Source organism: Somniosus microcephalus, chromosome 29 (assembly GCF_052327205.1).
Source record: "Somniosus microcephalus isolate GS21.2 chromosome 29, FLI_Smic_1.0, whole genome shotgun sequence".
Lineage (NCBI taxonomy): Eukaryota > Metazoa > Chordata > Chondrichthyes > Squaliformes > Somniosidae > Somniosus > Somniosus microcephalus.
The window spans coordinates 10,031,205-10,175,383 of NC_141015.1; the positions used below are offsets into that span (position 1 = coordinate 10,031,205).

A 144,179-nucleotide genomic window follows, 5' to 3' on the forward strand; every position below is an offset into this window, starting at 1 on the left:
AGATAAGAGCTCACGGAATTGGGGGCAATATATTAGCATGGATAGAGATTGGCTAACTAATAGAAAGCAGAGAGTCGGGATAAATGGGTCATTTTCTGGTTGGCAAACGGTAACTAGTGGGGTGCCACAAGGATCGGTGCTGGGGCCCCAACCATTTACAATCTACATTAATGACTTGGATGAAGGGATCGAGTGTAATGTAGTCAAGTTTGCGGATGATACAATGATGGGTGGGAAAGCAAGTTGTGCAGAGGAGAGAATCTGCAAAGGGATATAGACAGGCTAAGTGAGTGGGCAAACATTTGGCAGATGGAGTATAATGTGGAAAAGTGTGAGGTTATACAGTTTGGCAGGAAAAATCGAAAAACAAATTATTATTTAAATGGAGAGAGATTACAAAATGCCACAGTTCAGAGGGACCTGGGGATCCTTGTGCATGAAACACAAAAAGTTAGCATGCAGGTACAGCAAGTAATCAAAAAGGCAAATGGAATGTTGGCCTTTATTTCCAGGGGGTTGGAGTATAAAAGCAGGGAAGTCCTGCTACAACTGTACAGGGTATTGGTGAGACCACACCTTGAGTACTGCGTACAGTATTGGTCTCCTTATTTAAGGAAGGATATACTTGCACTGGAGGCAGTGCAGAGACGATTCACTAGGTTAATTCCAGAGATGAGGGGGTTGACTTATGAGGAAAGGTTGAGCAGGTTGGGCCGATACTCATTGGAATTTAGAAGAATGAGAGGTGATCTTATTGAAACATATAAGATACTGAGGGGGCTCGACAAGGTAGATGCAGAGAGGATGTTTCCCCTCGTGGGGAAATCTAGAACTCGGGGGCACAGTCTCAGAATAAAGGGTCGCTCTTTGAGAACTGAGATGAGGAGGAATTTCTTCTCTCAGAGGGTTGTAAATCTGTAGAATTTTCTGCCACAGAGAGCTGTGGAGGCTGGGTCATTAAATACATTTAAAGTGGAGATAGACAGATTTTTGCAAGATAAGGGAGTGAAGGGTTATGGGGAGCGGGCAGGGAAGTGGCTTTGAGCCCAAGATCAGCCATGATCTTATTGAATGGTGGAGCAGGCTCGAGGGGTCAAGTGGCCTATTCCTGCTCCTATTTCTTATGTTCTTATGTTCTCTCCACAATAGCGGAGAGGATGGAGGAGTCCAGCTCCATCACTAGTGGATTGGTGACGCAGGGAATTGCGAGAATATCTGCCATGGAGAGAGTGGCCGCCTCCATGGAGCTTCAAGCACAGCTCTCAAATGAGTCCATGCAGGCTATGACCACGGCCGTGCAGGAGATGTCTGCCGCCTTAAACAGGATGACAGATACCATATCCATGGCCTTACAACGTGTCACTGATCTCCACCAATCTGGTCTGCAGCAGAGCGGTAGGAGTGATGTGGACTGGCCCAGGAGAGGGATGATGGTGAAAGGGGACATGGAAGCGGGAACTCCACTCAAAATGCTTCCACTTCTCACCCATTGCCCCACCCCCCACACATCAGCCAGTACCCAACACGCTGCCTCGTCTCCCGATGGCCCAGTCTGCCCCTGCACAGGTGCCGCTGGAGCAGTCTTTGGCAGGGCCCTCACGGGCAACCAGAACGGCACACAGTATTCCAGAGGGCGTGGGCCAAGAGTATCTCAGCAGTCAGGGCAGGGGTCTGAGCAGCCTGCTGCTGCAGCCCTGGGGATGCACCATGTAGAAGCGATAGGAAGTGTAAGTTAAAGCAATTGTAATTCACCAAGGGGAAACTTTATTGATTTGCACCACTTCCACATCTTGCCCATTTTTGCTTCCCGAGTGTCCACTCGCCCTTTCACTTGTTTCATGATGAATGTCACTACATGACGGGACCCATTGATGCAATGGGTGGTTGAAGGACTGTTTAGTACAAAGGGACGGTGGGGAGCGGGGGTTGGTGCTGGTGCTGGGAGTGGACCGCAGGATTTTGTTTGTTATGTTTTCCTGTGTGAGTCAAAATTAGCTGAACCTTCGCGATATTAGGGGAGCCCTAGCATCCTGGGCAGCAATGTAAGTGGCTGGTCTGACGATGGGTTCCCCATCTTCATCCTCCTCCTCCTCCTCCGCCTCCTCCTCCTACTCCTCCTCCGCCTCCTCATCCTCCTCCTCAGCCGCCTCCTCATCCTCCTCCGCCTCCTCCTCCTCCTCCTCTGCCTCCTCCTCCGCCTCCTCCTCCTCCGCCTCCGCCTCCTCCTCTGCCTCCTCCTCCTCCTCCTCCGCCTCCTCCTCCTCCTCCTCCGCCTCCTCCTCCTCCTCCTCCACCTCCTCCTCCTCCTCTTCTACGTTCTCCTCATCCGAAGGTGGGTGATGAGCCCCTTCGTCCCACTCCACCTACGATCCTCTCTGCTGCGCAATGTTACAGGACGCAGCACACCCCGATCATTCTGGACACCCTCGCTGGCGAGTACTGAAGGGCACCTCCAGACCTATCCAGGCACCCGAAGCACATCTTCAACATTCCGATGGCTTGTTCTATGACACACCTGGTGGTCATGTGGCTCTCACTGTAGCTCATTGGTGAGGTTCCTCATGGGTGTCGTGAGCTACGTTTGAAGGGTGTATCCCTTGTCTCCTCCGAGCCAGCCCTTAAGTCTGCTTCCTGGAATGACAAGGTCTGGAATGTTGGACTGCCGCAGTATGAAAGCATCATGACAGCTCCCAGAGAATCTGGCACAGACCTGCATCAACCTCTTCTTGTGGTTGCACACCAGCTGCGCACTGATGGACGAGTATCCCCTGCGGTTTCTAGAATCTCCTGGTTGCTGTGACAGTGCTCGGATTGCCATGTGTGTGCAGTCGGTGGCACCCTGTACCTAAGGGAATCCAGCCAGAGAGGCGAATCTTACCACCCGCTCATTCTGTCATCACAGGGGAAATTTACATAACTCCCAGCTCTGGCAAACAATCCATCCATCACCTGCCTCATGCATTTATGTTCAGCAGATTGAGAGACCCTTGAGATGTCTCCGGTAGTGCCTGGAAGGAAACAGACTCTAAATAATTGAGGGCGGTGGACACCGTCGCAGCCACTGGTTACGCATGTCCGTCAGGCCCAGCAGGGACCAGGGCTTCTTCTAGGAAGCTGCAGATCTCTGCCTCCACCTGCCGTGACAATCTCAGCCTGCGGAAGCACTGCTCCTCCGAGAGGTCAAGGAAGCTGAGCCTCTGTCTGTAAATCTTGTTACATGGATAATGCCTCCTGTGAATTCGGCCTCTCTCCTGTGCCCCTCCCTCCTGTGCCCCTCTCTCCTGTGCCCCTCTCTCCTGTGCCCCAAACCAATCCTCATTCAATTCACTGACTCCACACCCCAGCACTGGAGCCCAGCTTCAGGGAGGTGAGGCTCAGTCCTCAGGGAGCAGCTCTGAAGCTGCCTGACTCCCGTCATAAAAAACATTATACAACAGTGCACAGCACAGGCCGACAGCAACTCCCGCTCTCCCAGTGGGAGAAGGCCATAATGGTTTGAACGGCTTCTTGAATTGCTTTTGATGAACTGACACTTTAATTAATTAACTGACTCGTTGATTAATGTCCAGGCTGCACCGGGCTGCACAGGACTGCATATGACTGCACAGAGTTGCACAGGGCTGCACAAGACTGCATATGACTGCACAGAGTTGCACAGTGTTGAGTCTGTGTTTACAAGTGCAGTTATACTGAATAGCAGGACACAGACTACAGAAGTAAGTAAACAGGTCTTTAGTGATTGAGGGTCAGGGCGGAACTGAGGTACACTTTCCTCTGCAGGGTTTATATACCGGTGTGGTCACCACCGGTACTACAATGTACTGGAGCCACTAAAAAGTAGTCCATCACCTTAAGGTATCCTCTTAAGGTAGTACAGGTTACATACACTACACACAGGACTGCACAGGGCTGTGCAAGACTGCACAGGACTGCACAGAGTTGCACAGGACTGCACAGGGCTGCACAAGACTGCACAGAGTTGCACAGGGTTGCACAGGACTGCAAAAGACTGCACAGAGTTGCACAGGGCTGCACAAGGCTGCACAGTGTTGCACAGAGTTGCACAGGGTTGCACAGGACTGCACAGAGTTGCACAGGGTTGCACAGGACTGCACAGAGTTGCACAGGACTGCACAGGGTTGCACAGGACTGCACAAAGTTGCACAGGGTTGCACAGGACTGCACAGGGCTGTACAAGACTGCATTGGACTGCACAGAGTTGCACAAGACTGCACAGAGTTGCACAGCATTGCACAAGACTGCCCAGGGCTGCACAACACTGTACAGAGTTGCACAGGGTTGCACAAGACTACACAGGACTGCACAGAGTTGCACAAGACTGCACAGAGTTGCACAGGGTTGCACAAGACTGCACAGGACTGCACAGAGTTGCACAAGACTGCACAGGGCTGCACAAGACTGCACAGAGTTGCACAGGACTGCACAGGGTTGCACAAGACTGCACAGAGTTGCACAGGACTGCACAGGGCTGCACAGAGTTGCACAGGGCTGCACAAGACTGCACATGACTGCACAGAGTTGCAGAAGGTTGCACAAGACTACACAGGGCTGCACAGAGTTGCACAAGACTGCACAGAGTTGCACAGGGTTGCACAAGACTGCACAGGACTGCACAGAGTTGCACAAGACTGCATAGGGCTGCACAGGACTGCACAGAGTTGCACAGGGCTGCACAAGACTGCACAGAGTTGCACAGGGCTGCACAGGGCTGCACAAGACTGCACAGAGTTGCACAGGGCTGCAGAGGGCTGCACAAGACTGCACAGAGTTGCACAGGACTGCACAGGGCTGCACAGAGTTGCACAGGGCTGCACAAGACTGCACATGACTGCACAGAGTTGCAGAAGGTTGCACAAGACTACACAGGGCTGCACAGAGTTGCACAAGACTGCACAGAGTTGCACAGGGTTGCACAAGACTGCACAGGACTGCACAGAGTTGCACAAGACTGCATAGGGCTGCACAAGACTGCACAGGACTGCACAGAGTTGCACAGGGCTGCACAAGACTGCACAGAGTTGCACAGGACTGCACAGAGTTGCACAAGACTGCACAGGGCTGCACAAGACTGCACAGAGTTGCACAGGACTGCACAGGGTTGCACAAGACTGCACAGAGTTGCACAGGACTGCACAGGGCTGCACAGAGTTGCACAGGGCTGCACAAGACTGCACATGACTGCACAGAGTTGCAGAAGGTTGCACAAGACTACACAGGGCTGCACAGAGTTGCACAAGACTGCACAGAGTTGCACAGGGTTGCACAAGACTGCACAGGACTGCACAGAGTTGCACAAGACTGCATAGGGCTGCACAAGACTGCACAGGACTGCACAGAGTTGCACAGGGCTGCACAAGACTGCACAGAGTTGCACAGGGCTGCACAAGACTGCACAGAGTTGCACAGGGCTGCAGAGGGCTGCACAAGACTGCACAGAGTTGCACAGGACTGCACAGAGTTGTACAGGACTGCACAGGGCTGCACAGAGTTGCACAGGGTTGCACAGGACTGCACAGGGCTGCAAAGGACTGCACAGAGTTGCATGGGACTGCACAGGACTGCACAGAGTTGCACAGGACTGCACATGAATGCACAGAGTTGCACAGGACTGCACAGGGCTGCAAAGGACTGCACAGAGTTGCACAGGGCTGCACAGGACAGCGCAGAGTTGCACAGGGTTGCACAGGACTGCACAGGTCTGCACAAGACTGCACAGGACTGCACAGAGTTGCACAAGACTGCACAGAGTTGAACAGCGTTGCACAATGTTAAGTATGTGTATTGTATTGAACAATTAACACAAAGACTTAAACGTATAACTCAAACAGGTCTTTACTGGTTGGAGGTAGGGACTATACATAGGTCTTTACTTCATGCCCACAGGCGGGAACTGAGGGGAGATCAGTACCCACAGTACTATTTATACCCCTATGGCCAGGAGTGGTACTGCGTATCACTACGCCCAACAAGTAGTGCAGTCCTGTCCATAGGTTCAAAGTAGCACACATATTACATACACAACATTCCTCCCTTCCTAGCTTTACAGTCATCTCCCCATTTAACATAACGTAATAACATATATACATATATAACTTCAGGTTTACATAACAGAATAACATAGATACATAGATAACTTCATGTCAAAACAGATCACAGATTCAGTCTCTGCGGAAAACAGTTCACAGATTCAATCTCTGTGGTGGAGTCGGTTCACGTTGCTGGAGTGACTCATTCAATAGTCCTTCCATGGATTTAACAGTTTGAACTTCCGAACTGAATTGGCTCCGTTCGGAGGGACCACGTGTGTGATCTGGTAGAGGTAATAATGGTTCAGACGGGTCATCTTCTGTTTCGACTTTTCCTTTTCTGCTTCTTGGAGACTCTCTGGGCTCCACTGTCAGCTGCCAGCTGCATGCGCAGTTCCTCCTTCTCTCCCTCCTTTTTCCGTAGTAGAGCCACCTTCTCCCGATGTTCCGTAGACTTTCGGTGCTCCTCCATGATTTCTGTATGGTGGGAGTCGAAGTTACAAGTTGGGCAGGACAGGACATAGTAATATTCGGTGTCGTCCTGATCTAGGCCAGCGAGAGGGTCTTCTATTTCCTCCATACCCAGCTGGGCATTAGCCAGCTTTTGTTCCAAGTCCAGACATCTTTCCTGAAGAGACTTCTTCATGCGTACCTTTTCATCCAGCTTTTTCTGGGCTTTCAGCAAGTCGTTTACTAATGACCTCATTTGAGATTTTACTACTTCAACTTCTTTTGGAGATTGATTGATCGGACTATTCAATCCCTCTACCGGAGCAGCTGTTTCAGCGGTCTGTTGTTCTACGTTGACGTGAGTCAGCGTACTTTTGGCATCCAAGGGCTGCTCTGTTGCAGTCATCTCAGTCTGTGTTGCCACCTCAGCTCTTCCAATAACCTTTGAGAGCTCCGAACCCCTTTCGTTTGAATATTGAAGTTCGTGTTCAAGTTTTTCCCATTTCAGAGTCCTGTCCTTCAGCATATGCAGGAGTTGGCTGACCGTTAACTCCTCTGACATCAGACGTTTTGTGTGCTCCTGCTCCATTTTCTCCATCAGCTGCTTCTGTTGTCTTTCCAGATTCTCCAACTCTATATCAAAGAACTCTTTCGTTGCATTCAACTCTTGCTCACAACGGCGAAGCATTTGTTCTAATTGCTGTTGTAGTTTGAAATGGAGTTGAGTTCGAGCCCGGTGTCCCTCAGAAATGGGCACATCAGTAGACTTGCCAGACTCAGAATCCACAGTTAAACTATGTTGTTGTTGCTCAGTGGAATTCTGTGCTGAAACTTTGTCTTTTGCACCTGAGTTGGGCTTACCATCATCCGTTCCAGAGTCTGGGCCGACTATCTTCACCGAGTTCTCACTCGTTATTGTTTGTAGGAAATGCCAGTCCATATTCATTTTCCTAATCCACTCCCGTCCTAGTAGTGGAGAACCTCCTTCAGATATCACATATAAGTCCATTATTTGACTGTCTTCGCCCTTGTGGACCACTGCAACCTCTATTTTCCCGATGGGGTACACTCTTTGCCCCGTGTATGTTTTCAATATAATCCCCGTATCCTGTAGGGGAATATGTTGGAATAACTTTCCGTAATCTTTCTTATTTATGACCGTCAATGCCGATCCAGTGTCCAATTCCAGTTTTACTTGGACTCCTTCTATCTGAAGAGTGACCCAAATTGTCTGGAGGTCTGCACCCTTACCAGCGTTGAGTACTCTTAAGCTAGCCAGTTCATTACAGCTTAAGCTAGCCAGTTCATTACTGCTAGCGTCTGAATCGGACTCCTGTTCGGTCACCTTGTGTACCTTTGCGTATTTCCCTTGCGGTGACTTCTTGTTGCTGGTCTTCTTCCCTGACCTGCATACTCTAGCTATATGTCCAAGCCTACCACAAGTTCTACATTCTTGGTTTTTAAACCAACACTGGTTCTGATCATGCGTTGTCTTTCCACAACGATAACATTTGCCAGAACTCACACCCAATTTGTGTGCACTGAGCTCCGGTGACCGTAGCTGCATTACTGCCGTGCCTCTCGCTGCGGCTTCGTGTGCTGCTGCCATAGTGACCGCCTTCTCAAGCGTCAGCTCATTCTCCTCTAGCAGTCGCTTTTGTGTATCCTGTTTAAATAAACCACACACAAATTTGTCTCGAAGTGCCTCTGTCAGTCCCGTTCCAAACTGGCAATATTTCGCTAATTTACGCAATTCCAGCAAATAATCAGCATTGCTTTCATGCTGTAGCTGCCTTCTGTCGTAAAATTTAAATCGTTCCGCTAGCATCAGCGGCGTGGGGTTTAGATGATCTTTCAGGACAGTAACAATCTCATCGAACGTCTTATCCGCCGGTTCATCTGGTGATAACAGGTGTTTCAATTGCCCGTATGTCTTCGCACCCATTAAATTTAATAATGTTAGAGCTTTATCTTGGTCATGAATTTTATTGGCCTTACAATAATTTTTTACTCTTTCAACATATATGGCCCAATCTTCGAGGTCACTATCAAAGGTGCTAATATTCCCGTGTTTAGGCATTGTAGATTTGCAATTTCTCAGATTTTATTTTGTTTACTTGTTATCAAAGATGGCGGCTTCCCGCTCTTGCCGTCGTCCTCCGCCCACAAAATGGCGGTTTTCCCGCGCTTGGCGGTCTTCACCCGTCCCCCGACGCCGTCTCCCTTCAGCCCCCGAGTGCGGCCCTTATCTTTGGTTCCGATCGCTGGCCCGCGCTGCGCCTCGCACTTGAAGCGGCTCCCGGCCTCTGGCTCACCCGCTCGCGCGGCTCTTGCTCGCTCCCTCCCGGGCTCTGGCTTACCCGCTCGCGCGTTTCACCGCGGCTCTTATCAGGGATTGCGATCGCCCTTATCTTCTCCAACTTCCCCAGCCCTGTCTTTGCAGCCAACACTGCACGGCTTACCCCACCACCTAGGTTGAGCAAGGAAACTGCAGAAAGACTTCTGTCAGTCGCTGGAAGCTGTCAGGATGTTTGCTGCACTCCAGTGCTCAGTCGCTGATGGAGGCTTCAGAGTCCTAAAGCCTGTCGCTTCTAGTGGGGTGGTGATGTTTGAAACCTCTCTTCAACTGCCGCAGGGTAAGAACCATCCTCGTCGCCAGTGTTAAGTATGTGTATTGTATTGAACAATTAACACAAAGACTTAAACGTATAACTCAAACAGGTCTTTACTGGTTGGAGGTAGGGACTATACATAGGTCTTTACTTCATGCCCACAGGCGGGAACTGAGGGGAGATCAGTACCCACAGTACTATTTATACCCCTATGGCCAGGAGTGGTACTGCGTATCACTACGCCCAACAAGTAGTGCAGTCCTGTCCATAGGTTCAAAGTAGCACACATATTACATACACAACACACAAGACTGCCCAGGGCTGCACAAGACTGTACAGAGTTGCACAGGACTGCACAGGGCTGCACAGAGTTGCACAGGGCTGCACAAGACAGCACAGAGTTGCACAGGACTGCACAGGGCTGCACAGAGTTGCACAGGGCTGCACAAGACTGCACATGACTGCACAGAGTTGCAGAGGGTCGCACAAGACTACACAGGACTGCACAGAGTTGCACAAGACTGCACAGAGTTGCACAGGGTTGCACAAGACTGCACAGGACTGCACAGAGTTGCAAAAGACTGCACAGGGCTGCACAAGACTGCACAGGACTGCACAGAGTTGCACAGGACTGCACAGGGCTGCACAGAGTTGCACAGGACTGCACAGGGCTGCACAAGACTGCACAGAGTTGCACAGGGCTGCAGAGGGCTGCACAAGACTGCACAGGATTGCGCAGAGTTGCACAGGTTTGCACAGGACTGTACAGAGTTGTACGGGGTTGCAAAGGAGTGCACAGGGCTGCACAGAGTTGCACAGGGTTGCACAGGACTGCACAGGGTTGCAAAGGACTGCACAGAGTTGCACAGGGTTGCACAGGACTGCACAGAGTTGCACAGGGTTGCACAGGACTGCACAGAGTTGCACAGGACTGCACAGGGCTGCAAAGGACTGCACAGAGTTGCACAGGGCTGCACAGGACTGCACAGGTTTGCACAGGACTGAACAGGGCTGCACAAGACTACACAGGACTGCACAGAGTTGCACAAGACTGCACAGAGTTGCACAGCGTTGCACAAGACTGCCCAGGGTTGCACAAGACTGTACAGAGTTGCACAGGACTGCACAGGGCTGCACAGAGTTGCACAGGGCTGCACAAGACAGCACAGGACTGCACAGAGTTGCAGAGGGTTGCACAAGACTGCACAGGACTGTACAGAGTTGCATAAGGCTGCACAGAGTTGCACAGGGTTGCACAAGACTGCACAGGACTGCACAGAGTTGCACAAGCCTGCACAGGGCTGCACAAGACTGCACAGAGTTGCACAGGGTTTCACAGGGCTGTACCATGCACCAGCCGAAGTCACAATCTGCTGCTGGTTACTGGTGAAGCATCTGGCCTGTACAATGGCTCATCATGTAGGGAATTGCAGATTCTGTGGCAGGGCCTTCACTCTTCAACATCCTGCATTGCCCGCTCTGAATTCTATGATGTTTGAACGAATGGAGACCCAGGAATGCTCCACGGGTGCAATGGGACCACATTTTATTCAATACTTGCAGCTGTCCCCTGGCAGCGCTCCCAGAGTCGGAGGATATGTCGTTGTATAACAGTTGGGTTGTAGAGCACAATGGGGGTGAAATTGAACATTGTTGCCCCTGTCTTATGGGCTTAAAATAGACACAGCGATGGTGAATTTAGCAGAGTGACGAGACGACCCGTGCCCTTTTCGCCAAGGCCCTGGCGCCCAGCTATATTGAAATGAGGGTCCTCAATCCATTTCCAGGAATTGTGTTTAATGTAGTTGGAGCTTGCACTGCGCAGGTTTTCTAGGCTCTGCAGCAGTCTAACTAGGGTCCTTAACTCGGGCTGCCTACCCTCCAGGATTGACCTGGAACATAAGAGCATAAGAAGTAGGAGCAGGAGTAGGCCATACGGCCCCTCGGGCCCGCTCCGCCATTCAATAGGATCATGGCTGATCCGAACCTAGACTCACGTCCACTTCCCTGCCCGCTCCCCATAACCCCTAATTCCCTTATCTGCTAGGACAATGTCTATCTCCGTTTTAAATCTATTTAATGTCGCAGCTTCCACAGCTCTCTGGGGTAGCAAATTCCATAGATTTACTACCCTCTGAGTGAAGAAGTTTCTCCTCATCTCAGTTTTGAAAGGGCAGCCCCTTATTCTAAGATTATGCCCCCTAGTTCTAATCTCAGGGAATCAAAGATCGATCTCGGAGACACAGCTGACAGCAACCCAGGAGAAAAACCATGGAGCATTAAACACATTTCTTTTTCTCCATTGTTTTGAACACTTCAATTTATTTGTTATAAAAATACTGGAGATGGAAAAAAGGCTGTTTGACTGACAGCCAGAATAATCTAATTGGGTAACGAAGAGAATTGCTTTCCAGTTGGCCGTGGGAAGGCAGGGCGCCGTGGTGATGGACACGCCGGGCAACCAATGGCGAGCATGTGGAGGCGAGAGGTCACATGACGATACCTCCAGGAATACGTACAACTAGAGTTGGAAAGCCAACCCTTAACATGGAGCCAGGAGGGTGGCTTGGCATCTGAGCACGGACTGGTGAACTGCATCGGGGCGTCCGATTGGCGCCCGCAACTCGCTGGAGTTATTCCAATTAAGACAAATTTAGGACGGTCCTCGAGTCTCTCTCTTTGGGTACGTGAGTCAAGCTCCAGCTGGTGAAGTACTTTTGAAGTGTTGTGATGCAGGAAAAGCGGCATCCAACTTCTACACAGCAGGATCCCACAAACAGCAATGAGATACATGACCAGATAACCTGCTTTGATGCTGAGGAATAACGGTTGGCCAAGGAAACCTCATCTGCTCCTCTTCCAATAGCGCAATGGAATCTTTGAGGTCCACCTGAGAGATCAGACAGGGCCTCGGTTTAACGCCACATCCAGCGATGCAGCTCTCCCTTGAAACTACAACATCTGCTCAAACCGCTGGAGCAGACTCTGAACTCAGAGGCAAAACTGAGCCAAGACTGACAGTTTTTGGAAGAACAATGAAGCTACATTGGCTTTTCTTCTCGTAACCTTTTATTGGTTTAATGGGAAGTCCAGTCTCCCCATTTAGTATAATGTCATGAATCCATCATCGATTACAACATATTGCATCATCCATTAAAACTTGCATATTGAGATATCAGCTTGTATAATCTGTTTTAACAGGGACTGCTTATAATCAGCTCTAATATGAAGTATTATATTGGTTCTGTATTACATATTGAATTTATATCAACATATCAGGACATAATACTAAATCTTGCTGGATCTGGGAGGTCGACAATATCATAATGTTTCACTGTCGCTTGAAGATTCTTTTGGCTTCCGCTCCATCGATCGTAATGGTCTAAATTTGGAGAAAAGGATGTTCAAACAGTTAGAAATAGGATGCAGTTCCCCAAAGTCTGAGTGGGTGTCAACAGCACCCAGAGTGCTAATGGATGGGCTCTGAAGCATGCCCTCCATGAATGAATAGTCAGCCAACTAACTGCAGGCTCACAGATGAAGAAATTACTGGAGGGGCTGTGTCAAAATGTGCAGGATAATGTGGGTAGGAATGGGCCTGACAGGAAAAGGGGAATGAATGACAATGAAGGGGAGGGGGGAGTGGGCAAATGCAGGGGAGGTAATGAAGGGAGGGGGAAAAGCTGGCAGTACAAGTTTGGGGAAGGAGGGAGAGATTGCCAGCATAAACTGGAAGGGTTGGAGAAGGACAGTGTGTCTCTGTAACAAAGTGGGAGTTGGATGGGGTACAGTGTGTGTGAGGGTGAGGAGCTGGATGGGGTACAGTGTGTGTGAGGGTGAGGAGTTGGATGGGGTACAGTGTGTGTGTGAGGGTGGGGAGTTGGATGGGGTACAGTGTGTGTAAGGGTGGGGAGTTGGATGGGGTACAGTGTGTGTGAGGGTGGGGAGTTGGATGGGGTACAGTGTGTGTGTGAGGGTGGGGAGTTGGATGGGGTACAGTGTGTGTGAGGGTGGGGAGTTGGATGGGGTACAGTGTGTGTGAGGGTGGGGAGTTGGATGGGGTACAGTGTGTGTGTGAGGGTGGGGAGTTGGATGGGGTACAGTGTGTGTGAGGGTGGGGAGTTGGATGGGGTACAGTGTGTGTGTGAGGGTGGGGAGTTGGATGGGGTACAGTGTGTGTGTGAGGGTGGGGAGTTGGATGGGGTACAGTGTGTGTGAGGGTGGGGAGTTGGATGGGGTACAGTGTGTGTGTGAGGGTGGGGAGTTGGATGGGGTACAGTGTGTGTGTGAGGGTGGGGAGTTGGATGGGGTACAGTGTGTGTGTGAGGGTGGGGAGTTGGATGGGGTACAGAGTGTGTGAGGGTGGGGAGTTGGATGGGGTACAGTGTGTGAGAGGGTGGGGAGTTGGATGGGGTACAGTGTGTGTGAGGGTGGGGAGTTAGATGGGGTACAGTGTGTGTTTGAGGGTGGGGAGTTGGATGGGGTACAGTGTGTGTGTGAGGGTAGGGAGTTGGATGGGGTACAGTGTGTGTGTGAGGGTGGGGAGTTGGATGGGGTACAGTGTGTGAGAGGGTGGGGAGTTGGATGGGGTACAGTGTGTGTGAGGGTGGGGAGTTAGATGGGGTACAGTGTGTGTGAGGGTGGGGAGCTGGATGGGGTACAGTGTGTGTGAGGGTGGGGAGTTGGATGGGGTACAGTGTGTGTGAGGGTGGGGAGTTGGATGGGGTACAGTGTGTGTGAGGGTGGGGAGCTGGATGGGGTACAGTGTGTGTGAGGGTGGGGAGTTGGATGGGGTACAGTGTGTGTGAGGGTGGGGAGTTGGATGGGGTACAGAGTGTGTGTGAGGGTGGGGAGTTGGATGGGGTACAGTTTGTGTGAGGGTGGGGAGTTGGATGGGGTACAGTGTGTGTGAGGGTGGGGAGTTGGATGGGGTACAGTGTGTGTGAGGGTGGGGAGTTGGATGGGGTACAGTGTGTGTGAGGGTGGGGAGTTGGATGGGGTACAGTGTGTGTGTGAGGGTGGGGAGTTGGATGGGGTACAGTGTGTGTGTGAGGGTGGGGAGTTGGATGGGGTACAGTGTGTGTGAGGGTGGGGAGTTGGATGGGGTACAGTGTGTGTGAGGGTGGGGAGTTGGATGGGGTACAGTGTGTGTGAGGGTGGGGAGTTGGATGGGGTACAGTGTGTGTGAGGGTGGGGAGTTGGATGGGGTACAGTGTGTGTGAGGCTGGGGAGTTGGATGGGGTACAGTGTGTGAGGGTGGGGAGTTGGATGGGGTACAGTGTGTGTGAGGGTGGGGAGTTGGATGGGGTACAGTGTGTGTGAGGGTGGGGAGCTGGATGGAGTACAGTGTGTGAGGGTGGGGAGTTGGATGGGGTACAGTGTGTGTGAGGGTGGGGAGCTGGATGGGGTACAGTGTGTGAGGGTGGGGAGTTGGATGGGGTACAGTGTGTGTGAGGGTGGGGAGCTGGATGGGGTACAGTGTGTGTGAGGGTGGGGAGTTGGATGGGGTACAGTGTGTGTGAGGGTGGGGAGTTGGATGGGGTACAGTGTGTGTGAGGGTGGGGAGCTGGATGGGGTACAGTGTGTGTGAGGGTGGGGAGTTGGATGGGGTACAGTGTGTGTGAGGGTGGGGAGTTGGATGGGGAACAGTGTGTGTGAGGGTGGGGAGTTGGATGGGGTACAGTGTGTGTGAGGGTGGGGAGTTGGATGGGGTACAGTGCGTGTGAGGGTGGGGAGTTGGATGGGGTACAGTGTGTGTGAGGGTGGGGAGTTGGATGGGGTACAGAGTGTGTGAGGGGGGGGAGCTGGATGGGGTACAGTGTGTGTGAGGGAGGGGAGTTGGATGGGGTACAGTGTGTGTGAGAGTGGGGAGTTGGATGGGGTACAGAGTGTGTGAGGGTGGGGAGTTGGATGGGGTACAGAGTGTGTGAGGGAGGGGAGTTGGATGGGGTACAGTGTGTGTAAGGGTGGGGAGTTGGATGGGGTACAGAGTGTGTGAGGGTGGGGAGCTGGATGGGGTACAGTGTGTGTGAGGGTGGGGAGTTGGATGGGGTACAGTGTGTGTGAGGGTGGGGAGTTGGATGGGGTACAGTGTGTGTGAGGGTGGGGAGTTGGATGGGGTACAGTGTGTGTGAGGGTGGGGAGTTGGATGGGGTACAGAGTGTGTGAGGGTGGGGAGCTGGATGGGGTACAGTGTGTGTGAGGGTGGGGAGTTGGATGGGGTACAGTGTGTGTGAGGGAGGGGAGTTGGATGGGGTACAGTGTGTGTGAGGGTGGGGAGTTGGATGGGGTACAGTGTGTGTGTGAGGGTGGGGAGTTGGATGGGGTACAGTGTGTGTGAGGGTGGGGAGTTGGATGGGGTACAGTGTGTGTGAGGGTGGGGAGTTGGATGGGGTACAGTGTGTGAGGGTGGGGAGTTGGATGGGGTACAGTGTATGTGTGAGGGTGGGGAGTTGGATGGGGTACAGTGTGTGTGAGGGTGGGGAGTTGGATGGGGTACAGTGTGTGTGAGGGTGGGGAGTTGGATGGGGTACAGTGTGTGTAAGGGTGGGGAGTTGGATGGGGTACAGTGTGTGTGAGGGTGGGGAGTTGGATGGGGTACAGTGTGTGTGAGGGTGGGGAGTTGGATGGGGTACAGTGTGTGTGTGAGGGTGGGGAGTTGGATGGGGTACAGTGTGTGTGAGGGAGGGGAGTTGGATGGGGTACAGTGTGTGAGGGTGGGGAGTTGGATGGGGTACAGTGTGTGTGAGGGTGGGGAGCTGGATGGGGTACAGTGTGTGTGAGGGTGGGGAGTTGGATGGGGTACAGTGTGTGTGAGGGTGGGGAGTTGGATGGGGTACAGTGTGTGTGAGGGTGGGGAGTTGGATGGGGTACAGTGTGTGTGAGGGTGGGGAGTTGGATGAGGTACAGTGTGTGTGAGGGTGGGGAGTTGGATGGGGTACAGTGTGTGTGAGGGTGGGGAGTTGGATGGGGTACAGAGTGTGTGAGGGTGGGGAGTTGGATGGGGTACAGTGTGTGTGAGGGTGGGGAGTTGGATGGGGTACAGTGTGTGTGAGGGTGGGGAGTTGGATGGGGTACAGTGTGTGTGAGGGTGGGGAGTTGGATGGGGTACAGTGTGTGTGAGGGTGGGGAGTTGGATGGGGTACAGTGTGTGTGAGGGTGGGGAGTTAGATGGGGTACAGTGTGTGAGGGTGGGGAGTTGGATGGGGTACAGTGTGTGAGGGTGGGGAGTTGGATGGGGTACAGTGTGTGTGAGGGTGGGGAGTTGGATGGGGTACAGTGTGTGTGAGGGTGGGGAGTTGGATGGGGTACAGTGCGTGTGAGGGTGGGGAGTTGGATGGGGTACAGTGTGTGTGAGGGTGGGGAGTTGGATGGGGTACAGAGTGTGTGAGGGGGGGGAGCTGGATGGGGTACAGTGTGTGTGAGGGAGGGGAGTTGGATGGGGTACAGTGTGTGTGAGAGTGGGGAGTTGGATGGGGTACAGAGTGTGTGAGGGTGGGGAGTTGGATGGGGTACAGAGTGTGTGAGGGAGGGGAGTTGGATGGGGTACAGTGTGTGTGAGGGTGGGGAGTTGGATGGGGTACAGAGTGTGTGAGGGTGGGGAGCTGGATGGGGTACAGTGTGTGTGAGGGTGGGGAGTTGGATGGGGTACAGTGTGTGTGAGGGTGGGGAGTTGGATGGGGTACAGTGTGTGTGAGGGTGGGGAGTTGGATGGGGTACAGTGTGTGTGAGGGTGGGGAGTTGGATGGGGTACAGTGTGTGTAAGGGTGGGGAGTTGGATGGGGTACAGTGTGTGTGAGGGTGGGGAGTTGGATGGGGTACAGTGTGTGTGTGAGGGTGGGGAGTTGGATGGGGTACAGTGTGTGTGTGAGGGTGGGGAGTTGGATGGGGTACAGTGTGTGTGAGGATGGGGAGCTGGATGGGGTACAGTGTGTGTGAGGGTGGGGAGTTGGATGGGGTACAGTGTGTGTGAGGGTGGGGAGTTGGATGGGGTACAGTGTGTGTGAGGGTGGGGAGTTGGATGGGGTACAGTGTGTGTGAGGGTGGGGAGTTGGATGGGGTACAGTGTGTGTGAGGGAGGGGAGTTGGATGGGGTACAGTGTGTGAGGGTGGGGAGTTGGATGGGGTACAGTGTGTGTGAGGGTGGGGAGCTGGATGGGGTACAGTGTGTGTGAGGGTGGGGAGTTGGATGGGGTACAGTGTGTGTGAGGGTGGGGAGTTGGATGGGGTACAGTGTGTGTGAGGGTGGGGAGTTGGATGGGGTACAGTGTGTGTGAGGGTGGGGAGTTGGATGAGGTACAGTGTGTGTGAGGGTGGGGAGTTGGATGGGGTACAGTGTGTGTGAGGGTGGGGAGTTGGATGGGGTACAGAGTGTGTGAGGGTGGGGAGTTGGATGGGGTACAGTGTGTGTGAGGGTGGGGAGTTGGATGGGGTACAGTGTGTGTGAGGGTGGGGAGTTGGATGGGGTACAGTGTGTGTGAGGGTGGGGAGTTGGATGGGGTACAGTGTGTGTGAGGGTGGGGAGTTGGATGGGGTACAGTGTGTGTGAGGGTGGGGAGTTAGATGGGGTACAGTGTGTGAGGGTGGGGAGTTGGATGGGGTACAGTGTGTGAGGGTGGGGAGTTGGATGGGGTACAGTGTGTGTGAGGGTGGGGAGTTGGATGGGGTACAGTGTGTGTGAGGGTGGGGAGTTGGATGGGGTACAGTGTGTGTGAGGGTGGGGAGTTGGATGGGGTACAGTGTGTGAGGGTGGGGAGTTGGATGGGGTACAGTGTGTGTGAGGGTGGGGAGTTGGATGGGGTACAGTGTGTGAGAGGGTGGGGAGTTGGATGGGGTACAGTGTGTGTGAGGGTGGGGAGTTGGATGGGGTACAGTGTGTGTGAGGGTGGGGAGTTGGATGGGGTACAGTGTGTGTGAGGGTGGGGAGTTGGATGGGGTACAGTGTGTGTGTGAGGGTGGGGAGTTGGATGGGGTACAGTGTGTGTGTGAGGGTGGGGAGTTGGATGGGGTACAGTGTGTGTGTGAGGTTGGGGAGTTGGATGGGGTACAGTGTGTGTGAGGGTGGGGAGTTGGATGGGGTACAGAGTGTGTGAGGGTGGGGAGTTGGATGGGGTACAGTGTGTGAGAGGGTGGGGAGTTGGATGGGGTACAGTGTGTGTGAGGGTGGGGAGTTGGATGGGGTACAGTGTGTGAGGGTGGGGAGTTGGATGGGGTACAGTGTGTGTGGGGGTGGGGAGTTGGATGGGGTACAGTGTGTGAGGGTGGGGAGTTGGATGGGGTACAGTGTGTGTGGGGGTGGGGAGTTGGACGGGGTACAGTGTGTGTGTGAGGGTGGGGAGTTGGATGGGGTACAGTGTGTGTGAGGGTGGGGAGTTGGATGGGGTACAGTGTGTGTGAGGGTGGGGAGTTGGATGGGGTACAGTGTGTGAGGGTGGGGAGTTGGATGGGGTACAGTGTGTGTGGGGGTGGGGAGTTGGACGGGGTACAGTGTGTGTGTGAGGGTGGGGAGTTGGATGGGGTACAGTGTGTGTGAGGGTGGGGAGTTGGATGGGGTACAGTGTGTGTGAGGGTGGGGAGTTGGATGGGGTACAGTGTGTGTGAGGGTGGGGAGTTGGATGGGGTACAATGTGTGTGAGGGTGGGGAGTTGGATGGGGTACAGTGTGTGTGAGGGTGGGGAGTTGGATGGGGTACAGTGTGTGTGAGGGTGGGGAGTTGGATGGGGTACAGTGTGTGTGAGGATGGGGAGTTGGATGGGGTACAGTGTGTGTGAGGGTGGGGAGTTGGATGGGGTACAGTGTGTGTGAGGGTAGGGAGTTGGATGGGGTACAGTGTGTGTGAGGGTGGGGAGTTGGATGGGGTACAATGTGTGTGAGGGTGGGGAGTTGGATGGGGTACAGTGTGTGTGAGGGTGGGGAGTTGGATGGGGTACAGTGTGTGTGAGGATGGGGAGTTGGATGGGGTACAGTGTGTGTGAGGGTGGGGAGTTGGATGGGGTACAGTGTGTGTGAGGGTAGGGAGTTGGATGGGGTACAGTGTGTGTGAGGGTGGGGAGTTGGATGGGGTACAGTGTGTGAGGGTGGGGAGTTGGATGGGGTACAGTGTGTGTGAGGGTGGGGAGCTGGATGGGGTACAATGTGTGTGAGGGTGGGGAGTTGGATGGGGTACAGTGTGTGTGAGGGTGGGGAGTTGGATGGGGTACAGTGTGTGTGAGGGTGGGGAGCTGGATGGGGTACAATGTGTGTGAGGGTGGGGAGTTGGATGGGGTACAGTGTGTGTGAGGATGGGGAGTTGGATGGGGTACAGTGTGTGTGAGGGTGGGGAGTTGGATGGGGTACAGTGTGTGTGAGGGTGGGGAGTTGGATGGGGTACAGTGTGTGTGAGGGTGGGGAGTTGGATGGGGTACAATGTGTGTGAGGGTGGGGAGTTGGATGGGGTACAGTGTGTGTGAGGGTGGGGAGTTGGATGGGGTACAGTGTGTGTGAGGGTGGGGAGTTGGATGGGGTACAGTGTGTGTGAGGGTGGGGAGCTGGATGGGGTACAGTGTGTGAGGGTGGGGAGTTGGATGGGGTACAGTGTGTGTGAGGGTGGGGAGTTGGATGGGGTACAGTGTGTGTGAGGGTGGGGAGTTGGATGGGGTACAGTGTGTGTGAGGGTGGGGAGTTGGATGGGGTACAGTGTGTGTGAGGGTGGGGAGTTGGATGGGGTACAGTGTGTGTGAGGGTGGGGAGTTGGATGGGGCACAGTGTGTGAGGGTGGGGAGTTGGATGGGGTACAGTGTGTGTGAGTGTGGGGAGCTGGATGGGGTACAGTGTGTGTGAGGCTGGGGAGTTGGATGGGGTACAGTGTGTGAGGGTGGGGAGTTGGATGGGGTACAGTGTGTGTGAGGGTGGGGAGCTGGATGGGGTACAGTGTGTGTGAGGGTGGGGAGTTGGATGGGGTACAGTGTGTGAGGGTGGGGAGTTGGATGGGGTACAGTGTGTGTGTGAAGAGCGTGGCGTGCCACCTGGACAGGGATATGGTGAGGGGAAAGAGTGGGATGTGAGAGAGTTGAGGTCAAATGATGATCTGGGTGCTTTGTTGATTATCTGAAGGTTACTTTTGGTTTTTTTTTTATGATGAGCCAGTGAGTAATTGTGAAATGTGAAATGGCTTAATATGAACCTGACTGCGTCATTTTAAATTAAACTTTTTCATTGAGTGAATAGTCCCAGAAATTCAGAACTAATTTCATCACTTCACCATTTTGATTCTCCCTGTTTTGATTTTTTTTCTCATGCAATTGAGGAACATTCTTTATATCTGCTGCTTAATGTGCAAAGTCCATGGCCTCGATATTAACCAGCCCCCCCCAGCCCCAAAATGGAGGGGAGATGGGGGTAAAACGTGAAATGCGCAGAACGCGACCCCAACCCGCCGTGCACCCCACAATTTTTATGCCGGTGGATATCGGGGCGTCCAAGTGTCCCACTGTGGAGAGGCGGGACACTTCATTAACATATTCAAATTGGGTTTCAATTGGGAGCTGCATGGGTTTCCCAGGGGTCGGGAAACTCGGCAGTGAAACGGAGGCGGGAGCTGCCGGCTCCAGAAGCTAAGTGACTGTTCCAGCACTGCTTGTGGGCCAGGAGGAGCAGGAGCGCTCCCCTCAAGGTAGGCTTCGGCCTCTCCCCCCCAGACCCTATCGCCTGCCTTCCCCCAGCCCCGATCTCCAGCCTCTCCCCCAGCCTCGATCTCCAGCCTCTACCCCCAGCCCCGATCTCCACCTCCCCCTAGCCCCGATCTCCACCTCCCCCCAGCCCCGATCTCCACCTCCCCCTAGCCCCGATCTCCACCTCCCCCTAGCCCCGATCTCCACCTCCCCCCAGCCCCGATCTCCACCTCCCCCCAGCCCCGATCTCCACCTCCCCCTAGCCCCGATCTCCACCTCCCCCCAGCCCCGATCTCCACCTCCCCCAGCCCCGATCTCCACCTCCCCCCAGCCCCGATCTCCACCTCCCCCTAGCCCCGATCTCCACCTCCACCCCAGCCCCGATCTCCACCTCCACCCCAGCCCCGATCTCCACCTCCCCCTAGCCCCGATCTCCACCTCCCCCCCCAGCCCCGATCTCCACCTCCCCCTAGCCCCGATCTCCACCTCCACCCCAGCCCCGATCTCCACCTCCCCCTAGCCCCGATCTCCACCTCCACCCCAGCCCCGATCTCCACCTCCCCCTAGCCCCGATCTCCACCTCCCCCCCCAGCCCCGATCTCCACCTCCCCCCAGCCCCGATCTCCACCTCCCCCTAGCCCCGATCTCCACCTCCACCCCAGCCCCGATCTCCACCTCCCCCTAGCCCCGATCTCCACCTACCCCCCCAGCCCCGATCTCCACCTCCCCCCAGCCCCGATCTCCACCTCCCCCCAGCCCCGATCTCCACCTCCCCCCAGCCCCGATCTCCACCTCCCCCCAGCCCCGATCTCCACCTCCCCCCAGCCCCGATCTCCACCTCCCCCCAGCCCCGATCTCCACCTCCCCCCAGCCCCGATCTCCACCTCCCCCTAGCCCCGATCTCCACCTCCCCCCCAGCCCCGATCTCCACCTCCCCCCAGCCCCGATCTCCAGCCTCTCCCCCAGCCCCGATCTCCACCTCCCCCAGCCCCGATCTCCACCTCCACCCCTGCCCCGATCTCCATCTCCCCCCAGCCCCGATCTCCACCTCCACCCCAGCCCCGATCTCCATCTCCCCTCAGCCCCGATCTCCACCTCCCCCCAGCCCCGATCTCCACCTCCCCCCAGCCCCGATCTCCACCTCCCCCAGCCCCGATCTCCACCTCCCCCCAGCCCCGATCTCCACCTCCCCCCAGCCCCGATCTCCACCTCCCCCCCCAGCCCCGATCTCCAGCCTCTCCCCCCAGCCCCGATCTCCACCTCCCCCCAGCCCCGATCTCCACCTCCCCCCAGCCCCGATCTCCACCTCCCCCCAGCCCCGATCTCCACCTCCCCCCAGCCCCGATCTCCACCTCCCCCCAGCCCCGATCTCCACCTCCCCCCAGCCCCGATCTCCACCTCCCCCCAGCCCCGATCTCCACCTCCCCCTAGCCCCGATCTCCACCTCCCCCCCAGCCCCGATCTCCACCTCCCCCCAGCCCCGATCTCCAGCCTCTCCCCCAGCCCCGATCTCCACCTCCCCCAGCCCCGATCTCCACCTCCACCCCTGCCCCGATCTCCATCTCCCCCCAGCCCCGATCTCCACCTCCACCCCAGCCCCGATCTCCATCTCCCCTCAGCCCCGATCTCCACCTCCCCCCAGCCCCGATCTCCACCTCCCCCCAGCCCCGATCTCCACCTCCCCCAGCCCCGATCTCCACCTCCCCCCAGCCCCGATCTCCACCTCCCCCCAGCCCCGATCTCCACCTCCCCCCCCAGCCCCGATCTCCAGCCTCTCCCCCCAGCCCCGATCTCCACCTCCCCCCAGCCCCGATCTCCACCTCCCCCCAGCCCCGATCTCCAGCCTCTCCTCCCAGCCCCGATCTCCACCTCCCCCCAGCCCCAATCTCCACCTCCCCCCAGCCCCGATCTCCACCTCCCCCTAGCCCCGATCTCCACCTCCCCCCAGCCCCGATCTCCAGCCTCTCCCCTAGCCCCGATCTCCACCTCCCCCTAGCCCCGATCTCCACCTCCCCCCAGCCCCGATCTCCACCTCCCCCAGCCCCGATCTCCACCTCCCCCCAGCCCCGATCTCCACCTCCCCCAGCCCCGATCTCCACCTCCCCCCCCAGCCCCGATCTCCAGCCTCTCCCCCCAGCCCCGATCTCCACCTCCCCCCAGCCCCGATCCCCACCCTCTCCCCCAGCCCCGACCCCCACCCGCTCCCCCAGCCCCGATCTCCACCTCCCCCCAGCCCCGATCCCCACCCTCTCCCCCAGCCCCGACCCCCACCCGCTCCCCCAGCCCCGATCTCCACCTCCCCCCAGCCCTGATCTCCAGCCTCTCCCCCAGCCCTGATCTCCACCTCCCCCCCCAGCCCCGATCTCCAGCCTCTCCTCCCAGCCCCGATCTCCACCTCCCCCGCCCCGATCTCCACCTCCCCCCAGCCCCGATCTCCAGCCTCTCCCCCCAGCCCCAATCCCCAGCTTTGGTAACATATTTATTTTCATGGCATAGACTTAGAACCAGGACTATTGCAAGCTTTCTAGGCTAGCTTGTGTCCCGTTACCCAGCCCTGACACTGATAAGTGAAAAAAGTAATTTTAAAACTCCCAGTCTGTTTTTCTCCCTAGGTGAGCAGTGTCTGCCGTTCCCGCTCTGTCTGGGATGTGCAGTGTCTGCCTTTCCCGCTCTGTCTGGGATGTGCAGTGTCTGCCTTTCCCGCTCTGTCTGGAGTGTGCAGTGTCTGCCGTTCCCATTCTGTCTGGGATGCCCAGTGTCTGCCTTTCCCGCTCTGTCTGGGATGTTCAGTGTCTGCCTTTCCCGCTCTGTCTGTGATGCCCAGTGTCTGCCTTTCCCGCTCTGTCTGGGATGTGCAGTGTCTGCCTTTCCCGCTCTGTCTGGGATGTGCAGAGTCTGCTGTTCCCGCTCTGTCTGGGATGTGCAATGTCTGCCTTTCCCGCTCTGTCTGGGATGTGCAGTGTCTGCCGTTCCCGCTCTGTCTGGGATGTGCAGTGTCTGCCGTTCCCGCTCTGTCTGGGATGTGCAGTGTCTGCCTTTCCCGCTCTGTCTGGGATGTGCAGTGTCTGCCTTTCCCGCTCTGTCTGGAGTGTGCAGTGTCTGCCGTTCCCATTCTGTCTGGGATGCCCAGTGTCTGCCTTTCCCGCTCTGTCTGGGATGTTCAGTGTCTGCCTTTCCCGCTCTGTCTGTGATGCCCAGTGTCTGCCTTTCCCGCTCTGTCTGGGATGTGCAGTGTCTGCCTTTCCCGCTCTGTCTGGGATGTGCAGAGTCTGCTGTTCCCGCTCTGTCTGGGATGTGCAATGTCTGCCTTTCCCGCTCTGTCTGGGATGTGCAGTGTCTGCCGTTCCCGCTCTGTCTGGGATGTGCAGTCTCTGCCTTTCCCGCTCTGTCTGGGATGTTCAGTGTCTGCCTTTCCCGCTCTGTCTGGAGTGTGCAGTGTCTGCCGTTCCCGTTCTGTCTGGGATGCCCAGTGTCTGCCTTTCCCGCTCTGTCTGGGATGTGCAGTGTCTGCCTTTCCCGCTCTGTCTGGGATGTGCAGAGTCTGCTGTTCCCACTCTGTCTGGGATGTGCAGTGTCTGCCTTTCCCGCTCTGTCTGGGATGTGCAGAGTCTGCCGTTCCCGCTCTGTCTGGAATGTGCAGTGTCTGCCTTTCCCGCTCTGTCTGGGATGTGCAGTGTCTGCCTTTCCCGCTCTGTCTGGGATGTGCAGTCTCTGCCTTTCCCGCTCTGTCTGGGATGTGCAGAGTCTGCCGTTCCCGCTCTGTCTGGAATGTGCAGTGTCTGCCTTTCCCGCTCTGTCTGGGATGTGCAGTCTCTGCCTTTCCCGCTCTGTCTGGGATGTGCAGTCTCTGCCTTTCCCGCTCTGTCTGGGATGTGCAGTCTCTGCCGTTCCCGCTCTGTCTGGGATGTTCAGTGTCTGCCTTTCCCGCTCTGTCTGGGATGTGCAGTGTCTGCCTTTCCCGCTCTGTCTGGGATGTTCAGTGTCTGCCTTTCCCGCTCTGTCTGGGATGTTCAGTGTCTGCCTTTCCCGCTCTGTCTGGGATGTGCAGTCTCTGCCTTTCCTGCTCTGTCTGGGATGTGCAGTGTCTGCCTTTCCCGCTCTGTCTGGGATGTGCAGTCTCTGCCTTTCCCGCTCTGTCTGGGATGTGCAGTGTCTGCCTTTCCCGCTCTGTCTGGGATGTGCAGTGTCTGCCTTTCCCGCTCTGTCTGGGATGTTCAGTGTCTGCCTTTCCCGCTCTGTCTGGGATGTTCAGTGTCTGCCTTTCCCGCTCTGTCTGGGATGTGCAGTGTCTGCCTTTCCCGCTCTGTCTGTGATATGCAGTGTCTGCCGTTCCCGCTCTGTCTGGGATGTGCAGTGTCTGCCTTTCCCGCTCTGTCTGGGATGTGCAGTGTCTGCCGTTCCGCTCTGTCTGGGATGTGCAGTGTCTGCCTTTCCCGCTCTGTCTGGGATGTGCAATGTCTGCCTTTCCCGCTCTGTCTGGGATGTTCAGTGTCTGCCTTTCCCGCTCTGTCTGGGATGTGCAATGTCTGCCTTTCCCGCTCTGTCTGGGATGTGCAGTGTCTGCCTTTCCCGCTCTGTCTGGGATGTGCAGTGTCTGCCTTTCCCGCTCTGTCTGGGATGTGCAGTGTCTGCCTTTCCCGCTCTGTCTGTGATATGCAGTGTCTGCCTTTCCCGCTCTGTCTGGGATGTGCAGTGTTTGTCTTTCCCGCTCTGTCTGGGATGTGCAGTGTTTGTCTTTCCCGCTCTGTCTGGGATGTGCAGTGTCTGCCGTTCCGCTCTGTCTGGGATGTGCAGTGTCTGCCTTTCCCGCTCTGTCTGGGATGTGCAGTGTCTGCCTTTCCCGCTCTGTCTGGGATGTGCAGTGTCTGCCTTTCCCGCTCTGTCTGGGATGTGCAGTGTCTGCCATTCCCGCTCTGTCTGGGATGTGCAGTGTCTGCCTTTCCCGCTCTGTCTGGGATGTGCAGTGTCTGCCATTCCTGCTCTGTCTGGGATGTGCAGTGTCTGCCTTTCCCGCTCTGTCTGGGATGTGCAGTGTCTGCCTTTCCCGCTCTGTCTGGGATGTGCAGTGTCTGCCTTTCCCGCTCTGTCTGGGATGTGCAGTGTCTGCCGTTCCCGCTCTGTCTGGTACCCACCTGCACCAACGTATCGCCGTTAGCTTCTCTGGTTATGTTAAAGTCCTTTCCGTCAGAAAGTTTCTTAAAATGTCCATCTAAGCGGTTCGGGTTGGACAAGACGAACTTCCCCTGAAAACAATAAGAGGATATTATTCCAGGAGCTGCCTGTGTAATGTACCCTGGGGCCTAGGATATAGGTTCGGGGTGGTGATGAATCGCTGTTTCCTGATATTCACCGGCTACCTGCGACTGTCTGACGGCGGTTTGGAGCAAAATTTACCCTCAAATAGAGAGCTCAGCGGATAAATGTGTCAAGCAAAGGAAAGCTGTGAATTGCTGGAAATGAGGAATTTCTGACTAAGACTCTCAGTCCATCCCTTCCCTTCCGATTCCCACATTACAACAGTCACTCCACTTCGAATAGTACTTCATTGACTGTAAAGCACTTTGTGACGTCCGGTGGTCGTGAAAGGCGCTATATAAATGCAAGTCTTTCTTTTTTTCTTTCAGACACTGACAGCCTGCTGCTAATCTGCAGCATTTTCTAGTTTCAGTTATTGTGAGGACTGGAACTTGGTGAACTCAACTGCAGTAAGGCAAACTGAGGCAGAGGTTAGGTTGCAAAAACAAAGATAGACTTTACTTGAAATAAACAAAATAACAACAGCACAGATACAGGCCAGCAAGCGGTATCACAAGGCAGTGAAACTCAAGACTGAGCAATGAACATAAACTGAGCACCACTTAAATAGCAGGCATATAACAATGCACAGGTGAGTACAATTAGAAATAAAGAAGGACACAATTAAGAGTTCATGGTGCCCCCTGGTGGCGAGGCGAGGCAAAATCTGGGTCATTCCTGACAGTTATGAGCTCTGTCACATTTAGGTTCATTGTTTTGCTGCGGCAGATTGCAAAGAATAGGTGCGCTGATTTTCGTGAGTAACTCCGCGGGATGCCACTGTTCAGCCCTCATTACAGGGACACCATCAGGAGTCGTGGCCTCGGGTACGCGATTTTAACCCTACCTGCCCAGCCTGAACCAGGTCAGTGACCTGGTCTGGAGCCCGCGAGAGCTAACCTGCCACAATCATACTTGCTTCACTGAGTGGGCAGCAAGGACACCGACCCAAAGCCAGCGGGGTCCTTTTGAACAGAAGCACGCCAGGTCAAGATGGCTCTATTGGGATCCGATTTAAAGTTTTGTTATGAGACCTAAGTGAGAGGCAGCATTGAGATCCCTACCAGGCCCAACTCAGCGGGAAACATAGAAACATAGAAAAATAGGAGCAGGAGTCGGCAATTCGGCCCTTCGAGCCTGCTCCAGCATTCAATATGATCATGGCTGATCCTCTATCTCATTACCATATTCCCGCTCTCTCCCCCTACCTCTTGATGCCTTTTGTGTCTAGAAATCTATCTATCCCCTGCTTAAATATATTCAGTGACTTGGCCTCCACAGCCTTCTGTGGTAGAGAATTCCACAGGTTCACCGCCCTCTGAGTGAAGAAATTTCTCCTCATCTCAGTCCTAAATGTCCTGCCCCGTATCCTGAGACTGTGACCCCTCGTTCTAGACCCCCCAGCCAGGGGAAACATCCTCCCTGCATCCAGTCTGTCCAGCTCTGTCAGAATTTGATACATTTCAATGAGATCCCCTCTCATTCTTCTAAACTCTAGTGAATACAGGCCTAGTCGACCCAATCTCTCCTCATACGACAGTCCTGCCATCCCAGGAATCAGTCTGGTGGATGGGTCAGGGCCTGAAGAGGCACAAAGGTACGATTTAAATATTTTAATAAACTTTCCTTGTGGGGCCAGGAGGAGCAGGAGTAATCCTCCAGCACCCCACAAGGAAAGCTTAGACCGCTCCCCCCCCCGCTGTAAACGCGCCCCTCTGATCGCGGGGACCCTGGGGGGGGGGGTGGCGGCGGGCGGCAACTTCTTGCCTGGAACTGGTCAGCAGGATTTAAATGAGGTCTTGGAGATAAAATATCCCAGGTCCGTGTTTCGCTGCAACGGGTGAGTTTTGAATTGACACCATGGGACGGGGGGTGTGGGGGGTTGTTGGGGGGGGGGGTTTGCAATATTAGCCTAACTCGTCTGGCGAGGAACTAACGGGATGGGGTGCAATGCCAGTTTTACACCCCCGTCTGATATTAATCCCCACTGAAGGCAGGTGCAGAGTAACATTGAGCAGGGTGCAAAACCTCACCGCCCAGAGTCACGCCTGAAGAGTGGACGGTTGGGTGAGAAACTGAAGAGGCATTGCCATCTGTGGAACGAGGCTGACCAACAACCATCAGGAAGAAGAGGGGCGAAATTGGAAGAGCGGCATAAATTATTCCTGCAATACCTTCACCCGGCTCCCATCAGCAAGAATATTTTCAAATTCTTCGTCCAAAGTCCAGTCTGATTTCTTGGTACAAAAGCAACTTTTCTCAACTATCGTGAACTTGCTTCCTTCCTGCTTTATGTCCATTTCCAGGTTGTCCTCCATTGCCATCTTCCTCTGGCTTTCAGGTACACCTGAAAAATGAGAACACAAAACCATGAGTGAATTTCTTCTCTCAGAGGGTCGTAAATCTGTGGAATTCCCTGCCCCAGAGAGCTGTGGAGGCTGGGTCATTGAATGTATTTAAGGTGGAGATAGAAAGATTTTTGAACAATAAGGGAGTGAAGGGTTATGGGGAGCGGCCAGGGAAATGGAGCTGAGCCCAAGATCAGATCAGCCATGATCTCATTAAATGGCGGAGCAGGCTCGAGGGGCCAAATGGCCGACTCCTGCTCCTATTTCTTATGTTCTTACGTTCTTATGAAAGAGGAAGGTGGTTATTCACATGAGGTAGTCTGACAGTGACCAATGAAGCAGGCTGGACCCACACTGGGATTGCGGATGTCAGAGCTGCTCAAACAGCAGCTGCCCTCATGGCACCGAGAAATACAGAACACAACAACAACAACGTGCATTTATATAGCGCCTTTAACGTAGTAAAATGCCCCAAGGCGCTTCACAGGAGCGATTATCAAATAAAATTTGACACCGAGCCACATAGGAGATATTAGGACAGGTGAGAGGTAGGTTTTAAGGAGCGTCTTAAAGGAGGAGAGAGAGGTAGAGAGGCGGAGAGGTTTAGGGAGGGAATTCCAGAGCTTAGGGCCCAGGCAGCAAAAGGCACGGCCGCCAATGGCGGGGCGGTGAAAATCAGAGATGCGCAAGAGGCCAGAATTGGAGGAGCGCAGAGATCTCAGAGGGTTGTAGGGCTGGAGGAGATTACAGAGATAGGGAGGGGCGAGGCCATGGATGAAGAAACAGTCTCTAGTCTGCTCAGTTTTCTGACAAAGGACCAACTTCCATACGGGTGCTGATGACACCCAACGCTACTCTCCACCACTTTCCCATACCCCTTGACTGCCTCGTGTGGCAGAGTGCTTGTTCGACATTAAATCCTCAATGAGCCACAACCTCCTTCAGCTCAACACCAGGAGGACTGAAGCCTTCGTCTTTATTTTCAAACACTGACTTCATGCCCTTGACTCTGATTCCATCACCCTCCCTGGCCATTCTCTCAAGGTGAGGTAGAGCTGGGTGTTGTGATCATACATGTGGAACCTGCCTTTTTGGATGATGTCGCCAAGGGGCAGCACATACATGAAGATTAGAAGGGGCCAAGGACAGATCCTTGGGGGATTCCAGAGGTAATGGTGCAGGAATGGGAAGAGAAGTCATTGCAGGAGATTCTCTGGCTATGACTATATAGATAAGAGTGGAACCATGCAAGGGCAGTCTCACTCAGCTGGACAATGGAGGAGAGGCGTTGGAGACGGATGGTGTGGTCGACCATGTCAAAGGCTGAATTCAGGTCGAGAAGGATGAGGAGGGATAATTTACCACGGTCACAGTCACATCAGATGTCATTTGTGACGTGGATTTGGGCCGTTTCAGTGTTGCGGCAGGGGGTGGAAACCTGACTGAAGAGATTCAAACATGGACTTGTGGGAAAGATGGGCATGGACTTGGGAGACAGCAACATGTTGAAGGACATTGGTTCGGAAAGGAAGGTTGAAGATGAGGCGGTAGTTTGCAAGGACAGAGTGTGTTTTTTGAGGAGGGTGGTAACCATAGTTACTGGTAGCAGTATCCATAGTTATTGGGAAAGTGTTCAATTTTTGAACAGATTTGAGCGATATAGAACTTCAATCTGTGACATAAGAACATAAGAAATAGGAGTAGGAGTAGGAGTAGGTCATATGGTCCCTCGAACCTGCTCGACCATTCAGTAAGATCATGGCTGATCTTCTACCTCAACTCCACTTGCCCCATATTCCTTGATTCCCTTAGTTTCCAAAATTCTATCTTTCTCAGTCTTGAATGTACTTGACTAAGCATCCACAGCCCTCTGGGGTAGAGAATTCAAAGCTTCACAAGAAATTTCTCCTCATCTCAGTCCTAAATGGCCGACCCCTTATCCTGAGACTATGACCCCTAGTTCTAGACTCTCCAGCCAGGGGGAAACAGCCTCTCGGCATCTACCCTGTCAATCCCCCTCAGAATCTTATATGTTTCAATGAGATTATCTCTTATTCTTCTAAAATCCAGAGAATATAGGCCCATTCTACTCAATCTCTCCTCATAGGACAGCCCCCTCATCCCAGGAATCAATCTAATGAACCTTCTGATATACCTATCAATTCGTCCAATGAAAAGCGACGAGTTAAGAAAGTAACTAAAGGTTTTTATTGACTAAATAACAGAGCCCACCCTCGTGGGTGATCGGATCCAAGAAGGAGGAATACCAGCCAGTCGACCACCTTTATACCTGGGCAGGTAGGTGGAGCCATGGGCGGAGTCGGCAGTGGTCAGCCCAGGTATAGCAGCGTGACAAGAGGCGACCTCGTACAGTGATACAACAATGTGAACAGTGATAACTATAGGAAAACGATCTAACAGTGATAACTATAGTGTAACGATAGTGAACGGTAAAAGTGGTTTACCACATTCACCCCTTGTTTAGATTTGAGTCCGGCGGGGTGAAGTGTACTACCAGTTCTGGTATGTCAGTCTGTCCGGAGGCCTCGTAAGCCTGTCTGATCGTCGCAGCGGCGGTGTTGCGTTCTCCGGTGTTAATGCTGGCGTCTGCGAGGTAGGCGAAGGCTCTTGGGGTTCCGGCGTACCGTCTACCTGGGCTGGAATTGGGGGGGTGGTGGGGGGGGGTGAAGGTGGTGTCTCCGGAGTGCCCGAGGGTGCGAGGTCTCGTAAGGAGACTGTGTCCTCCCGCCCGTCTGGGTATGCCATGTAGGCGTACTGGGGGTTGGCGTGCAGGAGGTTCACCCTCTCGACCAGGGGGTCCGTTTTATGGGCCCTCACGTGCTTTCGCAGCAAGACAGGCCCCGGAGAGGTCAGCCAGGTTGGTAGCGTGGTTCCCGTAGTTGACTTCCTGGGGAAAACAAACATTCGTTCATGGGGGGTGGCGTTAATGGCAGTGCAAAGTAGTGCAGCGCCGCCGGGAGGACCTCCTGCCAGCGAGAGGTTGGGAGGCCCTTAGACTTTAAGGCTAAGAGGACGGCCTTCCATACCGTCGCGTTCTCTCTTTCCACCTGGCCGTTCCCTCGGGGGTTGTAGCTGGTGGTCCTGCTAGTGGCGATGCCTCTCGCTAGTAGGAACTGACGGAGTTCCTCGCTCATGAAGGAGGCGCCCCGGTCACTATGTATATAGTTTGGGAACCCGAACAAGGCAAAGAGGTCGTTCAGGCATTTAACAACCGTGGTGCTGGTCATGTCTGGGCAGGGGAAGGCAAAGGGGAAACGGGAGTACTCATCAACAATGTTGAGGAAGTACACATTACGGTCAGAGGACGGGAGGGGCCCCTTAAAATCGATGCTCAAGCGCTCGAAGGGGCGGGTGGCCTTGATCAGGCTTGCTCTGTCCGGCCTAAAGAAGTGCGGTTTGCACTCGGTACAGGTCTGGCAGTTCCTGGTCATGGTCCTGACCTCCTCGATGGAGTAGGTCAGGTTGCGGGCCTTAATGAAGTGGTAAAGCCTGGTGACCCCGGGGTGGCAGAGGTCGTTGTGGAGGGTCTGAAGTCTATCAATTTGCGCGTTGGCGCATGTAATTCGCGATAGAGCGTCAGGGGGTTCGTTCAGCTTACCAGGCCGGTACAAGATATCATAATCGTAGGTGGATAGCTCGATTCTCCACCTCAAGATCTTGTCGTTCTTGATTTTACCCCTCAGCTTGTTATTAAACATAAAAGCGACCGAACGCTGGTCGGTGAGGAGGGTAAATCGCTTGCCTGCGAGGTAATGCCTCCAGCGGCGTACCGCCTCCACAATCGCCTGGGCCTCCTTCTCGACCGAAGAGTGTCGGATCTCGGGGCCCTGTAGGGTCCTTGAGAAGAAGGCCACCGGTCTCCCCTCCTGGTTGAGGGTAGCGGCTAGGGCGAAGTCGGATGCATCGCTCTCCACTTGGAAGGGGATGGACTCATCCACTGCGTGCATAGTGGCCTTAGCAATGTCTCCCCTGATGAGGGAGAAGGCCGCGCGCGCTTCTTCCGTAAGGGGGAAGGAGGTGGACTTCATGAGGGGTCTGGCTTTGTCCGCATAATTCGGCACCCATTGGGCATAGTAGGCGAAGAGCCCCAGGGTTCTCTTCAGCGCCTTTGGACAGTGGGGAAGGGGTAGCTCCATGAGGGGACGCATTCTTTCGGGATCGGGGCCGATGATTCCGTTCTCTACTACGCAGCCGAGGATGGCAAGGCGCGAGGTGTTAAACACACATTTCTCCTTATTGTAGGTGAGGTTCAGCCGTTGGGCCGTACGGAGGAATCTTTCCAGATTAGCGTCATGGTCTTGCCGGTCGCGGCCGCAGATGGTGACGTTATCTAGATAGGGGAACGTGGCTTGCAGCCCGTTCTGGTCAACCATCCGGTCCATCTCCCTTTGGAAGACCGAAACCCCGTTGGTGACGCCGAAGGGGACCCTAAGGAAGTGGTAGAGGCGGCCATTCGCCTCGAAGGCGGTATACTGGCGGTCCTCGGGGCGGATAGGGGGTTGGTGGTAGGCCGACTTAAGGTCGATGGTAGAGAATACCCGGTATTGAGCAATCTGATTGACCATATCAGATATGCGGGGAAGGGGGTATGCGTCCAGCTGGGTGTACCGGTTTATGGTTTGGCTGTAGTCGATGACCAGGCGGTTTTTATTGCCGGTCTTAACGACTACAACCTGGGCACGCCAGGGGCTGCTGCTCCCCTCGATGATGCCCTCCTTCAGGAGACGCTGCACCTCAGAGCTAATGAAAGCTCTGTCCCCGGCGCTGTACCGCCTGCTCTTGGTAGCGACGGGTTTGCAGTCGGGGGTGAGGTTAGCGAACAGGGAAGGTAGCGGGACCTTGAGGGTGGATAGGCCGCAGGTGTTACGCGGTGGGCGATTTAAAGGCTGCTGGTTGTCGACTGTGAGCGGGGGGAGGGGTCCACCGTATGCTAGAGTGACGCTTTGGAGGTGGGATTGAAAATCCAGCCCTAGTAGGACGGCAGCGCATAGCTGGGGCAGGACGAGGAGTTTAAAGTTTTTATACTCCGTGCCCTTAACCGACAGGGCCACAACACAGTAGCCGCTGATGTCTGTGGCGTGGGACCTCGATGCCATCGAGATCCGGTTGCGCGTTGGCTGGACAGTGAGGGAGTAGTGGCTCACCGTGTCTGGATGTATGAAGCTCTCCGTGCTTCCGCTGTCAAACAGGCAGGTCGTGGCGTGGCCGTCTACTTTGATGTCCATCATTGACTTGGACAGCTGATGCGGGCGAGCTTGGTCTAGCGTGACAAGAGGCGATCTCTGAGGGACGCCGGATTCTTCCAGGTAGGATTCGAAGCAGCACAGCCAGTGTTTGAAGTCGAGGGCTGCGTTTGTTGCTTGTGGGTTTAGATCCAGGTACGGTGGTTTGAGGGCTCGCAGCCAAGCCGGCTGCTGTGGCTGTTGTAGCTGGGCATCTGGCTGGTCGTTTGGCTGCTCCGTTGACTGGCTGTTTGGCTGCTCAAGTGACGACATTTTAAAATTTAGTCAATAAAATTGATATACCTATCAATTTGTCCAATGAAAAGCGACGAGTTAAGAAAGTAACTATAGGTTTTTATTGACTAAATAACAGAGCCCACCCTCGTGGGTGATCGGATCCAAGAAGGAGGAATACCAGCCAGTCGACCACCTTTATACCTGGGCAGGTAGGTGGAGCCATGGGCGGAGTCGACAGTGGTCAGCCCAGGTATAGCAGCGTGACAAGAGGCGACCTCGTACAGTGATACAACAATGTGAACAGTGATAACTATAGGGAAACGATCTAACAGTGATAACTATAGTGTAACGATAGTGAACGGTAAAAGTGGTTTACCACACCTTCATTGAACCTAAGGCAAGTACATCCTTCCTTAGGTAAGGAGACCAAAACTGTACCCAGTACTCCAGGTGTGGTCTCAGCAAACCCTGTACAATTGTAGCAAGACTTCCTTACTCTTATACTCCAACCCCCTTGTAATAAAGGCCAGCATGCCATTTGCCTTCCTTATTGCTTGCTGTACCTGCATGTTAACTTTCTGTGATTCATGTAAAAGGACATGCCAACATTTACTAGTCTCTCACCTTTTAAAAAATATTTTGCTTTTCTAGTCTTCCTACCAAAGTGGATAATTTCCCACTTTCCCACATTATACTCCATCTGCCACCTTCTTACCCACTCACTTAACCTATCGATATCCCTTTGCAGACTCTTTGTGCCCTCCTCACTGTTCACTTTCCTACTTAGCTGTGTATCATCAGCAAACTTAGATATATTGTACTTGGTCCCTTATTCTAAGTCATTAATATATGTAGATTGTAAATAGCTGAGGCCCAAGCACTGATCCTTGCGGCACCCCACTAGTTACAAACTGCCAACTCGCAAATGACCCGTTTATCCCTACTCTCTGTTTTCTGTCCGCTAACCAATCCTCAATCCAAGCTAATATTACCCCCAATCCCATGAGCCCTAATATTATGTACAGGAAACTTTGTGATATCCGGCACCGACGGGACCGGCGTGTTGCCGATCTATCAAAACTGCCGGACATACAAAGTTAATGTTGAAGCATATGGAGGTTTTCATCTCCGTATCTGACAACAAACACTGTTGCTTAGCAACAGCTTCTAAAGAGTCGGCTGCAGCTGCAAGCGTCTGTAGCTGAAGCTGTTGCTATAGCTACAGACCTTGCAGTGGCTGACTGGGATAAAAAAAGAACGAGATCTAAAAAAGCTTACAGAAAACGGCTCCTGATTTTTGCCGTTAGATCGAGTATTCCGGACATACAACCTCCGGATAAACCAAAGTTTCCTGTAACAACCTCTTGTGTGGCACATTATCAAATGCCTTTTGAAAATACAAATATATTACATCCATTGGTTCCCCCTTATCTACCCTGCTAGTTACACCCTCAAATAGATTTGCCAAACACGATTTCACATTCATAAAACCGTGCTGACTCTGCCCAATCATATCATGATTTTCCAAGTGCCCTGTTACCATGTCCCTAATAATAGATTCTAGCATTTTCTCTACTACTGATGTCAGGCTAACTGGCCTGTAGTTCCTTGTTTTCTCTCTCATAGAGTCATAGAGTCATGGGCCTAGAAATTCAGTTGATTGTGCCAGCCGTTAGCGCCTTAGGAGGAGTAGATGCCGGGCGCTAGGCGGCTAGCGCCCGGGCGCAGCACGATCTGCGCCTCGCCCCAACTTCACTAGAGATTTAGCGGCAGCGCAAAGTCTTTGCGCGCGCTCAGCTGCGCGCGCAGATCATGACGTCATTTCCTCGTGCAACGCCCTTTGTGCGCCCCCAACCGGAACTTCAGTGGCGACGCCCCATTGTGTGCCTGGCGCCCCTAGCGACTGTTAGAGTGGAACGGTGCTCAGCCGATGCGGGGCACGAGGGGCGCAAATTAAAGGGCACTCCTCCTGCACTATAAAAGGCTGCCATTTCGCAGCACTCCTTCTTGAGAAACGGATCTTTGGAGAGAGACCAAGGTAGATAGCTTTCTGCTTTGGCCCAACACTCGGACAGGTACTTCTGGCTTCAGGCCACAGCTTTCCACTAGTCTTTGCCTTCATTGACATCTCATTGTTTGCCAGCATATTATGGAGGCTGCAATGGGTGTCAACGCTGGCTTTCTCAATTACATCCAAAGGGCTCACAGACGCCGTGAGAGAGTGGCAGCCCTGGCTAGACGGAGAGGGGGCAACAGGCGTCGGCAAAGGAGGCCTTACCCACCCAGGGTATACCGCCAGCAGTTCTCCTATCTCAACATGTCTGAAGAGCAGTGTGTTCGGAGGCTGCAATTCCGAAGGGAGGTGGTCACAGAGATCTGCCACCTGCTTGGCGGTGATCTGCAGCCACAGCTGAGGTGCAGGACGTCTCTGTCGGTGGCAGTGAAGGTGACGGTGGCTCTCAACTTCTATGCCACCGGCTCCTTCCAATCCGCTGCTGGGGACATTGCCAACATCTCCCAGTTCGCCGTGCATTGCTGCATCCGCCAGGTGACCAATGCCCTTTTCCAAAGGAGACGTCAGTTCATCTCCTTCTCCATGGCCCTTGCCAAGCAGCAACAGCGTGCAATGGGCTTTGCAGCATTCGCGGGCTTCCCCATGGTGCAGGGCGCCATTGACTGCACGCATGTGGCTTTGCGGGCACCTCTGGAGAATGCCGAGGATTACCGCAACCGGAAGGGCTACCATTCGCTGAACGTCCAGCTGGTGTGTGACCACAGGCAGCTCTTCCTAGCTGTCAATGCCCGCTTTCCAGGCAGCAGCCACGATGCCTTCATCCTGCGACAGACTTCTGTGGCAGACATGTTCCAGGCACAGCCTCACCCACGAGGATGGCTTATCGGGGACAAAGGCTATCCTTTGTGTACCTGGCTGATGACCCCGCTCCGTGCGCCCAGCACCCCTGCTGAAGAGGGATACAACGAGAGCCATCAAGCGACCAGGAACATCATCGAACAAACAATCGGCGTCCTGAAGCAACGGTTCCGCTGTCTGGATCATTCCGGTGGAGCCCTACAGTATTCGCCGGAGCGAGTCTCCCATTTCGTGGTCATTTGCTGCATGCTGCACAACCTGGCTATCCGCAGGACTCAGGCACTGCCACCAGAGATTGGAGGACCACCTCAGGAGGAGGAGGAGGAGGACCAGCACAGGAGGGAGGCACAAAGTGCAAGGGCCGCCCGTCGCCGGCTTATTGAACGTCGGTTCTAGGCCCCCTCTCAGGGAATGGCTTGTGCCAATGTCAGCAGATGAATGTAGCCGCTCCACAAGCCCTCAGCCGAGCAGGGCAACCAGGACTTAACAAAAAAACCATGCACACTGCAATTTAACAACAATAATTTATTGCAAACCTCTGCCCTTCCCACATTACATCCTCATGTGGAGAAGCCCCCTCCAAAAACACAAAACTACCAGTCTCGGCCTTACAAAAAGAAAGAAAGACACCAGTCTCGGCCTTACAAAAAGAAAGAAAGACACCAGTTTCGGCCTTACACAAACACAACTGCACCAGTCTCGGCCTTACAACAAGCACCAGGCATTTGTGCATACCTCTACTTTTTGCCCTGCGAGGGCGATGCCTTGCGCATCCTTGCCTGGCCCCTGCCCGCCCTGCAGCTCCTCCTCAATGGGAGCCCAGTGGCTGCAGCAAGGCTGGGGGAAGGCTGCTGAGGGGCAGATGGCGAGACGGCAGATGCCCTTGGGGGTCAGCCTGGACCAGCTCTGGCCTTGGAGTGGCCGGCTGCTGACTGCTCCAACTCTGGCTGGGCGGCAGCAGTCTGTCCAGCGGCTCGTGGCAGCTGCAATGGCGGAGTGGCAGTGTCGGCTGCAGGAATGGTGGCAACCTGGCAGATCGCAGGTGCTCGCTGGTTGCCTGAGACATTGGCACTCGCACGGGCCAGCACTGCAGCATGCGCAGCAAACAGCTGAAGAACAGACTGCTGGGCTGCTGCTGTGCGGCGAGTGCCCTGGCGATGCCTGGCTGATCCAGCGAGGGTGGCAGCAGTTAGTGCCCATGTGGCCCTGGTCTGTGTCCGCATGACACCAGCCAGTGAATGGACGGCATGACTGAGCACTTGGCTAGAAGCCGACTGTGCTGCCGCGAAGTCCTGCAGACTCCTGGCCTGTGCTGCACTGAATTGTTGCAGACTCCTGGCCTGTGCTGCTCCGAATTGCTGCACACTCCTTGACAGAGACTCTATGGAGTCAGGCATCCTTGCCACTGCAGCCATGAGCTCAGTGTGCCTGCGCTCAGCCTGGACGGCCATTTCCTCTAGGAGGCGCACCTCCTCTGCGCTCACCGTCGCAGGACTGGAGGCCGCACTCACCCTCTGGGGAGAAGTCCGCCGAGCTTCCCCACCCCTCCTGCGTTGCTGCAGGCCGCTGGTCCCCGGAGCTTCACTCTCCTCCGACCCTTTCCCCCCGGCTCCCCTCCAGGGAAGACGTGTCCCCTACATCGCCATGGGCTGGCGCGGCTGAGGGTGGCACTGATGGGCCGGCTTCCTCTTCCTCCTCCTCGTATTCCGAAGCGCTGACAGTGGCAGCTTGAGGGCCCGCCTCCTCACCTGGTGATTCACCATCTGAAAGCAGGAAGGCACAAGAGTAGCTTTAGAGTGAGGACAGGGCGGCAGCGAGGGAGGCATGAGTGCTGCCATTCACCGCATTGGTCGGACAGTGGCAAAGGATGCTGATCTCATGCGCAAGTGGAACGAGAGAGGTCCAAAAGGTGATGCCCTTACCATTGGTGCCCAGAACAGGGTCGGCATCTCCACTGGCGACGGGGCCAATCAGCAGGCCTGCCATAATGCGCTCCACACGCTGGTCGAGGTCAGAGAGCTCTTTGAGGTCAGGACGGCCTACCCCGGTCTCAGTTCGGTTGCGCCGGTTGTGCGCCACCTTGGCCTGCAAGAGAAAGGATGGCCTCTAAGTACAGTGTGAAGCCCTGATCTTGTCTGCACTGCCTCCCATGGTCGAATAGCTTGTACAGTGTGTAGCCCTGATCTTGTCTGCACTGCCTCCCATGGTCAAATAGCTTGTACAGTGTGTAGCCCTGACCTTGTCTGCAATGCCTCCCATGGTGGAATAGCTTGTACAGTGTGTAAAGTGCTGAATGTGCAAGTGATTTTCATGCCAGTCCCATAGCTGCTGGATGAGGGCTGGCCATTAGGGCTTTCAGGTCCCTTTGCCCATAAAGTGAGGTGCACATGCAAGGATGAGGAGGACACTGGAAAGGGTACTCACCCTGACAACCCGAGTGAGGTCGTTGAACTTCTTCCGGCATTGCACAGGAGTCCTGGAAACCACGCTGTTGGAAGACACCCTGTTGGAGACCTCCCTCCAGGCTTTCCGGTAGGCGCTGGGCAGCGGCCTCTTGCCACCTTCTGGGAACAGAACATGGCGCCTGCGCTCCACTCCGCCAACCAGCAGCCTCAGGTCACCGTCGCTGAAGCGCTGCGCTCTCTCCCTGGCCTTCTCCATAGCCCTGGGCGTTGTGCAGGTGAAGCTGAAGTGGTCAGGCCTAGGTTGAGGGCTGCAGTGTGCAGGGCATGGCAGGCAAACAAATCGACCCTCCCCCTTTAAGAGCTGACCGGCGCCAGAGTGTCTGCTGTCAATCAAGAACTCGCCGCACCGGCGCTGCGCCCGGCCTCGGGGGTATCGCTCAGCACCGCCGGCTTAGCGCCTAAAGATAGTCGTGCATCGCCTGTTTTAGCGCAGCAGCAACCTCTTGGGGCGATGCGACTGAATATCGGCGAAGGGGGCGCGACTTTGCGCCGGGCGCAAACTTTAGCGGCCGCCCGACTTTAGCACCCCAAAAGTGGCTATACTGAATTTCTAGGCCATAGAGTTTTACAGCACAGAAAGAGGCCCTTCGGCCCATCGTGTCTGCGCCGTCCATCAAGCCCTGTCCAATCTAATCCCATTTTCCAGCATTTGGTCCATAGCCTTGTATGTAATGGCATTTCAAGTGCTCATCCAAATGCTTCTTGAATGTTGTGAGGGTTCCTGCCTCTACCACCCTTTCAGGCAGTGAGTTCCAGGCTCCAACCACCCTCTGGGTGAAAAAGTTCCTCCTCAAATCCCCTCTAAACCTCCTGTCCCTTACCTTGAATCTATGCCCCCTTGTTATTGACCCCCCTACTAAGGGGAAAAGTTCCTCTTTATCTACCCTATCTATGCCCCTCATCATTTTGTACACCTCAATCAGGTCCCCCCTCAGCCTTCTTTGCTCCAAGGAAAACAACCCCAGCCTGTTTAGTCTTTCTTCATAGCTGAGGCGCTCCATCCCAGGTAACATCCTGGTGAATCTTCTCTGCACCCTCTCCAAAGCAATCACATCCTTCCTATAGTGAGGCGACCAGAACTGCACACAGTACTCCAGCTGTGGCCTTACCAGCGTTTTGTACAGCTCCATCATAACCTCCCTGCTCTTATATTCTATGCCTCGGCGAATGAAGGCAAGTATCCCATATGCCTTTTTAACCACCTTATCTACCTGTTCCGCTGCCTTCAGGGATCTATGTACATGTACACCAAGGTCCCTCTGACCCTCTGTACTTCCTAGGGTCCTACCACTCATTGTGTATTCCCTTGCCTTATTTGTCCGTCCAAAATGCATCACCTCGCACTTTTCAGGGTTAAATTCCATTTGCCACTTTTCCGCCCATCTGACCAACCCGTTTATATCGTCCTGTAGCCTAAGGCTTTCCTCCTCACAATTTACCACCCCACCAATTTTCGTGTCATCTGCGAACTTACTGATCATACCTTTTACATTCTCATCCAAATCATTTATGTAGATCACAAACAGCAAGGGACCCAGCACCGATCCCTGAGGTACCCCACTGGACACAGGCTTCCAGTCACAAAAGCAACCTTCGACCATCACCCTCTGCCTCCTGCCACTCAGCCAGTTTAGGATCCAACGTGCCAAGGCACCCTGGATCCCATGGGCTCTTACCTTCTTGACCAGTCTCCTATGCGGGACTTTGTCAAAAGCCTTACTGAAGTCCATGTATACCACATCCACAGCATTTCCCTCATCCACACACCTAGTCACCCCCTCGAAAAATTCAATCAGATTGATCAGACATGATTTACCCTTGACAAAGCCATGCTGACTATCCCCGATTAATCCTCGCCTCTCCAAGTGGAGACTAATTTTGTCCCTCAGAATTTTTTCCAATAATTTCCCTACCATAGATGTTAGGCTCACTGGCCTGTAATTCCCTGGTTTATCCCTGCTACCCTTCTTGAATAATGGTACTACGTTAGCTGTTCTCCAGCCCTCTGGTACATCCCCTGTGGCCAGAGAGGTTCTGAAAATTTGTGTCAGAGCCCCTGCAATCTCCTCCTTTGCCTCACTCAGCAGCCTGGGATACATCTCGTCCGGGCCTGGGGATTTATCCACTTTTTGGCCTGCTAAAACCGCTAGTACCTCCTCCCTCTCGATGCTAATATGTTCAAGTATATCACAGTCCCCTTGCCTGATTTCTATGTCTACATCGTCTTTCTCCAGAGTGAACACAGATGCAAAAAATTCATTTAAAACCCCGCCTACATCATCTGGCTCTACACACAGATTGCCACTTTGGTCCCTAATGGGCCCTACCCTTTCCCTGGTTATCCTCTTGCCCTTAATATACTTATAAAACATCTTAGGATTTTCCTTTATTTTGCTCGCCAGTGTTATTTCATGGCCCCTCCTCGCTCTCCTAATTTCTTTTTTAAGTATGCCCCTGCACTTTTTATACTCCTCTAGGGCTTCCTCCGTCTTTAGTCTTTTGTAACTGCCAAAAGCCCCCCTTTCTTTCCTAATGCATTTTTGTATATCCCTTGTCATCCAAGGTTCCCTTTGCTTGTTGGTCCCACCCTTGACCTTTACGGGAACATGTTGGCGTTGTACTCTCTCTATTTCCCTTCTGAAAGTCTCCCACTGCTTTGATGTGGATTTTCCTATAAGTAGCTGCTCCCAGTCCATTTTGGCCAGATCCTGCCTTATCATATTAAATTCGGCCTTCCCCCAATTTAGAACCCTTATTTCCGGGCCGTCTTTGTCTTTTTCCATGACCACCTTAAATCTCACCGAATTATGGTCACTGTCGCCAAAATGCTCTCCTACTGACACTTCCACCACTTGCCCGTCTACATTCCCTAGAATTAGGTCCAGTACCGCCCCCTCTCTTGTAGGACTTTCTACATGTTGGCTCAAAAAGCTCTCCTGGATGCACTTTAAGAATTCTGCACCCTCTAAGCCTTTCACACTCTGACTATCCCAATTAATATTGGGGAAGTTGAAATCCCCCACTATTATTACCCTATTATTTTTGCACTTCTCTGAGATTTGCCTACATATCTGTTCCTCTATCTCCCCCTGGTTGTTTGGGGGCCTATAGTGCACTCCCAGCAAAGTGCTTGCCCCCTTTTTGTTTTTAAGTTCTACCCATATGGCCTCATTAGAGGAACCCGCTAATATATCATCCCTCCTTACAGCAGTAATTGACTCCTTAATTAATATTGCAACACCCCCTCCCCTTTTACACCCCCCTCTGTCTCGCCTGAAGATTCTATACCCTGGAATATTGAGCTGCCAGTCCTGACCCTCCCTCAACCATGTCTCCGTGATAGCAACAATATCGTACTCCCATGTGTTCAACAACAACTTCAGTTCATCCACCTTATTTGCAAGACTCCTTGCATTAAAATAAATGCCTTCCAGCCTTGCCATATTCCCTTTTGCCTTCACATATTTGCTCTGCCTTCCCAGCTGACTTGTTTTTTCCTCCGTATTTGGCTGTAAATCACCCCCTACTATAGCTCCACTCTGTATCCCATCCCCCTGCCAAGTTAGTTTAAACACCCCCCCAACAGTGCTAGCAAACCTCCCCGCAAGGATATTGGTCCCCCTCTGGTTCAGGTGTAAACCGTCCGACTTGTACAAGTCCCACCTTTCCCAGAAGCAGACCCAGTGATCCAGGAAACTAAAGCCCTCCCTCCTGCACCATCCCTTTAGCCACGCATTCATCTGTTCTATCTTCCTATTCCTATACTCACTAGCACGTGGCACCGGGAGTAATCCAGAGATTACAACCTTTGAGGTCCTGCTCTTTAATCTTCTACCTAGCTCCCTAAATTCTTGCTGCAGGACCTCATCCCTCTTTTTACCTATGTCGTTGGTACCAATGTGGACCACGACCTCTGGCTGTTCACCCTCCCCCTCCAGAATGCCCTGCAGCCGCTCAGTGACATCCTTGACCCTGGCACCAGGGAGGCAACAAACCATCCTGGATTCACGTCTACGGCCACAGAAACGCCTATCTGTTCCCCTTACTATAGAATCCCCTACCACTATTGCTCTCCCACTCTTTTTCCTCCCTTCCTGGGCAGCAGGAGCACCCCCAGTGCCAGGAAGTTGGCTGCTGCTGCCTTCCCCTGATAAGTCATCCCCCCCAACAGTATCCAAAGCGGTATACCTGGTTGAAAGGGGGATGGCCACAGGGGTCCCCTGCACTACCTGCCTGCTTCTATTGTTCCGCCTGGTGGTCACCCATTTCCCTTCTGCCTGTGCAGCCCTACCCTGCGGTGTGACCAACTCACTGTACGAGTAATTCGCGACCCTCTCAGCATCATGAATGCTCCACAACCCATCCACCCGCAGCTCCAGCGCCCCAAGACGGCCCGTTAGTAGCTGCAGCTGGATGCATTTCTGGCACACGTGTTGGTCAGGGACACTGGCAGCGTCCCCGAATTCCCACATAGAGCAAGAGGAGCATATCACGGGGCTGGGCTCTCCTGGCATGACCTACCCCTTTAATCAATTTAAATTTAATTCAATACCACCAGTAAAGTAAGCCTTACCTGGTCTCTGGAGCCCTTTGTAGGCCCGCTCTACCGCTGAAGCACCCGCCGAAGCTCTGAGGCCTTGCCTCACCTAACTCCCTGATTCACCCAACTCTCAGCACTCTGTTGAAACCGCACTCAGTGCAAAATCACACTTCAAAGCCTGTTTTTATAGGCCCTGAAACAAAGACTTGCTGAGCCCAACTACAGGAGAACCAGGTTAACCAGATTACTCCAGTTTCCCTTGTTAACTGCCTTCAGCTGCTCTGAGTTGTAGGACTTGTTTATCCCTTTTTAACCCTGCTTAAAGCTCCATCCTTTCTTGAACAGTAGGGTTATATGTGTGACCTTCCAATCCACTGGGACCGTTCTAGAATTTAGGGAATTCCAGAAGAATAAAACCAATGCATCCACTAGCTCTGCAGCCACCTCTTTTAAGACCCTAGGATGTAGGCCGTCAGGTCCAGGGGATTTGTTGGATTTTAGTCCCATTAATTTCTCCAGTACTTTTTCTTTACTAATATTAAATACAATGGACTAGAATTTCATTATAGCCCAGGAATGGGGGGTATCTTTAAAAAAGTTTGAGAATTAGCGCCAGGCGTTAATGCTTTAGACTGCACGCAAAATTCATTCTCACTGCTCAAAGAAATTATTGTAGTGCTAAATCAAGTCTTAAAGGCCTAGCTCAGTGGTGTTACACTGAAAGGGTGGACCAATATCGGGTGCAGTCTAATCTCAACTCATCATTGCCACAGGCTTTTCCCAGGACTTAAAGGGGAGGTTCATTGATACTGCAGCACCTCATTCTCAGCATTGCTGGCTGTGCAGCTGTCTCAGCAAGGAGAAGCACAACAAGGAGAAGGAGCCGGAGGACTGAAGCAGGTGTGCTCATGGCAGATCCACCTCAGTCGGGTGGTCAGGGTGATTGAATACTTCAACAAATGCTACATACCACCGTCTGTACCACAAGCTTCACACACTCTCCAAAGCACCAGACCCCAGTGCTCACCCACCAACAATCTCTACCTACCAACACTGCACACAATGAGAGCTATTCAACTATGGCAGGCACAAGGGTCATTAGTTATTAGAATGAATGTGATATGTGTGATATGTTTATGCATAAATTTAATCATGGGGTTTGCAATATTTTGTGGTCTCTCTCATTTCACCTTTGCACCCAGGAGGACGCTGTGATATGGCATGGTATGATGGGCATGTAGTGAGCAAAAGGGATCTGGGTTTTAAGTCATCCTGGGGTGAGGCTGGAGGTCTGTTTGGAGGAGGTGGCAGCGTGCTTTGACCACCACCTTGATGATGCGGAGCCGTCTAATACACTGCTTGTCACTTAATTGAAGGTAGGAGAAGTGCTGTCAGAATACCCTCGGAGGGTATGGCCTCCTGGTGAGAGCCCTGATGTCCCTCCTCATCCCTCTGTGCACATGTTCCTGTATTTCTGGCAGCCTACGCTCCTTCCACCGCAGATCCTGGAGGGTGAGGTGGTGCCAGTACAGCCTCCATTAATGTTGCCAAGTGTAGCAGTTTGAATCTTTGAACAATAAATGTAGTTACTTTGCACTTGTCACAAGACTGCTGTTCCAAAAGAAGCTTGAAATTACTCATACAAACTGTGCTAGTGGGTGAAACTGACAAGAAACCACTGAAACTAATGTGCCCTGACAGCTGGGAGTGATTAATGCTGATGCCTTTAAATAACGTCACTGGAGCCAGCTTCCTGCAGCTGTGCGCCAGCTCTCCCAGTCACTGTCTGGTCAAGGCGCTAAGTTAAGTGACGACAATGACATTTCCAGATTGGGCACCCACTGATGTCATGATCTGCCTGGTGTTGAAGTCCCTGGTGGTACCTTGTACCGGCGGTGCGACAATGGGGCTGGATTTGCCGTGCGGTGCCGGATTCGCCTCGCCCCGGTGCTACTGCATCAGCGCCCCGTTATCGCCATCTGCAGGCGCTAACGGGAGTCACTAAGCTACCAAATTTTTCACCCTTTAAGTTCCTCACTCCCATTAGACCCTAGGGCCTAGAAATTCAGTATCGCCACGTTTGGGGCGCTACAGCCGGGCGTTCGCTAAATTTAGCGCCCGGCGCAACTTAGCGCCACCTTCACCGAAATTGAGTTGCATCGCCCCAAGAGGTTGCTGCTGCGCTAAAGCAGGCGATGCACGATTACCATAAGGCGCTAAGCCGGCGAACCGAGGCGCTAACACCGAGGGCGGACGCAGTGCAGGTGCAGCGAGTTGCTGATTGAAGGCAAACACGCTGGCGTCGGTCAGCACTTAAAGGGGGAGTGTCGATTTGTTTGGCTGCAACGCCCTGCACACTGCAGCCCTGAAGCAAGGTCTGACCATTGCTGGTTCAACAGTTCAACGCCCAGGACCATGGGGAAGCCCGCTATTCTTCCAAATCCCATTGCACGCTCTTGCTGCTTGTCCAGGGTCATGGGGAAGGAGATGTACTGACGTCTCCTTCTGAAAAGGGCATTGGTCACCTGGCGGATGCAGCAATGTATATGGTGACTCTAGGCTATGGCACTGAAAGTTAAATCCAAGTGCAAAGCTCTGGCCTGAAGCCAGAAGCACCTGTGCGAGTGCTGAGTCAAAGCAGAAAGCTCTCCCCTTTGTCTCTCTCCAAATATCTGTCTCTCAAACAGAAGGATTGGCACAAAATCGCTGCCACTTATAATGCAGGAGGAATCCCCTTTAAATAGCACCCCGCAGCGACTGGGAACCGTTTCCCTCTACCAGTCGCTGGGAGCGCCAGGCGCAAAGAGCGCCACTGAAGTTCCGGTTCGGGGCGCACCAAGGGCATTGCACCATGAAATGCCGTCAGGATCTGCGCGCGCAGCTGAGCGGGCGCTGCGGTTTTGCGCCGGCGCTAAATCTTGACTGAAGTTCGCGAGAGGCGCAGATCGCGCCGCGCCTGGGCGCTAGCCGCTTCGCGCCCCACTTCTCGCCCTCTTAAGGCGCTAGTGGCTGGCGCTAACAACTGAATTTCTAGGCCTAGGTGTTTGGCAACATTGTAAGCTTTCTTTTAATCTGAGACTATCCTAACTTCTCTAGTTAGCTACAGTTTGACCACTTTATTCCCGTGGAGTTTTTTCTTCCTCATGGTAATGTATAATCATTGAGAATTATGAATTATTTCTTTAAATGTTCACCATTGCTTATCTACCATCATATCTTTTAATCTAATTTCCCAATCTACCTTAGCCACCTTGCCATTTGTGCCATTAATTCATCTATCTTGTTATAAATGCTTCGTGCATTCAGATACATCGCCTTTAATTTTAACTTTTTGCTATTTTTCTCTGATGTGACCTTAGTCACTAACACCCTATTTATTACCTTTGTTAAACTCTCTGTCCCTTCCGGACACACGTGTGGCAATCCTCACTGAGGTGGGGATGTTCTGCAACTACCCATAAATTACGCCCCCATTAACACATCCATTAACATTTGATTAATGTTTTCTTGAGATCAGGAATCACTGACTTACCCAAGGCAATGAGGAATGCTTCAAAATTATGATTTTCATACACTTTCCAAACTCCATCGAAAGCCATGGCTGAACGTTTATTGTTGCAAGGACTGCCTGATGCTGACCTGGTGAAAGAAATTAGAGGTGAGATGTGTTTGTGAAGCTCAAGTCCAACTTGTGGAGATAGAATCATAGAATTATAGAATCGAACAGCACCGAAGGAGGCCATTCGGCCCGTCGTGCCTATGCTGGCTCTTTGAAGGAGCATACCTACTTCGACCCACATCTCTGCGTTTTGTCCGTAACCCTGTGAGCTCCTCATCCTCCAGAACCCGCCCAACTCCCTTTTCAAATTATTGATGGAATCAACTTCCACCACCTGTTCAGGTCGAGCGTTCCAGATCCCAACAACTCTCGGAGTGAAAACATTTCTCCTCATCTCCCCTCCAGATCGTTTGCCAATGATTTTGAATCTCTGACCTCTGGTTATTGACCCACTCGCCAGAGGGAATAGCTTTTCTCTAACTGCTCTATCAAAACCCCTCATCATCTTGAAAACCCCTATTAGGTTTCCTACATTACAACAGTGACTACACTTCAAAAAGTACTTCATTGGCTGTAAAGCGCTTTGTGACGTCTGGTGGTCATGAAAGGCTCTGCAGAAATGCAAGTCTTTCTTTCTTTCTCTTAACCTTCTCTGTTCCAAGGAGAACAGTCCGAACTTTTCCAACCTCTCCTCATAACTGAAGTCCCTGATCCCTGGTAACATCCTGGTAAACCTCCTCTGCACCCTTTCTAAGCTCTTTACTTCTTTCCTGAAGTGTGGGGCCCAGAATTGCCCACAATACTCCAGTGTGGCCGAGCCCGTGATCCTTTCTTTACTGTACGTTTCATGGAACAGTTTGGCCCCAGCATAAGGGCATGAAACGGTTAAACCTCAAGGCACAGAAAAGGTGCCAGTCATTGAAGTTTGCAGTTCTTGGAGAACACATTGATCATGATTAGCTCTGAAAAGGACATTGACATTGAACTGTGAGGCCTTGAATCATGATTGGTTTCGATGGGAAAAATTAACATCTGGACACTGCTCTGAGTTTAACTGAAACAATGAGTGTCTCGATAGGTGATTTAATGGTGAATAGGTGATTTAACTCTGGACAATGAGACTTTGTTTAAATGGGTTTCGATGGATCTTCAATGGATAAGACAACAATGCCAGTTTTGCTGGAACAATGGACTCCCTGGAAAAAACCTTGGACAAAACACATCAGCAGTAAGACTAAATCACATTAAATATGTATCACAGGGCGGGGGAGACAAGATAAGGAATTGTCTTCCATCCCTCAGCCCCGTACGCATCCTGTGGTTTGGATTACTAGGTGTGCATTGGAAAACAAGAGTTGGGAGAAGGCCCAGACTGGAAAAGGCGTGACGGAAGAGCTGTAACAAGGAAACACAACACAGCTCTCTCTGCTTTTCGCTCTGAAGCTCTCTCTTGGAAGCTCTCTCGGAAGCTAGCTCTGACTACAGCCAGGTGTAAAAAAAAATAAAAAAATAAAATGGCGGCGCGCACAGACGCAGCGGCTTTGTCTCTCCCGAGACTGAGCGTTTTCACCCTCCTTCTGAGTCTCTTCTGGACTCTGCTGATACGGGAATTAAAGGCTGACCTACCGTACAGCCGGCAGACGCTCCTAGACATCGGGGCCGACTGCGTGCGGCTCACACTCGGCGACATCGATCTGCCTCCCGACATCGCCCGACCCCCGGGACCAGCGTGGCGTCCTTCCCCAGCCGGAAGTTGGCGCAGACCGCGCAGGGAACGCAAGCAGAAGCGGGGTAAGAGGGCCGGTATCCAAAACAGGCTGAAGAGGGCCCCACACAAACCTTCCCTCCCAAGTATTTTCCTGGCCAACATCAGGTCACTAGAAAATAAAAAGGATGAGATCAAACTTGATCTCTCCTCACAGAAAAAGACAAAGGAATGCTGCGCCATGATCTTCACAGAGACCTGGTTGAACAACGGCATGCCTGACACCACCATCCAACTAGAAGGACGCACGGTCTTCCGCGCCGACAGAACTGCAGACTCCGGTAAGAGCAAGGGAGGCGGTTTGTGCATTTACACTAACAATGCCTGGTGCACTTGTATTGATTTCTTTGTGGGTTCAATGATGAGACATTTATGAAAGAGAATGAGTTTTAATCCAAAGTCTGTTCAACTCTTTTATACAGCTTTTTCAGGAGACACCCTGCTAGTCTGCCTCTAGAACGAAACTGAAACTAAACTAACTGCCTTGCTTCTCTCGGTCACATGCCCTCTGCTGGTCAGGCACAAGCAATCAATACATGCAATCATGCTATTAAGGCATCATAATCGAACAGGCAAATACCATCTCTATTTGCTGATATCATTACAGCACTAACACGGACATAATCGATAGATCCTGCTCGGCTGATTTGGAATTCCTCATGGTAAGGTGCAGACCCTTCTACCTGCCTCGGGAATTCACGGCTGTTATCATCACTGCGGTCTACATCCCACCACACGCTAATGCCAAACTAGCACTGAAGGACCTCTACAGGGCCATCAGCGAACAACAAACTGCGCACCCAGACGGAGCTTTTATCGTCGCGGGGGACTTCAATCACATAAACCTAAAAACTGTACTACCGAAATTCCACCAGAATGTTTCCTGCCCCACAAGAGGGGAGAACACACTGGATCAAGTCTACACGAGCATTGTAGACGCTTATAAGGCCATTCCCTGCCCCCACCTTGGGAAGTCTGACCACCTCTCCCTGTTTCTAGCCCCGGCATACAAACCGCTCATCAAAAGAGGGAGAACATCAGTGAGAGCAGTGAAAGTATGGCCAGAGGGGGCAGTATCGGAGCTTCAGGATTGCTTCGAACGCACTGATTGGGGCATGTTTGCCCATAATGACATCGAGGAATACGCATCCACAGTGCTATTCTACATTAACAGCTGCGTCGAGGTCGTCACGACCCATAAAAATATCAGAACATACCCCAACCAGAAACCCTGGATGAACGGAGAGGTCCGCTCACTGTTGAAAGCACGCGACGCAGCATTTAAATCTGGCGACGCGGCGGCTTACAGTGCAGCTAGGACCAACCTAAAAAAGGGTATCAGGACTACCAAAAGGAAACAGACAATGCGGATAGAGGATCACTTCCACAACAACTCGGACCCCCGGTGCATGTGGCAAGGCATCCAGTCACTGACTACAAGGGCAAAAACACCAGCCCCACGGTTAGCGATGCCTCCCTTCCGGAGGAGCTTAACAACTTCTACGCTCGCTTTGACAGGGACAACAGGGAGCCGGCTACCAAAGCCTTGCCACCCCCGGAAGACCAGGTGCTCACTCTGTTGACCTCCGATGTAAGGGGTGTTTTACGCGGAGTGAACACACGAAAGGCTGCTGGACCGGATAGCATCCCTGGACGGGTACTCAAGGAATGTGCTGATCAGCTGGCTGATATCTTCACCGCCATCTTCAATCTGTCATTGGCCCAGGCAGTAGTCCCTACATGCTTCAAGACCGCTACCATTATTCCTGTGCCAAAACAAACGGCTGTGACGTGCCTGAACGACTATCGACCTGTCGCACTCACACCCATCATAATGAAGTGTTTCAAGAGACTGGTCTTAGCCCACATCAAAGCCAGTGTTCCCACCTCTCTTGACCAACACCAGTTTGCCTATCGTGCAAACAGATCAACGGAGGATGCAATCACAACTGCTCTACACTCGGCACTGAATCACTTAGATGGTAAGGAGACCTACATCAGAATGCTATTCATAGACTACAGCTCAGCATTCAACACTATCGTCCCCAACAAGCTGGCCACCAAACTCCAAACTCTTGGCCTGAACACTTCCCTCTGCAACTGGACCCTGGACTTCCTAACAAACAGACCCCAGTCTGTCAAATTAGGTAACCACACCTCCCCCCCCCTGACCCTGAACACGGGGGCCCCACAAGGATGTGTGCTGAGCCCCCTCCTCTACTCCCTCTTCACCCACGACTGTGTGGCTGTTCATGGTTCCAACACCATCATCAAGTTTGCGGATGATACCACGGTAGTAGGCCAGATCACCAACAACGATGAGTCAGCCTACAGGGAGGAGGTCCAGCATCTCGTGAAGTGGTGCGCCGATAACAACCTGGCCCTTAACATCAAGAAAACCAAAGAAATCATTGTGGACTTCAGGAAGTCTAAAGGCGGAAGTCACACCCCCATCCACATCCATGGGGCTGTGGTGGAAAGGGTGGACAGCTTTAAGTTCCTCGGAGTCCACCTCACGGAAGACCTCTCCTGGTCCCTCAATACCTTCTCTCTGGTGAAGAAGGCCCAACAGCGCTGATATTTCCTAAGGAGGCTGAAGGGATGTAACCTGTCACCCCTGATCCTCTCTAACTTTTACCACTGCACAATAGAGAGCATCCTGACGAACTGTATCACAGTATGGTATGGCAGCTGTAGCTACTATGACCGGAAAGCCCTGCAGCGGGTAGTCAAAACTGCCCAACGCATTACCGGCACCCGGCTACCGACCATAGAGCACATATACCAGAAACGCTGTCTACGGAGGTCGCGGTCCATCATCAGAGACCCCACCCACAGTCTGTTCGCCCTCCTGCCATCTGGGAGACGCTACAGATGCATTCGCACCCGTACGACCAGATTTAGGAACAGCTTCTTTCCCAGGGTTGTCATCCTACTGAACTCCACAAATAAACTCTAAAGCCTGCACATCTGCCAATGCACTTTATTATGGTTATGTTTATGTTAATATACTACAAGCCAAATGTATGTTGAATGTTTAAATGTCTTAATCTAAATGTACACTCTCGGGAGCCGCAAGCCTACATTTCGTTGTACTGCACTTGTGCACTAACAATGACAATAAAGTTGATTTGATTTGATTTGGGTGTAAGAAGGAAGGGAAGACGGTCACCTCCAGCTCTCAGCCTGCAATCGATGTCGGCCACGACCAGCCGGACGGGTGATTGTAAATGTCAGTTGACTCTACAAGGGGTTTGCGCTGTGTAGGCAGCTGCAGTCAGATAAAGGAGGATGGGGACAGGTCATCTCCGATCTAGGCCTACAATCCATAACGGGAACGTCCGGCCGGATGGGTGATTGTAAGTTTCAGCCAAATCTCAACAGGTTTTTGTCTGTGTTTTGTTGCTTTTAATAAACTAACAGTTTTGCGTTGAACCTAAACCTTTGTGTCATCTACCATTTTGTTCCTGTAAAACCCAGAGTCAAAGAACCCTTGTAAGGACGAAGAAACCAATCACCTTACATTACAAGTTGGAAGAGGATTCAGGATAGAATGTTGCAGAATCTCTCGCAAAGCCAGGTTTAGTTAACCGTGTTGTGAAACCAGCTGATACGTTTTATGGTCTAAAGTTAAATGGCTTCCCATTTATCCTTTGGTTTTATTTTCACTCATTGCTTGTCCATATTAAATGCAAAGTGATCTGTGTGTGTGTAGGATTCGTTCCTTCCCCCAACGGTAAAAATTGGGCTATGAAATATAAAAACCCAGAACTGAAGAGCCAGCAAAAAGGGCTCGACAATAAAGGGTTAATTCAAACATTGCAGCCGAAACTATGACTGGATCACAGACAATCTAAAAGACGAATGCTTCCCAACAAGAACATTCGCATATTCATTTACCTTAAGGGGATTACATTGTCCACCTTAGACCAGAGTGCTACGAGTTGGGTGAGTCACTTGGGTGAGTCAGAGAGTGAGTCAAACTTTTGTTTGTTTCACATTTACTGATACTATCTACTGTTTAAAATCTAAATTTCCCAGCTTTAAGCAGGGTTCTAAAGGGATTTCGAAGGCCTACAATTCAGAGCAGCTGAAGGCAGGTAATTAGGGAAACTAGATTCAGCTGGTTTTCCTGTAGCTGAGCTCAGCAAGTCTCCCTTGTTTCAGGGCCTATAAAACAGGCCTTGACGTGCGATTCTGCACTGAGTGCGGTTTCAACAGAGTGCTATGAGTTGGGTGAGTCAGGGTTAGGTGAGGAGTGGTAGGAGGAGCTCCCTTGCTGTACCTTTGTTTTTCCTATCTTTTCACCCTGTAGGAAGAGGCCGGTGTCGGGAGCAGCAGGAGAGTAGTGAGTATTTAAACTCACTTTCACGGGCTTTTTCTCAAAGGCCGGTCAATCTCGCAGACCGGCGGCGGCGTTCCAGAGCCACGCCATGATTCAAAAAGTGACGCGGGCAAGAGGAAGCAGCTGATTGGGTGAGTACGGCCAGGTGGGTATTTATACTACTCTATAGTTTGACAGTTAAGGTTAATAATTTATAAAGTTTTGAAGGTCTTATTTTTTGGGGTTATAGTTTCTACGGTCTCTGTTGTGTATCGGGGAGTGCTAGTAACCAAGGGCCCTTGAGTATATCATTTAATTGTAGTGTAATTAGTGGTATTGATTTGATTTAATTTAATTTAAATTAATTAAAGGGTAAGTCATGGCAGCACAGCTTGGCCCCGTGGCATGCTCCTCCTGCGCCATGTGGGAAATCAGGGACACTTCCTGTGTCCCTGACGACCATGTGTGCGGGAAGTGTATCCAGCTGCAGCTACTGACAGACCACATTGCAGCGCTGGAGCTGCGAATGAATTCATACTGGAGCATTCACGATGCTGAGGACATCGTGGATAGCATGTTTAGAGAGTTGGTCACACCACAGGTAATGGCTGCACAGGCAGGAAGTGAATGGGTGACTGCCAGGCAGAGTAGTAGGCGCAGCCAGGTAGTACAGGAGTCCTCTGTGGCCATCCCCTCTCAAACAGATATACCAATTTGGATATTGTTGAGGGAGATGGCTTATCGGAGGAAGGCAGCAGAGCCAACTTCCTGGAACCATGGGTGGTTCTCCTGCACAGGACGGGAGGAAAAAGAGCGGGAGAGCTATAGTGATAGAGGATTCTATTGTAAGGGGAATAGATAGGCGTTTCTGCGGCTGCAAACGAGACTCCAGGATGGTATGTTAACTCCCTGGTGCAAGGGTCAAGGATGTCACGGAGCAGTTGGAGGGCATTCTGGAGGGGGAGGGTGAACAGCCAGTTGTCGTAGTGCATATAGGTACCAACGATATAGGTAAAAACCAGGATGAGGTCCTAAAAGCTGAATATAGGGAGTTAGGAGGTAAATTAAAACATAGGACCTCAAAGGTAGTAAACGCAGGATTGCTACCAGTGCCACGTACTAGTCAGAGTAGAAATAGAAGGATATTTCAGATGAATATGTGGCTAGAGGAATGGTGCAAGGGGGAGGGATTCAAATTCCTGGGACATTGGAAGCGGTTCTGGGGAAGGTGGGACCAGTACAACATGGACGGTTTGCACCTGGGCAGGACTGGGACCGATGTCCTAGAGGGAGTGTTTGCTAGTGCTGTTGGAGAGGGTTTAAACTAAAATGGCAGGGGGTTGGGAACCTGTGCAGGGAGACAGAGGAAAGGGAAGCAAGGATAGAAGCAAAAGACAGGAAGGAGAAAAGCAAAAGTGGCAGTCAGAGAAATCAAGGGTTTAAATCAAACATGGCCACAGTAAATAATAATTCTAAAAGGCCTAAGTGTTAAAACAAGCTTGCAGGCTTTGTGTCTTAATGCAAGGAGCATTCGTAATAAGGTGGATGAAGTGGCTGCGTAAATAGACGTAAACGGATATGATGTGATTGGGATTACGGAGACATGGCTCCAGGGTGACCAAGGCTAGGAATTCAACATCCAGGGGTATTCAATATTCAGGAAAGACAGGCAAAAAGGAAAAGGAGGTGGGGCAGCATTGCTGGTTAAAGAGGAGATTAACACAATAGTAAGGAAGGATATTAGCTGATGATATGGAATCTGTATGGGTAGAGCTGAGAAATACCAAGGGGCAGAAAACATTAGTGGGAGTTGTATACAGACCCCCAAACAGTAATGCTGAGGTTGGGGATGGCATTAAACGGGAAATTAGAGATGCGTGCAATAAGGGCACAGCAGTTATCATGGGTGACTTTAATCTACATATAGATTGGGCTAACCAAATTAGTAACAATACTGTGGAGGAGGAATTCCTGGAGTGTGTACGGGACGGTTTCCTGGACCAATATGTCGAGGAACCAACTAGAGACCAGGCCATCTTAGACTGGGCATTATGTAATGAGAAAGGATTCATTAGCAATCTTGTTGTGCAAGGCCCCTTGGGGCAGAGCAATCATAATATGATAGAATTCTTCATTAAGATGGAGAGTGAAGTAGTTGACTCAGAGACTAGGGTGCTGAATTTAAATAAAGGAAACTACGATGGTATGAGGAGCGAGTTGGCTAGGATGGATTGAGGAATGTTACTTAAAGGGTTGATGGTGGATAAGCAACGGCAAACATTTAAAGATTGCATGGATGAACTACAGAATTTGTTCATCCCTGTTTAGCATAAAAATAAAACGAAAAGGGTGGCTCAACCATGGCTAAGAAGGGAAATTAGGCCTGGCATAAGATCCAAGGAGAGGACATATAAATTGGCCAGAAAAAGCAGCAAACCTGAGGATTGGGAGCAGTTTAGGATTCAGCAAAGGAGGACAAAGGGATTAATTAAGAGGAGGAAAATAGAGTATGAGAGTAAGCTTTCAGGCAACATACAAACTGATTGTAAAATCTTCTGTAGATATGTGAAGAGAAAAAGATCGGTGTAGTCAAGCATAGGTCCCTTGCAGTCAGAATCAGGGGAATTTATAATGGGGAACAAAGAAATGGCAGACCACAATTAAATACATACTTTGGTTCTGTCTTCACAAAGGAGGGCACAAATAACCTCCCAGAGATGTCGGGGAACATAGGGTCTAATGAGAGGGAGGAACTGAATTAAATTAGTATTTGTAGGGAAATGGTGTTAGGGAAATTGATGGGATTGAATGCCAATAAATCCCCAGGGCCTGATAATCTACATCCTAGGGTACTTAAGGAAGTGACCCTAGAAAAAGTAGATGCATTGCTGGTCATTTTCCAAAATTCGATAGACTCTGGAACAGTTCCCGTGGATTGGAGGGTAGCTAATGTAACCTCACTATTCAAAAAAGGTGGTAGAGAGAAAACAGGGAATTATAGACTGGTAAGCCTGACATCGGTCGTGGGAAAATGCTAGAGTCCATTATAAAAGATGTAATAGCAGAGCACTTGGAAAACAGTGACAGGATCGGACAAAGTCAACATGGATTTACAAAAGGTAAATCATGCTTGACTAATCTACTGGAATTTTTTGAGGATATAACTGGTAAAATAGATAAGGGAGAAGCAGTGGATGTGGTGTATTTGGACTTTCAGAAGGCTTTCGATAAGGTCCCGCAAAAAAGATTAGCATGTAAATTTAAAGCACATGGGATTGGGGGTAAGGTACTGACTTGGATAGAGAACTGGTTGGCAGACAGGAAGCAAAGAGTTGGAATAAACGGATCTTTTTCCGAGTGGCAGGCAGTGACTAGTGGGGTACCGCAGGGATCGGTGCTAGAACCCCAGCTATTCACAATATAAAGTAATGACCTAGACGAGGGGATTAGATGTAATATCTCCAAGTTTGCAGATGACACAAAGCTGGGTGGGCGTGTGTGCTGTGAGGAGGATGCAGAGAAACTCCAGTATGATTTGGACAGGTTAGGTGATTGGGCAGATGCATGGCAGATGCAGTATAATGTGGATAAATGCGAGGTTATCCACTTTGGTGGCAAAAACAGGAAGGCAGCTTATTATCTGAATGGCAATAGATAGGGAGAAGGGGAAGTGCAATGAGATTGGGTGTCCTTGTGCCCCAGTCGCTGAAGGTAAGCATGCAGGTGCAGCAGGCGGTTAAGAAGGCAAATGGTATGTTGGCCTTCGTAGCGAGAGGATTTGAGTACAGGAGCAAGGATGTCTTGCTGCAGTTGTACAGGGCCTTGGTGAGACCACACCTTGAGTATTGTGTGCAGTTTTGGTCACCTTATCTGAGGAAGGATGTTCTTGCCATGGAGGGAGTGCAGCGAAGATTCACCAGACTGATACCTGGGGTGGCAAGAATGACATTTGAGGAGAAATTGGGTCGATTGGGCTTATATTCGCTGGAGTTTAGAAGAATGAGAGGGGATCTCATTGAAACTTTTTTAATTCTAACAGGTCTAGACAGACTAGATGCAGGAAGGATGTTCCCGATGGTGGGGGAGTCCAGAACCAGGGGTCACAGTCTAAAGATAAGGGGTCGGCCATTTAGGACAGAGCTGAGGAGGAATTTCTTCACCCAGGGAGTGGTGAACCTGTGGAATTCTCTACCACACAAGGCAGTTGAGGCCAATTCATTAAATATATTCAAGAAGGAGTTAGATATATTCCTTAAGTCTAAAGGGATCAAGGGATATGGGGAGAAGGCAGTGACAGGGTACTGAATTTGGATGATCAGCCATGATCTGATTAAATGGCGGAGCAGGCTCGAGGGGCCGAATGGCCTACTCCTGCTCCTATCTTCTATGTTTCTATGGCCCCCGAATAACTAGTTTCAGTGCAAGCCTAGACAATGGGCCGGGCCTCGAACCTTTTGAATACGAATGCTTACAGAAACCAACAACCTCGCATAGGCAGTCACTTTGGGAGGTTTACATTGTCAGAAAGATATCTCAAATCAATGGACAATTCACACATTTTGAAATGTATCGTATGCTCAGAAGGGGGCCAGGAAATACTGCAAGTTGGTTTTGGTTTAAAGTAAGATCACTTCGAAGACAGTGGTGGGGGAAGCCGGCGGCAGAACAGCGAACAGAAAGATTCGGACCTACAATCAACTCCAGGAGACAGCCGACCGGGAGTGGTGATTGTATGTTTCAGCCAAATCACAGAGGGGGCTTTTATGATTGAGTCTGAGTAAGTTTGTACGTTTCCGTCAGATCACAATAAGGGTTTTGTGATTGAGTCTGGGTAACTTTATATGTAACAGTCAAATCGTGGACGGGTTTAACTGTGTCTTATTGTGTCGATGCAAATGACCCTTGCGTAGGGGTTTATATATTTTTTTAATTCACTGATGGGATGTGGGCATCGCTGGCTGGCTAGGCCTGCATTTAGTGCCCATCCCTAATTGCCCTTGAGAAGATGGTGGTGAGCCGCCTTCTTGAACCGCTGCAGTCCATATGGTGTAGGTACACCCACAATGCTGTTAGGAAGGGAGTTCCAGGATTTTGGCCCAGCGACAGTGAAGGAACGGCGATACAGGTCCAAGTCAGGATGGTGTGTGGCTTGGAGGGGAATTTGTAGGTGGCGATGTTCCCATGCGTCTGCTGCCCTTGTCCTTCTAAGTGGTAGAGGTCGCGGGTTTGGAAGGTGCTGTTGAAGGAGCTTTGGCGAGTTGCTGCAGTGCATCTTGTAGATGGTACACACTGCAGCCACGGTGCGCCGGTGGTGGAGGGAGTGAATGTTGAAGGTGGTGGATGGAGTGCCAATCAAGCGGGTTGCTTTATCCTGAATGGTGTCGAGCTTCTTGAGTGTTGTTGGAGCTGCACTCATCCAGGCAAGTGGAGAGTATTCCATCACACTCCTGACTTGTGCCTTGTAGATGGTGGAAAGGCTTTGGGGAGTCAGGGGGTGAGACACTCGCTGCAGAATTCCCAGCCTCTGGCCTGCTCTTGTAGCCACAGTATTTATATGGAGTTGTTAGTCTGATATAAATCGTAGGGATTTATACTGGGGAAGTAATTGTGTGTGTGTGTGTTCAATAAACGAATGAATCAAAGGTTGAGCCAAAACCCTGGGCCGTGTGTATTTTGTTCTTATAAATCCTGACGTTCAAGAACTGTGTGTATCAGGGGACCGGTATCGGAGAAAACCCCTTACAGCACGGTGGCATAGTGGTTAGCACTGTTGCCTCACAGCGCCAGGGACTGGGGTTCGAATCCGGCCTCGGGTGACTGTCTGTGTGGAGTTTGCACATTCTCCCCGTGTTTGCGTGGGTTTTCTCCGGGTGCTCCGGTTTCCTCCCACAGTCCAAAGATGTGCGGGTTAGGTTGATTGGCTATGATAAATTGACCCTTAGTGTTAGGGGGATTAAATACGTGGGGTTACGGGGATCGGGTGGGATATGTGTCGGTGCAGGCTCGATGGGCTGAAATGGCCTCTATCTGTACTGTGAGGTTTCTGTGATTTCTGAGAATCTGGCGACCGGCGGCAGGACGTCAAGGTTTAGAACAAAATTATGGACAGGGTTAAGTGCAAGAAACCCGCGATGGAGGATAGGATATCCTCGTATGTGTTTGGGAAAGTAAACATTTCCGAGCACTGGGTGCGGGGAATGTTACACTCCCACAGTCCGTATGAGAAAGCGGTAGCGTGGTCATGTAGTAGTATATACACGAGAAATTGAAGGAAAAGGCGATTTGGCTAATATGTATGCAGAAACAAATTCAGATGCTCACGGAGAAAGTTGAGCGTTTAGGAAAAAAGAAACAGAAATCAGGAAGTTGGGCAGCAGAGAGAGAGGCTGCAGTGAACCGGCTGACAGAAGATTTGAGCTTTGAAAGGCAGGAGAGAAAAGCACAGGAAGAAACAGCTGGAAACACGTTCGAGTACCTGCAATATCAGGGTCACCGAAAGTGGAAGGCAGTGTCAGGCTCAGCGTGAGGAAGGTAATAGGAACTCAGAGAGAGCGGACAAGGCTGAGGAGCAGTTTAAAGATATAAAGGTGGCAGACAGGGTAGCCAAACACCGGGTACATGAAGAGGCCGATCACGGGCCCTGTAATGATAAAATCAATAAGTTGGCCCGAGCATTATCCAGGGCCAGGGGGATGGTGTGTCTCATGGTACTGGGGAAGTTGGGGTAGACTGGGATGAGGAGGAAAAGGAGCCCGATGATGGGATCCAGTATAGAGAGGTTCGACCGGCTCCCGAAGCACAGGGACCACCGGGACCGATGGGTCCCCGGCGACAGCACAAGTTCGGTCCACCCCCACAGGGCGGTGGTCAGGAGCCATTGCAGAGTGATTGTGTCCTTCCCTATACCTCCCTTCAGTTGCAGGAAATGCTGGCCAGTGTGCCCAGACTGAAGCACGGAGGATGCCTCTGTTCATTTTGCCAATGTAGAGCAGATAGGGCGGATCAATAATTGTGACGAGGACGAACGGAAAAAGCGGATCCTGTTCTCTCTAGATGGGAAGCTGTACCAGGGTTTGTCGGCAGCCGCTCAGTTAGGAGGGGTACCCTGGACGGGGTAAAGGACGAAATTTTAATGGCGCTGGGACATAGCCAGGGCAGCCCGTTCTTGCAGGTCGAGCAGACCAGACAGCTGGCTGGCGAGGCACCGGATGCATTCGCAGACGGGTTGTGGCCCGTGTATCTGAAAGCGACGGGGGGGGAAATCGAGCCCGAGCACAGTTGTTAGGGTCTCCCAGGAATCGTTGGTTGAGGACCCTAGTGACTAACAGCCTGCCACAGATCAGGGCGAGGGTGGAATCATGGTTCGACTCCGAGGATGTTAATAATACAGAGCCAGGCGTGTTAAGGAAACTGACTCTGGCTTTTAAATCCGACCGAGGGGAGGAGAATAAACAAAAGGGAAAAGTGCACGAGGTGAAGGGAAGCGTGGATGGTAGAAAAGAATGGAAGCAGGAGGGGGGTAAGTGGACAGATCCCAGGTGTGCTTTAACTGTGGGAGAATAGGACGCTGGAACAGGGAGTGCAAGTTCCCAAAAAGGGAAAAACCAGGATACGGGAGTCCCTCAGGGTCAAAACCGCGGGTAGTAGAGGCAGAGAAGGAGAGGGTAGAAGACCCGGTGGAACTTCTAGTGACCGCGTTACGGCAGGTTATGGGCAAAGACCAGGGAAAGCGGGACGCTGCTGTATGCAGTGAAAAGCCCAGCGCGCCCCCACTTCTCCCATGACTAGGACGCACCCAGTCCGAGTACCTGTGCCCGCTCACCTACGATGAGTGGGGCAGACCTTGTGTAGAGCTCAGGGTAGAGGCCATTTGGGGAAAGTATCTAGTGGCCACCGGAGCTTCCACTACAATGGTTCACTCACCAAACCCGACCACTTCTCCACGGTCGAGCAGGGTCCCGTTTAAGTTAGTGGGTTTCACAGGGAACGAGCAGGCTGGGGCGGTATCGAAACCTTTGTCTATAGGGTTAGAACCCCTTGTCACTAAGTGGGAATGTGTACTGACTGATGCAATGGGATCAGCCCAGCGCGGGGGTCCTCGGAGCTGATTTTATGCTGGCCCACTATGTGATCGTGGATATGAGAAACCACTGTCTATGGGGGGCGGTTGGTTCAGATAAACCTGAGGAAGTTCTAGTCATCCCCAAGGTGGAGAAAGTGAAAGGTAGCGCCTGTACTATGAAACCGAAGGGTATGATTTGGAACAATTGGTCCCTGGCACCCCGGAAAGTTATCGGGATATGTGAAAAATAATCTTGCAGTGTTCGCCACTCACCGACGTGACTGTGGCAGGGTAACGGGGGTAGAGGTGGAGGTGCACGGGGACCCAATGTCGCGACCTCAGAAACAGTATAGTTTTCCCCGGGAGGCAGAGAAGGACATGGAAACTGCACTGAGCTCCCTCGTGGAGCAAGGGGTACTGAGGCCGATATCAACCCACGTAAATTCACCCCTATGGCCAGTTAAGAAGCCCGATCAGTCATGGAGAGCCACGGTAGACTACCGGGTTCTCAATAAAGGTATTCCAGCATGCACGCCCACGGTAGCAGCAGTAGCCGATTTAATAGGGAATATCCCTGCAGAGGCAACGATCTTCACTGTATTGGAGATAGCTCACGGGATCTGGTCTATCCCAGTAAGACGGGAGGATCAGTATAAATTTGCCTTTACATTCAAAGGGCAACAGTATACGTGGATGTGCCTCCCGCAAGGGTTTCATAACAGTCCCTCGATTGTCTGCCAGTGTATGGCTAATGCTTTAAAGAATTTCAGTCAGCCTAGCCAGTTGATCCAGTATGTGGATGACCTATTATTATTCTCAGAGTACAGAGGACCATGGGCCACTACTGGATGAGCTACTAATGCTGTTGGGGGAGGCAGGGTAAGGCAAGCCCCAAGAAAACCCAAATAGGACAGGAGGAGGTGAAATTCTTAGGATTGACGATTAGGGCAGGGGAAAGGGCTATAGACGAGGCGAAGAGGAGGGCAGTACAGGAACTACCCGCCCCAAAGAGTGTAACTGGGTGAGATCTTTTCTTAGTATGACAGGGTATTGCTGGGATTTTATTGAAGGCTATGCAGCCACGGCAGCCCCTTTGCTTAGACTCCTTAGGAAAGGAGTAGGATGGGAATGGGATGAGAGTTGTAAGGAGGCATTTACTAGCCTAAAGGAAAATTTACAAACTGCACCCGCACGAGGAGCAATAAACGGGAACGAAGATTTTTATCTGGAGGTAGCAACTACTGGGGATAGTTTGAGTGCAGTGTTGCTCCAAGAACGGCATGACAAGTTGAGGCCATGGCTTATGTCTCCCGAGTCCTGACAGATGTAGAGAGGGGTTACTCGAACTGCGAAAGACACCTTTTGGCGAGCTATTGGGCTGTCAAACATTTCCAATTATTTACGAGGTCATCTTTAATAACCTTACTGACATGCCATACCCCGACACAGATGCTATTGGATGGGAGGATAAAAGATGGGACAGTGAGTAGCAGTCGTATTGCCCGCTGGACATTGCTACTCTCCCAGATGAACCTGAGGGTGGAAAGATTGGCGGAACCTAAGCTGGCCTTGAACATGATTTATCCAGGGACGAATCACGTGTGCACAGTAGAAGGGGTATGGGATGTAGACGTGGGATTCCGGGCCGGGCAACATCTGACAGGGAGAGAGATATATGTGGATGGGTCCAGCTCGGTGACAAACGGAGAGCGTAGGACAGGGCGTGGAATTTATGACCCAGGGGCTGGGATAGAGAAAGCCATCAAACTCCCCAGCACACTACGCGTACAGCAGGCCGAACTGGCGGCTGTAGCTTGTGTGGTCATGCATCCTGAGGAATTCCCAACCCCCTACACAATATGCTCAGACTCGATGTTCACGTGCAATTCTTGCACTGAATACCTGGCAATATGGGCTAGACAAGGATTCAAGTTCACCGATGGGAAACCGTTAGTAATCGCCCCACTGCTGAACACAATGCGTTACAGGCAATAAAGGGGAGCATTACATTCAAAAAGTAAAGGCGCACTCAAAAACCGAGCCTAAATGGAAAGGTAACCAGAAGGCCGACGAGTTTGCAAAAAAGAGGGAGTATTTTGGGACCCGTACCGATCTGGACAGATCGCGGTCATAAGGGATATGGAGTGTCCACAGGCCCAGGTTCAAGCACAAGATACGGTTTTAAAAACCGTGACTAAGAAAAGGGTAGCAGGGGAACCAATTGAGGGTCCTTTTGGAGCAGCAGATATAGTGGTCAAAGAGGGGATGCTGTTTAAAGGGGAAAGGTGGATCGTGCCCACACAGTACCGGGAGGAATTTATGCAGCTAGCTCATGGGGGTCCGGGAGCTGGACATCCACTGGAAACTACCTGGAAGAAAGTGGAGAAGGTGGGTTGGTGGCCTCATCTCAGGGGAGAGGTGAAGGAATATTGCAGTGAATGCCTAGTGTGCGCTGCGAATAATCCAGACCCCCACCATAGAAAGGCACCATTGGGACACATTAGGAGGGTAGAGGGACCATGACGTTCTATACACAAATAGACTTCATTGGGCCCCTGCCCACCACAAAAGCAGGCAACAAGTATTGTCTGGTGTTGGTGAACGTTTTCTCCAAGTGGGTTGAGGCCTTCCCTTGTCGAACAGCCGCAGCGTTAAACACGGCTAAGATCCTAGTAAGGGATGTGTTCTCCCGATGGGGATTGCCCCAGGTAGTGGAATCAGATCAGGGGAGCCATTTCACAGGACAAGTCATGCAGACCACCCTGAAACTTTTAGGGATACAGGGAAAATGGCATGTGGCCCACAACCCCCAATCATCAGGAATAGTGGAAAGGATGAACCAGACCTTAAAGGAAAGGCTTAGGAAGGAGTTAGGGGGATACCCAAAGAAATGGGATGAGGTCCTGCCTCTAGTTCTCATGAATATCAGGGCCAGCCTCTCCAATAGCACAGGATGCTCTCTGTATGAGCTGATGACTGGTAGGGTGATGAGGACCCTGACTCGTGTGTTGGTACCGGCCCTGACCGAAGCTCAAATGAAGGAGGTCAACCGGGACAGGTTCGTAAAAGACCTGTATGAGACCTTGAGGAAAGTACAATGGGAAGCTGCAAATAACATGGGAAGCCAGCACCAGAAGAATAGAATGCTGTTAGAGCCACAGAGAGTACATGAGTGGAAGGTAGGGGACCAGGTCATGGTGAGAAATTATGCCTGGGTAGCGGCTTTCGAGCCACTGTACATGGGGCCGTACAGTATAGTGGACAAGGCAAGCCCTATGGTTTACGCAGTGCAGCTGCCAAAACGGACAAATTGGTTCCACATTAATCAATGTAAACTCTATGACCCCAGGAAGAGGGGAATAAAACAAACCAGAGCCCAGGGAATGATCATGAGTTTGACCAATGTAAGTTTTTCCCCCATGTTGTGGGATGATGACGAAAACCCAGAGAGCGGAGCGGTGAAAAGGAGTAGTCGAACACCCCGACCTAGGGTGCCTTGGATGCCTCCTCTCACACCGACCCCGAGCCGCAAGAGGACCCAACCGGACAGTCAGGAAAAAGGGACGCGGTGATTGCAGCAATCACAGCATGTATAATATGCATATAACCTAAGTTTGACCTGTGGAGGGAAGGCCTCCTACAGAGGCGAGTCAAACGGAGGACGCAGGATGGAATACACTCTGTGGCTGGGCCTGTTGGTAATCCTGATCAGATCAGGACAGATGGAACGAGGCGACGTCGAGATGTCGTTTACTTACGGGAGTATGGAAGGAGCCGGGCCCACTAACACAGGGAGGTAGAGCACGGGGCACTGACGGGATAGCTATATACTTCCATGAAGGAGAATGGCCAGGTTGGTTGGGGTCAAATTCCACTAAATATTCCAATCACACTGGTTACAAATTTGGTGAAGCATCAGTGCCCTGCCCCAGATTAAATATCACCACCAAAAAGGTACTGGTGAACGAGGGAAGGCAAGTGTGCCTAGAATGCTGGGGAAGTATCTCCGTGGGATGGTGGTGGTGGTTGCTACGGAAAACAGACAAGGCAAAGGGTAATGAATCCACAGATTGGGAAAGACTTGTACAGATCGATTGTGGGGACAAAGGGGGGTATAAAATTATGTTGGGACAAGTGGTGGAAGGAGGAACAAGGGGTTTGCGTGTGTGTGGGAGGATCGGAACGTAAATGACAGAAGGGGGTGTCCATCGCTTTTAAACGGCAATGGTGTGGTGGAGCCCACAACGGACTCAGACCGTCTGTACATAATGCCTTTAACAGATTGTTAGCCACAACCTTGTCTGTAACATTATCTGTACCTTTAACTTAACAGAGCGCGGTTGCTTTAACAGCCTGGACAAAACGTGATGACGTCATACCATGCATCACGTGATCACTGCATGGCGGGAGGACGTCATGACGTCATGACGTCATGACGTCAGCTACGGGGTTTCCTAATCAGTCCTCGTGGAACCTGAGAAGAGAAAAGACCTACACTCGATGTCTCCTGTAGTTTACTGTTAAAATAAGTTTTTCCATTAAAGTTCTTTGTTAAATTCCTGAGCAGAACTCAGTTTTTTTGCGAGGAACTCCCGTTCCTACATTGGTGACCCCGATTTCTGCGAACGATTTTCGTGGATTTTTCTTCGTAATGGATACGAATGCCGTGTCGCTCAAACTTCCACAGTTTTGGGAGCAACAACCAGCTGCGTGGTTCATCCAAGCCAAAGCCCAGTTCACTATATGGAACATCACCGCGGATTCGAACCGTTATTACCACGTTGTCTCCGCCCTCGATAGCGCCACCACCTCGCGGATCACCAGCCTACTCGGTAACCCACCCGTGGACGGCAAATATGACACCGTTAAGGCGCGGCTACTCCAAGTGTTCGGTCTCTCTAAATCGGAGCAGGCTCTCCGGCTACTAGCCATGCCTGGACTCGGGGACTCAAAACCGTCCAAACTAATGAGCCAGATGCTCACACTTTTGGGCTTGGAACCACAATGTTTCTTGTTCAGGGCGTTGTTCCTCTCCCAGCTGCCAGAACAAGTGCAGGCTGCACTTGCCAGTTCTGAAACCACGGACTGTGCGGAGCTCGCTGCTGAAGCAAATAAAATCTTTGCTGTAACACAGCAGAGCTGCACTGCCATGAGGCACCCCTCCCCCATGGATGCAGCCTCGGCTTCTACTCCAGCAGGCTGGTGCGCGTACCACGCCCGTTTCAGCGCGAAAGCTCGATGCTGCTGGGCGCCCTGCAGTTTTTCCCCAAAAAACCCCAGCAAGACGACGGCGGGGCCACAGGCGAAGGAGGACCGAGGCTAAAGGGAGCTCGGCGGCTGCGATGGCTGTAGGATCTTCGGGGAAACTCCTTTTAATTTCCGATTCCCTGTCAGGGCGGCGGTTTCTGTGCGACACCGGTGATGTGCCTCAATAAATCCGAGACTCAATGTTAGCGGAACAAAACAAGGCTTTTATTAACTTAGAAGGTAACACACAGTGGAGAGGTATCTTCCATCCAGAGGTCTGCTGTACTGGATGTGAGGCAGGCTGGGCCTGCTTACATAGGGGCCAGGTATGGGCGGAGCCCTACACACAATACAATACAATGGTGAGGAAATGGAACTGAGGTAAGGGAAATGAAACTGAAACCAAACCACAGTCACAGGCAGAGAATACCGATGAGTGATGAATGGCATATTTCATCACATTCACCCCTTCTATAGATTTAGTCTGTTTGGGGGTTTGATAGTCCTCTGTGACCGACGTGGCTGTTGTGGTGCCGCGGGTGTCGGCTGGGTGTCCCCGGTGGCCTCCTGGGTCTCTGCCGGGGGTGCCGCCAGGGTTGTTGAAGGGGTAGTTGGTGGGGGTACCGTTGGTCGATGTTCTTCCGGGGGTGATGAAAGAGTAGTGGGTGGGTAAGAGTTGCTGTGATCGTTGTTGCTGCTGTTGTCGTGGTTGTTGTCGTTACCGGCTGGGGCGACGTCTTTTATGGACACGGTGTCCTCCCTTCCGTCGGCGTGCCGGACATACGCGTATTGGGGGTTGGCGTGGAGTAGGTGCACTGACTCCACGAGAGGGTCCGTCTTGTGGCCCCTCACATGCCTTCGCACGAATACCGGACCTGGGGTGGAGAGCCATGACGGCATGGATACGCCTGAGGTGGATTTCCGGGGAAAGACAAACATTCGCTCATGAGGCGTGGCATTAGTGGCAGTACACAATAGCGACCGTATCGAATGGAGCACATCTGGGAGGACTCCCTGCCAGCAGGAGATAGGGAGGCCCTTGGTCCTTAGAGCTAGAGTGACTGCTTTCCATACTGTCCCGTTCTCTCGCTCCACTTGACCGTTACCCCGGGGGTTGTAGCTGGTGGTACGGCTCGTGGCGATCCCCCTGGACAGCATGTACTGGCGTAGCTCTTCACTCATGAAGGACGCCCCCCTATCCGTATGGATGTAGCTCGGCATCCCGAACAGGCAGAACAGGCTGTTGAGGCATTTAATGACCGTGGCGCTGGTCATGTCTGGGCAGGGGAAGGCGAATGGGAAACGGGAGTATTCGTCCACAATGTTCAGGAAGTAAACATTGCGGTCGACGGACGGGAGGGGGCCCTTGAAATCTAAGCTGAGCTGCTCAAAGGGCCGTGTAGCTTTGATTAAGTGGGCTCTATCTGGGCGGTAGAACCGAGGCTTGCACTCAGCGCAAGTGCGGCAGTTCCTGGTCAGAGACCGAACTTCCTCAATCGAGTAGGGTAAGTTGCGGGACTTTATGAAGTGGAACAGCCGCGTGACCCCTGGGTGGCAGAGGTCGTTGTGGAGGGTCTGTAGCCGATCCCCGGTGGCGCTGGCACACATCCCTCGTGAGAGAGCGTCGGGGGATTCGTTAAGGGCCCCTGGCTGGTAAATGATGTCATAATCGAAGGTGGAGAGCTCGATCCGCCACCTAAGAATCTTATCATTTTTAATCTTCCCCCTCTGTTTATTATTGAACATAAACGCTACCGACCGCTGGTCGGTAAGTAGGGTGAAGCGTTTGCCGGCTAGGTAGTGGCGCCAGTGGCGCACTGCCTCCACGATGGCTTGGGCCTCCTTTTCCACAGAGGAGTGTCTGATCTCGGGCCCTTGGAGGGTCCTCGAGAAGAAAGCTACGGGCCGCCCCGCCTGGTTGAGGGTGGCCGCCAAGGCAAAGTCAGACGCATCACTTTCCACTTGAAAGGGAGTGTTCTCGTCCACTGCCTGTAGCGTGGCCCGCTCAATATCCCGCTTAATGCTTTTGAAGGTGGTGTGGGCCTCAGCAGAGAGCAGAAAAGAGGATCCTTTCAAGAGGGGGCGGGCTTTGTCGGAGTAGTTGGGGACCCATTGGGAATAATAAGAAAATAACCCCAGGCACCTTTTCAGGGCTTTGGGAGTGTTGGGCAGGGGCAGCTCCTGTAGGGGGCGCAATCGGTCGGGGTCTGGTCCGATTTCCCCATTCTCCACCACGCTGCCTAGTATGCAGAGGCGCATGGTGTTGTAAACGCACTTGTCCTCGTTGTAGGTGAGGTTGAGTTTTTGTGCGGTTTTCAGGAACCTCTCGAGGTTCGAGTCGTGATCCTGCTGGTTGTGACCGCAGATGGTAACGTTGTCGAGGTAGGGGAAGGTTGCCTGCAAGTGGTGGTCATCGACCATGCGGTCCATCTCCCTCTGGGAGACCGAGACCCCATTCGTCACCCCAAAGGGGACTCTGAGGAATTGGTAGAGGCGTCCGTTCGCCTCGAAGGCGGTGTACGGGCGGTCCTCTGGTCTGATAGGGAGCTGGTGGTACGCTGACTTGAGGTCGATGGTGGAGAACACCCGGTATTGGGCGATTTGGTTCACCATTTCTGATATGCGGGGTAGCGGGTAGGCGTCTAGTTGGGTGTACCTGTTGATCGTTTGGCTATAGTCGATCACCATCCGTTTCTTCTCGCTACCCCTTACCACCACCACTTGGGCGCGCCACGGGCTGTTGCTGCATTCAATAATGCGCTCCTTCAGGAGCCTGTCTACCTCGGTCGCGATAAACCGCCTGTCCTCCCAGCTGTACCTCCTGCTTTTGGTCGCTATTGGCCGGCAGTTAGGGGTAAGGTTCGCGAATAGCGAAGGCGGCTTTACCTTCAGGGTAGCCAGACCGCACACTGTGAGGGGCGGCTGGGACCCACCGTAATTGAGTGTGATGCTTTGGTGGTAGCACTGGAAATCCAGGCCCAAGATCACGCTCGCACATAGATTCTTCATGATTAGTACTTTAAAATTATCGTATACAGTTCCGTTAACGGACAATTGTACCGTGCAGTAACCCATAATGGTCGATGTCTGGATTTTATCAGCCATAGATATGGTACCCCGAGTAGGGACCACCTTTAGGGAGAGTTGTTGTGCCAGTTCAGGGTGGATAAAACTCTCCGTGCTTCCACTGTCAATTAAACTCAGTTTTTTCGCTAGAAACTCCCGTTCCTACAATGGCAAGATTTCCTGTCTGGAATAGGCTGGACTCAGAGTTTCGATTCGTGTGTGGTCCCAGATCCTCCAAACGCAATCAATGCTACCGAACTAGTAGCGTACGAGAAGAAGCCCCTACCATCAGCCCCAAAGACACGGGACAAAGAGGTTAAGTGCCCCATAACGACACCCGGACCTAGGAATGGGTTAGTACTGATTCCAACAGGGAAGGTGTTGTACCATGACGTGCATTACGAGGTAGCATATGTGTTATCCTTAATTTGACAAAGATACGGCTACCCCGGTGGTGCCCAGCTGAAACGGAAAAATTGTACGAGAAACTATTAAAAGAAATGTTCCGGATGGCAGAAGAATGGACGGAAGTAATATCTCTAATGTAAGAGATATTAAAGGGGGAAGATGTAGGATCCATTCCTCCCCCGCAATGGTAAAAATTGGACTATGATATATAAAAACCCAGAACTGAAGAGCCAGCAAAAAGGGCTTGGCAATAAAGGGTTAATTCAAACATTACTGCCGAAACTACGACTGGATCACAGACAATCTAAAATACGAATGCTTCTCAACAAGAACATTTGCCTATTCATTTACCTTAAGGGGGTTACATTGTCCACCTTAGACCACGGCCCCCGAATAACTAGTTTCAGTGCAGGCCTAGACAATGGGCCGGGCCTCGAACCTTTTGAATACGAATGCTAACAGAAACCAACAACCTCGCACAGGCAGTCACTTTGGGAGGGTTGCATTGTCAGAAAGATATCTCAAATCAATGGACAATTCACACATTTTGAAACGAATCGTATGCTCAGAAGGGGGCCAGGAAATAATGCAAGTTGGTTTTGGTTTAAAGTAAGATCACTTCGAAGACAGTGGTGGGGGAAGCCGGTGGCAGAACAGCGAACAGAATTATTTGGGCCTACAATCAACTCCAGGAGACAGCCGACCGGGAGTGGTGATTGTATGTTTCAGCCAAATCACAGAGGGGGCTTTTATGATTGAGACTGAGTAAGTTTGTGAGTTTCAGTCAGATCACAATAAGGGCTTTATGATTGAGTCTGGGTAACTTTATATGTAACACTCAAATCGCAGACGGTCTTAACTGTGTCTTATTGTGTCGATGCAAATGTCCCTTGCGTAGGGGTTTGTATTTTGGGGTTGTTAGTCTAATATAAATAGTAGGGATTTATACTGGGGAGGTAATTGTGTGTGTGTGTTCGATAAACGAACAAATCAAAGGCTGAGCCAAAACCCTGGGCCGTGTATATTTTGTTCTTATAAATCCTGACGTTCAAGAACCGTGTGTAATGGGGGGCCAGTATTGGAGAAAACCCCTTAGAGTGTGTGTGTGTCTGGCTGTGGGTATTGATATGTTAAAGAAAGAACTTGCATTTTTATAGCACCTTTCATGACCTCAGGACGCCCCAAAGTGCTTTACAGCTAAATTTTGAAGTGTAGTTGCTGTTGTAATGTAGGAAATGCAGCAGCCAATTTGCGCACAGTAAGATCCCACAATAAAGAGCAGATAGTCTGTTTTAGTGATTTGTTTGAGGGATAAATGTTGGCCAGGACACCAGGGTAGAACGCCTCTGCTCTTCTTCAATATAGCGCCATGGGATCTTTCACATCCACCTGAGAGCAGACGGGTCCTCGGTTTAACGTCTCCTCTGAAAGACAGCACCTTTGACAGTGCAGCACTCCCTCAGTTAGCCTAGATTTCTGTGCTCAAGTCCCTGGAGTGGGGACTTGAACCCATGACCTTCTGACTCCGAGGCGAGGGTACTATCCACTGAGCCACGCTTGACACCTAAAGTTGAAACTAACTAAGACTTACTGTGGTCTGCAGTGCTTCAGAATAGGCTCTTGACTAGGCACGGCCCCCAGTGAACAGGAACTAGCCATGATTCTCTGATCAGGACCGATCCTGCCGTGCATTTTTTGACCGTAAAATAAAGACTTTAATTTCTATAGCGCCTTTCATGACCACCGGACATCCCAAAGCTCTTTACAGCCAATGAAGTACTTTTTGAAGTGTAGTCACTGTTGAAATGTGGGAAACGCGGCAGCCAATTTGAGCACAGCAAGGTCCCACAAACAGCAATGTGATATTGACCAGATAATGGCCCAGAAATTCGGGTCTCCACGGGTGAGTACGCATGGGGTAATCACCCATAGGCCCAATGGAAGTGCCGGTTTCCTGCATGCACTGCGCATGCGCGGGAAACCGGCACTTCCGTTCCTCTGAACGAAGGGGTTCAGAGGTCGAACGCGTGCGCAGGAGAGGCTGCGCGTGCGCATCGAACTTTGTTTATTTTTACAGGTTTTCCCGGGAGGGTAAGCCTGCAGAAGTTAGAAATGTAAAAAGCAGGCGTAAGGCCTGTTTTTCACAAGGTAAGTGGTGAATTAATTAAAATTAAAACATTTTTTCCACAGGTTTATTATTTTTAAATACTTTAAAGCAAGGTAAGTTTATTTTTAGCCCCGTTAGAAAATAAAATTATTTTTTTCAAAAATTTAAATTATTGTTTAAAATAGTTATTTCATGTAATTTATAGCTTACTTAAAAAATGTGATGTTTTAAAAAAAAATTATTTGAAGATTCAGTGTTATTTTGGAGCCGTAGTATTTATAAGTCTTGACAGCACTTCCTGTTGGCTCCCTATGGCCCACGTGATCCCAGGGGACGCATCGAACTAACTGCGCCCCTGGGATACGCAAGCACTGCGCGCCGGCAGCTGGACCAGGCCCCGGATCGGAATTCCACGGGGGCCCACAGCTCAACGGCCGGCGCGCAAGGTAAGTGCAGATCTGGGGCTTGCACCCATGGGAAGCCCCCGACCCGAATTTCTGGGCCATTCATGCAGATTGAGGAATGACCAGATAATCTGTTTTTATCATGCTGATTGAGGGACCAACATTGGCCAGGACACCGGGGATAACTCCCCTGCTCTTTTTTGAATTAGTGCCATGGGATCTTTTCCATCCACCTGAGAGAGCGGGCGGGGCCTCGGTTTAACATCTCATCCGAAAGACAGCACCTCCGACAGTGCAGCGCTCCCCCAGCACTGCACTGGAGTGTCAGCCTGGATGTTTGTGCTCAAGTCTCTGGAGTGGGACTTGAACCCACAACCTTCTGACTATCAAAGGCAAGAGTGCTACCCACTTTTTTTTAAAATAAATATACTTTATTGAACATTAAGAACATTTACAACATCTTGATCATTTCATTGTATGATACAAATCAATTCCGCCGCTCTGCACAGCCATTCCGCCACCACATTTTAACATCAAAACCTGAAGTTTAATTTGTCTCCTGTAACATATATTAATCGATTGTACTTTTAAAAATTGGTTGTAAAATACTATCCTTAAATTCCTTTCTGAATAAAACATCCACAGAGCCTTATAATGATCTTTTAACTTATATTTAAAATATTCTTTTAGGTTGATTCTCCTCCCCTTAAAAAAACAGAGCATTCCTTCTTTGCACAATCACGAATCTAGCCAAACTGAACATTAAATTAATTGCCGCTCCGCTAGACTCGGGCAGACTCTCCTGCAACCCCCATCTCAAAATTGAGTCCCACGGGATTCCCATTCTCGCTCTTCGGTCCCCACCCAGCAAAAAAGCTTCACACAACTGTCGAACATAGTACTTAAAGTCACTTAACTGCGGACATAACACCAGTAAATGGGACAGAGTCTCATCCCGTGTCCCAAACACTGGGCAAGTTGCCGCCTCCACTCGCCCAATCTTGCACAAGACCGTCATGGTAAAAATGCGGTTATGAGCCAATTTGAAATCCAATTCAATCCACTCTGGACATTTAAAATTCGCCCAGACTCCCTTCCAAATCCTGTTGAGGTCCAGCTGTGGGTATATACTCTGCCAAAACTCCTGACCAGCAGGTGTCTTGAATCTCCATTCTCTAAATACCTCATAGAAATCTCGAGTATTACAGTTGTCAAATTGGACCAACTCTCCCCCTTTCTCCAGTACAAAGCTTGGAAAAGCAGGACGCATTTTACTTCCTTTGGAGATTTACGCATTTATTTCTTCCATCCAATCCTGTGGCATTGCCCTCACAATCTTCTCATACATAATTCCTATTGCTTTTTCCTCTACCTCCTGATCCTCCTCCCACACCATGTCCCTCACTATCGCTTCCGGCAACCAACCTGGAATTACTTCATATAATACATCTTTCACAGATATAATCCCAGCTTTTATAAAAGCTTGATTAAATAAAACCTCTCCTTCGATGTTGACCCACCTGTTCAATAATAAGGGCTGTTCTAAAAATTCCTCAGCCCCCTTGGGCATAAACTGCACACTTTTTAAAAATTGGGCCCAAGTCTCTACAACCCCCTTATAAAACCTAGGGAGAAGTTTAATCGATTTCAAAAACATATTATTGTATTCCATATACAATAGCCCCTGCCCTCCTATCCCACTTCGTTTAAAAAAATGCTCAAAACAACTCTTCCAAAAACTTGTATTTGACTTCTGAAGAAATCTCTTCACCCATTTGATTCTAAAGGATTTTTTCTTCAAATCAGTATCTGGGAAATTGAGTCCTCCCTGATTTGTCCATCCAATGATGGTATTGTAAGCCACCAAGGCTGGTTTCCCTTCCCATAAAAACCTCACACAAGCCTCTCGGATGGACTTTTCCGCCCACTCAGGAATATCCTCCACCGTCAATAAGTACCATAGCTTAGATAGCAGGAGAGCAGACACCACTGTTGCTCTTCCTTGAACTTTCAACCACCTTCTGTCCAATCTTCCCAAAATCTTTTTAATTTTCATAACCTTCGGTTCCCAATTTAATCGATCCACTTCATCCCTGTCTTTCTTGCACCCCATATGCACCCCCAGAACTTCCAAAACCTCCACCACCTTAAAGGGACATTCCCCCAACCATTCCCCCCTACCCCTCCCTGCAACCAGGCATTGGGACTTACTATAATTCACTCTGGCTCCTGAAGCTCTACAATATTCCTCCACTACATCCATAGCTTTCCTCACTGACTCCCCATTTCTCAATGTTAAGGTTGTGTCATCTGCATATTGGTGTATCACTGACACCAGCCCAGAACTGGGGACCACAATCCCAACTACACCTTGTTTCTTTCGCATCATGTAACCTAATGGTTCTGCTACCAATGTGTACAACAATGGGGATAGGGGACAACCCTGTCTCACTGATCTCTGTATCGAAAAATACTTGGATAAAAAACCATTACATTTAATACAGCTAAATATGTTTGAATAAAAAATCCTTATCCACTGAATGAAATTTTCCTTGAAACCAAATGCTTCCAAAACCTTCAATAAAAACTCATGAGAGACCCTATCAAAGGCTTTCTCTTGATCTATCTTTAATACATAAGCCTCCCTCCCACTCTCTTCCATGAGCTCTATCGCATCTCGGATTGAGACCACAGAGTCTGCGATGTCCCGGCCTATGACTCCATAGGACTGAGAGGGCCAAACTATCTGCGGTAACACCTCCTGCCATAACCCTCGCCAAGATCTTATAATCCACATTTAATAATGTGATGGGCCTCCAATTCTTCAGATCCCGTCTATCCCCTTTATTTTTATAAGCTAAGCTTATGATCCCTCTCCTCATAGATGGGGCCAGGCTTCCCTCAATTTTAATTTCCTTAAAAACTTCTAAGAGCAATGGACTTAAAATCTCGCAAAATTCTTTATAAAATTCTGCACTTAGTCCATCGGACCCTGGGCTTTTCCCCCCCTTCATTCCACTTATTGCTACTTTTATTTCCGCTAATCCTACTTCTTTGTCACACATGCTTCTCTCATCCTCCTTTAAACCCTCTTCAATAAAAGCAGTAACCTTCTCCATCTCCAAATTGGAAATGTCTTCTTTCGTATATAGCTCTTGATAAAAGCTGCTAGCCGCCTTTAAAATCTCCCCACTTTCATGAATGATCTTCTCCCCAACCTTCAACTCTTCAATTAACGATAATCTCTGTCGCAGCTTCTCCTGCTCTAGAAAATATCTAGTGCACCTTTCACCCTCCAATGCATCTCTAGCCTTTGCATGGAGAATGGCCCCCTTGCATTTTTCAGCTTGCAATAATTCCCACTCTTCCTTTAGCACCCGGAACTTAGTTTCCGCTCCCTTATCCCCTCCGTCAACCGCTTTACAGACATCCATAAACCTTTTATTTATATTCTCTTCTAGACGCCGGTTAGCTGCCGCCCTCTTTTTCCCATAACATACCGAAAAAACTTTTACCTCATATTTGAAATTGTCCCACCAAACTCTTCTTTCTTTCAAGAACAAAGGTTCCTTCCGAGCATCCTTTATTATATTTATAATCCCTTCTTTATAAGCAATTTCTTTCAGGTATTGATTGTTTAAAATCCACACCCCTAAACCAATCTTAACTCTGCTGTTCCTAATTCTAAGAACCAAAGCCGAGTGATCACTAAAAAATACTTTTTTATAATAAATCTCCATCACCTCAGAACTTAACCCTTACCACATTAACACAAAATCTATTCGGCTCTGTTTTAAAACATCACCCACCCAACCTGATCTGGAGAACTCCCTTTTTATGGGGTTCCTGTCCCTCTATAAGTCTCTCAAATTTAAATTTGCCATCATTTTTACAATCATCCCTCTGGAGTTATCATCCTTAAAGGTCATCTGGGCTGAAATGTCCATCCGAGATAAAAATACATTAAAATCCCCCACTATACAAGGATTTTCCACCTCTGCCGCTTCAGTGAATAACCCCCGAAAAAACTCGCGGCGCTTGCAATGGTCGTTCGGTGCATAGATATTAAAGAGATTGCAATTAAATCCCTCCATTTTTACCCTTAGCCGTAAAAATCTCCCCTCAGCATCCTTGTCCATCAAGGCAACGTACTCTTTTATGGACGGACTCAACAAAACAGCCACCCCTCTACGGTTATTGTTTGCACAACTCGCAAACACCTCTCCCTTCCAAACCTTCTGAACTCTTTCTAGGATATCCTCATCCCAAAAGGTTTCTTGCAGACACAACAAGTCCGTGCCTTTAAAACCCTGCAACAACTGCTGCAATTTCTTCTCACCCCTCAGTCCGTTCACATTAATCGAGACCAATGTAATCATGGCTCCAAAGAAGGGAAGTATGCCTGATAATCTCCCCATCATTTCATCTCTGGTCCTTCCCTCCTCACATGCTCCTTCCCAACTTCTCGGGCAGCTGTTGCTTTTTCCTGCAGCCTCCGACTCTTTTTCCCCTCCTGTTTGACCCCTCCCTGCTGTTTCAGCCTCTTCCTTGCATTAAGTTTGGGCCCAGGAGCTGCCCTTCCTCCCTCCTTCTGCCCCTCACTAACCTTTCCCTTTCCACATGATGCCACCCCACCCCTGACTTCCATGTCTCTGTCCCCCTCTAATTCCTCACACTCAAGCTCTTCTGCAACCCCCTGTGCCTGCTCCCCGTCCGATACATAATCCTGCTCCCCGTCAGATACTTCATCTCCCATAGAGAGTCTTCCTGCTATCGCAGTTTCTCCCACTGTGCCGCTCCCTTCGACCACATCTCCACCTCTGACCCTTGCACCCTGTTCCCTCTCTCCATGGGACAATGGCGCACCTAAATTGTTCCCTTCTGACGTCTCTATCTCGCCGATCCCATCCTGCTGTCCCTTTAAGGCTCCTGCCTCTTGCTCCCTCTCCCCGTCCTGCCCCCTCCCACTCACCAAGATATCCGACTCCCCACCTCTCCCCGGAGCACCCACATCCACCGCACACCCCGCTCCCGCCTCCTCTCCCCCCGCAGCCACCAGACTCCCCAGGGGGAGCCGAACCGCACTAAGGCTCGAGTCTGCACTCGACCCTCGCTGCCCGCTGCTGTCTTTGTTCCCCTCCACAGCACTCGGCGTGTTTTCTGCCATCTCCATCCCGTCCTCCGCTCCGCCATCCTCTGCCTCTTCCTGTGCTCCTTTCTCCTTCATTTTACCGGCTGTGTCCTCCGACTGCACCGCTCCTCCGGCCGTTCCACTCTCATCTCCTTCTCCTTCTCCCATCTCCTCATCACTCATATCGCTCCCTTCTGCCACACACTCACAGCGGGTGGGGCCTTTGTGACACACCCCACAGCTCTCCGCCTTGCAGCTCCGAGCGATATGTCCCGACTCACCGCAATTGTAACAATACAAATCTGGACAGTTTCTTACGAGATGGTCATGTCCCAGACAATAATAGCACACCTTTACTTGGTTATCGTGCAACACACAAAAGTACTGCACTCCTTCCAGTGTCTCGAACTTCACACTGCACGGCAAAGACCTCACCCCCTCTGGGAACCGCATCTGCTACCCGTGTTCCCGGATAGTACCTCCTCTTTATTTCAGAACAGATTTTAATGTCCCACGACTCCAACTTTTTGCTCAGCACTTTGTCCTCAATGTACCCTGGCAAGTTTAAAAATGAAACCACCACCTCCTCTGAATATAGCAGAGTCACTTCCAAGAATTTGTCACCAACTTTCAGACTGAGCAGCAGTTTTTCCACCTCCTCACGGCCACTGACCGTCACCTCGAATCCCACATTTGGCTTTGGTCGGCAGGCAAAGCAGCTTCCCTCGCCACAGTCCTCATGAACCGCCTGGATTATATCCCAGGCTCAAATCTTCTTATCCTCACACTGCACCACCACCGTGTTTTCTTTACCAAACCTCCTGGGGTCTCGGCCCAAATCTTTGGGCCTTCTTTTTTCCTTTCCCACCACAGTTTCTTCCCTAATTAAATTCCTCTCAGGAACACTGTCCTCCGAGGGGCCCGGCACTCCGGACCCCTCAGCAGCCATCTGGCTGTTTTTTGTGGGCCAAAAAGGCCCTAAAACCTGAAAACAAAACCCCAAAACCCACCACCAACTTTTTACAAAACTCCCTCCAACACCCATCTGCAATTAAGCAACCAGTAACACCTGGCTCACTCCTAGCCCCTCCCACCTAGAGAGTGCAGCCCACTGAGCCGCAGCCAACAGTGGTGCAATATGGGCAATCAGCGAATCGACAGCCTGCTTTACACTCCGCCCCATTTTCCTTTCTATTGAAGGCAATCGAGCACGGTGTAAAGTGGTGGCCAATTCTCTACCGCCTAAGACCAATCTTACCCACAGTGACCGGAATTCCTGCAGTACCTCTTAACATGTTCTTAGAAACAGAGGTTTTTATCTTTCAAACCTTGATGTTAAGCATTACCCGGGCAAAAGGCAGAAAGGAAGACTTGGCACAGAGGATCAGACAAAACCATCGGAAGTATTAAGTAACAAATTACCGGCAGAAATGCCACAGTATCTGAGAGAACGCCCTCTATTGCACCACAGTGACATTTTGTCCACATCAGCCCTGCAGCAGCCTCTCTTGAGCGAGATCACCAATTAATGATAAAGTAGTCTTGTGCTGTGATTTCCTACCTAAGTCTGCTCAAGCTCATTTCATGGAGGACCGTTACAGTCAGAGGACACGTTCCCACATTACAACTGCAACTACGCTTCAAAAGCACTTCATTAGCTGTAAAGTGCTGTGAAGGAATGAGCCATATAACCTATTCAGAAAAAGACACTACCTTATGAAAGTATTCTGGCCTTATTGAAGCAGGACAAACTGGGTTTGGAAATCTGGAAACCTAACGATGAAATAGCTGTGAAAGAATTCTGGCTATTGAGATAAGACAGCTGTTGACCTTGAATAAATAACCTTATTGAAACAGAAGGTTAAGGGCTCCGACAGGCTGAACTTTTTGGAACAAAACACTGGTTCACCCTGGATAAGGTGTTCTAATTTACACCTCGTAAAGAAGCACATAAAGTAAGGAACATCTGCCCTCATGACGATGACATCAAGTAAGGAACACCTGCTGTCACACCGTTTTTATATGGTAAACTTAGAACACCTAGAGATGAGACACGAGTCTGGGCTGGCAGTAAGAATTGCAGAGGTCAGCAGAAAATGACTAGAGATAATTAGCTTGCATCAGCAGAAAACCTTAAAGGAAATACCACTGGAAAAGGGTTAAAATATTGAACTCTCAAATGGAATAGTAGACTCGCTTTAATCAGGCAAAGCAATTCTCAGCTTCAGAGGTGGCTCTGTAAGTTACCAACTCTTTGTACCTCGGGGATCAAAGGTATTTGATTTTGGTGGATATCGTATAGAACACTAAGAACTGTAAAACTAGCAAAGTTAAGATTTGAAAGTAAGATTCTCTGGTAATAAGATTGTAAGCTTTCTCTTTTTGGAACTGTTAATGTTGCGATTGACTCACCAACTGTAAACAGCATGTCGGTTCTTTAATAAATCTATATATTTTTAGAATAGTCTCACATAAGACTTCTGTATCAAAAACTCGCAAACTCAATCTCTGTACACTCTTTGGTGAGGAGTTGCAGAATTCTGGGGGAGTTTTCAGGACCCTCATAATATCCGGAACGTTACAGTCTCGCTAAACTTATTAAAAGTGTTATCTGGAGGACGGTAACATTTTCGGTTTGTTCCTTTCCTTTAGGGAGAGATAGTCTGGATCTTTAGACCCAATTAAGCGTCTTTAGGATTTGGCTACCTCAAACTTTAGTTGAAAGTGAACGTCTTGAGAAATATGCCTGATCCGGGGTAGCCCTAAAGGGGCTAGGACTAGTAATTATACCTTCAGTGCTTTGGGATGTCCTGAGGTTGTGAAAGATGCTATAGAAATGCAAGGCTGTCTTTCAAAGATCCTGCATGGAGTGGAAAGCAGGTCCCAAGGGTAAAAAGTCACTGTCCAGCCACAGCCTCTGTTTTGCCCGGTCCATTGTTTGCAATACGTATGGGCAACATATTAACCGTTTCTTGTTGTATTACCCGGCCCGTACTCATGCTCCGTAAGATTCAACAGAATGGAATCTGTATCCCATCTTTCTGTCTTTCTTTCTGTCTTTCTTTCTTTCTGTCTTTCTGTCTTTCTTTCTGTCTTTCTGTCTTTCTTTCTTTCTGTCTTTTTTTCTTGTTTCCCCTTCTCTGCTCTCCTCTGATGAAGGTGCTGACTTTTGCCAGGGCACACTTCCACTGGAGCCTGGCAGAATGGAGGTAATTTTAACCCACAAACACAGGTGGGTTTGGGTCGGGTGGGATGTAAAAATTTTAAACCGGAGCCCAACCCGCCTCGAAGCCGCCCACTTCTGGTTTTAATGGAGGCGGGACGAAGGGCAGGTGACCAATCCGCTCACAGGAGGCGGGTCGGGCCTCCATTTTAACAAAGTTTCTATTTTCAGGCCTCGGCAGTTAAAAGGAGGTGATAAGGGCCGGATCCATGAGGTAAGTGCCTTTCCAGCACCACTTGTGGGCCAGGAGCAGGAGTGTTTCCCCCTGGGCACAACAAGTTAACCTGTACAAACCCCCCACCCACCTCCACGATCTCCCCCCACAATCTGTCAGCTTCCCCGAGATCCCCAACCTGCTCCTCGGCTGTTACCTTTCTGGGAGCGTTCCTCACCCCACAGGTCGCCTGTCACTCAGGCTGGCTTTCTGGCAGGGAATAAAAATCACACACAGTGTGGAGTTAAGACTCCACGCCATTCAGGGAAACCTGCACTTCCGGGTTTCCCGACCATAACTCCTATCCCCCCAACCCCCACCCCCCACCCCGCTCCAAAACCCCGCCCCAGTAAATATCGGGGCCGATGTGCCAGTAGGCTATTCTACTATGGCAAACATCACATCTTAGCCTTATCCAGTCTTCACCTGATCCAGACCTCACCTGGCATCTACCTATGCACTTTCCAGCAGGGAATAACAATCAGGAATGGGAATTCCAGCTGATTTTTCCCCTCCTTAGCCCAGAGATACTGGGTGAATTGCAGTACCCTACCGCTGTCCATGGTGACATCACCAAACTCAGCAGAGTCTGGGTTGGATACAGTGGGCATAGTTCCACACGCTGGTCATCTCTGGTAGCTCACCTGGGAGGCCATCTTTACAGGCGAGAGTAGACAGTGAGTTCGCTAAGGGGAGTGACAGAAAGAAAGACCTTGTATTTATATAGCGCCTTTCATGACAGCGCTTTACATCCTATGAAGTCCCTGCTGTAATGTAGGAAACGCGATAGCCAATTTATGCACAGCAAGATCCCACAAACAGCAACCTGATCATGACTAGGTAACCTGGGTTTTTTTTTAGGTATTGTTTGAGGAATGAAAAACTGGCCAGAACACCAGGAAAAACTCCCCTGCTCTTCTTTGAAATATCTCATCTGAATGACAGCACTGCACTGGAGTGGAGTGGGGTGTCAGCCTGGCTGGTTTTTGTGTTTTAGGTTCCTGGAGTGGGACTTGAACCCAGAACCTTGACCCAAAATCAAGAGTGCTACCCCCTGAGCCACGGCTGAACCCAAGCCTCACCTATCCTCATATCCACAACCACACACTTCCCATTTGTGGCGGGGGGGGGGGAGGTGGGTGGGGGGAGCGGGGGTGGCAGCAGTCATTGGATAGTGATTGAGAGCAGGAACCCTGGCGGAATTTCCTGTCCGAGATCACCGAACTCAGCAGGCAATGGAAATCAAACCCAGGACCTTCTGCATTTAAAATTTTAAAATTCTCATTTTAAAGTTGTCCAATCCTTCCACGGCCTCGCCCCTCCCTATCTCTGTAATCTCCTCCAGCCCTCCAACCCTCCGAGATAACTCCGCTCCTCGAATTCTGGCCTCTTGAGCAGCCCCGATTTCAATTGCTCCACCATTGACGGCCGTGCCTTCAGCTGCCTAGCCCCTAAGCTTTGGAATTGCCTCCCTAAACCTCTCTGCCTCTCCGCCTCTCTCTCATAAGAACATAAGAACATAAGAAGTAGGAGCAGGAGTAGGCCATACGGCCCCTCGGGCCTGCTCCGCCATTCAATAGGATCATGGCTGATCCGAACCTAGACTCACGTCCAGTTCCCTGCCCGCTCCCCGTAACCCCTAATTCCCTTATCAGCTAGGAAACTGTCTATCTCCGTTTTAAATTTATTTAATGTCGCAGCTTCCACAGCTCTCTGAGTTAGCAAATTCCATAGATTTACTACCCTCTGAGTGAAGAAGTTTCTCCTCATCTCAGTTTTGAAAGGGCAGCCCCTTATTCTAAGATTATGCCCCCTAGTTCTAGTCTCACCCATCAGTGGAAACATCCTCCCCGCATCCACCCGATCAAGCCCCCTCACAATCTTATATGTTTCGATAAGATCGCCTCTCATTCTTCTGAATTCCAATGAGTAGAGGCCCAACCTACTCAACCTTTCCTCATAAGTCAACCCCCTCATCTCCGGAATCAACTGCGTGAACCTTCTCTGAACTGCCTCGAGAGCAAGTATATCTTTTTTTAAATATGGAAACCAAAACTGTACGCAGTATTCCAGGTGTGGCCTCACCAATACCCTGTGTAACTGAAGCAAGACTTCCCTGCTTTTATACTCCACCCCTTTTGCAATAAAAGCCAAGATTCTATTGGCCTTCCTGATCACCTGCTGTACCTGCATACTAACCTTCTGTGTTTCATGCACCAGGACCCGCAGATCCCTTTGTACTGTAGCACTCTCCTCCTTTAAGACGCTCCTTAAAACCAACCTCTTTGATCAAGCTTTTGGTCATATGCCTGAATTTCTCCTTATGTGGCTCGGTGTCAAATTTTGTTTTATAATCACTCCTGTGAAGCACCTTGGGACATTTGCTATGTTAAAGGGGGCTATATAAATACAAGTTGTTGTTGTTGTTGGTGTTGCTTGGCATGGCTCAGCGACATACAGACTTTGGAACTGCGCCCTCGGAGGGGCTTACCGCTGGCATCACAGGTAAAGTACCCCTGCAGGGACAATGATCACATTGCAGCGACGAGGAATGTTACAACATGCCCACAGATCAATCTGGGGTGCTCAGTTTAAGGCGTACAGACACTGCTAATCACGCAGCTCAACATTCCTGAGTTACAGTCTATACTGCGGAAAACAGCTGCTCACTGAATGGTTCAACTCTTGACTGTTGAACAATCGAAGCTGTGCGGCTGATATTTGTAGCTTTAGATGAGAACCCAGTGTTTGTGGGTCAGATGATCTCCTGGAATATTACTGACGATTTGTGCTTTGCTGTGTCTATCTGTCGGGTACTTTTAGCAATACCGTCCTTTATTGCTGGAATGGCCCCCTGTGAATCACTGCCTTTTTCTACAGTCACACAAACATAGCTGGAGACCATAGAAAGGAATAGCTATACAATAGAAAGCACTCACCTCCTTTCAGTTGCTGCTGCTTACACCCCAACCCTGCTGGGAAATGTGAGATGATGTGAGTTTGCTGGCTCATCCGATCTTCATACACAAGTTGCTACAGATGCTTCCTGATTTACCTGTACCTCCTTTATTGCCCTGGGGCGAATACAATACATAATCACGCACTGTGACAACTACTCCTGAGAAACTGGTTGCACAAGTTCTGTCATGTCCCTTACAATAGAACGATGTCTGACAAATCGAATGTATGAAGCAGCTGCTTCTACACAGATGGGGCTACCAGGACTTGAATCTACCAATCTGTTGAAAGGATATTTACTAGTCCTAGCCCCTTTGGGACGATCCCGGATCAGGAGTATTTCTCAGATGTTCACCTTCAACTAAAGGTTGAGGTAGCCGAATCCTAAAGACGCTTAAAAACAACCGAAAATGCTGGAAAAACTCAGCAGGCCAGGCAACATCCGTGGAGAGAGAAATAGAGTCAATGGCCCAGTAATTCCGGTCCCAACGTGTGAGTATGGATGGGGTACTCATGCATGGGCCCGTTGGAAGTGCCGGATTTCAGCATGCACAACGCATGCGCGGGAAACCGGCATTTCCTCCAAGGGGTTCAGAGGTCCAACGCGTGCGCGCAGGACTCTGCGCGCACGCGTTGAACTTCCTTCTTTTTGACAGGTTTGCCCCTGTGTAAGGGCCTGAACTTTTTAGAAATGTAAAAAGGAGACGTAAGGACTTGATTCTTTAAGGTAAGTGGTCTATTATTTAAAATTATAACATTTTTTCCACAGCTTTATTGTTTTTAAGGACTTTACAGTAAGGTAAGTGTATTTTTAGACACGATTTAAAAAAAAAATATTTAAAAAAAATTTGAATAATTGTTTAAAATAGTTTTTTAAAGTTATTTATAGTTCATTTATGTTGAGTCTGTGTTTTCAAATGTAGTTATGCTGAATAACAGGACACAGACTACAGAAGTAATTAAACAGGTCTTTAGTGATTGAGGGTCCTCTTTTTGTTTGAACCCAAAAAACCCAATTGGACTGTAAATAAACAAAAGTTCAACTAAATCTTAACAAATCAAATTACAATTTGGTTTTCCGGGTTGATGATGCACTCCAGTCCCCGCGGCACCCACCGGTCGCGGAAATACTCAAGCGCACCGGCGGACACCGCGTGCTCCATCTCCAGGGCCACCCGGGCGCGAACATGGCCGTGGAAGAGAGGCAGGCAATCCGGCTGGATGACCCCCTCCACCACCCGCTGCCTGGACCAATTGATTGCTCTTTTAGCCAGGCCCAGGAGCAGGCCCACAAGGAGGTCCTCCAGCCTACCCGCTCCCCTCCGCACCGGGTGACCGTAGATCAAGAGCGTGGGACTGAAGTGCAACCAAATATCGAGGAGCAGCCCCTTCAAGTAGTGAAAGAGGGGCTGCAACCTCTCACTCTCCATATAAACGTGGAAAACGGACTCCTCCAGGCCGCAAAAACACAGGCGGCCTGGGAGTCCGTGAACCTACTTAAAACCTTATTGCACGGGACCGCTCCGTGCAACACCCTCCAGGCCAAGCCCCCGATGGAACAAGGGAGGACTCCCGCGTAGAGAGCCCTCCATTGGGGACCTCCACCACCGCCAGTCGGCAAGACGCCACGCCAAGGCATGTCCGGACGGTAGACGAAGATGGCAAAGTGGAGAGTGTGCAGGAGCAGCCCGTACAGGAAACCCCTCCGCGCGGAATGAAAAGGCACGGAGGGTATTTCCTCGAGACGGCTCAAGTTGTGAGGCGCCGGCTCCCGAGGGGAGTTTCGGGGCCGGGCGCCAATAAGGAATTCCGTCCGGACGGGGGTAAGCTCGGACGGGATTGCCCCACGTGCTTGAGCCGCCTGGATACACCTAGTGGAATCGGGGCCCAGTGCCACTTTCACCGACTCGATGGCTTCGGCCGCGAGCCGGACGTTGGCCCAGGACAGGCGCCACACCAGCTCCTCCGGCACCATCCAGCCCGCTCCTCCGCCATCGAGCAGGTCCCTGACTCTGGTCACCCCGCCAGGCACAGCCCTGCCCTCCGCCAGCCGCCCGAACCCACATTCACGGAGGTGCGGATTCCTGAGCAGCGGCTCCCGAAGGAGAGCCGCCGCTCCTGACGGGGGAGAGCTCCGCCTGGAAGCGACGTAGTTCCAAACCCATAGTAGTTCCTGGTAGAAGACAGGCAGCTCCCGCAGGTCGGCACGCCTGCCACCCACTTTCACAAACAGGAGCTGCGTGTCGTAATTGAGGCCGTGCAGCTGGCGGAAGAAAAACGTCGCCAGCGCACACCATCTCGGAGGATTCTCGATGTCCAGGTATCTCTGCAGCGTCTGAAGATGGAAAGTCGCCGCCTGGGTGCGAAGGCACACCAGCGCCTGACCGCCCTCCCTAAGCGGGAGACACAGAACCGCAGCAGAGACCCAGTGCTTCCTTTTGTCCCAGAAGAAGTCGATGAGCTTCTTCTGCATCTTGGCGACAAACGCAGGGGGAGGGATCAAAGTGACCAACCGGTACCACAACATGGCAGCCACCAGCTGGTTTATGACCAGCGCTCGACCCCTGTAGGACAACACTCGGAGCAGTCCTGTCCAGCGTCCTAGGCGAGCGATGACTTTGGCCTCCAGCTCTTGCCAGTTCGCCGGCCAGGCGTCCTCGGCAGGGCTAAGGTAGACTCCCAAATAGAGGAGGTGTGTGGTGCTCCAGGCGAAAGGCCTGAACTCCTCCGGCAGGGATCCACCCGCCACTGATCCACCAGGAGTCCGGAACATTTCTCCCAGTTGATCTTGGCGGAGGATGCGTCCGAGTAAATCTGCTGGCATTCCCACATCTTCCGCAAGTCAGCGGGATCCATGACCGTGAGGAGCACGTCATCGGCGTAAGCCGAGAGGACCACCTCCACGCCCGGCCCTTGCAGAGCCAGTCCCGTCAACCTCTTCCGCAAGAGGCGCAGGAATGGCTCCACGCAAATGACGTATAACTGACCGGACATGGGGCATCCCTGACGCACCCCCCTCCCGAAGCGAAGGGGTGCCGTCAAGGACCCGTTAACTTTAATCAGACACTCTGCGGCGGCGTACAGAAGTCGGATCCGGGCGATGAAATGCGTCCCGAACCCGAATGTGCGCAGAGTCCCGAAGAGATACTCGTGATCCACCCTGTCGAACGCCTTCTCCTGATCCAGGGAGAGGAAGGTGACCAACAGACCAGCCCTCTGGGAGTGGTGGACCAGGTCCCGGACCAGATGGATGTTATCGTTGATGGTCCGGCCCGGGACCGTGTAGGACTGGTCGGGGTGGATCATGTGGGCCAGCACGATGCCAAGGCGAGCAGACATGGCCCTGGCAAAGATTTTATAGTCTGTGCTGAGGAGGGAGACCGGGCGCCAGTTCTTAAGGAGGCGGAGATCACCCTTCTTAGGCAGCAGGACAATGACCGCCCTGCGCCAAGAGAGGGGCATCTCCCCGGTCGCCAAACTTTCCCCCAGGACCCGCGCGTAGTCGCCCCCCAAGACGTCCCAGAACGTCCTGTGGAACTCCACGGTCAGCCCGTCCAGCCCCGGGGACTTTCCCCTAGAGAGCTGGCGGAGGGCGCCGGTCAGCTCCGCCAGGCTTAGCGGAGCGTCCAATTTTTCGGCGCCCTCCGGACTGACCTTCGGCAGGTCCTCCCACAAAACTCTGCGCGCATCCTCACTGGACGGATCCGGAGAGAACAGAGCCCCGTAGTAGGCGCGGGTCTCCGCGCTGATTCCCTCCGGATCCGAGACCAGAGATCCGTCGTCGGCCAGCAGCCCCAAGAGCTGCTTACGGACCCCCCGTCTTTTTCCAGTGAGTAGAAGAAGGGGGAGCCGCGGTCCAGGTCCCGCAGGAGCTGGATCCGCGACCTCACGTACGCACCTCGGGACGCGATGAGCTGCAGGTCCTTCAGCGCTCCCTTCTTCTCTTCGTACACCTTCCGCAGGGCCGAGTCCCCGACGACTTGACTGAGACGGGACTCCAGGTCGAGCACCTCCTTCTCCAACCGCCCGACCCGGGCCTCCCGCCTCTTGGTCGACCCCTTCGCGTACTCCTGACAGAAGAGACGGACGTGAGCCTTGCCCACGTCCCACCACAGCCTCAAGGAGGGGAAGCCCCCCTGCTTCCTTCTCCAGTCGGCCCAGAACCGACGAAATGAATCCCGGAACCACGCGTCCTCCAGCAGCAGGTTGCTAAAGTGCCAGTACGCAGACCCCCCCCCGCGTGCGCAGCAGAACGAGCTCCGCCCACGCCAGGTGGTGGTCCGTGCACGGCACCGGCCGCATGGAAGCCGCCGGAACACAGGAGACGTACGCCTGAGAAATGTAGAGGCGGTCGATTCTGGACCCTCCTCCTCCAGACCTCACGCTAGTGAAGGCGATGGAGTCGGGATGAAGATTTCGCCAGACGTCCACCAAGTCGAAGGACCCGACCAGGTCCCTCAACTTCTCCATCGCCGCCGGGCATCGCGGGGGACCCGGACGGTCCCTTGCCTCGAGGGTGCAGTTAAAATCCCCCCCGAGGATGACGCACTCGCCCACGTCGATGGAGCCCAGAAGAGCGGACACTTCTTGAAAGAAGCGCACTTGTTGCGCACCGGCCTGAGGGGCGTACACGTTCACTAGATGGAGCGGCACGCCCCCCAGGCGAACAGTGACCTGGAGCAAGCGGCCCGGCACGTGCTCCTTGACCCCCAAGATCTCCGGCTGAAAATGCGGGGCCAGCAAGATAGCCACCCCGCTGGAATTATTGGAGAGGTGACTCATGCTGACCCCTCCTTGCCACTCCAGGAGCCATGTGGCTTCGTCTCCCGGAATGGTGTGGGTTTCTTGCAGGAAGCACACCGCATACTTCCCGTCCCGAAGGACCGAGAAGTTATTGAATCTGCGGCGCGCCTCCCTGCTGCCGTTGATGTTGAGGCTGGCTATGGTTATCTTCATGTCAGAAGCATAGTGCAACCTCTACCTACACCTAATGGGGGGGAGGAAGCGCAGCCGCTGGTCAACCGCCACTTCCTCAGCAGCCCAGTGAGAAACGTTCTGAGCCGACGCAGCTCGAGCGGGTTCACACCCTCGTCCGCGCCCATGATCTTAACAGCGGCGCGGACGGATACGATGAGCAGCGCCAGCTCCGACCACCTGTCGAGGGCCAGCCGGACCTTATTGCGCCGACCCAGGCACGTGGCCATAAAATCCAGGAGTTCCCTTACGGGAATGAGGGGAGTCTCGGCAAGGGGCACGAGGTCATCCATCGCCTCGTCGGCGCTGGAGTCCGAATCGTCCTCCGTGCCCATCACCGAGTCCCCATCCTCCTCCAGGGGGTCGTCACCAGCGGCCGACCCGTCCGCCACGCAGTGCGCAGCGAACGGCTCGGCCGCACCAGCCAGCCCCGCCTCCGCCCGGATCCCACCCCCAGGATCGGCGGCAGAGGATTCCTCCCTGGGCTCCTCTAGGGGTGCTGGGCCAGAAGACGGCGGCGGTTCAGAGCTCCCCTCTGCCCCAGATGCCGGAACGACCGGAGAAACCGGGGAGAGAACAATTCCCAGCTCCTCCAGTACGTCCGGCACCAGAGACGCAGCCAGGGGGCCATCCTCCTCCCCGCCACCAACCTCCGACCCAGCTGATGGGGTGTTTTGAATAAAAACCTCTACCAGGTTGGGCAGCCCCTGGGAGATGTCCGGGTCGCATTGGGCGAGCTCATTATCCCCGAGCTCGCCCGACCCAGACCCCAGGCCGCCCGACCCGGCGAGGGGTAACGGCACCGATAGAATGTCAATTTCATTTTCCACCACGGGTTGTTCCGCGACCCCCCCCACGGGCAGGGTCTCGTCCCCATCCCCGGGAGGCACGCGCCGGACAGACACATCTGCCTCAGCCTCCCGAGGGACAGGCGACCCCTGCCGATCGCTGGTGATGACGACAGCGGGGGGCGGGGGGGTGCGCAGTACCCGCGGCGGGCGACGACTCCCCCTGCTCGGAGGGACCTTCCTCCTCCCGGTCCTCCTCCTCTTCCAGGGGGTCGCGCCTTCTTTTTAGCATGGAGGGAGCGAGGGAGACCTCCATGTCTGCAAAGGCCTCCTCCTCAGCTCCCTCCGGCGGAGCAGGTTTGTCGGGTTCCTCGGGCCCGAGCCCGGCCGCAGGTATCGGCGTTACCGCTGCGGCGGTTGCGGCCACAGACTCGGGCACGAGGCCCCTCCCGCTCGCGTCTGCCCCGATTAACTCCGCGAGGAGCGCGGGTGTAAGGGGCTCAAGGGCCAAGGGCTGGCCATCCACGGGGGGACCTGCCCTCAGGTGTTTATTTTTTCCCCGCGCCTTCTTTCTGGCCGGACACGCTCCCTCCCCCCCACCGGAGGCCTTGGTGGCATCGCCCCCGACGTCAACCGCGCATCAGACATTCTCGACGCGCGGGCAGATCCGGGGGGAGGAGCGGCAGCGGCGCCAGCCTCGGCCACACGAGATGATCCGGCGGCCTTGGAGGCGGGGCAGTTTTTCCTAATGTGCTCCACCTCCTTGCAGGCATGGCACCGCACACCGTCCGACGTCCAAAAGACGCGATAGGTGGTCCCCTCGTGGAGGACGACGAACGCCCCATCGGTGTCCTCCTCCCGCGCCAGCTGGATAAACAGCTGGCGCCGGAAGGAGAAGACGTGGCGAAGGCTGGCCTCCCGGAAGCCGAGCGGGATGGGTGTGATCCCCGACCTCACCTCCCCAAGTTGACGTAAATGGGGAAGGAGGAGCTCACCAGGAACATAGGGCGGGACGTTGGAAATGACGATCCTCTGCGCGGTGGCCTCGAGAGGATCCACCGGCAGGAAGGTCCCGCCCACGGTGAGCCCCTTGGCGACGGCCAGGGACACCGCCCGCTCCGACCCCAGGAAGAACACAGCCTTCCCATACATTTTTGAGGCCGCGACGATGGCTGAGGGGCCGACAACCCCAGCCATGGCTTTAACGCAGGCCTCAATGGTCATAGTGGGGTGAGTGTAGCTCTTCACCCCAAGCTTTTTTGTTATTAATCTGAATGGTGACGGGGCAGCAGAAGCAGCGGGAGCAGCTGTGGCTGTGGCTGCCACTCCCGCATAAGTCCTGGCTTGCCCCACCACCGGCGAAGATGCAGTCGCCATTCTGGGGTGCTTTTATAAGGGCTACACTCACCCCAAGTCACAGGCCTGAAGGTTTTAATGGCCTCAGGTATTTTTTTGGTCCTCTCTTGAGCAGAGGGAGCTGTTTAAATTGAAGGCACACCTCTCCCCCTTATTGATTGAAATTGGGAGAGGGGCCTTCTCCCCTCTGCTCAACAGGCAATTAATAAAAAGAGATGAAAATGAGGTGCCTCAGTGAAATAGGCAGAGAGAGACAAAGAGCGAGAGAGAGGGGGGTGGGGAGGAGGGAGGCCGCAAGGGCAGTGTTGCCACTCAGGATGGTGGGTGGGTGTTGGCAGGGGTGCACTCTCCGATGGGATTTAAAAGTCTTTGGTGGTGGTGGTCTTCTGGCAGGGGGAGAAGATGCCTTCACCTGGGAAAGCTGGAGATGCCCAGGCTCAGTCCTGCAGCAGGTCTTAACGATGCAATTAATGGAATTAAAGACTTCACCTAGGCAGCTCCAGCTCTCCCAGGCCAGGCAATAGAAGGGGTGCTAATTAGTGGTGTGCGTGGCCTAGCTTTTAACAAGAGCCACACACACACACACTACACCCCTTGATGATCCGGCCTTGTTTCTTCTTTTCTCCCCCCACCTAAAATACAAAGTCTTTGGGAGAGTGCCCCAAAAAGCATCCCCCTGTAGATGTTCAGAAGAGATGATTTTGTTCTTCCTTCCTTCCAAACAGTTGGTGGTTGTTGGTTGTTTCTCTCCCCTCTCTCCCTCTCCTGAAGTGGAGGCCAATTTGGGGAGGCAGTAATGGAAAGGCCTCTCCCCTGGTTGGTGTTGTTGCTGGCCTCCTTTCTCCTTCTCCTCCTCTGTCCTATCTCTCCAGGCACCTCAGTTGCTGTGATGATGGTGGAGGAGGTGGAGGTGGTGGTCTATCATTCTCCTCCTCTTCCTGGTCAGGAGACCACCACTTTCCACTCTCCACTCTCTTGGTTTGGCTGCTCCTTCTCCTCCTGCTGACTGAGACAGCCAGAAATGCACTGAAGACTCTTAGTGATTGAGGCTCAGGGCTGAACTGAGATACACTTTGCTCCGCAGGGTTTATATACCGGTGTGGTCACCACCGGTACTACAATGTACAGGAGCCATCAAAAAGTAGTCCATCACCTTAAGGTATCCTCTTAAGGTGGTACAGGTTACATACACTACAATTCCTCCCCTTTTAGCTTAACAGTGTACACCCCCAATTAATACACTACATGGATAACATATGTACAATTTACACACAATAACTGTTCAAAGATTCAGTCTCTGAGGAGGCCTCCTGATCCGGGCCAGATAACGCCTTTCCGGGGTCTCTGGTTCACGTTGCTGGGGTGACTCATCCACTTGATCTCCTATGGATTTAACATCATCCAATACGTTCGAGTCTGCGGTGGATGCTACAGGCTCAATAAGTTCTTCAACTGGTGTCTCTGCCGTAGACATGGGGTCGACCCTTGTTCTCGATTCCACCAGTTGGTCAGCATGACATCGTATTACGTTCTCTCCAACGTCTACCGTGTACATCAAGGGTCCTTGTCTTGCACGAATTGTTCCAGGTTGCCATTTATCATCCCTATAGTCCCTGGCCAACACTGGTTGTCCTATTTCAAAACTACGAGTGGCCTTGTTATTTACATGCTGGAATTGCTTGTTTTTGACTTCCCTTCGCACATTGGGTTTTAACAAATCCAACCGGGACCGCAACCTTCTGTTATAGAACATTATGGCGGGGCTTTGATTTGTCACTGCATGCGTGGCGTTTCGATACGCCATCAGAAAATTGTCCACCTTGTGTTGTAGTGGAATATGGTCTTCACTCATGGCCTTTATCGCCTTTTTGAACGTTTGTACAAATCTCTCGGCCAACCCATTTGTAGCCGGATGATATGGGGCAGATGTATAGTGTTTCACCCCATTCTTTTTCATGAATTTCTGGAATTCTTCTGACATGAACTGTGGTCCGTTGTCTGAACATATTTGCTCCGGCAACCCATTCCTTGCAAATATGGTTCTTAGAACTGCGATTGTCTTCTCAGAGGTAGTGGTCGACATCTTAATCACTTCTGGCCATTTAGAATGTGTGTCTACTGCTATCAAAAACATGGAATCCATGAATGGACCTGCAAAGTCGATATGCACACGTTGCCATGGGTTTGAAGGCCATTCCCACGGATGCAGCGGTGCAATTGGAGGTGCATTTTGAACTTTTTGGCACCCTGAGCAGCTTTTAGTCAGATCCTCTATTTGTTTGTCGATACCTGGCCACCACACATAAGCCCTAGCAAGGCTTTTCATCTTGACTCCCCCCAGATGACCTTCATGCAATTCTTTCAGGACTCTCTCCCTTAATTTAGGAGGAATAATCACCCTTGTTCCATACATCAATGTTCCTTGACATACGGACAGCTGTTCTCATCTGGCTGAGAATGCTGGTAACAGTGGTTCGCCATGTGCTGGCAACCCCTTCACTGTCAAGTCATAGACCCGAGACAGTGTCGGGTCATTTCGGGTCTCTCTCTCAATACCCGCATTGGTGACTGGTAAGCATTCGATGATGGTCGAGTGAAATATCTCGACAGGGTCAACTGCTGGTGCTTCTTCCTCTGTAGGTAGTGGCAGGTGCGACAGCCCATCAGCATTACCATGTTGCTTTGCACCTTTGAATTCAATATCATATTGATGTGCCCCTAGGAAAAGGGACCATCTCTGAAGCCTCTGCGCCGTCATTACCGGAACACCCTTCTTAGGGTTGAAAATGGAAACCAACGGCTGGTGATCTGTCAGCAGCGTAAACTTTTGGCCTTGCAGGTAATGGTTAAATTTCTTAACTCCCCACACGAGGCTGAGAGCCTCCCTATCTATCTGAGCATAGTTGCGCTCAGTGGAGGTCAATGATCTGGATGCGAAAGCGACTGGCCTTTCCGAGCCATCTGGAAACTTATGCGAGAGCACTGCCCCGATACCATATGGAGAAGCATCACAAGCTAAGCGAATAGGCAGCGTTGGGTTAAAGTGAGCCAACACTTCCTTAGAGGTGATCAGTGCCTTATTCTTTCGAAAAGCCCGCTTACAATCATTGCTCCACTTCCATGGTATTCCCATTTGCAAAAGAGTGTTTAGCGGGTGTAACACCGTGGATAAATTTGGAAGAAACTTGTGGTAATAGTTAATCAACCCGAGGAACGACCTCAACTGGGATACATTTTCCGGTGCAGGAGCTTTTACAACAGCTTCGATCTTGTCAGGTGACTTATAGAGCCCCTCCTGGTCAATGACGTGGCCGCAGTACGAGATTCGCTTTTGAAAGAACTCACATTTCTGGCGATTAGCTCTGAGCCCATATTCTTTCAATCTGATGAGCACCTGCTCCAAATTCGCGAGGTGATCCTTATCGTTATCTCCTGTAATCAGGATGTCGTCCAGGTAGCATTGTGTGCCTGGGATTCCCTGCAATACCTGCTCCATGGCCCTTTGCCAAATCGCTGGAGCCGATGCCACTCCAAAAACCAGTCTATTATACCGATATAAGCCCTTATGTGTGTTGATCGTGAGATACTGGCGTGACGCTTCATCAACTTCCATCTGTAGGTACGCCTGCGCCAGGTCTATCTTGGTGAAGTGTTTCCCGCCAGACAGTGAAGCGAAGATATCTTCAATCCGCGGAAGCGGATATTGCACCGTGTGAAGAACCGGATTAACAGTGATCTTGAAATCGCCACAGATGCGAACCTTCCCAGGTTCCCCCGGCTTGTTGCTCAACGAACGCTTCATGACAGGAACAATGGGTGTGGCCCATTCGCTCCAGTCCACCTTGGACAGTACCCCTGAACATTCTAGCCCTTCCAGCTCTGCTTCCACAGCAGGTCGTATCGCATAAGGTACCGGTCTGGCTTTGAAAAATTTTGGGTTTGCATGTTCTTCAACCTTGATGTTTGCCGTAATTCCTTTCAGTGTTCCCAGTCCCTGTTGGAACACCTCCTCAGCATCATCCAATATTTTGGACAGTCGTTTTGGTTTGACGTCGTCCTCCTTACAGGCATCTACAGTCAGTGCTTGTATGGAATGCCAGTCCACATTTATTCACCGGATCCATTCCCGTCCCAGTAGTGGCGGACCTCCATCAGGTAACACATACAAGTCCATTTTCTGACTTTCTTTACCATTGTAGACCACATTTACTTTTATCTTTCCTTTGGGTTATACTATTTGCCCCGTGTATGTTTTCAATACAATCTCCGTATCCCTCAGGGGAATTTGCGAGAATAACCTTTTGTAATCTTGCTTATTCATGACCGTTAATGCCGATCCAGTGTCCAATTCCATCTTCACTTGGACTCCTGCTATCCGAAGCATAACCCAGATAGTTTGGTGGTCTGCTGTGTTACCCACATTATGTATTTTTAGACAACCCAGCTCCTTACTGCTGGAGTCTGAATCCATCTTCTGTTCATTCGAACTGTTCTCTGTCACCTTGTGTACTTTTTTGTACTTCTCCTGCGGTGACTTTTTGCTGCTGGTCTTCTTTCCTGACCGGCATACTCTCGCTATGTGACCAAGTTTGCCACATTGCCTGCATTCTTTATCTTTGAACCAGCACTGGTTCTGGTCATGCGTTGTCCTTCCGCAACGATAGCACTTTACTGCGCCCAATGCCATTTCATTGGTGCTGAATTCCAATGGCCTTTGCTGTATCTCTGCAGCGCCTCGTGCTGCTGCCTCGTGCGATGCTGCAATGCTGAAAGCTTTGTCCAGCGTAAGGTCCTTTTCCTCTAGCAGTTGCTTCTGGGTTCCTTCCCTTAGGAGCCCACACACAAGCTTATCTCTCAGTGCGTCTGCTAGTCCTGTACCGAACTGGCAGTACTTTGATAACTTGCGCAGTTCGGTTAGGAATTCAGCGTTGCTTTCTTCTTTAAGTTGAATTCTTTTGTAGAATTTAAATCGTTCCGCTATCAGCAGCGGCGTGGGGTTTAAATGCTCTTGCATGATAGTAACAATATCCGCGAAACTCTTCCCTACCGGTTTGTCTGGTGTTACAAGGTTCCTTAATAACCCGTACGTCTTCGCACCCATCGAGTTTAATAGGGTTAGTGCTTTCTTATCATCCGGTACCTCATTAGTTGTACAGTAAACTTCGATGCGTTCCACATAAGTGGCCCAATCTTCCACATCGTTATTAAAAGCAGTGATGTTACCCGTTTTTGGCATCCTTGCTGAGTTTCTCCTTTCCATTCGGATATTATTATTATTTATTTTTTTATTTTTTTATTTTCAAGATGGCGGCTTTTCCCGCGCTTGGCGGCTTTTCCCGCGCTTGTCTTCTCCCCCGCCGACTCAAAATGGCGATTCCCGCGCTGTTGCCGTTCACGCCTCCCAGCGGTCCTTTATTTTCCCCTGCGCTGCTGCTCTTGTTCCCCGCTGCTCCCGCGGTCCTTGTGGTCATAAACGCTTTACTGGCTGCTGCGCGTCTCTGCCCCGATTGCAGTCCGGCCCCTGACACCGGCTGCGGTCGTGTTCTCCGCCCTTTTTGTCGTTTTCCCTCCCCTTCTCTCACTGACAACTCGGCCGACTTCCCCCCGTGCCGCTCGATCGGGCTTACCCGCCGCTGTCGTCGAAGGGATGTTCACTGACGTTTGACTTCGTGGCCAGAAACCAACCCGGGTTCCCGATGGCCTCCCGTGCGATGCAGTGCCCAGCAGGATGTTGAGGGCGGATGCCCTTGTTCGACACCTGTTTCAGAGGACGAAGCTTCCTTTGATGCAAAACTGCCGCTAGGTAAGATCAGACTCGTCGCCACTGTTGAGTCTGTGTTTTCAAATGTAGTTATGCTGAATAACAGGACACAGACTACAGAAGTAATTAAACAGGTCTTTAGTGATTGAGGGTCAGGGCTGAACTGGGATACACTTTGCTCCACAGGGTTTATATACCGGTGTGGTCACCACCGGTACTACAATATACAGGAGCCATCAAAAAGTAGCCCATCACCTTAAGGTATCCTCTTAAGGTGGTACAGGTTACATACACTACAATTTAATTAGTGGGATGTTTTTTAAAATTTTATTTAAAGTTTAAGTAGTGTTTTGGGCACCTGTAGTTTTCATGAGTTTGACAGTTCTTACTATCAAACTCATGAATGAAGTTTTCCCTCCCCTGATTGGCTGCCCAGTGCTCACTTGATCCCAGCCGGCACATCGCACTAACTACGCCGCTGGATCAGGCAAGCACAGCGCGCCGACAGCTGAACCGGGCCAGTGACAGGAATTCCAAGCAGGCCCAGGCTTCAGCTGTCGGCGCGCCGGGTGAGTGCACATCGGGGGCTTGCACGCGCGGCAAGCCCCCGAACCTAATTTCTGGGCCAATGTTTCGGGTCGACAGCCTTCTACAGAACTGAGAGAAAAGGCAGGAAATGAAACAAAAGGCAGTTTGGGGGCTGGGAAATGGGGGAGGGGATGAAAGAAGAGACATTAAGAGATATTCAAGGTGAGACGAGATGGTGAGAGGACAGGTAAAGAAACAAACAATGGCTCTAGATGAAGTGTGAAATGCGCTGGCAGAGTGAGAGACAGCTGCCATGTGGGAGAGAGGAAAAAAGGAAAAGGCACAAACCAAAAGTGTGGATAAAATATATAAAAATAAAGTAGGGGCCGAGGTTATGATCTGAAGTTGTTGAACTCGATATTGAGTCCGGAAGGCTGTAAAGTGCCTAATCGGAAGATGAGGTGCTGTTCCTCGAGTTTACGGTGAGCTTCCGTGGAACAATGCAAGAGGCCGCAGACGGTGAGGTCTGAGTGGGAATGGGGCGGTGAATTGAAATGACAGGCGACCGGAAGCTCGGGGTCACCCTTACGGACTGAATGGAGGTGTTCCGCAAAGCGGTCACCCAATCTGCATTTGGTCTCCCCAATGTAGAGGAGACCACATCGTGAGCAGCGAATACAGTATACTAGATTGCAAGAAGTACAAGTAAATCGCTGTTTCACCTGGAATGGGTGTTTGGGGCCTTGGACAGTGGGAAGGGGGGAGGTATATGGGCAGGTGTTGCATCTTCTGCGCTTGCACGGGAAGGTGCCAGGCGAAGGGGAAGGGCTGTTGGGGGTGATAGAGGAGTGGACTAGGGTGTCTCGGAGGGAGCGGTCCCTACGGAATGCTGAAAGGGGAGGGGAGGGGAAGATACGTTTGGTGGTGGGATCATGTTGGAGGTGGCGGAAATGGCAGAGGATGATCCATTGAATGTGGAGGCTGGTGGGGTGAAAGGTGAGGACAAGGGGAACTCTATCGTGGTTCCAGGAGGGAGGAGCAGGGGTGAGAACAGAAGTGCGGGAAATGGAACAGACACAGTCAAGGGCCGTGTCAACCACAGTAGAGGGGAATTCTCGGTTGAGGAAAAAGAAAGACATGTCGGAAGCACATGGTGTGGAAGGTGGCATCGTCGGCGCAGATGCAGTGGAGACGGAGAAACTGGGAGAATGGAATAGAGTCCTTACAGGAGGCGGGGTGGGAGGAAGTGTAGTCCAGGTAGCTGTGGGAGTCAGTGGGCTTGTAGTGAATGTTGGTCAATAACCTCTCCCCAGAGATGGAGACGGAGAAGTCGAGGAAGGGAAGGGAAGAGTCGGAGATGGACCATGTGAAGGTGAGGGAAGGGTGGAAATTGGAGACAAAGTGAATTAAATTGTCTAGTTCAGGGCGAGAGCAGGAAACGGCACCGATACAGTCATCAATGTACCAGAAAAAGAGGTGAGGGAGGGGACCCGAGTAGGACTGGAACAAAGAGTGTTCCACATGTCCCACGAAAAGGCAGGCATAGCTAGGACCCATGCGGGTACTCATAGCAACACCTTTAATTTGGAGGAAATGAGTGGAGTCAAAGGAGAAGTTGTTCAATGTGAGAACAAGTTCAGCCAGGCGGAGGAGGGTGGTGGTGGATGGGGACTGGTTGGGCCTCTGTTCAAGGAAGAAGCGGAGCACCCTCAGGCCATCCTGGTTGGGGATGGAGGTGTAGAGGGATTGGACGTCCATGGTGAAAAGGAAGCGGTTGGGGCCAGGAAACTGGAAACTGTTAAAGTGGCGGTGGGCGTCAGAAGAGTCGCAGGTGAAACAGCAATTTACTTGTACTTCTTGCAATCTAGTATACTGTATTCGCTGCTCACGATGTGATCTTCTCTACATTGGGGAGACCAAATGCAGATTGGTTGACCGCTTTGCGGAAACCTCCGTTCAGTCTGTAAGGGTGACCCCGAGCTTCTGGTCGCCTGTCATTTCAATTCACTGTTCCATTCCCACTCAGACCTCACCGTCTGCGGCCTCTTGCATTGTTCCACAGAAGCTCAGCGTAAACTCGAGGAACAGTACCTCATCTTCCGATTAGGCACTCGACAGCCCTCTGGACTCAATATCGAGTTCAACAACCTCGGCCCCTATTATATTTTTATATTTTTTATCCACACTTTTGGTTTGTGACTTTTCCTTTCTTTTCCACACTTCATCTCGAGCCATTGTTTGTCTCTTTACCTGTCCTATTACCATCTCGTCTCACCTTGAATATCTCTCAATGTCTCTTCTTTCATCCCCTCCCCCATTTCCCAGCCCCCAAACTGCCTTTTGTTTCATTTCCTGCCTTTTCTCTCAGTTCTGACGAAGGGTTTCGAGCCGAAACGTTAACTCTGTTTCTCTCTCCACAGATGTTGCCTGGCCTGCTGAGTTTTTCCAGCATTTTTTGTTGTTATTTTGGATTTCCAGCATCCGCAGCATTTTGCTATCGCCCTAAAGACGCTTAACTGTGCCTAAAGGTCCAGTTTATCTCACCCTAAAGGAAAGGAGCAACCCGAGAATGTTACCGTCCTGCAGATAGCACTTTTATTAAGTTTAGCCAGATTGTAACATTCAGATATTATAAGGGTCGGGAGGCCTCCCCTCAGAAATGTACCTCTTCGCCAAAGAGTGTACAGAGATTGGGTTCACAAGTTATTGATACAGAAGACTTAGGTGAGACAATTCTAAAAATATATGGAGATTTATTAAAAGAACCGACAAGCAATTTACAGTTGGTGAATCAGTCAATCGCAACATTAACAGTTCTAAAAAGAGAAAAAATACAATCTTATTTTTAACAGAGAATCTTACTTTTAAATCTTAACTTCGCTACAGTATTACACTTCTTAAAATTTTCTATACAGGATATCCATCAATTATCAAGGTAGAAGTTACCTTCACCTGTACTGAGATTATCCACTTTGGTGGCAAAAACAGGAAGGCAGATTATTATCTGAATGGCAATAGATTGGGAGAAGGGGAAGTGCAACGAGACCTGGGTGTCCTTGTGCACCAGTCACTGAAGGTAAGCATGCAGGTGCAGCAGGCGGTTCAGAAGGCAAATGGTATGTTGGCCTTCATAATGAGAGGATTCGAGTACAGGAGCAAGGATGTCTTGCTGCAGTTGTACAGGGCCTTGGTGAGACCACACCTTGAGTATTGTGTGCAGTTTTGGTCGCCTTATCTGAGGAAGGATGTTCTTGCATGGAGGGAGTGCAGCAAAGATTCACCAGACTGATACCTGGGATGGCAAGAATGACGTATGAGGAGAGATTGGGTCAATTAGGCTTATATTTGCTAGAGTTTAGAAGAATGAGGGGATCTCATTGAAAATTATAAAATTCTAACAGGACTAGGCAGACTAGATGCAGGAAGGATGTTCCAGAACCAGGGGTCACAGTCTAAGGATAAGGGGTAAGCCATTTAGGACAGAGATGATATACCTATCAATTCATCCAATGAAAAGCGACGAGTTAAGATAGTAACTATAGGTTTTTATTGGCTAAATAACAGAGCCCACCCTCGTGGGTGATCGGGTCCAACAAGGAGGAATACCAGCCAGTCGACCACCTTTATACCTGGGCAAGCAGGCGGAGCCATGGGCGGAGTCAGCTGTGGTCAGCCCAGGTATAACAGCGTGACAAGAGGTGACCTTGTGTAGTGATACAACAGTGTAAACAGTGATAACCATAGTGTAACGATGTAAACAGTGATAACCATAGTGTAACGATAGTGAACGATAAAAGTGGTTTACCACATTCACCCCTTGTTTAGATTTGAGTCCGGCGGGGTGAAGTGTACTACCAGTTCGGGTATGTCAGTCTGTCCGGAGGCCTCGTAAGTCTTTCTGATCGGCGCAGCAGCGGCGGCGGTGGTGCAGTATCCGATGTTAATGCTGGTGTCTGCGTGGTCGGCGAAGGCTCGTGGGGTTCCGGCATGCCGTCTACCTGGGCTGGATTTGGGGGAGTGGTGGGGGGTAACGGTGGTGTCTCAGGGGTGCCCGAGGGTGCAAGGTCTCTTAAGGAGACTGTGTCCTCCCGCCCATCTGGGTATGCCACATAGGCGTACTGGGGGTTGGCGTGCAGGAGGTCCACCCTCTCGACCAGGGGGTCCATTTTATGGGCCCTCACGTGCTTTCGCAGCAAGATGGGCCCCGGAGAAGTCAGCCATGTTGGTAGCGAGGTTCCCGTAGTCGACTTCCTGGGGAAAACAAACATCCGTTCATGGGGGGTGGCATTAATGGCCGTGCAAAGCAGTGACCGGATGGAATGCAGCGCTGCCGGGAGGACTTCCTGCCAGCGCGAGGTTGGGAGGCCCTTAGACTTTAAGGCTAAGAGAACGGCCTTCCAGACAGTCGCGTTCTCTCTTTCCACCTGGCCGTTCCCTCGGGGGTTGTAGCTGGTGGTCCTGCTTGCAGCAATACCTCTCGCTAGTAGGAACTGGCGAAGTTCCTCGCTCATGAAGGATGAGCCCCGGTCGCTATGTATATAGTTCGGGAACCCGAACAAGGCGAAGAGGTCGTTCAGGCATTTGATGACCGTGGTACTGGTCATGTCTGGGCAGGGGAAGGCAAAGGGGAAACGGGAGTACTCATCAATGATGTTGAGGAAGTACACATTACGGTCAGAGGACGGGAGGGGCCCCTTAAAATCGATGCTCAAGCGCTCGAAGGGGCGGGTGGCCTTGATCAGGCTTGCTCTGTCCGGCCTAAAGAAATGCGGTTTGCATTCGGCACAGGTTTGGCAGTTCCTGGTCATGGTCCTGACCTCCTCGATGGAGTAGGGCAGGTTGCGGGCCTTAATGAAGTGGTAAAGTCTGGTGACCCCGGGGTGGCAGAGGTCGTTGTGGAGGGTCTGCAGTCTATCAATTTGCGTGTTGGCGCATGTACTTCGTGATAGAGCATCTGGGGGTTCGTTCAGTTTACCAGGCCGGTACAAGATATCATAATCATAGGTGGAGAGCTCGATTCTCCACCTCAAGATCTTGTCGTTCTTGATTTTGCCCCTCAGCTTGTTATTAAACATAAAAGCGACCAAACGCTGGTCGGTGAGGAGGGTAAATCGTTTGCCTGCCAGGTAATGCCTCCAGCGTCGTACTGCCTCCACGATCGCCTGGGCCTCCTTCTCGACCGAAGAGTGTCGGATCTCAGGGCCCTGGAGGGTCCTTGAGAAGAAGGCCACAGGTCTCCCCGCCTGGTTAAGGGTTGCAGCTAGGGCGAAGTCGGATGCATCTCTCTCCACTTGGAAAGGGATAGACTCATCCACCGCGTGCATTGTGGCCTTAGCAATGTCTCCCTTTATGAGGGAGAAGGCTGCGCACGCTTCTGCCATCAGGGGGAAGGAGGTGGACTTCATGAGGGGTCTGGCTTTGTCCGCATAATTCGGCACCCATTGGGCATAGTAGGCGAAGAGCCCCAGGGTTCTCTTCAGCGCCTTTGGACAGTGGGGGAGGGGAAGCTCCATAAGGGGGCGCATTCTTTCGGGGTCGGGGCCGATGACTCCGTCCTCTACTATGCAGCCGAGGATAGCAAGACGCGGGGTGTTAAACACACATTTCTCCTTATTGTAAGTGAGGTTCAGCCGTTCGGCCGTACGGAGGAATTTCTCCAGATTAACATCGTGGTCCTGCTGGTCGCGGCCGCAGATGGTGACGTTATCTAGATAAGGGAACGTGGCCTGCAGCCCGTTCTGGTCAACCATCCGGTCCATCTCCCTTTGGAAGACCGAAACTCGGTTGGTGACGCCGAAGGGAACCCTAAGGAAGTGGTAGAGGTGGCCATTCGCCTCGAAGGCGGTATACTGGCGGTCCTCAGGGCGGATGGGGAGTTGGTGATAGGCCGACTTAAGGTCGATGGTAGAGAATACCCGGTACTGTGCAATCTGATTGACCATATCAGATATGCGGGGAAGGGGGTATGCGTCCAGCTGGGTGTACCGGTTTATGGTTTGGCTGTAGTCGATGACCAGGCGGTTTTTATTGCCGGTCTTAACGACTACGACCTGGGCACGCCAGGGGCTGTTGCTCCTCTCGATGGTGCCCTCCTTCAGGAGACGCTGCACCTCAGAGCTAATAAAAGCTCTGTCCCCGGCGCTGTACCGCCTGCTCTTGGTGGCGACGGGTTTACAGTCGCGGGTGAGGTTAGCGAACAGGGAGGGGGGCGGGACCTTGAGGGTGGATAGGCCGCAGGTGGTACGCGGTGGGCGGTTTAAAGGCTGCTGGTTGTCGACTGTGAGTGGGGGGAGGGGTCCACCGTATGCCAAAGTGACACTTTGAAGGTGGGATTGGAAGTCCAGCCCTAGTAGGATGGCAGCGCAGAGCTGGGGCAGGACGAGGAGTTTAAAATTTTTATACTCCGTGCCCCTAACCGACAGGGTCACAACACAGTAGCCGCTGATGTCTGTAGAATGGGACCTCGACGCCATCGAGATCCGGTTGCGCGTTGGCCGGACAGTGAGGGAGTAGTGGCTCACCGTGTCTGGATGGATGAAACTCTCCGTGCTTCCGCTGTCAAACAGGCAGGTCGTGGCATGGCCGTTTACTTTGATGTCCATCATGGACTTGGACAGGTGAAGCGGGCGAGCTTGGTCCAGTGTGACGGAGGCTAGTGTATGGCTGAGCGAGCTGCTGTAGTCTGCGGGTGAGGCGGTGGTCGGGTCTGGAGACAAGGTGGCGGTCGAGTGTGGTGGACAAAATGGCGGCGCCCACGACGTTGAATAAAATGGCGGAGAAGATGGCCGCCCCCACAACTCACATGAGGCACTGCTGGCGTCGGTGGCCTTGATCAAAGATGGCCGCCCCACGACTCACACGAGGGGATACTGGCATCTGTGGCCTTGATGAAAGATGGCCGCCCCCACAACTCGCATGAGGCACTGCTGGCGTCTGTGGCTCTCCCCCTGCAGGCCTTCGCGAAGTGGCCTTTCTTGTGGCAGTCGGAGCAAGTCGCGTTTCTTGCAGGGCAGCGCGTCCTTGGGTGTTTCGCCTGGCCACAGAAGAAGCAGCCGGTGGCCCGATCGCGGGGCTCCGATGTCGCAGCCGGTACCGGGGGTGGCGGTCCTGATCGGTTCTGGGACGCCGACGCTGAGGTAGGTCCCAGAGGCGGCGGTGCGAGGGGTATTGCGGCCGGGGTCGGGCCCGAGTCCCAGGGTCGCGCAGCACAGTACCTGGAGTACGCCTCGAGGTCCCGATGGGCCACTTCCAGAGAGCGAGCGAGGGCTGCGGTTGTATTCAGGTCGAGGTCCTTTGATTCGAGTAGTCTTTGCCGCGAGTAGTCGGACCGAAGGCCTTTCACGAAGGCATCGCGGATATTCCCTTCAGTATTTTCTGCAGCCGTTACAGCTTTAAAGTCACAGTCCCTGCCGAGTGTTTGTAGCGCCCGTAAAAATTCATCTACAGACTCTCCTGGCTGCTGCGAGCGGGATCTTAGGAGATGTCTGGCATACATAGAATTTACCGGGCTCCGGTACTGCTCTTTCAGCAGGTTGAGGGCGTCCTCGTATGTAGCAAGGTCCCGGATGAGTGCAAATACTTTAGGGCTCACCTGGGCGGTCAGAACTCTTAGTTTGGATCCCGGAGGCACGCCGGATTCTCCCAGGTAGGATTCGAAACAGCTCAGCCAGTGTTCGAAGTTGAGGGCTGAGTTCGCTGCCTGAGGGTTTAGATCCAGGTACGGCGGTCGGAGGGCTCGCAGCCAGGCCGGCTGCTGTGGCTGTTGTAGCTGGCCGTTTGGCTGGTCGTTTGGCTGCTCCGATCCACTCATTTCAAAATTTAGCCAATAAAATTGATATACCTATCAATTCATCCAATGAGAAGCGACGAGTTAAGATAGTAACTATAGGTTTTTATTGGCTAAATAACAGAGCCCACCCTCGTGGGTGATCGGGTCCAACAAGGAGGAATACCAGCCAGTCGACCACCTTTATACCTGGGCAAGCAGGCGGAGCCATGGGCGGAGTCAGCTGTGGTCAGCCCAGGTATAACAGCGTGACAAGAGGTGACCTTGTGTAGTGATACAACAGTGTAAACAGTGATAACCATAGTGTAACGATGTACACAGTGATAACCATAGTGTAACGATAGTGAACGATAAAAGTGGTTTACCACAAGAGATGAGGAGGAATTTCTTCACCCAGAGAGTGGTGAACCTGTGGAATTCTCTACCACAGAAGGCAGTTGAGGCCAACTTATTAAATATATTCAAGAAGGTGTTAGATATATTTCTTAAGGCTAAAGGGATCAAGGGTTATGGGGCGAAAGCAGGGACAGGGTGTCATGAATCTTACCATTCATGAAAAAATGATTCATGAAATAACACTGGGCGGCCAGCTGGTGGCGCAGTCCAAGGAGTATAAATATTCAGGCTTGGGGCCCTGCTTGCTCAGGACGTTTTTGTAACCAGGAACTAGTGATGTAACTAGAATCTCATGGTTGTGAAACAGTTGATTAAAGCCTTGTTTTATACTCAATCAAGTGCTTAGTGAGTTTTCTTACATCACAGGGTACTGAATTTGGATGACCAGCCATGATCTCATTAAATGTCGGAGCAGGCTCGAGGGGCCGAATGGCCTACTCCTGCTCCTATCTTCTATATTTCTATGTTAACTTCACCTGTACTGTGTGCAGTTTTGGCCTCTTTACCTAAGAAAGGATATACTTGCCATAGAGGGAGTGCAGCGAAGGTTCACCAGACTGATTCCTGGGATGGCAGGACTGTTGTATGAGGAGAGATTGTCGACTAGGCCTGTATTCACTAGAGTTTAGAAGAATGAGAGGGGATCTCATTGAAACGTATAAAATTCTGACAGGGCAAGACAGACTGGATGCAGGGAGGATGTTTCCCCTGGCTGGGTGGTCTAGAACGAGGGGTCACAGTCTCAGGATACGGGGCAGGATATTTAGGACTGAGATGAGGGGAATTTTCTTCACTCAGAGGGTGGTGAACCTGTGGAATTCTTTATCACAGAAGGCTGTGGAGGCCAAGTCATTGAATTTATTTAAGAAGGAGATAGATAGATTTCTAGACACAAAAGGCATCAAGGGGTATAGGGAGAGAGCGGGAATATGGTATTTAGATAAAGGATCAGCCATGATCATATTGAATGGTGGAGCAGGCTCAAAGGGCCGAATGGCCGACTCCTGCTCCTATTTTCCATGTTTCTATGTTTCTATCCCCGAGGTGTAAAAGAGTGGAGGACTACAGAGCCACCTCTGTAGTTGAGAATTGCCTTGCCCGATTAAAGCGAGTCTGATATCTCGAGACTTCAATATTTATACCCTTTTTCAGTTGTTTTACATAAGGTTTTTTGTTGACCATTGCACTTCTTACTGCTGCATCATCAATAGTTATTGGGAGTTTACCAGTTATGTTCAAAGGGCAGATGTCCTCTGTTTGTGCCTTATCCGTTGCATCATGTGTCATTCTTAAGAAGTTTAACAAGGTTATTTATCCAGGGTTGACCATTGTCCTGTTTTAATTAGGTTACTTATTCAGGGTCAACAACTGTCCTGTCCCAACAAGGCCAGAATTCTTTCATAGCTGGGATTTCCAAATTCAGCTTGTCTTGTTTTTAAAGAAGTTATAGGGTAGAATTCTTTATATGGTAGTGTATTTTTCTAAGAAGGTTATAAGGTAGAATTCCTTCACACCACCCTCTTGACCAAAAAATGAGCTTGCGCATCAAGGGCAGGATTTGGTCAATATTTTTCAAACATGGTTTCAATAGTACATGAAACAACATTAATTCCACGAGACATATGGGTATGATCTTGTGGCCATTACAGAAACATGGCTGCAGGGTGACCATGACTGGGAATTAAACATACCAGGTTATTTAACAATCAGGAAGGACAGGCAGGAAGGGAGAGGAGGTGGGGTGGCTATGTTAATAAAGGAAGGAATCACTACAATACAGAGAAATGATATTGGGTCAAAGGAGCAGGATAGTGAAACAGTTTGGGTGGAGATAAGGAATAATAAGGGGAAAAAAACACTAGTGGGTGTAGTCTATAGGCCTCCGAACAGTTGCAACTCTGTTGGACGGAGTATTAATCAGGAAATAGTTAAGGCTTGTAATAAGGGAACAGCTATAATTATGGGGGATTTTAATTATTATATTAACTGGACAAATCAAATTGGGCAGAGCAGCCTTGAGGATGAGTTCATTGAGTGTATTAGGGATGGGTTTCTTGAGCAGTATGTAACTGAACCGACCAGGGGGCAAGCAACCTTAGATTTGGTCCTGTGTAATGAGACAGGATTAATTAAAAATGTCCTAGTAAAGGATCCCCTTGGAATGAGTGACCATAACATGGTTGAGTTCCATATTCAATTAGAGGGTGAGAAGGTTGGATCTCAAACAAGCGTGCTGAGCTTGAATAAAGGAGACTATGAAGGTATGAGAGTGGAATTAATTAGAGTGGACTGGGAAAATAGGTTAAAGGGTAAGATGGTACATGATCAGTGGTGTACATTTAAGGAGTTATTTTATAACTTCCAAAAAATATATATTCCACTGAGGAAAAAAGGGTGTAAAAGAAAAGATAGCCATCCGTGGCTAAGTAAAGTAATTAAGGATAGTATCCGACTAAAAACAAGGGCATATAAGGTAGCCAAATCTAGTGGGAGGATGGAAGATTGGGAAGTCTTTAAAAGACAGCAAAAAATAACTAAAAGATTGATTAAGAAAGGGAAGTTGATTATGAAAGTAAATTAGCAAAAAATATAAAAACAGACAGTAAAAGTTTCTATAGTTATATAAAAAGAAAAAGGGTGGCTAAAGTAAATGTTGGTCCCTTAGAGGATGAGACCGGGAAATTAATGGTGGGAAACATGGAGATGGCAAAAACACTGAACAATTATTTTGTATCAGTCTTTACAGTAGAGGACACTAAGAATATCCCAACACTGGACAAACAGGGGGCTCTAGGGGGGGAGGAACTAAATACGATTAAAATCACTAAGGAAGTGGTACTTGGTAAAATAATGGGACTCAAGGCGGATAAATCCCCTGGACCTGATGGCTTGCATCCTAGGGTCTTGAGGGAAGTAGCGGTAGGGATTATGGATGCATTGGTAATAATTTTCCAAAACTCACTGGACTCAGCAAAGGTCCCGGCAGATTGGAAAACTGCTAATGTAACACCCTTATTTAAAAAGGGTAGTAGGCAGAAGGCTGGAAACTATAGACCTGTTAGCCTAACATCTGTGGTTGGTAAAATGTTAGAGTCCATTGTTAAGGAGACAGTAACGGGACATTTGGATAAACATAATTTAATAGGACAAACTCAGCATGGTTTCATGAAGGGGAAGTCATGTTTGACAAATTTGCTTGAGTTCTTTGAGGAATTAACATACAGGGTGGATAAAGGGGAACCAGTGGACGTAGTGTATTTAGACTTCCAAAAGGCATTTGACAAGGTGCCACACAAAAGATTATTGCTCAAGATAAAAAATCACGGGATTGGGGGTAATATTCTGGCGTGGGTGGAGGATTGGCTCTCTAACAGAAAGCAGAGAGTTGGGATAAATGGTTCGTTCTCAGATTGGCAACCAGTAACTGATGTTCCGCAGGGGTCAGTGCTGGGTCCCCAACTCTTTACAATCTATATTAACGATTTGGAGGAGGGGACCGAGCGTAACATATCAAAGTTTGCAGATGATACAAAGATGGGACGGAAAGTAGTGAGTGAGGAGGACATAAAAAACCTGCAAAGGGACATAGACAGGCTAAGTAAGTGGGCAGAGATTTGGCAGATGGAATACAATACTGGAAAGTGTGAGGTTATGCACTTTGGCAGGAAAAATCATAGAGCAAGTTATTATCTTCGTGGCAAGAAACTGGAAAGTACTGTAGTACAAAGGGATCTGGGGGTCCTGGTGCACGAAACTCAAAAAGTTAGTATGCAGGTGCAGCAAGTGATTAAGAAGGCCAATGGAATGTTGGCTTTTATTGCTAGGGGGATGGAATATAAAAACAGGGCGGTATTGCTGCAGTTGTACAAGGTATTGGTGAGACCGCACCTGGAATACTGCATACAGTTTTGGTGTCCATACTTAAGAAAAGACATACTTGCTCTCGAGTCAGTACAAAGAAGGTTCACTCGGTTAATCCTGGGGATGAGGGGGTGGTCATATGAGGAGAGGTTGAGTAGATTGGGACTCTACTCATTGGAGTTCAGAAGAATGAGAGGCGATCTTATTGAAACATATAAGATTGTGAAGGGGCTTGATCGGGTGGATGCGGTGAGGATGTTCCCAATGATGGGTGAAACTAGAACTAGGGGGCATAACCTTAAAATAAGGGGCTGCTCATTCAAAACTGAGATGAGGAGAAACTTCTTCACTCAGAGGGTGGTAGGTTTGTGGAATTTGCTGCCCCAGAAAGCTGTGGAAGCTACATCATTAAATAAATTTAAAACAGAAATAGATAGTTTCCTAGAAGTAAAGGGAATTAAGGGTTACGGGGAGCGGGCAGGAAATTGGACATGAGTCTAGGTTCGGAATGGTCATGGCCCTGTGGGTAGTGGAGTGGGCCCAGGGGCCGTGTAGCCTTGTTCTGCTCCTACTGTGTTCTAATTCTGTGTTAGATTTCAGGAGATGGTTTTATTCCTGTTCCTGGCTGGGGTGGAGATCGCCTTTACAGAAGGTAAGTACTGTAGAAAATATAGGGACAGAGTGATCTCCTGGAAGAATTTCGATCGCCTAGATGGGTCGGAGAGGAATTTCCCAGATTTTTTTCTCCCAAATTGGCCATTGGGTCTTTATCTGGTTTTTTGCCTCTCCCGGGAGATCACATGGGTTCAGGTGGATGCAGAGTGATAGAAGATTTGAGGTTAGGATCAGATCAGCCATGATCTTATTGAATGGTGGAGCAGGCTCGAGGGGCCGATTGGCCTACTCCTGCTCCTATTTCTTATGTTCTTATGTTCTTATTTACAATAGTCTAATCATGTGCGACATTAAAATTCCTCTAAGTCATTGCCAGGACAATGTTTTGCTTTATTTCAAATTGGAATGAAATTGAAATACATTGTCATGCAATTAGCAAAACAACATGTAATTAGAATGTCCAATTGGCAGATGTACGTTCCATAGAGGTGACTTTGCAGTGTTGTTTGAGTTGCCTGAAGCTTGACACACTGAGTCATGTCGCATAAGATCAGCAATTGATAGTTGAATCCAGTTGATCAGGTGGCGGATTCAATCGAGGTGGTGGAAGATGAGTTTCGAATGCCCATGTGTAGGGTTATAAAATCAATTCTCGTCAGAAAGGGTAAATCGCGACGCGTAGCACAAGGCCGTGTGCATATTCAAATGTTTCAACCATCCCTTCTGAGGTCCCTTATTCATGATTAAAGAGTGCAGCAGCAGTTTTTGCAAGATGTGATTCCTTAATCAAAGTCTTTGCACCCTTTGGAGTGGATGCCAAAGTAGTCCAATCTTTGGAGGCAATATGAAGGTTGTAATGCGAAAGAAAAAAATACTGCGGATGCTGGAACCTGGAACAGATACATAGAATGCTGGATCCCAATCACAATGAGTATGGGATGTATGGGATTACACCAAACAAACTTCCAAATACTCCTGAGACTGCATCAGTGATCCAATCATTAGTAGATTTAGTAACCGAAGCCAACCCTAGTATTGCCTCTATAATACCTTGACCTATAGCATTGCCAAATATTATCTAATTCAATTTGTGACAGAAAGTGTTGCGTCCTTTTAATCATATCCTCAACTGAGTAATTGGTAAAGGTAAGGTTCAGTTCTATGCCCTGCAACTGACTAAGAACTGTACTAAGTTTGCTAAGTTTGAGAGGTTCATAAACAATACTAGGGGCATAGGAATTCCTAGATCTAGAAGATTTAATGTATTGGTGAGTGTGTCCACAACAGGTGACATCTCTAGAGGGTGTTATCATTCAAGTGCCTGTGTCCAGTCCACAGTCGGAACACTTGGAAGCTATAATGACCGCATAGGAACCATTCCCCAAAGAGAAATGTCTCCAGTAATCCGGTCTAACGGGTGTGGAGGTGATCGGGCAGTTTGCTCTGTCGGAACCATTTCCACATTGCTTAAATTTTTCCCATTTATTACAGATAAGGAAGCCCTGATTTGTGCATTGCTCCACTTGAAGGAAATCATATAATATGGAGGTAGAATTGAAAGTGGAATTAGGCTTCAAGTATGGACAGGCCATCCAGTCATACGGATGTTGAACCGTTATCAAGGACCTGAATGATACTCAGGTCTTAATAAGGCCCAAATTAAGATTTTTCCACTGTTTGTAATAAATCTCTGTCTGTTTTATCAATGGGATTGTAAGGAGGATATCCAGTCTCCATTTGATAGAATCAGCGAGCCAAACAGTGTCTCCGAGTCTGGTTCACTCGGTGGGAAGGGAACTAATATTGTGAAGCATGGCATGAGATGTGAGTCCAGCAAGGGCTTTCTCTCTTATGGTGTTTGAGTCCGAGGTCAATGAGGAAAGGAGTTCCATACCATGACCAAGGAACTTTATTAGGCTGGAGTTTTAAAAGGGACATGTGAATAGCTGTCATAAGGCTATTGAGTCTAATGCCCTCGTCTGTAGAGAGGAGATCTTGGTGGATAGTTCGAAGACCTGTGACTATGAGCAATTTCTGGAGCTTAAAGAAATCCACAATTTTCTGAAGGCTGTGATCTTGATCGCTGTTCCATTGATCCAGCGTGAGGATAGGTTCTGCTAGTAGCAGAGAAGACTGTTGGAGTGAACGGGTGTTCATTAATGTAGAACGTTTCTTGTGACGTCGGGAAGAGTTGCTTGATTTTATAATGCCCATAAAAGATTGACTTAAAGGTACAACCGCTCTATACACATCTGATTGGTATATCGGGGCAGAAGTATTATCAAACCGTTCCTCAAACGATGATGAACCATTAGAGCTAAGTTTTGATAGCTTCTGCTCTATTCTGAATCGGTAAGGTTCTGTTGGCATAAACCAATATGTTTTATAGTTTACTCTTGACTGTATTGTTGCGTTTGCAAAGATAATCCAGAGGCCGTAAGCAGAGTTCAGTTCATGTTGCTTTTTAATGGCTGCTCCACACACACACTCCCAGGCAAAAGCAATCGAATACCTATACACAATACAATGATAACAGCACTATCAAACTCCATGTGCTCAGGCCAAGGCAATCGAGTACCTATCACCAATGTCAGACATAACATGTATCCCAGCCGATGTCCTTACACCAGGAGCAAAGTGAATAAACTCTGATGCCAGAGAATTCTGAAGTGTCCTGGGTAGAAGTGTCATTGGGAACTTGATTATCTTTATAACAGGTGTATGTCCCATTGGAGGATAATTTTGAAATATAAAGAAGATTCTTTCCTCTGTGTTTTCCTTTGTGCCATCGTACTTGGCCAAGGTTATAGTGAACGGTTCCATTACACTCGTTACCACCCATCCAAATGTGAGTTGATTTAAACTCAGAAAAGTGTATGATCTCCTCACGTCTGCAGGAGATCGCATAATGTGAGGTATTTAAGTAATAAGACACTTCTGGCATTTCACACGCATTGTCTGTGTCCGGAAGATTTTTAACAAGGAATTGTCCGGTACCATTGGAATTCCAATCTTGGGGTAGGCAAGATCCATCAAGGCGATGCTTGTCGTTTGAGGAATTGGGATTTTGTATCTTGCAGTCGTCAACAAGCATTTGAATGATCTCCTCCATTCTGGTATCCCGCAGGACACCTTTTCAGATTGTCTATGGAGACAGTTTTAAGAGTTTGCTTGCCATTCGGCTGATTAATACTTATTTCAACAGTTCTTTCATTAATAACGAAACATATTTGAACAGGTTTTTTAGGTCTTAAACCAGGTCTTTGCTCGAACTTCTTTTCCTGTACCCATTCTCCTGCTAGGGCCGGCCATGCTTTGTTTGTCAATTATTTCTGCCTATTTATCTCCCTTATCCTCTGATCAATTCGATGAATCTCATCTGTTACTTCTGTTTTTTAATCTAACTGTCGCTGTCGGGTCAAGGACTCGAGTGTGTACAGGCAATAAAAGAACCATGGGTAAGCGGTGTATGCATCTCAACCCCATACTTCAGATAATATGGAGTTTATGGGGACACTGTCCCTGATGCAGATGTGGGCACATTATTAAGTGATAGCTGTACTTCCGGAATGCTGGTGGTTCACTTATTCCCCCTGATTCACAACAGTTTGACCAATAGCTTGTTTACTTCCTGGTTTTTACGTTCCACCAGCGCCGCTGATTGCGGATGACGTGGCGTGCTGTGCTCTAACCCAAGCCCCCTTTGTTCGCAGTAGTCTTTGAAGACCTTAGACACATGGCAGATGAAATTTAATGCAGAAAAGTGCGAAGTGATACATTTTGGTAGGAAGAACAGGGAGAGGCAATATAAAATAAAGGGTACAATCCTAAAGGGGCTGCATGAACAGAGAGACTTGGGGGTATATGTACACAAATCGTTGAAGGTGGCAGGGCAGGTTGAGAAAGCGGTTAGAAAAGCATACGGGATCCTGGACTTCATAAATAGTAGCATAGAGTACAAAAGCAAGGAAGTTATGATGAACCTTTATAAAACACTGGTTCGGCCTCAACTGGAGTATTGTGTCCAATTCTGGGCACCGCACTTTAGGAAGGATGTGAAGGCCCTTGAGAGGGTGCAGAGAAGATTTACGAGAATGATTCCAGAGATGAGGGACCTCAGTTACGTGGATAGACTAGAAAAGCTGGGGTTGTTCTCCTTAGAGCAGAGAAGGTTGAGAGGAGATTTGATAGAGATGTTCAAAATCATGAGGGGTCTAGACAGAGTAACTGTTCCCATTGGCAAAGGGGTCCAGAACCAGAAGTCACAGATTTAAGGTGATTGGCAAAAGAACCAAAGGCAACACGAGGAAAAACTTTTTACACAGTGAGTGGTTAGGATCTGGAATGCACTGCCTGAAAGGGTGGTGGAGGCAGACTCAATCATGGCCTTCAAAAGGGAATTGGATAAGTACCTGAAGGAAAAAAACTTGCAGGGCTACGGGGAAAGGGCGGGACTAGCTGAAGTGCTCTTGCAGAGAGCCGGCACGGGCTCGACGGGCCGAATGGCCTCCTTCTGTGCTGTAACCATTCTATGATTCTATAAAGGCTCCACCTTAATCGGAGTGTAAGATTTTGGGTGCACCAGCTACAGTAATTATATCAGAAATAGCCCTGGCGAGTGCGTTTTCCAAAACAGTTTTTGTGGGGACCAGCCAGCAGAAGGAAGTGCATCCATCCACACAAACGAGAACATGTCTGCATCCCAAAGACGGGGGAAGTGGTCCAATGAAATCAATAAAGAATTTTCCCATTGGTTCATCAGCTTTCACAGGAGCCAATGGTAGTGGCTTAATTAATGATGACTTTTTGGTTAAATAGCATGGCTCACAATTTGCCACGTATGTTTTACAGGCTTTAAGCATGCCTGGCCACCAATATAAGGGAGTCAATTTGCAGAATGTTGTTCTGACACCACAATGTGCTTGAACTATGCCCTCGCGAGCTTCTTTTACAAACTGTTCTCGTTTGTGTCTCGGGGGTACCTCTCGGTTTCCCTTGGGCAACTTAACTAGCACAATACCAGTAGGGGTTTCTGAGTAAAAGTCCTTTGATGGATACCCTGGTGGATTCTCCTTTGTTGGGTCTAATAGCTGAATCAGTTCCTCATCCTGATTAGCTGCCCATTCTGCCCTAGTGGTTACACTAACATTGGCAGGCCCCTCTCGAGGGGGTGTCATGCAGACCGAACGTTTCGCTTGTTCATCTGCAAGACTGTTGCCTTTTGAGTGTACTGTCCCAGTGGTATGCCCGTTTACATGAATCACCTGACAATTCTGTTCCTCCATCCTTGAACGGAGAATGTCTTCCCACAATCTCTTATGTTTTATGGGTTTACCCTTATGATTGGTAAACTTTGTTTGTTCCCAGAAAACTAGCTCTTGGTTATATCCTCTTTTACAATAGTCACTATCTGTACAGATTAGTGTGGGTTTAATAGGGTCTGCCTTCTCTAAAGCATACCGTAGTGCTGCGGCATATTGCGCTGTCTTATGGCCAAGGGGTATGGACAGTAATTCTTCTGGATAAAAAGAATAGGAATCTCGAAAAGTCCCTACTACTAGCCCCATCCCAGCTGAGGATTGTTGGGATGTCCCTTTTTTAATCGTCATTGACGATCCATCACAGTAAATAACTTGATGGTATTCTGTAAGCGGTCACATAGGTATTTGTGTGATTCTCTCCTCAGTATCATCAACCTCCTTGATGGGGAGATGTTCAAAGTCCATTTCAGGGGATTAGAATTTAAAAATGAGTGTAGGATCATTCAAGAATGATGCCCATTTATCATATCAGATCTGGGTGGCTCTTTTTTCATCAGAGGCCATCCTCAGTACTGATCTTAAATTGAGAATCTCAGTATAGATGGTAATGTGGTATTTCCCTTGAAGGGTTCATGCCTTGATGAAGCATTGGACTACGATAGTCATGACCTTTTCTTTTTTAATGTACCTCCTTTCAACATTGGAAAAGTTATAGGATGAAAAGTTGAGTCACGCCCCCTTTGGGGCGCTAACTTTGCCGGGGCGCTACCCGAAAAAATTAGCACCCCTGCCACCGAAATTAAATGGTAGCACCTCAAGAGGGAAGTGGGTGCTACTGGAAGCACCCCGCCTCCCTCTTGGGGAGCTGCGAGGGAATATCGCAGTGCTACGTGCCACAGCGCCACGCGCTGCAGCATGTCACACTGTAGTACTGCAGGCCTTCCTCCCCTTCTTAAAGGGGAGGGGCCTTGCGCAGCGCGACCTGGAGCCCAGCTGAGTCACCAGGGATCGGAGTGCTGGAAAAAAAGCACGGCACTCGAGAGAAGTGCCAGGCTCACGGAGCGCAGTCGGCACTCCATGGGGGGGGGGCTGCAGAGAAGGCCGGAGACGGCAACGGGGGCAGGAGCTGGCAAGTGGCCAGCAACAAAAATGGCCGCCTGGCACCTCCCCTTTAATTAGCGCCGCCCTGGCCGCAGGTAGGCCCCCCTGACCCCGTCGGACATAGCATCCGGCGGTAAGTCAGGGGGCGCTCCCGAAGATCGCAGCCGGGGTGCGAGCGGGGCGCTGCGCACGGCGATGATGTCATCGCCAGTGGCGCAGCGCCATGGGGCACTAACGGTTACCACCATCGCTAACCTCATGCTGAATTTCGTGGGAGGTGTTGGCGGCGCCGCGCCCAGGTGGTTGTTGCTTTGTGCCCCGTTAGCGCCCTCCTAGCGCAAAGCAACCGAATTTTCCCCCCATAAGAATGGAACTGAATGGGCACAATGTTCTTTTCATTATAGAAAACTGCAACTGCTACTTTAGGTGATGACCTGAGGTGAATATTGAGGGGACCTTGTAGGTCCCTCTGTTCCAGGCCTATGGCTTTTTGTACCTCTTGGCATAATTGTTGCAATATTGAGTCTGGTGAAAATATGAATGGTCCTTTTGCTGCTTCGCCCACCCTAGCATACAGGGATGCTGAGAGCTCGGCAAAGGTTGGCGTAAAGGATCGAGCAAAATTCAGGAGTCCTAAACTGGCTTGCAGGTTTTTCAGAGTTTTAGGATATTGAATGGTGGCTAATTTGTCTTTATAAGATCAAGTTAATCTTCTACCATTTCCGGTTATTCGTAGGCCCGGGAAATCTACCTCTTCCCTAACTAGTTGATTCTCTTTTATGTTGATTAAGTACCCAGCAGTTGTAAGTCTGGATAAAACACTATCAATGGCTTTCAAGTGCTCTTGGAGATTGTCATGTGACAGATATATAGCGTCCACATAAGAATTGACGTTAGGTAGGTCTTTTAAAAGATCAATGATGTGGTCTGAAAAGAGAACGGGGCTATTTTGAAATCCCTGGGGCAATCTGGTCCAGCAGTACTGATACCCATTGGGTCCAGTCATCGCTGTTTTTGGCCAATCAGCTTTTTTGATTGGATGTGACCAGAAGCCATTTGCTAGATCTATACAAGATTTATATTTCCCGCTCGTGATTCCAGAGGGAAGGGCTGTGGAATTTTGCTGTTGTGCAGTATGTGGGGCCGTTACCCTATTCAAGGCTGTATAATCGACCACTAATCTCCACCTCCCATCTGGTTTAGCAACACCAAACAATGGTGAATTAGTTTGAGATCCCATTTTTATTAAGACACCTTGTTCTGTTAGTTCTTTGAGGGTTGTTAGGAGATCTAATTTTCCCTTGTGGTCCTGGATAGGCCACTGTTTTTTAGGTTTGTGCCAGCCGGCATCAAGTGGGTGGGGTTTGATGTCTATCATTCCACATTGATTTGGTTGGCGTTGCAGCTAAGGGTAGTGATGCGCTATCAATTACTCATAAAAGACTGAGAGTTAGAAGAGTAACTAAAGGCTTTTATTAACAACAGAATGGAGGTCTGCCTCGAGTGGTCGACCGGTCCAGGATACCAAGGGCTGGGGAGCAGTCACCTTTATACTAGGACCTGTGGGAGGAGTCAGCCGAGGCATGTCCAGGCATGTACACAGTGGAATACAAACAGGACAAACAGGAATACAAACAGTGGTTTACCACATTCACCCCTTGTTTAAAATTGAGTCCGGCGGGGTGAAGTGTATTAAAAGTTAGTGTATTGGAGTCTCTCCGGAGGTCTTGTCTGCCGCTGTGATCGGCGTGGCGACGGCAGGGGTAGTGAAGCTTCCGGCGTCGAGTCCAGCGTAGGCTGTGGCACAGGCGTGTCGTCCTCGTAGATGTCGAGCGGGTCGCGGGGCCCAGGCCTGCCGTCTGCTGGGGCTGGATATCGGATCGTGGGGGGGGGGTGGTAGTGGGTAGTGGGTTACTGTGGTCCCCGAGGGTGCAAGGTCTCTTATGGAGACTGTGTCCTCCCGCCCGTCCGGGTATGCGATGTAAGCATACTGGGGGTTGGCGTGGAGGAGGTCGACCCTCTCGACCAGGGGGTCCGTTTTATGGGTCCTCACGTGTCTTCTCAGTAGGACCGGCCCTGGGGACGTCAGCCATGGTGGTAGCGATGTCCCTGATGTGGACTTCCTTGGGAAGACAAACATTTTCTCATGAGGGGTGGCGTTAGTGGCAGTGCAGAGCAGTGACCGAATAGAGTGGAGCGCATCGGGGAGCACATCCTGCCAGCGGGAGGTTGGAAGGCCCCTAGACTTTAAGGCTAGCAGGACGGCCTTCCAAACTGTCGCATTTTCTCTTTCCACCTGTCCGTTCCCCCGGGGGTTGTAACTGGTGGTCCTGCTTGTGGCAATACCCCTAGTTAGCAGGTACTGACGGAGTTCGCCGCTCATAAACGATGAGCCCCGGTCGCTATGGATATAGCTGGGGAAGCCGAACAGGGTGAAGAGGTTGTTCAGACATTTAATGACCGTGGCACTGGTCATGTCCGGGCAGGGGAAGGCGAACGGGAAACGGGAGTACTCATCAATAATATTGAGGAAGTACACATTGCGGTCGGAGGAGGGGAGAGGCCCTTTAAAATCAACGCTCAGGCGCTCGAAGGGGCGAGTGGCTTTTATCAGGTGGGCCCTGTCTGGTCTATAAAAGTGTGGTTTGCACTCAGCGCAGACTTGGCAGTTCCTGGTCATGGTCCTGACCTCCTCAATAGAGTAAGGCAGGTTGCGGGCCTTGATGAGGTGGAAGAACCTGGTGACCCCCGGGTGGCAGAGGTCATTGTGGAGGACCCGTAGTCTATCGATCTGCGCGCTGGCGCAGGTGCCACGCGATAGCGCATCCGGGGGTTCATTTAGCTTCCCGGGCCGGTACAAGATCTCGTAGTTGTAGGTGGAAAGTTCGATTCTCCACCTCAAGATCTTGTCATTTTTGATTTTGCCCCTCTGCTTGTTGTTAAACATAAAAGCAACTGAACGCTGGTCAGTGAGCAGGGTAAATCGTTTTCCGGCCAGGTAGTGCCTCCAATGACGCACAGCCTCCACAATCGCCTGGGCCTCCTTCTCAACAGCGGAGTGTCTGGTCTCCGGGCCTTGGAGGGTTCGTGAAAAGAAGGCCACGGGTCTCCCCGCCTGATTGAGGGTAGCGGCCAGGGCAAAGTCGGACGCGTCGCTTTCCACCTGGAAGGGGATGGATTCGTCCACTGCGTGCATGGTGGCTTTGGCAATGTCCTCCTTGATACGGTGGAAGGCTAAGCGGGCCTCTGCCGTCAAGGGAAAAGAGGTGGACTTGATCAGCGGACGGGCCTTGTCCGCATAGTAGGGGACCCACTGGGCGTAATAGGAGAAAAACCCTAGGCACCTCTTCAGGGCCTTGAGGCAGTGGGGCAGTGGAAGTTCCATAAGGGGACGCATCCGGTCGGGGTCGGGGCCGATGACTCCGTGTTCCACAACACAGCCAAGGATGGCGAGGCGGTTTGTGCGGAATATGCACTTCTCCTTGTTATATGTCAGGTTTAGGAGTTGGGCGGTGCGGAGGAATTTTTCGAGGTTTGCGTCATGGTCCTGCAAGTCACGGCCGCAGATGGTCACATTGTCCAGATATGGGAAAGTGGCCTGCAACGCATTTTGATCTACCATCCGGTCCATCTCCCTTTGGAAGATGGAGACCCCGTTGGTGACGCCAAAGGGAACCCCAAGGAAGTGATAGAGGCGGCCGTTTGCCTCAAAGGCAGTGTACTGGCGGTCCTCAGGGCGGATGGGGAGCTGGTGGTACGCTGATTTCAGGTCAATGGTCGAGAAGACGCGGTACTGCGCGATCTGGTTGACCATATCAGCTATACGGGGGAGTGGGTAGGCGTCCAGCAGGGTGTAGCGATTTATTGTCTGGCTGTCGTCGATGACCAGGCGCTGCTTCTCGCTGGTCTTAACGACCACAACCTGGGCTCGCCAGGGGCTGGTGCTGCCCTCAATAATCCCTTCTTTCAGGAGCCGCTCCACTTCGGTTTTAATGAAAACCCTGCCCCCGGCACTGTATCGCCTGCTCTTTGTGGCGATGGGCTTACAGTCGGGGGTGAGGTTAGCAAACAGTGGTGGGGGGGTGACTCTGAGTGTGGAGAGGTTGCACCTGGTGCGCGGCGGGCAATTTGGAAGCTGCTGGCTGCGGACTGTGAGTGGGGGTAGGGGTCCACCGTACGCCATCGTAACACTTTTAAGGTGGCACTGAAAATCTAACCCCAGCAGGACGGCAGCGCAGAGGTCAGGCAGGACCAGAAGTTTAAAATGATCGTACACGGTCCCGTCTACTACGAGTGTCACCACGCAGTAGCCGCCGATGTCCGCCGACTGGGACTCGGAGGCCATAGAAATCCGCTGTTGCGCAGGCAGGACTGGGAGAGAGCAACGCCGCACCGTGTCGGGGTGGATGAAGCTCTCCGTGCTCCCAGAGTCAAAAAGGCAGATTGTATCGTGACCATTTACCTTAATGTCCATTGTGGAACTGGCCAGTTGGTGCGGTCTCGCTTGGTCCAGTGTAACGGACGCCAGCGTAGGGGTCGGTGTGTCGCTGCGGGTATCAGATGAGGCGGTGTCGGGGGCCTGCTGCATCCCGGCTGTCGTCCAAGATGGCGGCGTCCATGATCCCCATGTGGCTGGAGGCGTCCAAAATGGCTGCTGTACCGGTGATTCGCACACGGCCGGGGAGGTCCAAAATGGCGGCCTGCATGGCCCACACACGGCGCTGCTGGGGTTCGGGGTGGCTTTGGCCCTGCAGACGCTAGCGTAGTGTCCCTTCTTCCCGCAGCCCGAGCAGATCGCGTTTTTCGCCGGGCAGCGCGCTCTGGGGTGTTTTGCCTGGCCACAGAAGTAGCATTTCTGGCCTTGGGGCACTGCTGTCTGGCCTTGGGACACTGCTGCGGTAGTTGGGCCGTTGTTGGGGTGTGGCTGGGGTGGCACGGCGCTATGAGGCGGTCCTACCGTGTCCCAGGCTGTCATTCCCCGCGGCGTCCACGGTGCAGAGGAGTAGGCATCCATGCCCTGGTAGGCTGCATCCAACGATAGTGCGAGTTCAGAGGCCTTGTTGAGGTCGAGGTTACTCTGCTCCAACAGTCGCTGTCGTGTGTAATTGGATCTGTGGCCCGCTACAAAAGCGTCCCGGATAAGTTCCTCTGTGTACACGGCGGCCTTTACATCCTTACAACCACAGGCCCGGCCAAGCACAGACAGTGCCTGAAGGTATTCCACGGTCAATTCCCCAGGTTGTTGTTTACGACTCCCCAGGAGGTGCCTGGCGTACACTTCGTTCACTGGGCGCGTGTACTGGTCCTTGAGGAGCTTGATAGCATCCGCGTACGAGGTCGCGTCTTGGATGACCGAGTACACTCGGTGGTTCACTTTGGAGGTCAGGACATCCAGTTTGTCCTCGTCCGATTTGATTGCTTCGGAGGCGGTCAGGAATTTTTCGAAACACTTAAGCCAGTGAGTAAACTTGGTGGATGAGTCCGCCTCCCGATGATCTAAGTCCAGGCATGCTGGTGTGAGGATCTTCTCCATTATAAAAATGTTGTTAATAAAATTGATGCGCTATCAATTACTCATAAAAGACTGAGAGTTAGAAGAGTAACTAAAGGCTTTTATTAACAACAGAATGGAGGTCTGCCTCGAGTGGTCGACCGGTCCAGGATACCAAGGGCTGGGGAGCAGTCACCTTTATACTAGGACCTGTGGGAGGAGTCAGCCGAGGCATGTCCAGGCATGTACACAGTGGAATACAAACAGGACAAACAGGAATACAAACAGTGGTTTACCACAGGTAGTATCTATTAACGAGTTACTCTAGGAGGTCGCCCCACCCACCCCCCTTCTTGGCAAGTTCAATCAAGTTGTGCCTGAACATGTTTTTCCCTGTCATCCTGGTCTGTGGTTGCTTCTACAGGTCTGGTTGAGATTTTAAGGTAATGTTTCATGTCTGGTTATCCTATAATGAGGGAACAGGCCAATTGTGGTACCAGTCCTACATCTAGGGTCACCGTGATTCCGTACATAGTAATAGGTATTTTGTAAAAATTAATTATTTACCTTGTGTGAGCCCCCCTAATGGTTTTTTACAAAGTTGAGCTCACCCAAATTGTTGTGTATGTACCTTTAAAAGAATAACTGGTCTCAGACTGCAGTACCGGCAGTGACCACCCCTGTATAAAAGGCGCTAGAGAGCCTCGGTTGTTTAGTTTCGTTATGAACTTCCACCAGTAAACATCTGTTTGTTTTCACTCCTGCTAGTCCGTGTCTCAATCATTCACGGACTTAACACACATGTTGGGAGCCAACTGAAGGGATAATTATTAGTCCTAGCCGCTTTGGGACTATCCCGGAACAGGCGTATTTCTCAGATGTTCACTTTCAACTAAAGGTTGAGGTAGCCGAATCCTAAAGACGCTTAACTGGGTCTAAAGGTCCGGACTATCCCTAAAGGAAAGGAACAGCCCGAGAATGTTACTGTCCTCCAGATAGCACTTTTATTAAGTTTAGCCAGATTGTAACGTCCCAGTTATTATAAGGGTCGGGAGACCTCCCCTTAGAAATGTACCTCTTCACCAAAGAGTGTACAGAGATTGGGTTCGCGAGTTATTGATATAGAAGACTTAGGTGAGACAATTCTAAAAATATATAGAGATTTATTAAAAGAACCGACAAGCAATTTACAGTTGGTGAATCAGTCAATCGCAATGTTAACAGTTCTAAAAAGAGAAAAATACAATCTTATTTTTAACAGAGAATCTTACTTTTAAATCTTAACTTCGCTACAGTATTACAGTTCCTAAACATTTCTATACAGAATATCCATCAAATATCAAGGTAGCAGTTACCTTCAATCCACAAGGTACAAAAGAGTGGAGGACTACAGAGTCGCCTCTGTAGTCGAGAATCGCCTTGCCTGATTAAAGCAAGTCTGATATCTCATTCGAAACTTCAATATTTATACCCTTTTTCAGTTGTTTTTCATAAGATTTTTTGTTGATCCAAGTTAATTATCACTAATCATCTTTTAGCTGACCCCTGCCCTTACTGCTGCATCATCAATAATTATTGTGAGTTTACCATTTATGTTCAAAGGGCAGATGTCCTCTGTTTGTGCCTTATCCGTTGCATCATGTGTCATTCTTAAGAAGTTTACAAGGTTATTTATCCAGGGTTGACCATTGTCCTGTTTTAATTAGGTTACTTATTCAGGGTCAACAACTGTCCTGTCCCAACAAGGCCAGAATTCTTTCATAGCTAGGATTTCCAAATCTAGCTTGTCTTGTTTTTAAAAAAGCTATAGGGTAGAATTCTTCATAAGGTAGTGTATTTTTCTGAAAAGGTTATATGGTAGAATTCCTTCACACTGTGACCAGCTTCACTGGCAGTTAATCAACATTCTGCAGCAAGGAATGAAAAGCAGAGGTCAACTCACTTTATTAACACAGACTCTGCCAGTTTCCCCGCTGGTACGGAAGCTGGGCAAGGCATTCAGTACTAACTGACAATATGCAGCGAAGCATAGCATTCTAGTGCAGTCGGAAATGGCCGCGCTCAGAAATGTGCATTGATGGGCTCTGCATTGCAGTTTAACATCGCTGTGCAATGACTCAAGGCTAAATATGGAATCCCTATTACAATCCCAGCAGACAGAATCAAAGAACGGACTTGCATCTATATAGAATCTTAACGCATCCTCGGGACACCTCAAAGTGCTTTACAGCCTATTAATTACTTTTAAAGAGCCGTCACTGTTATGATGCGGCAGTTAATATGCACACAGCAAGATCCCACAAACAGCAAACAGGAAATGTTTGACCTGAACAAAATGACCAATCAGAACAAAATGTCAGCTGTCTAAATCCTCATTTACTCTAGAATGAAGTGATTCCTATTTGTAAGGCGTGGAGCTGATTTTCCCTTCGGGTGGACATGGGGCAAGCGGTGGGTGGGGCTGATGTGCCGCCTGTCGCATGTCCTCAGCGAGAGGCCCGGGCAGTTTTGCTGCATTTCAGACGTGGCACAGTTGGTAGCACCCTCGCCTCTGATTCAGAAGGTTGTGGGTTCAAGTCCCACTCCAGAGACTTGAGCACAAAAATCTAGGCTGACACTCCAGCGCAGTGTAAAGTGCTTTGGGATGTCCGATGGTCGTGGAAGGCGCTATATAAATGCAAGTCTCCCTTTCTTTTGACACATTCAGTGCAGTACTGAGGGAGTGCTGTTCTGTCGGCGGTGCTGTCTTTCAGATGAGACGTTAAACCGAGGCCTCGTCTGCCCTCTCTGGTAGACGTAAAAGATCCCACGGCACTATTTGGAGCGGGGAGACAAGGACAGGCTGACAGCAGGCCGGAAGATTTTTATGGGGCCAGGAGGGGCTTCCCTTGTCCCCCCATAAATCTGTAAAATAACAGAAAATGACCTGGTGTTGAAGCGATCTGCCGCGGCCCTTTAAGAGCTGCTGGTACGGCTGCTCTGTGATCAGGAGCAATCGATGGAGCTTGTGCTGTGTGCACTCTGCCCATTGGCATCTCAACATTGCATCAAGGTCTTCTATACATCAAAAGACCCCAATTTGCAGACTTTCATTGTGCCCTTTTTGGTGAGTATTTCCTTTATTTCATTGATAACTTCAAGAAGTCGCTGGTAAAAATAACTCCAAAAATGTCTGTTGCCGTAGATCCCTTCGTGAGTCCAGTGGTGTCAGTCGCTCCTGTAAATGATTCGAATGCCTGGCTTCTATGGGAGTTGACTCAAACTGCTCCATACCTTAAGCAAAAATGAAAGACTTCCATTTCCACAGCGTCTTTCATGGCTTCAGGACGTCCCAAAGTGCTTTACAGTCAATGAAGTACTTTTGAAGTGTAGTCACTGTTGTAATGTGGAAATTGCAGCAGACATTTTGTGCACAGCAAGCTCCCACAAACAGCAATGTGATAATCACCAGATAACCTGTTTTTCTTTAGTAATGTTGATTGAAGGATTAATATTGGTCAGAGGAGAACTTCCCCTGCTATCTACTGAAATAATGCCAGGGAATCTCTTATATCCACCTGAAAGGGCAGAAGGTGTCTCAGTTTAACATCTCATCTGAAAGACAATGGGGGAGAAATTCGGTTGTTAGCACCACCGATTAACGCCTAAAAAGGCCGAGAAATGGGGCGCTAGCCAATTTCCGGCCGGGCACAGGGTGCCTAGCGCCTTGCCCCATATTGAGCATGCATTTAGCGCCGGCGCTAAATCTGAGCGCCCGCTCATGGGCGCAGGCTGATTATGATGTCATTTGAGTGTGCAACGCCTTTTGGGCACCCTGGACCGGAAATTCAGTGGCGCCCCCCTCCGTAGCGCCTGGCGCTAATAGTGACAGCTTACCTGGACCTTACCAAGTCGCTCTCGGGCTGGAGGAGCGTTATTTAGAGGGGACTGGTGTGGTTTAAAAGCGGCAGCCATTTTTGGAGCACAACTTCCTCGAGAGCTACAAAGAGTTGCTGAGCTGCACACTGAGAGCCATTTGACCACTGAGCCAGCGCAGGCAGACGATCTTCAGCCTTCTGACCATCACCTTGCTGTTGGTGAGCCTTGACAACGGGGAACCTTCCTGTGGGCACTTATTATGGGGGCTGCATTGGAGGGAAAATCCTGCTGCTGAATCATCTGGAAAGGGCACTGAGACGCTGGGAGAGGGGGGCGGGCATGGCCAGACGGAGGAGGGCCAACAGACGTCGCCACAGCAGACCTTACGCTGGCAGGGTTTTCCGACAGCAGTTTTCCTACATGAACATGCCGGAGGAGCAGTGTGTCAGAAGGCTGCGATTTAGAAAGGAGGTGGTGACTGAGCTGTGCCAGCTGCTTCAGCCAGATCTGCAGCCTCAGATAAGGTGCAGGACATCTCTGTCGGTGGCTGAGAAGATGCCTGCTGGCCTGAACTTCTACGCGAGCGGCTCTTCTCAGGCTGCGCGTCAGAGGCTGATCATAAGTAGCTTCTCGGCCCCTCTCACGGAATGCTTGCTGCCATTCCAAGAACAGGAATGGAACCGGTCTGATATCCCCAAGCCTGTGAAGGGCAAGATGCATGTAAATAGCAGGCATGGCCATTGTAAATGAAGAAAGTGTTTCATTACACAAAATGTGGTTCCTTCAAACATGAGAAAGCTATGGCAACAGAAAGCAAAACTAATACACTGACACATAACTGCCTCTCACACCCGGGAGACTGTCCAAAGCATAAATCACATTCCGACCATCTTCCTTGGCCTTGATTCCACTGCGCCAACCAAAGCATCCAATACCCCATCAGTGAGGTGTTCCGCCCTCTGCCTCACCCTTTCCATGTCTTGCTAGGCTGGTGCGCCGCAGGTAGGCTCCCACCGCTTTGAAGGCCTACAAGGCAGTGAGTGTGCCTGGTGATGCCAATTGACCTGCCCCTTTAAGAGCTGGCCGGCGCCACTGTGTCTCAGGGAAAGTGATTATTGACAGCACCGTCGCTGCGCCCCGCCGCCGCGAAATTGGGTTGCGCCGCCGGGTTAGCGCTTTAAGAGTAGCGTGCAGCGCCTGATTTAGGGCCGCAATCACCTTTAGGGGTGCTGCAGCCCAATATCGCGCTAGGTGGCGCTAAATTGCACCTGGCACTAAACTTTGCACATCGCCAGGACTAGCGCCCCAAACGCGGCTATACCGAATTTCTAGGCCAATACCTCTGACACTGCAGCACTCCCTCAGTACTGCACGAGAGTGTCCACCTGGATTTTGTGCTCAGGTTCCTGGAGTGGGACTTGAACCCACAACCTTCCTACTCAGAAGCAAGAGTATTACCACTGAGCCATTGGTGACTCTGTACAGTTTAGCCGAGGGACGGAACCATAGCATTCCCTTGTGAAATGAATTGAATGTTCGTGTCATTCACACAATTGCTTCATCATTCTTACCGAAGGTGGACTGAGGAAATAATTGGTGAGAACAGGCTTGATACTAATCAATAAGTTGTTTTATTTTATAGAACATAAGAACATAAGAAATAGGAGCAGGAGTAGGCCCCTCGAGCCTGTTCTGCTATTCAATGAGATCATGGCTGATCTTTGACTTTAACTCCACTTTCCCGCCCGGTCTCTGGTTGGTTGGCAGACAGAAAGCAAAGAGTTGGAATAAACGGCTCTATTTCCGAGTGGCAGGCAGTAACTAGTGGGGTACCGCAGGGATCGGTGCTAGGACCCCAGCTATTCACAATATATATTAATGATCTAGATGAGGGAACTAGATGTAATATCTCCAAGTTTGCAGACAACACAAAGCTGGGTGGGCGTGTGTGCTGTGAGGAGGATGCCGAGAAACTCCAGGATGATTTGGACAGGTTGGGTGATTGGGCAGAAGCATGGCAGATGCAATATAATGTGGATAAATGCGAGGTTATCCACTTTGGTGTCAAAAACAGGAAGGCAGATTATTATCTAAATGGCAATAGATTGGGAGAAGGGGAAGCACAACGAGACCTGGGTGTCCTTGTGCACCAGTCACTGAACGTAAGCATGCAGGTGCAGCAGGTGGTTAAGAAGGCAAATGGTATGTTGGCCTTCGTAGCGAGAGGGTTTGAGTACAGGAACAAGGATGTCTTGCTGCTGTTGTACAGGGCCTTGGTGAGACTACATCTTGAGTATTGTGTGCAGTTTTGGTCGCCTTATCTGAGGAAGGATGTTCTTGCCATGGAGGGAGTTCAGCGAAGATTCACCAGGCTGATACCTGGGATGGCAGGAATGACGTATGAGGAGAGATTGGGTCGACTGGGCTTATACTCGCTGGAGTTTAGAAGAATGAGAGGGGATCTCATTGAAACTTATAAAATTCTGACAGGACTGGACTGACTAGATGCAGGAAGGATGTTCCCGATGGTCGGGGAGTCCAGAACCAGGGGTCATAGTCTAAGGATAAGGGGTAAGCCATTTAGGACAGAAATGAGGAGGAATTTCTTCACCCAGAGAGTGGTGAACCTGTGGAATTCTCTGCCACAGAAGGCAGTAGAGGCCAATTCTTTAAATATATTCAAGGAGGAGTTGAATATATTTCTTAAGGCTAAAGGGATCAAGGGGTATGGGGAGAAAGCAGGGACAGGGTACTGAATTTGGATGATCAGCCATGATCGAATTGAATGGTGGAGCAGGCTCGAGGGGCCGAATGGCCTACTCCTGCTCCTATCTTCTATGTTTCTATGTTTCTATCTCCATATCCCTTGATTCCCCTGGAGTCCAAAAATCTATCGATCTCAGCTTTGAATATACTCAAGGGCTGCAATTTTGCCGGCGCTCAGGGGATGGGTTTGGAGGTGGGTCAGGTGGTAAAATTGCGAAAAATGACGGCGGGTTCCGATCCTGCCGTCAACCCGCCTCCGTGCAACTTTGCCAAAGGCGGGCTCTCAGACTCCCGTTTGGTCCCGCCACCAAGCGGCGGAATAGGCGCTTAAGGCAGTTAACTGCTTGTTAACTGCCTGGAAAATGCTATTTTGACAGCGGTTTTAGATTTTGCCAATTTTTCTGCATGTTCCACGTCATTCCCAAACCACGCCAGCTAATTGTGGCGGGTTCACAAGTGGCTGCCTTCCTGACAGCTGCAGCTCCAGCATAAAAACAGGGCTCTCAACAAGGCTCAGTTGCAGGTGGCAGAACTTTGTTTTTTCAGGTCTTTGAAAACTTTTTGCAGGTCTACTGATCTTGGAAGTGGTGAAGCTGAGATCCATCTCCACTGTGACCTCCTGGGAAAATCCTCTCCCCTCATTGACTGAGCGCTTCTTCAACGGAGATATCTACTAGCAGCATGGGAACCAATGATTTCCTTTCATCCTGGTCCTCAGATTCGGAGGAAGAGCAGCCGCGGCAGCAGCAGAACCAGGAACAACAGCAGCAGCAACAACAGCAGTGCCAACCTCCTGCTCAGCCACCTGATGCTGCACAGGGCAGAAGGCGTCAGCGCAAGGATGCACGTCGCCACAGGAGATACCCCCAACACAGGGTTTACAGGCCAAGGATGACCTTCCTCAACATGACTGAACAGCAGTGCCAAAGGAGGCTGAGACTTTTGCGGGAGGTAGTCGCTGACATCTGCGCAATGTTGCACCAACACCTGGCGCCCAGAGGAGCAGGTGGACACCCCTTACCAGCGGCTGTCAAAGTCACCACCGCCCTCAATTTGTTTGCTTCAGAGTCCTTCCAGGGCTCATCAGCAGACATCAGTGGCTTCTCCCAGTCGGCCGCACACACTTGCATCACGCAGGTAACCGATGCCCTCTTTGCCAAGGCGCACAATTACATCCACTTCTCCACGGATGAAGCAAGTGTAAACGCGCGTGCATTTGGCTTTGCAAATATGGCAGGCTTGCCAAAGGTGCAGGGCATCATAGACTGCACACATATGGCCCTTAGGGCACCCCATCACAACCCAGCTGTTTTTGTCAACCACAAGGGCTTCCGCTCCCTCAACGTGCAGCTGGTGTGTAACCACAGGAAGGATATTTTGCATGTTTGCGCGAAATACCCTGGCAGTTGCCATGACTCGTTCATCCTGCTGAATGTCTAGTGTGCCTCCACTCTTCAATCCACCAAACCAACTTTCCGGGTGGCTACTTGGAGACAAGGGCTATCCCCTGAAGACGTGGCTGATGACGCCATTGAGGAGGCCAGCGAATGAAGCTGAGGAGTGCTACAATGCCAGCCACATTTCCACCAGATCCATTATCGAGCAAACCATCGGCTTGCTGAAGATACGATTCAGATGCCTTGACAGATCAGGTGGAGCCCTGCAGTACTCAGCAGCCAGGGTCTCCAGAATCGTCGTGGTCTGCTGTGCACTTCACAACATGGCACAGCATTGTGGCTTGCAGCTGCCTGAGGAACAAGTGGCTCAGCGCATAGCCTCCTCAGATGAGGAGGAGGAGGAGGAGGAGGAAGAGGAAGAGGAAGAGGAGGAGGAAGACCTTGTGGAGGCGGATGAGCCAGCTGGAGCAGCACGCGAGCACGTTGCTGCCCGAGATGCAAGGGATGCACTAATCGTTGCCAGATTTGCTTAAGTAGAAAAATGAAACAAATGTAGCTGTCACCTTCTTATCACACCGTAGACAATGGACAAGAACCTGTGGGTTCCTATCACTCTCACCACCATCATTACAAATGCAAGTCACCCTGAACCCTCAATGTGGAACTTCTATTTCCGAGATCACATAGGCTAGAACTTCAACTGTTTGCCATCACTTCTGTTTAATCCATTCACAAAAGGATGACAATGTCAAAAATTATACAGAACTGAACAGAACACCCAAGTGACTACCCTTGTGACTAATTGTGCTTTATCTTCCTCTTACGCGTGCTTCTACGTCGTGCTTCCCCTGTGGCTTCAGCAGATGTGGAGGCACCTTGCTCACTTTGATGCTGCTCCTGCTTCGACACCTTTGGCGGGCGTCTTCTGGAGTTGCAAGCCTCTGATGGCTCGCCAACAGTCTGCTCTTCCTGCATCTGCGCAGGGGCTGAGACACCCATCTCAGTTGGGTGAGGACTCTGGTGGGGCTCTGACCGAGGGCTACTCAGTGGCATGGGAGTGTGAGCGCTTGGAGAGGAGCCCCCACTTCCTTGTTGCCTGCCACCAACATCCCTCTCATGGGTCAGCCCCACTTCAGTGCTAGCAAGTGAATTGACAGCACCTTGCTGCACATCAGGGGAGCCATGAGGACCCTTATCTGCACTGGCAGTCCTACTCAAAGGGACTTCCATGAAGCTCTGGTTTCTCTGCTCAATAGCTGCCCATCGCTCCTCCAGAGATGTCGGTCTATTCTGAACATTCACCATGTTTCCCAGACTCTGGCGACTTATTTCCTCCATGGCCATAGCCATCCTCTCCTCTACCATAGCCATCCTTTCCAGAAAGGTAGCTGTCCTTACCATGGAGGTTACCATCCTTTCCACGGAGGTTGCCATCCTTTCTGTGGTGGTGCGTTCATGCGCCATTTCCTCCACAAAGGCACTGCTCATGTTAGAGTTGGACTCCTCCATCCTCTCCACACTCACAGTAACCCTGGAGATAAAACCTGCCAGAGACTCCTGCCCTTGTTCCTGGAGTTCCAGCACCGCTCTCCTTCTGGATGGACCCGGAGGCACAGGGTCGGACAAAGTCAATATGGATTTACAAAAGGTAAATCATGCTTGACTAATCTACTGGAATTTTTTGAGGATGTAACTGGTAGAATAGATAAGGGAGAACCAGTGGGTGTGGTGTATTTGGACTTTCAGAAGACTTTTGATAAGATCCTGCATAAGAGATTAGCATGTAAAGTTAAAGCACATGGGATTGGGGGTAAGGTACTGTCTTGGATAGAGAACTGGTTGGCAGACAGGAAGCAAAGAGTTGGAATAAACGAGTCTTTTTCCGAGTGGCAGGCTGTGACTAGTGGGGTACCGCAGGGATCGGTGCTAGGACCCCAGCTATTCACAATATATATAAATGATCTAGACAAGGGAACTAGATGTAATATCTCCAAGTTTGCAGATGACACAAAGCTGGGTGGGCATGTGTGCTGTGAGGAGGATGCAGAGAAACTCCAGTATGATTTGGACAGGTTGGGTGATTGGGCAGATGCATGGCAAATGCAGTATAATGTGGATAAATGCGAGGCTGATGCTCACTTGTGAGCTGTGATACACCAGGTGACAACACTACTCTATGTCGCGAAGGTCCCACTGAGGTGTGAGTGTCTGCGCTGGTGCTGGGTGCGCTTAATTCTGATGACACTGAGCCCTCAGAGGTTGCAGGTTCCTCTGAGGAGTCTTCTGGCTCCGGCTCTTCCTCCTGGACAGTGGGGAGGGGGGCTGTCAATGGTCCTGTGAGGGAGTAAGGGCATGAGTTACGCATGTGATATTATTCACATGGAATAGTGCAGATCATCATAAGTCAGTCTGTATGAGCATCAAATGCCATATCAGTCACTAATGCAATGTAAATGAGAGGGCTCTGATGCGCCTGTCTGTCCGTCCCCCACTTCAGATCCTCATCAACTCCAATTATCTCCAGGGCCGCCTCTTCAGCGCTGGTGAGCTGGGCTATTGAGGGTGGCCCTCCTCCTGTCTTCGCCCTTTCCCTCTTATTGTGGGCTCTCTTTTCCTGCAATGAGGGACACAAGTGGAGTTTAACATCTCATCTGAAAAAACAGCACTTCTGACAATCCAGGGCTCCCCACGCATTACAATGAAGACTTGGCACTTAACTCCTGGATTGGAGCTTGAACACACAACCATCTGCTGTGGAGGCAAGGGTGCTACTAGCTGAGCCAAACTGACACAATGATTAATTAGCTCATCACAGACTAACAACTGAATGCGGGACCATTCTGTACGTCTCCTACAGAATGCACAGGGCATTTACCCTTTGACCTATTAACGAAGGCAAGTTTGTACCCTACGAAATGTCGCCTGTCTGGTTCATCAAAACTGCATGGAGAAGTCTTAGCTGCACTTATATAAAGTATATATTTTTAACCGACTGCCCTACTCCTGGCCGTTCAGCCTTGCACAGAGGCTGGTGATTTGGACTAGTTAATTGCTCATTTTGGTACCTCCTTTCTGTTTGTTATTTTCTTTGTTAAGCTTTTGGTCTTGATTTTAACTGGTTGTTGGGGAGGTGTGTTCGAGACTGGCAGGGCTGCGTGTGGGAGGGATACCCCCACGGGGTGCTCAGCAGGAGGCCCAGCCCATTTTAACTCCTGGGCCTCACTTAAATAATCAAGGACAATGTCCCACCCGAAGCCAGCAGGACTGAAGTCAGGACCGGTGGGCGGGAGAGGGAAATTGGGTCGGGAGCCTCAGGATACCGGGAACCCAAGGGAACGGCATAACCTCAGTGTTGGGCAAGTGCGCTGTGGCCAGCGTGCAGAGGGAGAGGCACGGTCAGGGCTGGGGATGTCCAGCGACACCTTGCGGGGTCTGCGGGGTTGGGGGGGTGCAGGGTCTGTGGGGGCGGGGTGGGGTGGGGGGGTGGGGTGAGGAGGTGGGGTGGGGTGGGGTGAGGTGTGTGGGTTGGGGTGAGGTGAGGTCGGGTGGGGTGGCATTATGTGGATTGAGGTGAGGTGGGGTTGGGTAGGTTGGGGTGAGGTGGGGTGGGGTGGGATGGGGTGGATTGAGGTGGGGTGGGGTTGGGTGGGTTGGGGTGAGGTGGGGTGGGGTGGGATGGGGTGGATTGAGGTGGGGTGGGTTGGGTGGGGTGGGGTGGATTGAGGTGGGGTGGGGTTGGGTGAGTTGGGGTGAGGTGGGGTGGGGTGGATTGAGGTGAGGTGGGGTTGGGTGGGTTGGGGTGAGGTGGGTGTAAGGATATCAGCAAATAGTGATGATATTTGTCTGTGTTTGATTACTTATGCCTTACAGCATATTTGTCTGTGCTTTTGATTACTTGTGCCTGACCAGCAGAGGTCATGTGAGAGACAAGCAGTCCAGGGGAGTTTTACTTTCAGTTTCATTCTAGATGCATCACAGCATAGTGTGTTCTGTAAAAAGCTGTAGAAAGTCTTGAACAAGACTTTAGATTAAACAACATTCTCTTTCAGAAATGAGTCTTTATTGAACCCAAAAAGAAAACAAAACAGTGGGGTGGGGTGGGGTGGGGTGGGATGGGGTGGATTGAGGTGGGGTGGGGTTAGGTGAGTTGGGGTGAGGTGGGGTGGGGTGGGATGGGGTGGGATGGGGTGGATTGAGGTGGGGTGGGGTTGGGTGGGTTGGGGTGAGGTGGGATGGGGTGGATTGAGGTGGGGTGGGGTTGGGTGAGTTGGGGTGGGGTGGGGTGGGGTGGATTGAGGTGAGGTGGGGTGGGGTGGGATGGGGTGGATTGAGGTGGGGTGGGGTTGGGTGGGTGGGGTGGGGTTAGGTGGGTTGGGGTGAGGTGGGGTGAGGTGGGGTGGGATGGGGTGGATTGAGGTGGGGTGGGGTTGGGTGGGTTGGGGTGAGGTGGGGTGGGGTGGGATGGGGTGGATTGAGGTGGGGTTGGGTGGGTTGGGGTGAGGTGGGATGGGGTGGATTGAGGTGGGGTGGGGTTGGGTGGGTTGGGGTGAGGTGGGGTGGGATGGGGTGGATTGAGGTGGGGTGGGGTTGGGTGGGTTGGGGTGAGGTGGGGTGTGATGGGGTAGGATGGGGTGGATTGAGGTGGGGTGGGGTTGGGTGTGTTGGGGTGAGGTGGGGTGGGGTGGGATGGGGTGGATTGAGGTGGGGTGGGGTTGGGGTGAGGTGGGGTGTGATGGGGTGGATGGGTACTTCTAATGCTCGCCCCCATTACATTGTTGGAAAGTTTTGGTGTTTGGCCTGCAGTATCCCTGAGACTTCCACCCAAATCATCCCGATGGACCCAGTGGGACCTAGATCTACTGAGACCAGGCTCCATTGGTTCCATTGCAGGTCTAGCCAAGGTTCCATCAAAGAAGCAACCAGTAATCGAACCAAGTCGCCTCTCTGCCCCCTCAGGGGAATCAATGAACTCGCTCCTTTATTTCCCTTGGCCCGATTCTGGCCCTTGGAGCATCCCTTCTCCCTTGGAGTGACAGGGTGCTACTCTGAGGTGCCTCTCCCCTGTGGCTATGACATCAGCCAATGGTTCAGTTGGTAGCCTCTGAGTCATGAAGGTCATGGGTTCAAGTCCCACCCCAGGACTTGTGTGCAAAAATCTAGGCTGACACTCCCAGTGCAGTGCTGAGGCGGTGCTGTACTGTCAGAGGTGCTGTCTTTCAGATGAGATGTTAAACTGAAGCCCCGTTTGCCCTCTCAGGTGAAAGGAAAAGATCCCGCGGCACTATTTCGAAGAAGAGCAGGGGAGTTATCCCTGGTGTCCTGGCCAATATTTATCCATCAATCAACATCACGACAGCAGAACATCTGGTCATTATCACATTGCTGTTTGTGGGAGCTTGCTGTGCACAAATTGGCGGCTGTGTCTCCTACATTACAACAGTGACTACACTTCAAAAAATACTTCATTGGCTGTAAAGCACTTTGGGACATCCAGTGGTCATGAAAGGTGCTATATAAATGCAAGTCTTTCTTTCTTTCTTTCTACAGGCGCGGAAACCATCTCCAAATGTTGAAATGATCTCGTCCCTGGGATTTTGGACAGGGTCAGTAGCTGATCACCGTGATGGGCAGAGGCCCCAACACATCGTACTCCCCTGCCTCAGAATGGATTGTGGCATTTCTACCCGTGTGTTTTTATTCTGGTTTCTATTCCCTGGAGGGTGGGTATCTGAACCCTCTCCCGTCTCTCCCCAGGGAATCCCATTCAGGTTTGGCAGCACCAAATGTGTTTCAAGTCCTCCGTCACTGCCAGTAGGAGCAGAAGGAAAGAGCCGTAGGAGAGTCGGAGAGACGGGAAATTGACTTTCTCAAAGGTAAAGGGGCTAACTCGGGATTGAGAAACACTCTTCAGGAATGACTCACTCTTCCATGATCAGTCTGGGTTTTGCTCTCCCTCAGGTCAAGTGCCCCCACAGCGTGTGGCACAAAGTGTATTCTGCCTGAAGCAGGCTTGGAACGGACCCTAGACCTCCAAACTGCTGCCAGGCTCCAGCTTCCCTGCCATGCTTCCAGATCCTCGCTGCCACCAAATCTCACCCCCTTCGATTGTGCTTTCCTTCGGGATGTGGGCGTCTCTGGCGAGGCCAGGCATTTATTGCCCATCCTTAGTTGCCCTGAGCAGGTGGTAGTGGGCCTTTCATCCATTTGCTGCAACCAAGTGTCTTGTTGGGCCAATTCAGAGGGGAGTCAAGGGTCAACCACCGTGCTGTGGGACTGGAGTCACATATAGGCCCAGATTGGGTAAGGACGGCAGGTTTTGTTCCCTAAAGGACATTAGTGAACCAGTTGGGTTTTTACAACAATCCGACAGCTTCATGGTCACTTTTACTGATCTCAGCTTTTGATTTTGAACTGGATTCTCAAACGGCCATAGTGGGATTCGATCCAGACCCAGCCTTCTGGTTTCTTTGACTTGGAGTGCAGAAACTATCCCTGGAGTATTCTGAGGGACTTCAGTCTTGTGATAGTCAGCAAGACACCAAATGAGCCTTTCACAAACTGATCAACATCTTCAAACAATCTGACCCAGCGCCCAAAAAACTGGCTACTCAGGAACGGCCTTGACACGTTAAAACAAGGGGTTACTCTGGATCTGTAACGTGACCAATTGGTGTACACAACACCTTGACTTCCATAACAACAACTAAAGGACATGAAAGGGGGAGTCAATGGAAATAAAACTGGGGAAAGATGTAAAACAGGCTGCCGACTCGCTATCACCCGCTTTACAATATCGCAGAGTCAGAATTAATCCCATGGGATAGGATTCAGAAAGGAATGATTCGGATTATGTCAGGATTTGAGTTTTAAATTATGAAGATAGATTCACAAACTAAACTTTTCTTCATTAAGAAAAAGGGAGAGAGAGAGCGAGAGAAAGATGACTGACGATTTAAAAATGCAAAGAACAGTTAATCTAGATTCATGCTGTTTATTTACCTGGGACTGTGATCAAGGAACTAAATGGTGAGTACAGAATGAACCAGCCTCAGGCAAGATTTGAGATAAGAAAACATATGGGGAACTATGAAAGCAATTAACATTAAAAACAAAGAATGGGATAAATATTTGGTCAGGAGCACATGCGATCATTCAACATTCCTCCCAACAATTTTGTTGAATGCTTTCATCGAAAGGCATTTCCATAACCAGCCTGAGTCTCACTGAATCAAAATCTGCTCCATTTTTGCATTTTGCAAGTGTGGTAGCAAGACTGGAAGGAGAGTGGGAGGAGAGGGAAGAGTGGGAGTACCTTCACCACGTGGACTGCAGCTCACCACCACCTTCTCAAGGGCAATTAGGGATGGGCAATAAATGCTGGCCTTGCCAGCGACGCCCACATCCCGTGAATGAATTTAAAAAAAATAAACACAGACACTCGTTTGGACAGAACACCCCTGGCCAAGTTTACACTATTGTTCTTTTCACCTGTTCATATTATTTATGACATTCAAACATTAAACATTAAACCCAGTAAAATTGTTGATATATAGCTCATCAATCATGAGTAACACTCAACTGTAGAGAGAACTTTAAAGCAGTAATATCTTTTGGTGAATACAACTGGATTAGTAAAGAAGCGAAAGGTTATCAGGATCACCATGACAACATGAGGGAGTGATTGTGGAATAACCGGGTTGGGCCTGTGGGAAAGCTATCACAGTTCCTCAAACACCCCTGTCTGAAATAAATGTTTTACAGGAGCAGGTAATCCAAATATCCACCTTATCTCTGTGGTGTATGTACCTTTAAGAGAGAACACTTTTACAGCTCCTGTATACTGTAGTACCGACAGTGACCACACCTGTATATAAGCCTTGAGCATGCCTCTGTACCCCAGTCTTGAGACTACCCTACTCCAGTAAATACCTGTTGATTGTTAAGTTAAAGCATCCGTGTGGTTATTGAAAAACATCATACTCTCAGAATCACGGATCTAACAGTGGCGACGAGTGTCGATTCGAATCTACCTGCAACTCTGCATTTCCCTTCGAGGATTCGCTCCGGAGGGCGGTGGAAGAAAGTCGAGGCCAGAAGCACGGGCGTCGACCACGAGCAACCGCCCAGTCGTCCGGCAGAGAGTGAACATCGCAGGGGAGGCTGTGGAGAGCCGGGCTTGGTTCCCCAGCCACGAAGATCAGTAATAGACTGACGACAGGTACAGCGCAGACCCTTCCCGGACAGCGGTGGCTGGAGCCGACCGACGGCGGAGAGAAAGCCGAGCAGCGTCGACGGGGTAAGACAGAGGGTGAAGCGCACAGGGCGCAGCCGGGGGTTGAAAACCGAGCGGCGTTGAGGAAAAACAAAACGGAGAGAGAGGGTAAAGCAGCAGCCGGGTTCAGGACCGAGCGGCGGAAACGGGAAAGGCGCACAAAAAAAAAAAGAACGCGCAGAGTACAGCCAGGGCTCAAGGGCTGAACAGTGTCCGCGGGGAGAAGAAGGGAGAGCGCAGGAGATGCCATTGAGCTGCGGGGAAGAAGGAAGAGCGCGGGAGATGCCATTTTTAGAAGCCGCAGCGGAGAAGAAGGGCGAGCGCGGGAAGGAAGGAAAGCGCGGGAGACGCCATTTTGTGCCAGCGGAGAAGAAGGGGAAGCGCGGGAGACGCCATTTTTGACAGTTAAATCACACCCAGGGATGCCAAAGAGTGGCAGTATCTCTACATTTGACAATGAAGTCAAAGATTGGGCGACATATGTGGAACGTATTGAGGTGTACTGCAGGGTGAATGAAGTGCCAGATGCTAGGAAAGCACTGGTTTTGTTAAATTCCATGGGTGCAAAAACTTATGGGTTACTGCAAAACCTAATAACCCCAGAGAAGCCTGTGAACAAGAATTTCGAAAGCATAGTAGAAATCCTACAGGACCACTTAAACCCCACACCGCTGCTGATAGCAGAACGATTTAAGTTCCATAAAAGGAACCAACACAAAGACGAAAGCAATGCTGAGTACCTAACGGAACTGCGCAAGCTATCGAAACACTGCCAGTTTGGAGCGGGACCAGCAGATACGTTAAGTGACAAGTTTGTGTGTGGGCTGCAAAGTGAAGGAACCCAGAAACGGCTTCTATCAGAAAAGGATCTTACACTGGACAAGGCTTTCAGTATGGCAGTATCACACGAAGCAGCTGCAAGGGGCGCTGCAGAGATACAACGGAGACCGCAAGAATATGGCACCAATGAAATGTCCTATGGAACAGGGAAGTGCTATCGCTGCGGCAGAACAACACATGACCAGAAGGATTGTTGGCTCAAGGACCAAGTGTGCAGACAGTGTGGACAAGCAGGACACATAGCAAGAGTCTGCAGGTCTGGGAAGAAAACCAACAGTAAGAAATCTCCACAGGAGAAGTACAAAAAGGTACACCAGGTGATGGACAGTGGTTCAGACGAACAGAAAAGTGTCACAGACTCCGGAAGCAAGGAGCTGGGTTGTCTGAAACTACATAAGGTAACCAAAATGGAGGATCACCAGACTATCTGGGTTACACTCAAGATAGACGGAGTCCAAGTGAAAATGGAATTGGACACAGGATCAGCCCTAACAGTCATAAACCAAAGGGACTACAAGCGGCTATTTTCACATATACCCTTGAAAGCTACAGAGATTGTCTTGAAGACGTACACGGGGTAAAAAGTCTACCCCAAAGGAAAAATAAGGGTGAAAGTGACATATAAAGGCCAGGAAATACCTAAAATGGATATATATGTATTGCCAGATGGAGGACCACCACTGCTAGGACGTGAATGGATCCGGAAGATACAATTAGATTGGCATTCCATACAGGTACTGAAGGTTGAGGCCAAAAAGGATGACGACGTCACACCTGGACGACTGTCAAAAATGCTAACTGATGCAAAAGAAGTGTTCCAGGAGGGACTCGGAACACTAAAAGGCATAACAGCAACGATTAAAATAGAGGAAAATGCAAGCCCAAAGTTTCTTAAGGCCAGACCAGTGCCTTATGCGATCAGACCAGCTGTCGAAGCAGAGCTGGAAGGGTTGGAACGTTCAGGAGTACTGTCCAAAGTAGACTGGAGCGAGTGGGCTACAACCATCATTCCTGTAATGAAGAGGTCGTTGAGTAATACGCCTGGGGAACCAAAGAAGGTCCGCATCTGTGGGGATTTTAAGGTGACAGTGAACCCAGCCCTTCACACGGTACAATATCCGCTTCCACGAATTGAGGATATTTTCGCCTCGCTATCTGGAGGTAAACGCTTCACCAAAATTGATCTAGCCCAGGAGTACTTGCAAATGGAGGTAGAAGAAGCCTCGAAACAATACCTTACGATTAACACTCATAAAGGTCTTTATCAATACAACCGGCTGGTGTTCGGGGTAGCATCGGCTCTGGCTATTTGGCAAATGGCGATGGATCAAGTCCTGCAAGGGATTCCAGGGACCCAGTGTTATTTGCACGACATCCTGGTCACGGGCGAAAATGACAGTGATCACCTCGCCAACTTGGAGAAGGTGCTCACCAGATTAAAGGAATATGGGCTACGAGCTAATCGCCACAAGTGCGAGTTTTTCCAGAAGCAGATCTCGTATTGTGGCCACGTCATTGATGAAGAGGGGTTACATAAGTCCCCTGAAAAGATTGAGGCAGTAGTCAAGGCTCCAGCACCAGAAAATGTGTCACAACTGAGGTCGTTCCTCGGGCTGGTAAACTACTACCATAAGTTCTTACCAAATTTGTCCACGGTATTACACACACTGAACACCCTACTGCAAACAGGGGTACCATGGAAGTGGAATGACGAACGTAGACGAGCTTTCCAGAAGTGTAAAGAATTGATCACATCAAAAGAGGTGTTGGCCCATCTCAACCCAGCACTACCAATTCGTTTGGCATGTGATGCATCACCCTATGGTATTGGAGCGGTGCTGTCGCACAAATTCCCAGACGGGTTGGAGAGGCCAGTAGCCTTTGCGTCTCGGTCACTAACCTCAGCCGAGCGCAACTACGCCCAGATTGACAGGGAGGCCCTCAGCCTAGTATGGGGAGTAAAAAAATTCAACCACTATCTGCATGGGCAGAAGTTCACCTTGCTGACTGACCACCAACCACTTGTCTCCATCTTTAATCCTAAGAAGGGCGTTCCAGTGATGACGGCACAACGGTTACAAAGATGGTCCCTGTTTCTAGGGGCGAATCAATATGAAATAGAATATAAAGGCACGAAACAGCATGGAAACGCTGATGGGCTATCGCGCCTGCCACTGCCTACTGTGGAGGAAGCACCAGCAGTGGACCCTATCGAGATATTTTATTCGTCAATAATTGAACGATTGCCAGTAACGAACGCGGATATAGAGAAGGAGACCCGCAATGATCCGACGCTGTCTCGGGTATATGATTTGACAGTGAGGGGATGGCCAACACATGGCGACTCACTGTTGCCAGCATTCTCATCCAGAAGAGAACAGCTGTCAGTATGCCAGGGGACAGTGATGTGTGGATCCAGAGTGGTGATTCCACCCAAGTTAAGGGAGAGAGTGCTAAATGAGCTACATGAAGGTCATCTGGGGGGAGTGAAAATGAAAAGCCTTGCTAGGGCTTATGTGTGGTGGCCGGGAATCGATCAACAAATCGAAGACCTAACCAAGAGCTGCTCAGGATGCCAGAAGGTCCAAAATGCACCACCACATGCCCCTCTACACCCATGGGAGTGGCCCTCCTCTCCATGGCAACGGGTGCATATTGATTTCGCTGGTCCATTCATGGACTCAATGTTCTTAATAGCAGTGGATGCTCATTCGAAGTGGCCTGAGGTGATAAAAATGTCCTCAACCACTACAGAGAAAACAATTGCAGTCCTACGGACCATATTTGCCAGAAACGGCTTGCCAGAGCAGATTTGCTCTGATAATGGACCACAGTTTGTGTCCGAAGAGTTTCGAAAATTTATGAGAAGGAATGGGGTAAGGCATTACACATCCGCCCCGTATCATCCAGCCACAAATGGATTGGCTGAGAGGTTCGTACAAACCTTTAAGAAGGCGATAAAGGCCATGATGTTCTTTAACCGAAGGTTGAGATCTCGTCTGGACTTGCTCAGACCAAATGTGCGAAGAAATGTTGAGGACAAACAATTCCAGCACATCAATGAGAAGCCGACAAGGAGCTTCAATGTAGGGCAACCAGTCTTGGCCCGTGACTATCGAAGAGAGAAATGGCAACCCGGAACGATATGCACAAGGCAGGGGCCATTAATGTACACAGTGGATGTCGCAGAGAACATTGTGAGATGCCACGTCGATCAGATCTTAGTGTCACAGGAACGCGTCAACCCCATGTCTCGAGTACCTGGGGATGAACCCGACATACTGACAGCATCTACCTCAGAACCAGTAGCAGTGGAACCCAATGAACTACCCGATGAAAAGGGGTCAGAATCGCCTCTGCACCAAGAACAAGAACCTCAGGAAAGGTGCTATCCCGAAAGGGTCAGGAAGCCGGCCCAAAGACTGAATCTATAAATGGACTATTGTTGTTTAATGTACATGTTAAAGTGTTAATTGTTATTTGAATATTAGGGGTACTACTAATCTAAAAGGGGAGGAATTGTAGTGTATGTGCCTTTAAGACAGAACTACTTTTACAGCTCCTGTATACTGTAGTACCGGCAGTGACCACACCTGTATATAAGCTTTGCGCATGCCTCTGTACCCCCAGTCTTGAGACTACCCTCCTCCAGTAAATACCTGTTTATTGTTAAGTTACAGCATCCGTGTGGTTATTGAAAAACAGCATTCCCTCAGAATCACAGATCTAACAGTTGGGACAATTTCAAATATGAGGTAAAAGTTTTTTCGGTACGTTATGGGAAAAAGAGGGCGGCAGCTAACCGGCACCGAGAAGAGAATATAAACAAAAGGTTTACGGATGTCTGTAAAGCAGTTGATGGAGGGGATAAGGGAGCTGAGACGAAGTTCCGGGTGCTAAAGGAAGAGTGGTATTAATTGCAAGCTGAAAAATGCAAGGGGGCCATTCTCCGTGCAAAGGCTAGAGATGCATTGAAGGGCGAAAGATGCACTAGATATTTTCTAGAGCAAGAAAAGCTGCGACAGAGATTATCGTCAATTGAGGAGTTGAAGGTTGGGGAGAAGATCATTTATGAAAGTGGGAGATTTTGGAGGCGGCTAGCAGCTTTTATCAAGAGCTATATACAAAAGAAGACATTTCCAATTTGGAGATGGAGAAGATTACTGCTTTTATTGAAAAGGGTTTAAAGGAGGATGAGAGAAGCATGTGTGATAAAGAAGTAGGATTAGCGGAAATAAAAATAGCAATAAGTGGAATGAAGGGGGGGAAAAGCCCAGGGTCCGATGGACTAAGTGCAGAATTTTATAAGGAATTTTTCGAGATTTTAAGTCCATTGCTCTTAGGAGTTTTTAAGGAAATTAAAATTGAGGGAAGCCTGGCCCCATCTATGAGGAGAGGTATCATAAGCTTAACTTATATAAAAATAAAGGGGATAGACGGGATCTGAAGAATTGGAGGCCAATCACACTATTAAATGTGGATTATAAGATCTTGGCGAGGGTTATGGCAAATCGTTTGAAGGAGGTGTTGCCAGAGATAGTTTGGCCCTCTCAGTCCTATGGAGTCATAGGCCGGGACATCGCAGATTCTGTGGTCTCAATCCGAGATGCGATAGAGCTCATGGAAGAGAGTGGGAGGGAGGCTTATGTATTAAAGATAGATCAAGAGAAAGCCTTTGATAGGGTCTCTCATGAGTTTTTATTGAAGATTTTGGAAGCATTTGGTTTCAAGGAAAATTTCATTCAGTGGATAAGGATTTTTTATTCAAACATATTTAGCTGTGTTAAATGTAATGGTTTTTTATCCAAGTATTTTCCGATACAGAGATCAGTGAGACAGGGTTGTCCCCTGTCCCCATTGCTGTACACATTGGTAGCAGAACCATTAGGTTACATGATGCGAA

General features: G+C 50.7%; 1 protein-coding gene across 1 annotated transcript; it reads right to left on the reverse strand.

Annotated features, from left to right (window-relative positions):
* Window positions 1-12,171: 12,171 nt before the first annotated feature.
* Window positions 12,172-84,297, reverse strand: LOC147098464 (fatty acid-binding protein, intestinal-like). The gene is made up of 5 exons (XM_085970148.1): window positions 84,207-84,297; window positions 47,290-47,396; window positions 28,227-28,399; window positions 25,890-26,000; window positions 12,172-12,491 (listed from the first exon to the last, which is right to left on the reverse strand). Exons 2-5 carry the CDS (start codon window positions 47,354-47,356, stop codon window positions 12,441-12,443), a joined length of 402 nt encoding a protein of 133 aa, XP_085826274.1. The 5' UTR covers window positions 47,357-47,396; window positions 84,207-84,297; the 3' UTR covers window positions 12,172-12,440.
* Between the last annotated feature and the right edge of the window lie 59,882 nt (window positions 84,298-144,179).

Coding starts and splice junctions, on each gene's coding strand:
- LOC147098464 (XM_085970148.1), bottom strand. CDS start 47,356: ATGGCTTTCGATGGAGTTTGGAAAGTGTATGAAAATCATAATTTTGAA. Junction 28,400..47,289: donor AGCATTCCTCATTGCCTTGG/GTAAGTCAGTGA, acceptor CTCATTTTTCAG/GTGTACCTGAAAGCCAGAGG. Junction 26,001..28,226: donor CTGATGGGAGCCGGGTGAAG/GTATTGCAGGAA, acceptor TATTGTTTTCAG/GGGAAGTTCGTCTTGTCCAA.